The 142,978-nt window shown below is 44.0% G+C and overlaps 6 protein-coding genes across 9 annotated transcripts in view; 4 read left to right on the forward strand and 2 right to left on the reverse strand.

Moving 5' to 3' along the window:
* Window positions 1–10,626: 10,626 nt before the first annotated feature.
* LOC113015903 (ephrin type-B receptor 4-like) lies at window positions 10,627–46,721 on the reverse strand. The gene is made up of 21 exons (XM_026158276.1): window positions 46,608–46,721; window positions 29,875–29,945; window positions 29,642–29,784; window positions 29,205–29,565; window positions 28,916–29,078; window positions 24,580–24,735; window positions 23,737–23,885; window positions 23,452–23,650; window positions 23,241–23,368; window positions 21,218–21,383; window positions 21,039–21,129; window positions 20,700–20,755; window positions 20,470–20,583; window positions 18,333–18,580; window positions 17,325–17,471; window positions 17,179–17,247; window positions 16,651–16,700; window positions 16,443–16,542; window positions 16,050–16,243; window positions 13,004–13,162; window positions 10,627–12,893 (listed from the first exon to the last, which is right to left on the reverse strand). Exons 1-21 carry the CDS (start codon window positions 46,714–46,716, stop codon window positions 12,788–12,790), a joined length of 2,979 nt encoding a protein of 992 aa, XP_026014061.1. The 5' UTR covers window positions 46,717–46,721; the 3' UTR covers window positions 10,627–12,787.
* A 4,541-nt stretch (window positions 46,722–51,262) lies between these two features.
* psmb6 (proteasome 20S subunit beta 6) lies at window positions 51,263–54,133 on the reverse strand. Its single transcript, XM_026158856.1, has 7 exons — window positions 53,914–54,133; window positions 53,328–53,395; window positions 53,179–53,244; window positions 52,002–52,067; window positions 51,791–51,920; window positions 51,530–51,674; window positions 51,263–51,450 (listed from the first exon to the last, which is right to left on the reverse strand). Exons 1-7 carry the CDS (start codon window positions 54,055–54,057, stop codon window positions 51,323–51,325), a joined length of 747 nt encoding a protein of 248 aa, XP_026014641.1. The 5' UTR covers window positions 54,058–54,133; the 3' UTR covers window positions 51,263–51,322.
* Window positions 53,357–55,881, forward strand: trappc1 (trafficking protein particle complex subunit 1). 2 transcript variants are annotated; one of them, XM_026159078.1, is made up of 5 exons: window positions 53,357–53,420; window positions 54,651–54,749; window positions 54,834–54,904; window positions 54,992–55,130; window positions 55,701–55,881. In XM_026159078.1, exons 2-5 carry the CDS (start codon window positions 54,651–54,653, stop codon window positions 55,827–55,829), a joined length of 438 nt encoding a protein of 145 aa, XP_026014863.1. In that variant the 5' UTR covers window positions 53,357–53,420; the 3' UTR covers window positions 55,830–55,881. The 2 variants fall into 2 exon arrangements, with proteins under 2 accessions (XP_026014863.1, XP_026014853.1); XM_026159068.1 differs by lacking the exon at window positions 53,357–53,420 and adding an exon at window positions 54,199–54,271.
* Window positions 55,882–58,606: 2,725 nt separating this feature from the next.
* Window positions 58,607–77,854, forward strand: LOC113016061 (voltage-gated potassium channel subunit beta-3-like). 2 transcript variants are annotated; one of them, XM_026158559.1, is made up of 15 exons: window positions 58,607–58,809; window positions 59,868–60,174; window positions 68,703–68,746; window positions 68,833–68,870; window positions 69,565–69,644; window positions 70,063–70,107; window positions 71,562–71,606; window positions 72,595–72,638; window positions 74,427–74,513; window positions 74,819–74,904; window positions 75,074–75,194; window positions 76,201–76,295; window positions 76,423–76,543; window positions 76,646–76,734; window positions 77,131–77,854. In XM_026158559.1, exons 2-15 carry the CDS (start codon window positions 59,876–59,878, stop codon window positions 77,221–77,223), a joined length of 1,287 nt encoding a protein of 428 aa, XP_026014344.1. In that variant the 5' UTR covers window positions 58,607–58,809; window positions 59,868–59,875; the 3' UTR covers window positions 77,224–77,854. The 2 variants fall into 2 exon arrangements, with proteins under 2 accessions (XP_026014344.1, XP_026014353.1); XM_026158568.1 differs by lacking the exons at window positions 58,607–58,809; window positions 59,868–60,174 and adding an exon at window positions 62,717–63,719.
* Window positions 77,855–85,146: 7,292 nt separating this feature from the next.
* On the forward strand, window positions 85,147–119,719 carry LOC113016104 (uncharacterized). The gene is made up of 6 exons (XM_026158658.1): window positions 85,147–85,322; window positions 107,696–108,043; window positions 109,025–109,348; window positions 110,806–110,919; window positions 119,034–119,357; window positions 119,510–119,719. The coding sequence occupies exons 1-6, from the start codon at window positions 85,286–85,288 to the stop codon at window positions 119,599–119,601; spliced, it is 1,239 nt and encodes a 412-aa protein (XP_026014443.1). The 5' UTR covers window positions 85,147–85,285; the 3' UTR covers window positions 119,602–119,719.
* Window positions 119,720–141,047: 21,328 nt separating this feature from the next.
* LOC113016131 (putative C-type lectin domain family 20 member A) overlaps window positions 141,048–142,978 on the forward strand; it is a 2,108-nt gene continuing 177 nt past the window's right edge. Inside the window, exons 1-4 of one of the 2 annotated variants that reach the window (XM_026158718.1) lie at window positions 141,048–141,540; window positions 141,701–141,861; window positions 141,997–142,057; window positions 142,355–142,978. The exon at window positions 142,355–142,978 is cut by the window's right edge and continues 177 nt beyond it. In XM_026158718.1, coding sequence (XP_026014503.1) covers window positions 141,222–141,540; window positions 141,701–141,861; window positions 141,997–142,057; window positions 142,355–142,695 — 882 coding nt within the window. In that variant the 5' untranslated portion in view covers window positions 141,048–141,221 and the 3' untranslated portion in view covers window positions 142,696–142,978. Of the gene's footprint in view, window positions 141,541–141,700; window positions 142,058–142,354 lie in introns of both variants that reach the window. The other variant, XM_026158708.1, reaches the window with a different exon arrangement.

Raw genomic sequence — 142,978 nt, forward strand, 5'->3', positions numbered from 1 at the left:
AGTCATTTTGATTTATGTTCGCCGTGAAGGCGCTGCAGTACTCTCCTGAAAGATAGGTGTCGCCACTCAGACTGCAGGACAAACTATCAAAATGGTGCTCATATCCTCAAAGCACCAGGCTGCAACAGTCGACCTGCACGACTCACGTAAAACATGTGACATCAGTGTGATGTTATGCCGTGTAACGGGGTCGGTGAGGTGTGGGTGTGTTTGTCTTCTCTGTAGTAGTCTGATTACTCCTGCTGTACCTGGATCCCACAGGTCAGGTGACAGGAGGACACCAGCAGGTGCTGTGGCAGGTTGATCTTCCTCAGAGCTCCCAGGAAGTGAAATCAGCTGTGACCTCCAGATCAAAGAGGTGCAAGGGTATAAATGTGCTGCAGGGAGGCTTACAGCACCGTGGAGCTCCAGTACTGAGAGACAGGAGGAGCAGCGGTGGTCTGTCCTGTGTCCAAAGGCAGTGCTGTGCTGGAGGCCTGGGTCGGACGTCTCCTGGAACTGAAGGAAGGCATTGAAGGCAGCACTGAGGTTCCACAATGAGAACCTCTCCTCCTCTCTCTGGATTCACCTTTAAGTTCGGCTTCAGCCTTTTAAGCTTATATGTAGATCAGGTCAAACTCTGGTTTAAATGCTTTTATGTTTTAATATTTGTGTTGTCCTGAGAATCCCAGAGAAGATCACTGAACTGCAGAGCAAACGTCTGTGAGCTGTATGAAGTGTTTCTGACAAGCTACCCACAATGCACTGCTCTCACAGACACCTGAAGCACACCTGACAGAGTGCGTGTGTTTCTGTACTTACATGTATTATATTACAGGCGGGTTCACCGTGTCTGCAGACACACAAAGCAAATATGCAGAGAGCACGCAGACAGTGAATACATCATCTGATATCAGCGATACCTTCAAGGTCTGATGGGACCGCAGGAAAATCTGAGACACTTCAACACACACACACACACACACACACACACACACACACACGCACGCACACACACACACACACACGCACACACACACACACACACACACACACACGCACACACGCACACACGCACGCACACACACACACACACACACACACTCACACACAGCCTGCAGTGTGTGAGTCACCGGTCATTAAGTTTCAGCCTTCAAAAAGACTGAAAACAAGATCCTGTTACTGTGTGTGTGTGTGTGTGTGTGTGTGTGTGTGTGTGTGTGTGTGTGTGTGTGTGTGTGTGTGGTTCATGGTGAGGTCGGGGGGTGGGGGGCTGCAGGAAGGAAGGTGTCAGCCTGTCAGCCTATCAGCTGACTGATCACCTGCTGATTGACAGCTATGATCATTAGCATGGCGACAGGCCTCCTGTCTCTTCTTTCACAACACACACATGTCAGCTGAGTGTGTGTTTGTGTCTCCTTGAAACTGTTTCCAGGTGCTCCAGGAGCTTCAAACAGAGACCCTGAGAAATGTTATAGAGGTCATGGAGAAGGTTACAAGGCTGCTCCAGGAGGTGTAGTGTCCATCTTCAGGTTCTTAACAACGTTTTCTGGATCTCAAAGTTCCGGATGCAGTGCTGAGGAAGTTCCCAGAGTCTTTTTACTTCCCTAAAGGAAGTCTTGTCCTTCTTAAAAAGCCACTTGAAGTCCTTGAAACAGCACAAAGTAAGATTAAGGAGATTTGGGGCTTTTGTTGGGAGGTTGAAGGACATGTTGAGAGGCTTGTTGAGGTCATTCAGGATTTTCTGATGGCTACACCAGGTCCTAGACAGTCCTGGAAACAGAGAGGGCGAGGGCTTAGGAGATGCCAGGATACTTCAGGGTGTGAAATCTTTGGAAGGTTGAAGTGCTCGTTTATAATTTCTGATGCATCCTGCAGTAGATTCCTCTAATGTAAGCTTTCTGTTCATCTCAAGATGTTTATGCTGTCAGCTCAGACCACCATTGATGTCCTGTGAGCAGCACAGCGAGGAACAGGATGCTTCTCTGGAGGAACCTCAGACACGTGGTCGTGGAGGTCATCTGTCCCCTGTGACTGTGCTGGAGGTGACGGGAAAGAGAAGAGAAACGTTGGAATGTGGAGATAAGTTATAGTTGAAGTCCTTGAAACAGTTGAAGGAGATTCCCGTGTTTATTGGGAGCTTCATGGAGTCCCTGTGTTCTTGATAACGACTTGTGGGTCTATGAAACAGGTCAACAGAACCTTGATGGCAGTGTTGGGATCTTTTATTTCATCTTATGTCTCAAAGGGCTGTTTGGAGCACTTAAGGATGCAATGAGGTTTTCAAGGGCCCTTCATAATGTCTGAATGTGTCGTTCAGATATTATCAGACTTGAAAATGATCCTCTCATGAATCCAAGAAAGACTTCCTGAAGCTGGACAGGCTGTTCTATGGAGGCTGCAACATGTTTGACAAACTGTTTCTGCTGGTCAAGAGACTTCCCAGGAGCTCTTCACTCAGGTAGGGATGGCTTTGATTATTTATCATGAAGGGAGAATTAGTGGCTCGAACAGTCTCTGAAACAACTAAGAAACAAGTTCTTGGAGCCTGTGAGGACGTTTCAGTGAGTTTGATGTCTTAAAAATGATCTGGGCAGGTTGAAAAACATGTAGCTGTTTTTCCAGAGGTGCTAATGGTTTGTTAAACAGCTGGAGACTCACCGAAGACGTCCTGTAGACGCTGAGCTGTAAAGATAGATGTTTGAAAAATATGTTGAAATGGAGAAACTGTGATTATTTTCACTGATCACCATGACGATGGAGAAACTGTGAGCATGAAGACAGTGTGTGTGTCCCAGTGTGTCACAGTGTGTGAGTTAGAGTGTGTTGCCTGGAACAGTCCAGGGTCTCATGAAACTGGGGCACTGCGCAGCTCCAACATGGCCGCCGGGGAGAGGATAAATAAAAGTGCTGAGAGTTGAACTCAGAGCAGATCAGATAACATCAGAGCGAAAACACACACACAATACATCAGTGTGTGTGTGTTGAAGGGCCCATTAGTCACTGTCACAATATTATTCCAGCGATTAGTGTGAAAGAGCAGCGCACACTCATTCAGACACTTTGCAGTCCTGCTGCTTTTAAGCTGAACTCTGAAAATGTTTGGACTGGGAACTAATTCTCATGATTGCAGCTCTGCATGTCAGCACAGCGGATTTAAACAGAGCACATTCTCAGCTTTAATTCGATGGGCTGAGCAAAAATATTTCAGTAACTGCTGAGGAATTACAGAGTTATATATGCTGCAGCGTGTTCTTGGAGTGCTCTGTATGACTTATTTAGGGAGTCACAAATACTCAGCACAGAGAGCACAAAGTTTTACTGCTGTTCATATTCACATCTTGGATGCTTAGATCAGCTCTAAATTTACAACTTACAAATGTGACTTGAGGGGACTATGAAGCCAACCCTTATCCTGGATGAGTCACCAGTGACCTGGCCATTGTTAAGATGTGGCGCGTGATTGGCTGCTTTTTAGAACCAGCATCAAAAAGACTGACTGTGTTCCTTCCCATGAGCCTGCACTGTAATGAAGGACAGATTAAAGACCAGACTCAGGTTTGGCTTGTAAAGTTTAAGGACTGATGTCAACCTCTCAGCCTGTGAGGTCTAAGCCACCGTCAGGCGATAACCCCGACTCTACCCTGGCCCTGCGTTTCTGAGAAAACAGACTTGTTTGGGAAAAGACGTAAACCGTTTCTGATGTGCGTCGGATACAGCGGAGACTTCCTTTGTTCTCTGATGGCTCAGGCTGGGATTAGAGCTAGCTTAGATTTAGGGTCAACAACTATGACTTAGACCTCAGGGATTAAACTCCAGCAGGTCACTGGAAACTCTTCCAGGCTCTGGTTAGACTTCAGACAACATCCACACTTCTTTGTCGACTATTTGCTTGTTGAGACCATCCGAGTCTAACCCTGCCAGAGAAAGGTCAGCGTTAGAGGTTAACATCCCCCAGTAAGGGTTAGGATGAAACAAGTTTCATCACCTATGATACCTTTCAAATTAATTCTACTGATACAGCTTCTTTTTCTGGAAATTCTTCTCAGATTTGCATTTTTGTTCTCTAAATGAACCCAACTCGACCTCAATTAACCCCAGATAAGTGGCCTGTGACCTGGTCAATGTCAAGAGGCTAACAAAGGCTGACTCAGCAGTTAGAAGTAGGCTTAGTAACACTCAGCCAGCCCCCAGAATAAACCCTGACACAACAAGATGCTGAAGAAACAGTCCTCACAGCTTCTGCTTCTGCTTGAAAAGGGGCTCCAGTTGTTGGACCAACTCGCAGTCTTACTCCTGTGGTTTTGTAAAGAGGTTCTGAGGTTGTCGCTCTGTGCTCGTGTATGTTGGTGAGGCTCCAGGACGTGAGGAATATCTGAGCGTGATGCCTGGACCTCAGGGAGCTTCGGCGGTTATTCCGGGGGTTCTGAGAGTCATTGATGCGATTCGAGGAGTTTCATAGGTTGTTAAAGACTCAGGCAGCATGTAGCTCCCAGATGTCTATGAGGAGGTTCTGGTAGACCTACAGAGGGTTCAAGTGGATTATTGGGGAGTTTCCAGGAGTCCTTAAGGAGGTCCCACTGGTTCGCTGTGAGGGAGGATCCAGAGGTGCTTGAAGAGTTTCCAGGGTTTTTGGTATGTTGAAGGTCAGGAGGTTTGTCAGGAAACTGGAAAGTCTTCAACTGGAAAAAATCACATGTATGACTGTTACACACACACACACACACACACACACACACACACACACACACACACACACACACACACACACACACACACACACACATGTATTCAGGCACTTCAGGGCTGTCAGTCCTGATCGCAGTGGAGACAAAGACAGAGAGCAGGAGGGCGGCCAAAACCTCTACGGATAACACACACACACACACACACACACACACACACACACACACACACACACACACACACACACACACACACACACTCCTCAGCACTCAGAGATGAAACACAAACCTTCTGTTTTTTTCATTTCTCTGCGTCCCTCTGCCAACAATGTGCTCATTAAAGTGAAATAACATGTTGAAATGTTCCTTCCTATACATCACACACACACACACACACACACACACACACACACACACACACACACACACACACACACACACAGAGTATCTGTGCTGGTTTAAACCGGGCTTTAAGCCGCCCCGGCAGAGCTTCACATCAGATTGTGCCCTGAGCGAGCAGCTGGTATTTATAAAGACGAGCGCTGCTGACGTCCCGCTCGCTGTTCGCTCGCTGCGCCATGTCTGGAAGTCATTTCTGTCAGATGAGCTCTGGGAGACGAGGCGCGGTGGCGGCAGACTGCGAGAGGAGTTTCAGGAGCTCGCCGAGAGGCTCGCAGGGTGGAAGGCTCTCGAGGGGAGGGCGTCACATGACCAGAGGGACAGGAGTGAAACCTGAGCTCGTGGTTCTGATCCAGACTTGATTAAAACTCGCTCACCAACACTTTCAGGAGCACCTCAGTAATAAAAGTGCTCCTCTGAGGAACAACGTGAGGCTGGTTCAGGTGTTTGCTGTGCTGTTTTTCAGTTTCAGGGGAACGTCAGAGAGTTTGATCGTCGGGAACACCGGAGAGTTTGCTCGGACGCTCTCTCAGAGGTCTTCCTCTAAGCTCTCACAGCTGTAGTTGAGGTTTCAGAGGTTTCGGTGGTTCTTTGGGAGGATCTACGATTTCTTGGCACCGCTGAAGGAGTTTTGGAAGAACTTCATGCGGTTTCAATAAAAAACGCAAATGTCCTGCGATTAAGTAACATCCATCCTTTTTCCTCCACTGGTCTGAAGCTCGGCTACGGTGGCAGCAGTTTGATCAGTGTAATCCAGACGCCCTTTTCCTCAGCGATGTTTAATCTGCCAGGGACAGGGAAATATTTAAATACTCTCCAAAAAGTTATGGCGCTGTCATGGGATCTCCTCCCAGCTGGGCTTGCCCAGAAACCTTCAAAGGGAGGCGTTCAGGTGCTCAAACCACCTCAGCAGCTCTACTGCAGCCGCTGGATGTCTGAGCCTGAATTCAGCCAAGGAGGAAACTAATATGAGCCGCTTGTATCTGGACATGCGTAACAAGTTATATAAAGATTACAGAGTTAGACACCTGGACCTGAGCTAGTCCCGAAGCAGGAAACAGGAAGTATTACAGGGCTTATCCACGCCGCCTGCCTGCACAGACGCTGCTACTTTAAAGTGTCTTTACGTCTGAAAGGCCTGCTAGGAGACAACGTGAAGCTCGTTTCTGAACTGAGCTGTTTCTACGATGTTGCAGCTTGTAGAACAAGATGACATCCAGTTAGTGAGGGTGGTCTCTGCCTGTGCAGCAACTCTTGGAAAAACCCAGAAACCATCCTAATAGTTGTCTAACCACAACTTTACTGACATATACCACGGCACTCGTCATTAAGGGTTCGGAGGAGGTCGTCAAATGTTGTCTTTATGGGGGAAGATTTAAATCACAGTCCCCAGAAAAGCTTGGAGCCTGTTTTTAATAGAAACCCCCAAAGGTAACATATCAGTTATCAAATCCTGAAACTGATTTACTGAAGAGTCCTGCTCATGCTCAGTTTGAGGGCAGCACCGCATTTAAAGCGAGTTTATCCAAAAGCAACTGCAAAACAAACAGCTGGTGGAACATCTGCCAGCTTTTCAGGTTTATTAGTCGCATGATGGCGGGACGCAAGCTGGACCCGGAAACGGGAACGACTGGACTCTCCATCGTCATGGTGATCAGTGAGAATGTGTGAAGTACGCGGAGCCACAAACGACATGAATGAAGGTGAAGGGTCGCAGAAAACGCCCTGCCTTTGCTCTCAGAGCCGAGACTCTGTCGAGTGTTTGTTCAGGCTCGAGTTTCGCCGACTGTCAGTCACTCGAACCACATGCTCCTACTCGAGCTGCTCTGACCTCTGACCTCCCACATGTGGCCGTCGCTGCGTGTTTGTTGGCGTTAAAGTGGAACACCTGCCGGCCTGGAGCGGCGTGCTCTTACCTGCCTGGAGGAACGCGGCTCCTTACTTTGGAGTTGCTGAGGTTCAGGGAACTCGGGGAGACGTCACAGAGCGAGCGCTGAGCGGTGAATGGAGATTTCAGAAGCTAATTATGATCAGTGACAGCTGCCGAGTCGCTCGGCTGCAATTTTCACATCTGTTAGCTGAAAGTGGAGCACATGCTGGACTCATCTGAGGGGAACAAGCCCAGGATGCATTTACGCTCTCACATTTCAGGCGCTCAAAGGGAAAGTCTGTAAGCTTATAGTAAACACAGGGCCTTCTGCTCTCTGCAACTATGAGGCTTCGGCTGCAACATTCAGCATTCAAACGTATGTTTCCTGTTTGCGACGCGCCTCTGTTCTCCTGGTTCAGACAGTCTGTTTCGCATTCAGCACATCATCACAGCATCAATCGAGTCACGTCAGGCTCATTCAGACTGCAGGGCTGAAGCTTTTGGAAGCGCTTTTTACGACTGCCTTTAACGTGCACGACAAACTGGAAAAGCAGAAAGACAGGAAGTAGCTTCAAATTCAACCACAGAAAACGGAGGGATCCTGAAATAGTGGTCAGAAGTGGAGAAGACAGACGCCTGCTGTTTGAACCGTTTCCAGTTTCCTGGTACAAACATCAGAAACTTCTCTCAGGCTTAGAGGGAGGCTCCTGTCTCCCTCCCTCACCCGCAACCAGTCACAGCTCCCGATTCTGGCCCCGATGGAGGTTTCGTCCTTCCTACTGTCGCCGAATGCTTGCTCATAAACTGTTGGAGGGTCTTTAAATTACAATAAAAGCGCCTGGAAGGGGAGGGGAGCAGTTGAGGTGGTGCATTATCTGTGGATGCCTCCTCAGGGAGGGTTTTTGGGATGTCAGCTGGTTTTGTGTCTTTGTCTCCCAGAGGAGCAGGAGGAAGCGGCTCTGAGAAGCTCTGCTGCTCCCACAGTTCTTCTGGAGACTTTGATCTGAAGATTCGCTCTAGAAGAAGCTGGTGGGTCTGTGGCAGTGACCTGAGCATGACAGACACAGAAAAACACTTTTTCAGGAGTCTCTTCCCTCCCTGCTCATCTCTGTCAGTAACTGTGAATTAGGCCTGAAGTTAATCTTTAAAACAAACACAAACCTTCTGAGTGAACCCCGACCTCTCGCCTGCCCGACGCTGTTATAAATGAAACGCACCGTCAGCAGACACGACGATGTCTCGGACCTCCATCGGGTCTGCCTTCTGTCTGTCAGCCGCCCATCCCTCCATCATCTCAGCCCTGATAAGAAACACTCAGTGCTGGTGGTCTGTTTGTCTCTTGAGGGTCAAAGGTCACACTGAAGGCAATCTGAAGTTAAATGAAACTCTTCTGTGCTCTGAGCTCAAACCATCACCGTCAGAGGAAACGAGGAGACTGTTTTAAGTTTCCTATGATTTGCACACACGCCACACACAGGCCGTTATCTGCAGCCGTAACACGGACCTGGAGAGAGCTCGGGGTCAAAGGTCGGCGTTTCTGAAGAGTTCACAAATTGCGGCTCAACGACTAAAACCGAGAGCTGTTGTACATCATCAGAAGATGACAGCAGGACAGATGTTGTTCTCGTTCCTCGTAATGAACCTGAGACAGTTTTACACCCGTCACGTTTACACGCTTCGTCTGTTCGAGGTTTAATTACAGCTTGTTTCACAGATAACGCCTTGTTTTCTTTCTCATTGTGTTTTGTTCTGCAGATCAGTCGGGGAAACATGACATCATCAGGCTGTTTGGAAATATTTTCTGATTAAAATCAGATTAATTGAACCTGGTTTCATTAAATATTCACATCACTGTTCTGAGGCGTCGTCATATATTTAATCTAAGTGTCTTTGTTCTTTTTTTAGATCCACATATTGTGATATAATGATGTGACAGAGTCAGAAAGCTAAATGTGCACAAAGATCGTAAAAGAAATTCTGCAGGAAATAAAATGTAGTTGAAAGGAAATGAAATCTCGAGTGAAACGGGGAAAGGCTCTCTCATAAACGTTCACCTCGGGCAGATTGTTCCAGAGCCTCGGCCCCTGGTCTTCAGCCGCGCCCCAAAACAGGCTGAAGACATCTGCCCGAGGATTTAAAGGTATGTGCTCTTAGTGAGAGGTCAGAGCTGCAGCTCAGAGTGAGGCCACGAGCGGCCTTAGAAGTGATCGATATCAAAATCGTTAAAACGATCCTGTGTGTGAAACGTTCCTAAGACGACTGCATCAGTTCCTGTTAGATCAGGTAAACCAGATGCTGGGACGTGTGATATGACCCAGCAGGATGAAGCTGATGGCAGAATGTAACCATGAACTGCAAGAGTCTGTTAACCATGAAGTACCAAGGTGGCGTCATTTTGTCTGCAGAGAAGTGAAGCCGAGCTTACTGCGGAGTACCTAAAACTACCCAATCACAGGGTTGGGTTAGGTTCCCTTTATTATTATCTACACTCTACAGAATGATCTCCTTGTTACCTGGTTGCGTGACTTGAAAGAACAACATTCAAAAACCAAAATCCCGTCTTCTAACGGGATAAACCCGCTCTAATCCAAACCCAGCCCTCTGACTCAGATGCTCTAAACTCATAATTACAACGATTCATACCTAACCTTAACCTGTAGCTCGTCTTAAAGCTGGCCCACCTTTGGGTTTGATCTGCCGAGCGCCGTGTTCTTACGCTCCCATCGGGGGTTTAACCTGCTGAGCCTGGAGTGGATCTATCCCGTCTCATCTGGAGCTTAAATCAGGCCAAACCACGTTTCCTTCCCGACCTCTGCGAGCTCAAAACAACCCGTCCTCTGATATCTGCGCGCTAACGTATTTGTCACTGACGGTGACTCAGACGTAACACGGCTACAAAGAGGCGCCTGAGTTTGGTTTTACTTCATAAATAACTGGAACCGTTTGGCACAGTAAAAGTTTTCTCCTGGTTTTAACGTAAAGCAGACAGACAGGCAGCAGACGTGTCGTCGGGCATCTTTATTGGAGTTTTCCCTCGCCCAGTGGACATCCTTCTTTATGACAACATTATTAACAATAAAAATATTCTCATACATTAGTGTGGACGTATAAAAGGCAGAGCTGAGTTCACAACATTCAAAATTACGCATTTAAATAAAATTTGTTTCCCAAAACAAAGTGTTTACATTTGTCTGTCCAATGAAAGTGGATCGATGGTGGACTGCCACTGACTCAAACTCCCATCATGCAACACTGTGACTTACAGAAAGGAGGCATGACAAAGAGGAGCTGTTATTGGCCCGTTAGTGCTTTGACTGGCAGGTAATGGACCAATGAACCAGTTTATGCGATTCAGTAAAAATACCATTAGAAGTGGATTACTCAGACTTTTCATGGTGATTCAGTCCTGATGATCAGAACTCGGATGACAGAAGGTTTACTGGATGTTTCAGCCTCCAGCTGGAGGCCCACCAAAGTATGTCGGCAGCTCCTTTTGGCAGTTTCATGTTTTCATCCATCCAAAAGTCCCACCCTATAACCGAAGGATCTACAGCAGGGGCGGGGAACTCCAGGCCTCCCTGCAGGTTTTAGATGTGTCTGATTTTAATGGCTAAATTAGCTCCTCAGCATGTCCTGAAGTTCTCCAGAGGCCTGGTAACGAACTAATCATGTGATTCAGGGGTGTTGACCCAAGGTGGGATCTAAAACCTGCAGGACACCGGCCCTCGAGGCCTGGAGTTGGCCACCCCTGATCTACAGCCAACAATCCCTTCTTTTTGTTCTATATTTCAGTCAGCTCTGATCTCAGAGGCCTTTTCAGTCTCGTCTGTTCCTACCAGGTTACTGCTCTGCAACGACAGGATACAAGACTTATCGTGACGTTTAAAATGTAGGAGAACACGTGTAGCTCCTTTGCATGCATGCAAACCTCTGCAGAAACACTGCAGTGGACAATCTCCTCCAGGTCACATGATTAGTTCGGTGGTTTTAACTGGCTGATCATCGTCTGCTGGAGTTACACCTGAGACGATGACCACAATGGTGGCTCTGTGAGGAAGGTGATGGCAGCGTTCAGGTATTTCCTGTCTGTGAAGCATCGCTAACAAACACTGCTCCTCACATTAATGAGTGTTTGGCCGGAGAACAGAAGAGACTGAAGAGGCAAACTGCCAAATGTTGGCCTGATGGTTAATGTTAGTGTTGTAAAAGTGGAAGAGCTGGTTTGTGGGCCGCCGTTAAACATTTATGTAGCGAGGCAGACGCACAGTCTCGCTCCAGTGGGCAGATGTGATCTTTGGTCCTGAACCTGGATCGTCTCACTCGCCTCCGTGAAAGCTAAGGCAGATTGCTTTTATACGTTTCTCTTCAGAAAGTGAAGACGACGTTTCGCCTGAAATGTAGGTTTACTATAAAAACTCTGATCTCCTGCTTTGTGTAAAAATACGATCAAATATCAGGTACAAAAAAAAAGTGCTACGATACAAAACCATCAATAGTTCACGATTAAACAAAAAGATGTCTGCTGTAGTCCTCAAACGTAGTCCTCGTGTCCAACACTGAAGCTTTGAATGGCTTTTCACTTCCTGTGGAAAATGGTCTTAAAACATTAAACCTGCAGTGGCTTCATCCCAACACGTGAAAGGCTGATAAATGACAGTCACGTACGTTTAGGCCACAGGGAGCTGAGTCTATAAAGGGGAGATCATGTAGATGATGGATGCCTTACAGCTGGAGGACAAAATACACTTGAGTACGTTCACAACACAGAAACCCACTACAGGTGGGCTTCGATCGTTTGTAGGCACCGAACAATTTAAAAAACTTTCAGTCTGATTGAGAAAACTACCGTGTGTACAGTTAAATACTCCCACATGACTTCCCTTAATCCAGAGAATTTCAGCACCCGATGAGTCACATTTGGAGAAGTTCTGGTCTGAGCAGGGAGCGAACATTCCCAAAGACTTCCTTGAAAAGTACACTGGTGTTTTCTGAGGCAACCCAGAATATTCCTCACAGATTACAAACAGTATGATGCTGAAACTTTGCTAGAACATGCTGACAGGTCACATCACGAATCCCTTCAGATGGTCCTGAACGCTGGTGTGGAAATAATCCCACTGAGAGGGAGATTACCGACCGGTGCGTTGGAATTCCCGCATGTCCCACATTCCCAAGATGTCATTCAGAAACACGTGTGTTCAGATTCCTGCTTGAAGAAACTCAAACACCGTCCACGTCACCGTAAAACCCGTTCGGCTCATTTTAAAAGGCTCTGAGGTCTGTGCGGTCACAGTGGCAGCATCCTGCAAAGGGTTTGTTTCTTCTACAGGAAGTACAAACCAAAGTATCCTGCTTGTGTTTCCAGCAGAATTTAGTCATTTTCTGCCTGTAATTTTTCTCTCTTGGTGTTTCTTCAGTGGAAAAGCCTCCTGCCCTGGAAATCCAGCCATCAAACAGGCTGGGAAAGCTATGCTCCCAGCAAGGGGCGGAGCTTAGTCTTTACAGTGGAGGAACATCCAATCAGAAGAGTCCACATAAGGAATAGTTTCCAAAGTCTTCCAACATCCTTTCTGTGCTGGATGCTGATTGGCTGATTTCTGTGAGCTCTGCTGTTCAGAGTGGATTTAAAAAAACAAGCAACCTCGGGATGTGGTTCAGCGAGACGAGCCAATAGAAATCCTGAGGTTCAACCAGCCCGTCAAAGAATAGTCATCTCATTCCTTCGTTCTGATTGGTTGAAACTGCATCAGTTAGTGTTTCAGGCTGTAAAGCGTTCCCATTGGCTGGATCGGGTACAACGGTGGACAGCGTCAGGGTCATTTTGAGTGTTGTGCTGTGACCAGGCTGCGATTGGTCAGTAGAGCATGGTGGGTGGAGCTTTGTGTATCCTGAGCGTCTGGATGGAGGAGAGTATCTTCTTCTGGTGCCCTGCGAGGGTCACGCCCACTCTGAGGAGGTCTCTATGGAAACAGAAAGAGGGTGATGCAAATAAATAAATACAAATATAGAGCTTGGTTTCCCTGAGTGATGACTGGCAGGTAGCCAATCACAGAAAGAATAAGTGTCTTACTCAGTGTTGAGCTGCGAGACGATGTCCAGGTTGGTGAATCCGGCCTGCAGGAAGCTCTGCTCGTAGCGCTCCATCTTTATGGCTCGGAGCCACTCGGAGACCGAACCGCATGCCGACAGAGGAGGCGGGACTCGCTGGTCCAACAGAGGATGGGACAGGCTGAAAGGACAGGGCAGATGTGAACGATGACATTCCTCAGCGAGTCATTATTAGAGCAGCGTGTTCAGACCTGCAGCCTATAAAATATGTGGCATGAATATGTGAGCGTGAGATTTATTCTCTCTCTGTTATGGTTGAGGTTAAAATAAGCAGAGCGTGCTGGCTTCAAGCCACGAAACCCTTAAAATGACATGTAGGTCTTAAATATAGCTGCTAAGGTTTACATTTTAACCCCTTTTTCAGTCTTAAAATCAAAGACGTGTAATTTGGTGTAAAGAAGAAAGTTTTCCCAGGAGCTGCTGTGTTTGGGATCATTATCCCGTTCATGACCCAGCTTTGGCTGTCAGACAGACTCCGCAATAGGAGCTTATGGTCAACTTGGTTTTCTCCGACCATGATGGTGTATTTTACACTTCCAGGCTGGGACGTTGTCTTGTGAGTTTTCTCAGATAGTTTCCAAACCTGCCTATTCTCTCCTGTCAGCTCTTCCAAACAAGCCTCACACTTTCAGTCCTGATCTAACTGCAGAGTCTGAGATTAATTTGCTGTGATGATTATGTTGAATTGTTTGCAAATTGCATCTGAAAGCTTCAGACCAACAAACGGCTGAAACGTCTGCTTTTATAAGGCACCCATACTTAATGATGATGGAGAAGACAGACCGGAGTCATGTGAAAACGTTTGTGTTCATGTGACAGAAATGTTACCATGTTGTATCCAAGCACATGACTTTACTTTGAACATCAGGAAGGATCGTGTCACACAGCAGGATAAAATCATCCCTGCTGGTTTCCACCACACCGTCACACCCAGTCTGATGGTTTTATGGTATTAAATTATTTTCTTTACAGTGTTGCATCACTGCTTCAACTTATTATACAGGAGACTTGTCCTGCTTTTATTTTGAAAGTTCAGTCCTTGCTAACCACTGATCCCAGAGGTTTCCTGTTTTCCGATTTCTCTCGGCAGATTGGCCAGCTGCTGTGGTGGATGGACCACCTCCACCTCTTGGACTCAGGTGGAGGTCCTCGTCCTGCTATGGAGGGTTGCTGTCACGGTGTGTTCAAAACAACCTGAAATCCGTGCCAGGCAACAGTGCCACATACGTGTTCGTGCAAGTGAAAATATGTCCACTTTGGCAAAGAGAGAAAAAATAGTTTCACGCTGTGTCACAGAAGCCTCGCACTGAGATTCTCGCATCACTTTACTCCTCCTCCGCCCTTTGGCAAATATTTGTGAATTTCCAAAATACCCAGCAACTGAACTCATGCACGTAAGGCGAGCTGAAACTTAACTTCCTGTTTGGTCTGCACAGTTTAACCAGAACCTGAAAGGCCCACAGTGAGCTCCCCGAGGCTGCGGAGCAGAACGAGGAGCGGCTGCTCCACCCGTGGTACTGCTTTACTATCTGCTGCTAACAAACTACAGGAACTTTATTCCTCTCAGAAAGCACAAACATGCACGCCGCCTCTGCTCTCGCCGTTAAAACAATCTCATTCTTATCTGACACTGATCTCCATCCTCCTCCTCCTCGTGTCTCTGATGTTCCTTCACTGAAAGAGGAGGTGGACAGTCGGGAGTAGGGCTGGGTATCGTCACTGATTTCTAGAATCGATTCAATTCCGATTCACAAGGTCCCGAATCGATTCGATCCACGATTCGATTTAATTCGATTCGATTTAAATCTGGGAAATTTTGACAGTCAGAAATATTATAATTCAGTTCAGTACATTTACATATTTTTGTATCAATAAAAAGGAAGCTGATACACGCAAGACTTTATCACAGGTGTGAGCATCACAGCAGATGCCTTTGTGTCAAAGTAGCTGAAGATAAAACACAGAAAAACATGAAGGTGATTTTCCTGGCCTGGGATTTTATAAAAATATTCTGCAGTACATCAAAAACGAAAGAAAACCATTAATCAACATATGAACATCACCTCTGAAGTTACAGCGGTTTTATTAGAGACACGTTAAGCGTTTTGCATTTTGAATAATTTTAAAAAGTTTAAATTTGTTCAGTATTGAACAGCAGAAATGAGGTTTTCATTTCGGAAGAATGTAAAAGGGAAAAAAAACAGTGGCCGACAGCGCTGTAAGCAACAGTAGACTTGTGCGTAACAAGCAAGCGACTAATGAAGAAAGGGAAACTGTTCTTGAAGTACAGAGAGAGAGAGAGGGAGAGAGGGAGAGAGAGAGCTGTGCATCGCGGTGGAAGCAAAACAGTAAAAGAGTGAATTCATGACGATTTTGTGTGAAGCGTTTGGATCTTCTTTTGCTGCTGGTTCGGTCAATATTGTTTGGAGAGAGATCAAACTAACAGCTTTAGAATCAGCGCATAAAGGGCGTGAACACAAAGCGCCGACCCACCGACAGATCAGAATCAGCGAGCTGTCGGCTTTCAGCCCCGACTGTGAGAAAGGCGACATCTAACTGATTCTGATCCGCGGGTCGCGCTGTGTGTTTAAGTCTATGTGCAGAATCTGTGTACCTGCTCTCATTTACTGTCTTAACTGTTTGGTGGTTCTTGAAATTTTCTGAGATGTCACCAGAGATTCTGGCATTTTGGGCAAAATAAATTTATATTAAAAAATCGATTCAGGATTTTAATGAATCGATTTTACGTTATCCAAGCCAGAATCGATTTTAATCGATGAATCGATTATAAAAACCCACCCCTAGTCGGGAGGACACGGCTTCATTTGGAGTTTTAATCCAGGAATGTGCACCTGCTTGTGTAAACAGCTGTCAATCACACAGCTGGCTGCCCCACATTCCTTTGTCTCCCTACCACACTCTGACCTTTGACCCCGAACCCACCAGCTGGTGCCTGAATGACATTCCACGGCTCCGGCCCCCTCCCCCTCTCCTTCATCGAGCCTCACCTCTGTGCCTCTGGGTGCGTCACTTTCAGGGAGGTGGGGTTTCGGATCAGCCTGTCGAGGGACGCCACCACGTCGCAGAACCTCGGCCGGTTGGCTCGCTCCTTCTGCCAGCAGTCCAGCATGAGCGCGTGCAGGGAGGCGGGGCACTCCGGCGGCGGGGGAAGCCTGTAGTCCTGCTCGATGGCGTTTATCACCTGATGAAGCAGAAGCGTGAGAGGCAGTGAGCACTCTGTCATTCTGATGAAACGGCTTTTTTAACCATCAGCTTTGGACACCTTTGCTGGAATAATTTCAGCTTCTTTTATTGTAAATGAGCACTAATGATTCAGTCGTAGTTTCACGTCAATGAACCTCCAAACAATCAAGTTTTAAATGTATAACTTTGTTCCTTACGTCCTGGTTGCTCATGTCCCAGTACGGTCGCTCCCCGTATGACATCACTTCCCACATGACAATCCCGTAACTCCACGTGTCGCTGGCTGAAGTGAACTTCCTGCAATCAGACAGTAAAATCATCAAATGATTATCTACAGAACACTATAATAACAATAAGAAGAGGAAGCCTTTATCCACTACGCCAGCCTGCAGTACTGGCACTCACCTGTACGCGATGGCTTCAGGAGCCGTCCACCGAATGGGAATCTTGCCGCCCTAAAAAACAAGACTGGATCAGTCAGGTAATAACCGAATTTCACAATAAAAGCACCCAGGTAATGCTCAACAACAGAGGACTGAGACCAGAACCCTGAGGATCTCCAGCAGAACCAAAACAGAGCTGAAAGACCAACCAGACAGACGTGATTGATGATGAAGGTCTTAAAGACAACATTCATCATCTACTGATGAATAAAAGACTTCCTGTTAAGAGCTGTAATGACCAGAGACAAAACTCAACTTGTAGCAACAACATGCGAGTTGAGCAGCTTTGCATGATTCACAGTTCAAAGTAAACCTTTATCTGAAACCAGCCCCCCCAGTCATCCTCTGTCTCAAAGAGCCCGTTTCATCTTCTTTCCTTTAAGCCAACTTTATCCTGATTGGCTGTCCCTTACAGCAGATGGGTGTGGCCTTTGTGTCTGAGATAAGGATATCAGAAATCATAAAGAGACAGACTGTGACAGTTACTCACCAGAGAGCTGGTGTACGTCGGGTCTGACGAGTTTTCAGTCAGAAACCTGCTCAGGCCAAAATCTGACACCTGAAAAACACAAAACCACAACTGTCAGATCTGTTTAGATTAGTCGAGCGGACAGGTGTGCAGGGCCACACCCTCACCTTACAGACCAGGTTGGAGTTCACCAAGATGTTACGAGCCGCCAGGTCTCTATGGACGTAGCTCATTTCAGACAGATACTTCATTCCTGCTGCGATGCCGCGCAGCATCCCCACCAGCTGGATGGTGGTAAACTGGCCATCATTCATCTGAAAACAGACAGGTAGAGGGTCAGACAGGTAGAGGGTCATACAGGTAGAGGGTCAGACAGGTAGAGGGTCAGACAGGGAAAAGGTCAGACAGGTAGAGGGTCAGACAGGGAAAAGGTCATACAGGTAGAGGGTCAGCCAGGTAGAGGGTCAGACAGGGAAAAGGTCAGACAGGGAAAAGGTCAGACAGGGAAAAGGTCAGACAGGGAAAAGGTCAGACAGGTAGAGGGTCAGCCAGGTAGAGGGTCATACAGGTAGAAGGTCATACTGGTAGAGGGTCAGCCAGGTAGAGGGTCAGACAGGGAAAGGGTCATACAGGTAGAGGGTCAGACAGGTAGAAGGTCATACTGGTAGAGGGTCAGACAGGGAAAGGGTCATACAGGTAGAGGGTCAGACAGGTAGGGGGTCAGACAGGTAGGGGGTCATACAGGTAGAGGGTCAGACAGGGAAAAGGTCAGACAGGTAGAAGGTCAGACAGGTAGAGGGTCAGCCAGGTAGAGGGTCAGACAGGTAGAGGGTCATACAGGTAGAGGGTCATATAGGTAGAGGGTCAGACAGGTAGAAGGTCATACAGGTAGAGGGTCAGCCAGGTAGAGGGTCAGACAGGGAAAAGGTCATACAGGTAGAGGGTCATACAGGTAGAAGGTCATACTGGTAGAAGGTCATACAGGTAGAGGGTCAGACAGGTAGAAGGTCATACAGGTAGAGGGTCAGCCAGGTAGAGGGTCAGACAGGGAAAAGGTCAGACAGGGAAAAGGTCAGACAGGTAGAGGGTCAGACAGGTAGAGGGTCAGACAGGTAGAGGGTCAGACAGGGAAAAGGTCAGACAGGTTTGCTGCTCTGTGACTGTCCCCCTCTCACCCTCAGGAAGCTGTCGAGCGCCCCGTTCTCCATGAACTCGGTGAGGATCATGACGGGGCAGGAAGTGGTGATGACTCCCTCCAGGTGGATGATGTTAGGGTGCTGGAACTGTCCCATGATGGACGCCTCCGACAGGAAGTCCCGCCTCTGCTTTTCCGTGTAGCCACCCTTCAGGGTCTTAATGGCCACGTAGTTCTCCTTCCTGCCCGGGATCCTCAGCCGACCACGACACACCTCGCCAAACTCACCTGTACAGGTATACGGCACAGGTTACATTACTTTTACAATAGTTACAATTCAAATGGAAGAACACACCTGTATTTCACTGGGGATAATTTATTCAAATTTAATCCCCAGATTAATGATAAAACTGCCACGTGAAAAGATTTCAGATATACTGAACACAACACTGTCTGTGCACCTGTCCTCACCTGATTCAGGAAATGGGAAGGTAACACCGAGGTGGTGTTATTTTTGTTAAAAAACAATCACATGGGCAGGTGATGAAAGATTACGTAGTAACATTGGCTATGGTTATGACAGCAAATGTAAAAATAAACAGTCATACTCCTGCCCAGGTGTATCCAGCCGAGTCATAACAACAATGTAATGACCTGACGTTCCACAGGTGTATTTTCCCAGGTGTTTGTTTTCCTTCAGGCTTAATGTCATAGAAATATCTAATATGAGAAAAGAAAAGCCACCTTGCCAAATTCACCTCCACCTGTAGGCTAGAAGACAACAGCCTCATATCTCGTTTTATCTAATAGGCAAAGGTAAGAAAAGCTGGAGGAGGTTTGAGGGGATGCTGGCCAATCAGACAGAGCGGGGTCACGGGAAATGAGAGGGTGGAGGTGGAGCTTAAAGTGAGTGTAAAAAGGTTCAGGTGGATGTAAATCTGGAGGTGCAGAGATCGGCTGACAGCAGAGCCCCAGAATCCAAACACAGACCTGCCGCTGAGTGTCGTCTAAGGTGAGAGCAGAGCGAGTCCACGCCAGCCGGAGGCAACGAAGTTTCCCTAAGTGGAGGCAGATCTTTGCGTTCTTTGAAGACGGAAACAGTAGAGGACCCACAGCAGAACCCTGAGGGACTCCACGTGTCAGAGCAACTAATGAGGTCACACGGTCACCTGAAAACAGCCAATCGCAGCAGGGCCGAACCCTCAACGCCGCGCAGCCCCATATCTACTCAATAAAGAGGACTCGTGTTATTGATACTGGAGGGGTGTAATGTTCCTTTAAGGCTCATTAGCGCATACCAGCACGTCAACACCTCCCTCAGCACTCACGCACATGTGGCCTGCGTGTGTGTCTGAGCGCGCTCGCCAGCCGGCGGTGAAAAGTTTGCACCCTTGTTTCCGCAGCAACCGCTATCCAGTTACATCTCACCAATGTCATCACTGAGAGCACTACTGTTACAGTAGCTGCACACACACTCAATCAATCACGCTCTCTCACGCCCTCGCACACACTCGCGCACAAACGCGCACGTGGCGTGTTTACTTTTAATAAAACAGGGTTCATGACGGAGAACAAATGACATCTGATGTTTTCTTTTAGTGCGAACACAGCTTCGCCTCATCATGGGAAAGTTAATGTTCCGCTCTCGAGGGGGTCAAAGGTCACAAACACATCTGGAAGACTTTACAAAATAAAAGTCCTATTAAGACCCATAAGTTTGTTTTGGCTTTTCAGAAACAACAGAAAATATTTGGGCTTTTTGTTGTCGTGCTGCTGCCTCCGTGCAGACTCCCTAACAAAGCTCCAGAGGTGAACAGCATCCACAAATGCTTCCAGATCCCAGAGAAATTCCTCAAGATTCCCAAAATATACGCCACCATATCCACTAATAATGTGTTCCTGAATCTTTAATGATTTACTTATTACAATAATCACGAAACCATTCAAAGGTTTTTGGCATTCCCAAAAAGGCTGACGTCTCTAAAACCTTTAGCTGCACAGACGTTCCTTCAAAAGGTTCCTGGAGTCGTAAAAACATTCTCTGAGCATTCACAGTTTCTTTTAAAACACCCGAAATGGTCTGATTGATGAGAATTTCATCAAAAACTTATGGCTTGGAGGGCGGAGTTTGCCCGTGACAGAAGTTTACACCACGCAGACATACAGGTGTGGGTTACCTGCTCCGATGACCTCTTCGATCTTAACGAAGGAGGCGTCGATCTCTTTGGCGAACTCCCTCACGGCCTCATTTGGGTCCTCGTAGGTAAACGGGTCGATGTAAACCTTCATCGCTACAAAAACAGCACAATCATCATCGTCAGTCGGCCGCGTTCATTTAAAACCGTTTGTATCAGACTGGCTCATTGGCCGAGTTGTAGCTCTGTCTCTGATTGGCTGTCAGACTCACTCTGCCCCATCTGGTAGTGGCCGCTCTTGTCGTGGATGTGCGCGCTCCTCTTCCTCCTGGTGACAGACAGACAGGTACAGACGGCTGTTTAGATTCAGAGCAGCTGCGGGATTCTGGTTTCCTCAGGAGACACACACACATCCTTTGTTCTGTCGCTCTCTCAGGAATGTGATTATCTCGCCGTATCTCGCCATCGCTCTCACAGTGTCGAGTTTCTCCATCTTAATATAGTCGACATGTCCCACCCTGCTCTGTGTGTGTGTGTGAACCTGAGGTCAGTGTGTTCTATTGTTCTGCAGAGGGGAGCAGGGAGGGTGCATCCTGAACACACGCACTCACCGGTAGCAGAACACGCCAACTATGGCCGCCACAGCGAGCACCAGTATCCCCAAAGAGGCCGAGACTCCAGTCACCATCAGCTGGGACACACCTACCCAGGAAACAAACACACAGGAGTGAATCTCAGTGTTTTCACCTCTCAGACTCTAAAGAAAATGTAATAGCATGCGACCTCGTACCGTCAGGCAGCGTGTTGAAGCCGGTCTCGGCACCGAATGAGCCGTAACCGGCCTGAGAGCGAGCGCGGACCTGCACCCGGTATCTCGTCGCCCGCTGCAGCCCGTTTAGCACCAGAGAAGAAGACCTGCTGAACACGTACTGCCACTCTACCGACTCCTCACCATCCTGATAAGGACACGTTAAGAGTAGGCATTAGAGTAACGCAGGAGTCCTAGTGACACGCATTAACAAAGGTCCTCACAGGACTAAACAACGTATCTAATCTGCCCTTATAATCTGTGTGTGTGTGTGTGTGTGTGTGTGTGTGTGTGTGTGTGTGTGTGTGTGTGTGTGTGTGAGAGAGTTAACATATGCAGACATTTCTGTTCTACAAAGATGATCCTGCTAAAACCAGATGGAATGTTTTACAAAGAAGTACGCTCTTGGAATTTTAGATATATTTTATAAACACACACTAAAAGACAGAACGTAAAAAAGGCTTCGGTTTGAAGTTCACATGGACTCAGGGCCCAGGTTAACTTCAGGGTAGGGCTGCTTGATTATGGCAAAAATGATAATCACGATTATTTTCACTGAAATGGAGATCTCGATTATTTGACGAGATTTAACCCTTTAAGACCTACCATAGAACCAAGTCGGCCGGAGCTTATATTATTTTTTTACATGCTGTAGTGCCATTAGTGGGAGCATTTTTGTTGCTATACATCAATACAACTGTTATAGCCCATATTTTAATAATATGTATGCATTAAGTCCATAGTAACTACATTAATTGCGAAAAAGTGCAATAAACTACAAAAAAATTAAAAATTGTTTTTGTTTTTTTACATATATTTCTACTTGGAGAAATTTAAGAGGTTTATCCCTCAAAACTTTAAATACAAAAAAGTTGCAAAGAATAGTTTACAACAGGAAATTTATTTTGAGTGTCTTCATAGTTTTATTTTGGAGATACATCAATTTTTATATACTGCAGGAAAAACAAAAAACAATCCTATGATGCAAATTTGCAAAGAAAACAGCAGGTGCATCAAAATAAACTATTTCCAGCAGTGCAATTCGAGTTCTAAGCATCCCAGAAACTATTCAGAAAAGTCAAACATGACTTATAAAAACACCAGTATAGGCTTTTAAGGCCTACAAGTAAAAAACTACATTTTCCGCGAAAATGACGTCACTTCCTGTTTCAGGCAGGTCATGGCGGACATGCTATAGTTCGTGCTGATGGACGTAGGAAGTGTTACAAACAGCTGATCGGATCGGCAAAGCGTGTTTCTGGAATATTATGTTTTTGTTCCTGCAAGCGCTTTTTATGCAATTTTTGCAAAGCTTTATGTGGAAGGAAACCGTGACCGAGGACAAGCTGATGGCATCAGATGTAAGTACAACTCCTCCGGTTTCATATGCAAAACAAATTATTGCGCTAGCTTACGCGGTTCCGGTTCTACAGGGATTTAAAGGGTTAACAATAACAATGTATTGAATAATGACTTTTAAAAATAATATAAAATAGTGTGCAAATACTGATAACAGTGCAAATGTTTGCGATATAAGAAATAAATGAAAAATGTAAACATCTGTGTTTAGTGAACTTTGCAGTGTTGCTCTGTGGTGCAGCTACAACACCGTAGCAAAGTTTACACACTATGTCTACTTGATCCACGTCTGACTCCGTGAACCCATAATGTTTCCACACCACTGAAGTTTTTTTTTTTTACCTCTCTTTTCAACCAACGGCAGTCACTCTCCTCTCCAAATAACTTCTGCTTAGCTTTCCGAGCTTCCCTCGGGTCCTCTTAATTGTTGTGACGCGTGTTCGAAATGCAGAGAGGTGCGCTCGATTTGCCACACGGAGCAGCGCAAGAGTAAAGCACGAGGGAGGGGCTAATAATCGGCTCAGTCATTTTTAATGATCGTTGAAAGCCCAGATCGTAATCGTGATTAAAATTCGATTAATTGAGCAGCCCTACTTCAGGGTTAACTTAGCATAGAGGTCCTAGTGATGCACGCATGTGTGTATACCTCAGGGCTGTAGCGCAGCTCGTAGTCCAGGATCTTGTACTGGTTGTGCACAACTGGGACGCTCCACTCTAAAGATAGACTGCTCTCTGAGGCCTCCACCCTCCTCAGACCAGATACTGGAGGAGGAACTACAGAAACACAGACCATCATTCACTGATCATTACGTTTGTGTGCACGAAAGAATTCTGGGTAATGTAGTGTGTATCTGTACCATCTCTACTGGTGGTGATGTTGAGCTTGCTGGAGGCTGGCTCTGAGTGGCTGAGTGCAGACACGCCATTTAGCGACTGGATGGTGAAGATGTACTTTGTTTGTGGGCGGAGCCCCCAGACGACGACACGCCGCTGGGTCAGGCCGTTCTGCGCTGGCCGGTAAAGAACGCTGTCGCCACATGGGAAGCAGGAAGTGACCTGAAGAGGAGAAAGAAGAAAAGGGGCGGGGTCAGATCTGACAGCTCAGACTGGTGCTAATGGTGACAGAGATGGCGGTGGCGTACCTTGGTGGCAGTGGCGGGCCCGCAGGTGGAGCACAGGACTCTGTAGGTCAGGTCATGTCGTCCTCCGCGGTCCAGTGGCTCGCTCCACTCCAAAGTCACCATGGTGTCATTGAGCTGACTCACCGGGGAGCGAGGAGCCGAGGGAGGCTCTGCGGAGGTCAAAGGTCACAGGTCAGTGCCTGCTGAGTATCACCTGTCAGACGCTCAACATCATCTACGTTTTTTTCCCTGAGCAGCAACTCTCAGGCAGGCTGATACCTGAGAGTCAGGCGGCCTGTTTTCATTCCTGCGTAATGAGTTTTTCTTCTTTGTCTGCAGACTGATGGAGGAGCTGAGAGATAAGAACTTCCTGCCTCCACACAAACATCAGAGTAACCTGAGACCTGTGTGTGTGCGTGTGCGCAGTCGTTACCTGTAAGACCTCGACATTACACACACACGGACACAAGCACAAAGAGGTAATGAGCCTATTAATTTGCCTAATTGCTGTTGCCTGAGGGGATGTAGTTAAAGGGGTGGGTCGGGGTACTTAAAGAGGCGTGGAGGCTTGTTGGCAAAGAGCCCTGTGTGTGTGTGTGTGTGTGTGTGTGTGTGTGTGTGTGTGCGCGCGTGTGTGCACGCGTGTGTGTGTGTGTGTTTGTGGTCCAGAGTTTACACAGAGTTTAAAGTGGTCTCCAGATTATTTAATAACAAATTACATCACGTCAGTCTGTGGAGACTAGAGGCGAGGTCCTAGTGAAAGACACTCTCCAGCTGCATGATGGGAAATGTAGGACAAGAGGTTTCAGTGTTGTCAGAAATTACAATAATAAAGAAAATTAAATGAAAAGCAGAGGGACTTACGTGTGCAGGCACTGTGCGGCGGGTCCGAGTCGGCTCGATAGAAACCAGAGTGACACGGGCAGTAGGCGGAGCCTGGGATTCTTGTGTTGCTATTGGCTGGACAGGAGCTGCAGCCAACAGGTCCTGACTCGGCTTTAAAATGACCGGACGGACAGGCTGGAGACAAAGGCTTAGAATTAGCATTCACCTCTAAAAACACACACACATATGGGATTGTCCACCTTCACGATTAGCCTGAACCCACATGTGCACACACATCAGATCTCCAGAAGCGCTACAAAAACCGCACTTCCTCTATTGTCCACTAGGGGCTCCAGCAGCGTGCCAGTGCTCATAGACTTCCATGTTAAAATTTCAACTCTACAGCATGTTTACAACCTGATATAAAAAATAACAAGATTCAGTTACACACAGAGCGACGTGTTGTGGTTTAATGAGTCAGGCCTATATCAACAATAGACCAGGTATAATCATAGAGTGCAGAGAACAGCAGGGTGTTTAAGTAAAAAGAACATGATTACACGTGTATAATAAGCCTCTGAAGGTATGACCTGAAGCGTTTTACATCCAAACAACTGTTTTCTGAATGCAGTAAAAAGCTCAGATAAATGTGCATTACAGAAACCAGAGCTGACATCAGAGTGTTTTCTCACAGGTGGTGGGGTTCCACAGGGCTCTGTTATTGGTCCTCTACTTTTTAATTAGGTTTCATTTAATTCTGCTTGTAAATGCACTGGATGTTTATTGCTTCATCTATGGGGGGGTCTACTATTTTTGTACCGCACCTGTTTAAACTGGTTAGGCTTAAAAAAGGATTAAAGTTTAAATTATTAGCGATGTGGGTTCTATGGCAGGCAGCCTGAACTGGACCTCTGGATTGTATTTGTGCCGTTGGAGCCTTTTGGAGCATTTCTAATACAATTATCTGACCAATAATAAACTGCTGTGAGGTTAATTGGACTAAAAGACAGCTGGGCTCCATTTTTGTGTGAAATTCCAGAATTTTATTTGAACGTGACAGCAGCCAAAACGCGAATATTATACGAACATTATTTTGAAGCAATAAAATGTAGTCACACTGCTTTGCAGTTGCATTTATAAAGAGCTTTTAGTAATAATTAGTTCTACAAACCGTAAAAACATTGAATGTGACCTGTTGTCTGAACACAACCAGTTTGAGTCAGTCAGAGAAGATTTGAGCTGTTGTATTGTTAGTCAGAGCTCACACAGGCTGCTGCCTCCTGGCCTCAGGCTCTAAAAAGACGAGGCTTCAGAACAATGGGACTAAAACCAACAATGAAGGTATCAGGCGTGCCAGCGAGTCCCAACTAAAGCAAATGTTCCACTCAAACATGACAGTGAACCTCGAAGCAGTAAAAGCAGCTCAGTGTGTCCAGAAACAGCTCAAACCCGTCAGTGGTCGTCCCCGAAAGAGATCAAACAGTCCCAAAGAAACACACCCGCCTCTCCTGCTCATGCACACTCCAGCAAACAGATGTTTATGAACATCTGGAGCCTTTTATTAGAAATGAAACATGTTTGTGACGTAGAGGTCGATTTCTGTCACTGAGGTTTAAAAATGGTTGGAAACTAAAAATGGTTCATTTATAGGAAATATTAAAGAATGAACACATGATTATGTTAAAAAGAGCAGAGAGTGAAAGCAGAGAGGTTTGGCTCTGTGGGTTTCTGGCCTGGAATGTGAGTAATGCTCAGAGCTGGGATCAGGAACACCGCAGAGGGATGAAGGGATGAAGGGAGGAGTGCAGACTCACAGACAATAAGAGACAGGAAGTGACCTTGGCTTCAACAGGATGTGGAAAGTGCTGCCATGATGTCATCACTGGCCTCCCCTGCCAAGCACGGGAGTAAGCACACACACATGCACACACTCTGCTTAAGCAGCGCTAGTTAACCTCTGACCTCTTCACTCAGCCTGGCTCTTGCCCCTCCCCCTCCCTCAGAAGCAGAGACAAGCAGAGGACGTCGCTGCTTCTGCTGTCGCCGCTGCAGCGCTTCCCGCTCGCAGTCAGCTGACCTTTGACCTCACACAGAATAACAGGAAACTTGGACAACCAAGCCGTCTGCGGCCCGCGTCGACCTCGCTCTGCTTTCATCCCGCGGCGATGGCGGAGAGGAGAGGAAGCGTGGAAACAGGACGGAAACGTGCGGCGAGCGCGGAGGCAGGACGGACTCCGATTACAGCGCGTTTCCTCCAGAGAAACACCGCAGCAGCTGCTCCTGCAGTTTACCCACAACCCCTCTCACTTACTCATTAAAGTAAACAGCTGCACACGACTTCAACGACAGCTCAATAATAACTTTCTCCTTCAGGCCTCCACCATCCCCCACACCGCCAGTCTTATTCTGAAAGGACGCCTGAGCGGCGTGAAGGAGCCGGCACGGCGCGAGACTCCCCGAATACTTTAACAACAATTTATCAAAGTGTAACACAACTATTTTAGAAATCTCCTAAAACTTTCAACTTTAAACCTAAAAGTAACAGAATTTTCAGCTACGTTTGAAAATAAATAAAGGAACATCTTAATGACAAATAATCACGTGCTTCTCTGTTTTTCAGCTGGTGTGAAGCTTCATGAATAACAGCATGAACCATATTTCGTTTGCACAGACTGTGATTTTAGTCACTGCGCAGCAGTTTGTGACTGTGTGTGAAAAGTGGATTATAAACTCACTGTAAGAAGCTGAACACTTGTTGACACAGCCACTCCTCTACTGTGACCCACACCGCTTCCTGTCATTTACTTAACAATAGTTACTATAGTTACTGTTAACAGTGTCCTAAGTGTGCCTGTTTTTTAACAAACCGTTTTAAACATTGACTTTCAGGATAGAATCAGAGAAATGATCATTTCTTTTCTTTAATCTCGGTCAAAGTTTCCTACATATTTTCAACTCTTTTTCTCTAAAATCTCACATCTTATTTTCATTATATTCAGTTCAAACGCAACAAATGTTTTTATAACATTAAATTAAATCTACATGTTTCTTAATTAAAGGACTTTAACATTTGACTCGTTATAACTTTAAAACAGAAGTTTCTTTAAATAATACATTTTCATTTTTTGGATGTTTTTCATAAAAATATTACGTTTACACTTTTAAAAACTCACTTTCTACTAATTTTGTTAATAAATACAATTTAGTTTTAGAAATTCAGTTGAATTTCGTATAAAAACACAACAGCTGTTTGTAATCACCTTGATGAACTGAGACATTCATTTATTTGTAACTGTTGACAGTTATTTTTCAACATGTTGCAAGTTTTAATAAAACTGCTGATTTGCTGAAACAATTAATGTACTAATACACAACAGATTTGTCTGTTTTGTTACAATATTAAACAAACTTTATTGTAAACTCCATCAACACCATTTTACTTTTTTCTTCAAAACCTTTTGTAATTTAAGTGATTTAACTTCTGTATTGTGACTATTTTGACTTTAATAAGATTTGTAGGACTAATATTACTAATAATAATAATAATATTGTATCACAGTCAGACAGTCAGGTACAGTTATACCAAAATATAAACAATTAAAGCTTTTTTATTTCAGATTGTTTGTCTATAAATCTTTGACTCTTTTTAATCTTAAGATCAGTTTGCTTCTCATTATAACTTTAATAACAATCATAAATAAAAACATTACAAAATGTAATGTTTGGCAGCAGTGTGATGTCTATTGTCAAACAATTGCGGTCTTATTGTGGAAGTGACGGCTTCCTCTGATGCCTGTGCTGATTACAGAAACAGTAATCCTTGTTTACTGATACGTTTCAGGAATCCTCTTACACGCCGTAAGACAACGACTGTAATCTGGTTATAATCTGGTTATATGTAAACAAACGTTGTGATCTGAGCTCATGGTGGGGAAGAGAAACACTTTCTTATGTTTCCATTTCCCTCAGATTTAAAGTGTTTACTGAGTAAAGCTGTAACACTGAGAGTAATCTGATTACTGCTGAGTTTTATCCTGCTTTACTTTGGGGCCCCTGCTCTGCTCGCTCTCACACTGTCAACACGTCGCTCTCTCTCCCTCTAATCGCCTCCAGCTTCTCCTCTCTGTTTACTCGGACTCGCAGTTCTGACCACGAAGAATTTTAAGTGCTGATAATGAAGCGGCGCACAGGAGAAGCTTTTACTTTGTAAAACAAATGATGGTCGGAGCTGTTAGTGAGTTCAAGTCGTGACGGTGAACCCGAGGTCTCGGCTCGGGCCTTCGAATGTGCCGGATTCATTCGTTCCATCTCAGTGATGACGCTTTTACTTTGAAAACTAACAGGAGGTCTTTTGTTTTATGGACTGCACTCTCACCTCTGCAGCGTACGTCGGTCTCTCCTGCTTCGTATCCAGGACGACAGGCGCAGCTGGACGTCGGCTGTCCTACCCACTCCCCGTCTTCACCACAAAGCATGCTGGGAGGTTGTGACTGCTCGCCAGGCGGCGTCACGGCATTCTCCACGCACACACCCTGAGCCTGCAGCAGAATGTCAAAATAAAAGCTCGTAGACACAAAAGCTTCAGTTACAGTGCTTTTATTTTTAAACTCAAAGGTGAGCTTGCTATGTACAAGAACGCTAGACTCCACTGTTGCTATGGTTACCTGTTCCACCAGCGAGTGGGGGACGGTTTCAGGAAAAGAGGCGAAGGCGCGGCGCAGGGGCGGGCACTTCCTGTAGAACACACGCACAGAGAGCAACGCCATGCAGGCGCTCTGGCTTTGGAAGGCCAGGTAAAGCCCCGCCTTACGCAGTCCTTCCAGCCGCAGCACCTTGACATTAGGGCGGCCCCTGGCGTCACGCAGCATCAGGTGGTCGGCGGCGACTGTCGCCACTTTGATGTAGGGGTTCTCCATCCAGGCCGGGCTGGTGAGCGTGGCGTCGTCAGCCTCTGACGGGTAGTAGTACAGGTTGAAGGTCTCTTTACACGGCTGCCTCAGACTGGAACACTCCATCATGGAAAACCTGCGTCGACACGTTCAGAGCTTATATTCATTTCTCCGCGTTAATCAACATCAAACGACCTGTGATGTCCACCAACCAGATCTCCACGTAGACCGTGGTCGCCGCCTTCAGAGGGATCCAGCGCGTCCTCAGCCAATAGGAAGAAGTGCTAGTGATGGTGCAGATCTCATAGGTCCGCACAGTGTTTTGCTGATCGTCCCTCGAGCTCGCTTCCTCCCACTGAGGACAGAGACGGATCATAGGTGAGCTTTTCATTCAAAGCAATGCAGAGTGTTAGCTATAAGCTAACAGATTAGCTTTGATGTGTACCTGCGAGTCATCAGCAGGGTAGCTCGTCCATCTTAGGTCAGATGTGGCCAGCTTGGTGTTCATCAGCACATCTGAAACACAGACAGCAACAGTCAGCAAGTCCTGGGCAAATAAAACATCCTCTAAAAATCACCCAAAGTTCATCCCACTGCAGGTCTTCAGCAAACCTACTGAGCACTCCTTTAAAACCTCGACGTAGTCCTCTACAGGCAAGTCACCACACTCCCCTCAAATGCTCCAACGACATGCTTGCTTGTGCCCCTTAAAACATTCCTCAAACACCCTCCTTGAGTTTGTCAGCAACGTCCTCAAGCAGCACTGACGTCACTTGGGACCTTTCGAGACTTCTTGGACCGTTTTAAAGATCCCAGCAGCCTCCTAGAAGTGTTTCCAAACCTCTTAAAACAGCTGCAAATGTTATTTAAAACCTCTTAAAAGTTTGCTTAAAACCTTTTAAAAGACCCTCCTAAGGTCCTCAACATACCTTCAAGTCATGAGACTCCCAATGGACCCCCACAACCTTCTAAAGATCTCAAAAAGCCTCTTAACAGTCGCCCAAATGACCACAACAAACTGGTAATGTAAGAACACAAGAACCTCCTGATGGTTCTTTGAAGCCTAGATGTGTTAAAGGTCCCTCGATTCCTCTTAAAAATAAAATATAATGTTTTGAAACTGCATTAAAGTTATCTGTAAAACCCCTCGAGGTTATCAACAAGTTCCTCAAACAGCAGTGATGCCACTTGGGAATCTTTTCAGACTCAATGGTCCCAGCAGCCTCCTATAAGTTTTTCAAAACCTCTAAAAAGGCCCCTAAATTCCCTAGAAATTCCTCCAAAGTTCTCCTAAATGCTCTTCAAACCACCTGTAAAACAGCTTCTTCCAACCTTATAAAGCTTAAAACCTCCTAAAAGTCAGCCTGAAGCCTTCAAATCATCAGTCAAGGTGTCTCAAAGCCTCTCAGCCACTCAGATGCCTCCAACACACTTGTATTTAATGCAAAAACTCTTCAATTTTACTAAAATGCCCCTTTGAAAACATCCCACGTGTCCAGAGCTCCTTAAAGTCTTTTTTAAAAATCACGTCTTTTACGACCTCTTTTGAAAACACCTAGGTGTCTCTGAAAGCTTTTGAAAAAGCGTTTGGAAAACCGCGTGAACTTGTGCACTCGCGTCCACAACCACTGGAAGCTCAACAAACCCCTGAAACCATCAGAACCGCTCGGTGACTCCGGCAGACAGAGAAACTCACGGAGGCCTCAGACGGAGCAACAGAACCAGATCAGCTGAAGGCGGCGCTCTGATATGAGCTCTGATTTTTCACTGGAAGTCAGCAGGTTCAGCCAGACGACCCACAGGAGGTCTTTCAGCGGCTTCAATCAGGGAAAGTAAAAACACAGACGGTCATACAACACAAGGGCTTCTTTCTCCCTCTGCGTGTCTCTGTGGAGGAAGGAGGACAGGTGAAGAAGACCAGGCTACACCCCGACAAACACACACATTCGAAGCATGCCTGCACATGTGTAATATCTGCCGTGAGTGATGGTGTGTAATCAGCGTTGGAGGAGAGAGGCTCAGGAGGCTTAACCCTGACACACACGGTGAAAAATGCAGACGTTTCTCACACTTTTCCCCTCTTCCTAAGCCTCTTAGACCTCCACAACCACCATACGTTCATATCAGTCCTCTGCAGAAAGTAGTCCCATACAAATACAACATTAATGCTGCTGTTTTCTGAGGATTTCTGTTTTCAGTCAGAGCTCAGAGCCGCAGAAAGAGAGCGATAAATCTAAGCGTGCTGGTTTCACTGCTGCAGGACTCATTTACACGGGAGGGTGGTGTTCCCCCACCTTTAATACGACAGGCCTCAGCTCAGGCTTTGATGTTACTGCCTACATCCAAACAACGTAAACGTCTTGGTGCTGTAGTTCTGCATAAATCAGCGCGCCGCTCTGCTGCAAGCTTAAATTTAGCGTGTCACGAGCACAGCTGGAAGCACTGATGGGGGCGTTTTCTGAGATGTGATCTCACTTCCTCTTTAGCAGCGCTTGTTTAATACGCACCTTTGTTCATTTCTGCTGACTGTGACATCCAGGTGCCTTCAAAATAATACAAATACATCAATAAAATCATCGTGACGGCTTAGTGAGGCGGGCGGAGGCGCGTGGAAACATTTGAGGCCCGACTGACATTTTTTACATTTTTATGTGGCTCACTTCCTGTTTAGTGTCTGTGTCGCTTGCAGCTATTGGCTGTGATGGATGAATGCTTTCAAAATAACATAAATCCCACACGGTGACTTTTGTTAGGCTGGAGTGTTTAGGCTTATAAAATCCAATATTATGGAAACTGGCCTTTGTTATTATTACAGATTTGCTTTTTTAAAAGATTAGTTCTCACAGTTACTTTATTCAAAATACGGAGGACATTTGTCAGTCGTGTAGGAACGCTGTGCCGAAAAAAATATAATAACTTTGTTTTGACTTGGCTTCATCCAGACTATAATATTCTTATTTACAAAGGGCATACGGTTAAAAAAAAAAAGGTTGCATCTTGTGTAGACCAGGGCTGTCAAACATAAGGCCCAGGGGCCAGAAACGGGCCTTGTAAAGCTCCAATCTGGCCTGCTGGACTGCACGACATTAAAGTTTAGACCTTTAACTGTATTTTCACGTTTCACACTTTGTGTAACTAATAAAGTTCTCCCTGTCTCTGCTAATAACACTACAGCAAAGTAATCAAGTAACAGACCAACAAAGAAATTAGGCCTGTGCGATACGACCAAAAGCTCATATCCCGATATAAGACATTTATCGTCCCGGCAACGATATATATCACACATCGTTTACATTTTCTGTAAATTCTGTGAATCTCTGGCTGGTTTTTGCTTTTCATCTGTAAACACTCTGTGTACTCTTTCACTTGATTCAGTTTATTTTTTTAAATTTCAACAGCCTCTTAGGCCAAAGTGCTCAGCAACAAGCAAATAAAATCCTATAATTTCAGCATTAACCACACTGCAGCCATATCATTGGTCAGATAACTGCATTAGAAATGTTTATAAGCCTCCAAGAGCCCACAAACAGTCCAGGGGTCCAGTTCAGGTACCAGCTAAGATGAAGCCTAGCAGACAAATTTCAACAGGATCTTGAGCTTTATTGTGAAAAGGTTTATGTGGAAAATAAACAAGCAGACGCAGGAGCCACGCGATGGTTTTACCGTCAACGCATAAAAACAGTCGCTTGCCGGCCGCAGTGTGTTTATATTAAATATGAGAGAAAGAGAGAACCCTAAGAAATAAATACAAATAAAAACAAGATGTTGTTTTGTATTTTTTTCATATAAAACGATGAAAAAAATATACAAAAAATGCACATTTGCGACACCACGAAACAAACGATAGCGTAATGTGAATGTCATCGGATATATCGTTATATCGAACAGCCCTAAAAGAGATCAGAAAGAAATATTTTTATTTTTTTTAATGCAATGGGTCCACAGTAAATTAAGTAAAAGACCTTTCAGTTTTATAATGACAGTAATGAGCTACAGAACTGCTGACACACTCATTTCTTACACTTTAGGTTTCTGTCATTTACTACAGCAGAATTTCTCTATCATGGGGAAAAACACATATTATACTTGTATTTCCAGGATTAAAGCTGCACTGGACCATTTACGATTAAAGTGGCGTACGAGGTAAAATGAGTGTTAGCTTTAGAGGTGTGGGGGACGGTCCACACTAACTATTAAAACCTCTGATCGCACAGCTTTAAGACAAAGAAAGAAGAAAGAATCGTCCATACAATCTTAAATATTGTTTTTCTAAAGGATCGTCGACCTGCAGACTGAAGGATGAATAAATCATCCAAAGTTCAGGCTTCAAAGTGAAAAACTGTTCTTACAGTCTGTGATCTGAACCTTCAAACGGACACTTGTAGGTCTGATGTCCTTATAAGGTCTAGATCTAACCATGGTCCTCACAAAACAGGCAGACAAAACACACACACACACACAAATACAGCTCTGGAGAGAGTGTGTGTGTGTTTGTGAGTCCACGTCAGTTACACTTCATCAGCTCTCTTTAACCAGATTAATAATCTGTAGTGGTGTGAAAAAACACACTGACCTGCCTGCGTTTCTCACACACACACACACACACACACACACACACACACACACACACACACACACACACACACACACACACAGTCTCGTCATTCATTTGCTCTAATAGCTTCAGTCACTTCTCGTTTTAATTAACCGACAGGCAGATTTAAACAGTTGGAGCGCCTGACTGTGTGTGTGTGTGTGTGTGTGTGTGTGTGTGTGTGTGTGTGATTACAGCGTGGAGAAAGGGAAAGCGGCCCTTCCATCGTTCTGCTTGGCAGCAGCTGAGGAATGAAGCCGTCTGTAATTCTCCCCGGGTGTCTCAGGGCGCCTGTACGAAGCTCACGGACACAGATGAGCAGCGAGCGCCGAGTCGAGAGCTCACTGTGTGATGATTAATCTGCTGCAGCAGACGCTCCAACGCCAAGAGTGGAAAACATGATGAAAATGTGACCTCTGCCAGTGTGATATGCTCAGGAGAAGAAGGTCAGCGTCTCCTCACGCACACACGGGCCTCTTATTTCTTCACGGGGAGCTCCGATAAACTTCTAAACTTAGGAAAGCAGTAGAAACACTTACGGATGCTTCTACTTTTGGGTCTGCTATTGTACTAATAAATCCTAGGAAACCACAAAAAACCAAGACACAGAGTTGAGTCTCAACATTAGTAGTGTGGCTGCCATGTTAGTGCAGTTAGAGCACGAGAGGTTCAAGTGCTATGCTATCAGCTAGCTTGACTGGCTATCGAGCTGCATCCACAGACTTCGTGCTCAGTAACAAGCAACTAAAATCCTACAATCTCACCATTAACCACACAGCAGCCATATCATTGGTCAAAGAACTGCATTAGAAATGCTCTAAAAGACTCCAAGAGCACACAAACAGTCCAGAGGTCCAGCTCAGGTACCAGCTAAGGTGAAGCCTAGCAGACAAGCTAGCAGCTACACCCGCCTGTAAGTCATGGAAGCCCCGACACTTCAAATGCTGCAAAATGTAAGCCTGAGTTATGAGATATAAAACCAAACTGACTTATAAAGTGATAAACATGTAGTGGCTTTAAAAACAAAAGGGATGGATGACAGAGCCCTGTGGAACTCCACCACCTAAGCAAACACTGATCAGAAAACGCTTCAGCTCATATACGCTTCATATACACATGTGCTCATGTTGTATTATTATGTTTAGTCTGTTATAAATATACAAGCCTGACTCTGTTTCTCTGTGTGAGTCTAAAGAGCATCTGCAGTGTTTTTATTTGACGGCATGTCAGATGTTCACAGGCTTTGCCAAAGTCCAAGTACTTTTACTGCAGTTGGACATTTTTAGCCTGGTGGTGTGCAGGGATGTTAGAGGAACAGCAGGTTTTGCCGCTGACATAATTTTAGGGTTCAGGTTGTGTAGCAGTTTTAGTGACACTCCCCTCTGGTATGCTCTCGTCTTTCCTCCCTTCAGGATGTCCACGGGTTCATGTATCTGATCTACTGCAGCACCTGAATGCCTCGCCGCTCCCTCTGACACCGCGGGGCTGTGATGTCATGCTATGTGATCAGGGATACGGCCTCGGATCTTAAGTGCTGGATGCGCAGTCAGGTGATAGCAAACGCCGCAGAAACCTGCGGTGATGTGACACGAGATCGCCGAGCCTGCAGGTTCGTCTTCTTTTTGTTGATTTTCTACAAGCCGCCACATTAACTCGTTTTTCTGAAGCTGCCGAAGTTATGAGCTCCAAGTCTCGACCGCAGAGGACGAATAAAGTTTATGCACACGCGTTTCTAATCAGCATCGCAGCCTGAGCCAATTAAAGCCTCAGCATGTGTGTGTTTGGTTTACATCCATATAGACTCTGTAAACTGCACATACACACACACACACACACACACACAGAGTCCTGTGTTTGCGAGGACTGGGGTCTGGATCCTCGGACCAGCAGAAATGTCCCCGCGCTGCTGCACTCTGGTCCTCACAAACATACAAAGGAAGGAACACACACGCTGTAAACAGTGCATCTGCGATAAGAGTGCATGACGAGGACACGGAAATTACCATGACAACGCTGGCGGGATGTTTACACGAGCCGGTCGGGCTGCGTGTGTGTTGGTGTGTGTGGTCTCGTGCTGCGACTTGCTCTCTAATAAACCCGATTATCTCACTCCTCCTCGCTCCTTTCTTCTCTCTCATTCCTCGACTCCTCGTTCCTTCTCCTGCCTTTTACTCTCTCCTTCTTCTGCTTCAGTTGCTGCTTTTCTGCTCGCTGAACTTTGTGCGATTTTTTATCTCAAAGATCTAAAAACAACCATCTGACCGGCTGTGCAGGAAGAGCAGAGAAACCTAACGAACGTTTGACTCTGGTGCAGATTAAGATTTGTACTGAATGTCATGTGATGTGACTCCACATCAGGGCTAAAAACCACACATCGTACCAGCCTGCACTAATGAAACACCCCGCGCACTCAGTGCTTTAAGTACTTCCAGAGGGTCACTTCATTTGCTCAGTCTTGTTAAAAGACAACAAACAAGAACAATGGAGCTTTTTCATTCTGCAAACGTCAATGACGTGTTCTCTTTTTGTGGAAACTTTGGTGCAGGATGTGGAGAAAACTGCAGATTTATGGCTGATTTTGGGGCCGTAAAGGATGTTCTAACTTTAGCAGAGACAGCTGCAGATCAAACGGGCCAGAGCTTGGTTACACTGCCTGGAAAAGGTGAGGGGACAAAGTGTGGGTCCGTGGATGCCTCCCTCTGTCATCACACTGCAGCCAGGATCATCATGTGGCTCAGCTCAGTTTGTTAGAGGACAATTTCACATGTATGTCATCAGCAGGAGGCATTAATTCACAGAGGAATGCTATCTTCCCATTAAAATTGATGTCATTAATCAGTTCCTGCTCCAAACGCTCCTTCAGGCACCGCTGAGAGATAAAAAGGTCCAAATTAGCTCAGTTCCAATAAAACGGTCAGTGTGGCTGTTCGCCCACGTGTTCCAATAAAGTCCAGGTGTTCCTGACAAAGGTATGAGGTTCAGCTGAGTTACTAAAGATTTATGCTTCAGCGGGAAAAACTGTGCTGTAACTGCAAGCCTCTTTGAAACCCTACGCTGTAACCTGACGTGCATCTCCCTGGAAATGGAAATACACGTCGCCACAGCTGCAAACGCTGTGATTGGTCCGTTCAGCTCCATAGATTTCTTCTGTCTGCTTTTTCACCACAATGTTCAAATTCATCAGTGAGAGAATAATGATCCTAGCCTCAGTATGATGGAAGAATAATCACAACATCAACATAAGGACTCACATATGTCAGTAAATTCCTGGGAGGAAGCAGCTAGACACTACTATCTGGTGGAGTTAGTGGAGGAGTTAGTGGAGTAAGCATCGTGCCCGGGGATATTTGGTATGAAGACTGGAGCCGCCAGGGTCTGAACCACCAACCTTCTGATTAGAAGATGACCTGCTCTACCTCCTGAGGTCCGCCATCCTCAGTAAGTGTTAGGGGTGGGGGGAAAAATCGATACTGTGTAGTATCGTGATATTTTGTTTGCTAATAATGTATCGATACAGGGACAGCAGAAATCGATATTTTGTTACAAAAAAGGTTTTTGTGCTCTGACTTCAGAGCATGTTGATCCTTTTTCTGAGCAAGAGTCCTGACACTGTCCAAATGTGTTTAACTTTATTTTGGCAGCAATAAACACGACAGTTTACTTATTTTAATTTAAGACATGTTTTATTTTAATTATGTTTAAAACTTTTTTATTTAATGTTTACCTTTATGGACAGAATCTGAATATCGCAAAATATTTTTAAAAAATTGCAATAATATTGTATCGTGCGTTAAGTATTGTGATAATATCGTATCGTGAGTTGTATGGAGATTCCCACCTCTAGTAAGTGTTTGGTTTGGTTCGCACCCAGTGCCAACAGGCTGAACTGAATAGTCAGTTAGAGAAACCACACCAAGATTTGTACTGGATCTTATCATTGCACTTCACTGGAATGAGCACAGACGAGGTAAGCCTTTACTGGACACTATGTTGGTTCTACTTGTTTCTGATGTGTATATTTACTGTACGTCTTAAACACACACATTTCATTGCCAGCAGACAGACAGTGTTTGTATAATTTAAGAGAGTTTCATGGAGGAACAGATGTTCAGGTTGTGTTTGTTCCTGCTCGTCTTCATCGCTCTCTGTTTGAGCACCTTATCTTCTCTCTGTCAACACTCCGATCGATGATTCAGGCTGTTTGAACTGCCTCTGACTCATTTCACATGTCAGGAATCTTCCACAACGAGCTGCAGCTCTGTTTGTTCTCCTCAGCAATCAGCACATAAAACATCTGAAAACATAGGAGGACGGTTAAAACTTGCCCTGCTAGTGATATTTACTCAATCCTCAAAGACTCTTTGAACCATCCGGTTGGAAAAATGTTCCACAGCTGCAGAGATTATCCAACAGTCAACTGGAAGAAATCACACTGAGAACATTTCTGCTTCTTACATGTGACAGTTTATAAAATATCGGAGTTTTGGCCCGCGGACAAATCAAACCACCTGAGGACGTCTGTCTGGAGAATGGAAAGTTACTCGTTAGCTGTAGAGGAGGAACTCAGGCTGAGTGCGTTCGCATCCAGATGGTTCAAAGCGTCCTTAAAGGATCAGTCCGCTTTATTTCAGCCTGCTGTAGTTCCCATTAGTGTGTCCGCCGTGTCTCTGTGGGTCATGCTCACCTCTGCTGTAGAGAGTCAAGGAAACAAAGTGCAAGCTCCGAGCAGCTTCCCCCCCAACCCTTCAAAAAATGGAGTTTTACATTAATTTTCTTTTCCTCATTTACTCCAATGCCTACAGTGAAACTATGACTGAATGTATGCCAATACCTGACTGCACTAATGAGGCCGATTTCCACTGCAGGAAACGGGTTATTTCAAGTCAGAGTGCACCTTTGTGACTGTTCCAACCACAGGAACTGCCCCCGCAGGACCTCTTCCAGGGATGTTTTTGCGGAGAAAGAAAAATAGGGCCTACTCCATTATCTCTTTTCCATCGACGTGATGCCAGTGCAGAGCCAGTTCTGCCTCTGTGCCTTTTGACAACCAGCCCACATTTCAACAGGTTTGAAGGCTGAACTTTACAAAGGGAAACCGGGGGTAATTTACACGAGGAAAAACGAAATTCATGGAGGCCGCAGCATCTGTGGGCTCCTTCTACCAATCACTGGTGAATGTCTTTTTTGGCAAAATGTGGGAGATATTTTCAGTCGTAGAAAGTGGTTTAGTTTTTGTTTGGTTAATTTGAAATGCATGAAACTGGCTCTAGATTAGGCACTCACAATGAAAAGAGGAGTAAGGTGCATTCAAAAGGTAATTCACATTAAATATTTAAGACTTTAAAAAGACTGCACATGTGTTTTCTCTGCATTACAATAATACAGTTTTACCCGCAACAAAGTTATTTATTTAATGTGACATGTTTGCCAGACAAAACATAACTTAAACAAGTAAATCAATCAGTGATTGGATGTTATGCATTTAAACAATTTGGGTTTATCAGGCTAGTTATTATAATTAAAAAAATAACCATCCTAGAGCCTTCACATTAAGTTTATTATATTGTTTATCGAAAATGACTCGATTGAAATGGATGGAAAGCTTTTGTGCAATTAAAAACCTCATCTGACATATCTGAATGTAGGCACTTCCAAACATCGCTGAAACACTACTGGGTGGGCTCCGTTACCCACTTAACTCAGAACAAACACAATTTCTTAACCCGATGAAGGAAGATGGAGAACAGCAAACACTGTGAGAATTCACCATAAAAGCAACAAACACAAAAGCAGCCGCCAGCTCTTGGTCAGCTGCGCCTACACTCATAGAACCGTGGTTACGTAACTTTGACGCTCGTTAAACTTAGTGAAAGCAGTCGGGTGAAGGTTCCCAAAACTTTCCACTGTTCATCGTATAGGCTCCAAAAAGATGAAAGAACAGGAAAATTTAGAAACGTCATTAAAATCCTCTTTTCTGGATGAGGTTTGAAGTTAGAAAATGTAATGATTCAAACTTTAGTGTTCTGAATCAGTTTTAATGATGGAGGCGGTGAGCTGAAAAATGGAAACAGGAAGGTTCGATGGGATGATTACAGAGCTGTTCAGCTATCGACTGTTTTGACATTACATTATAGCTTTAGGCTTTCCACCCTGGGGGGTGGAGCCCTCTGGGAGGACATAAAGCCATTGTGGGGGTTGGTGTAGGGGTGTAACATGAAATCAAAGGCTTTGATGGCGTTTGAGAGAATTACCCTTGGTTATGGACATTTTTCACTGAACCTAATCATTCGGTGACTAAATGTGAGGTGAAGGAACTTTTTTAGCTTCAGAAACAGGTATGTCAGAAAAAGCTTGAGATCATAGCATCAGCGTGCGTCACTCTCAGTTAAGGTAGTTTGACTTCCTGCTGCTCTGGACGCTTTCCCAGAATCCTAAAATTGTCCTCTAAGCAAATCTTCCCTCTGCTCCAACATGAAAGATTTTAATCTGCTTCTACAGTTATGAAAAGCTTGTTTTGACTATGAAACAGAGACACAGCTTTGAGAACAGGTAACACCACTGTTTTACTATTATTACTACTTTTTAATGAATGTGTTCTTTTAACCAGCGGAGTTCCCCAGGGCTCTGTTGTTGGTCCTCAGCCATTCTGGTTTAACCTCTTTCACTGTAATATAAACCATCCACAAATCATGTAAAATTATAGTCTTGCTAAATAACAGAGCTGAAAGCGTTAAATATCTGCCTGTCACAGCACGCCGGACAGGGTGAGGTTACAAACAAAACTTCATCTGATGAAGATTTCTTAAATCCTGACGGTTTTCCACGAAGTATTCCATATAGAGAAAAACTAAGGGTTTTTTTCTACACTTTTTAAAAATGTTTTTTAATGTCCACTAATGGGTGTTGGGGCGCATGTCACAAAGGTTAAAGGGGAACTTCATATTTGTATCAGTAACATTTTAAGCAAATGATCTTATATATTCTCTAAAAATTTTATTTTGTGGGCAAACTGAAGACACTGAGATCATATCTCTTTTAAAACATATTTTTAGCTTTGCTCTCAGCTGTTGTTCTGCCTGTTTATTTACCATCTGTGAATAAATGTGCAGATGCTTTGGTTTACTCCAGGCTCCTCAGAGATAGGTTCTTCTGCATCACAACATGAAATATTTTCCTTCAGCTTTTCAAATTATGCTTTAATAATAATATTAATTCAAATGTAATAATTTTACAATATTATGTATACATTATATCGGTTATGGTAACAGCAAATACTAATGTGAACGCTTTATTGGTGTCTGATTCTTATGAATGTTGGGACTCAGATGGGTGTTCACTGTTAGTGTGTTTACAATCCTAAACTAGGGCTGCTCGATTATGGCAAAAATGATAATCACGATTATTTTCACTGAAATTGAAATCTCGATTATTTGACGATATTTATTTAACCCTTTAAGACCTACCATAGAACCAAGTCCGCCAGAGCTTATATTATTTTTTTACATGTTGTAGTGCCATTTTTGGGAGCATTTCAATTTGCTATGCAACTGTTATAGCCCATATTTTAATAATATGTATGCATTAAGTCCATAGTAACTACATTAATTGCAAAAAAGTGCAATAAACTACAAAAAAAATTGAAAATCGTTTTTGTTTTTTTACATATATTTCTACTTGGAGAAATTTAAGAGGTTTATCCCTCAAAACTTTAAATACAAAAAAGTTGCAAAAAATAGTTTACAACAACAGGAAATTTATTTTGAGTGTCTTCATAGTTTTATTTTGGAGATACAGCAATTTTTATATACACTGCAGGAAAAAACGAAAAAACAATCCTATGATGCAAATTTGCAAAGAAAACAGCACGTGCATCAAAATAAACTATTTCCAGCAGTGCAATTTGAGTTCTAAGCATCTCAGAAACTATTCAGAAAAGTCAAACATGACCAGTATAGGCTTTTAAGGCCTACAAGTAAAAAACTACATTTTCCGCGAAAATGACATCACTTCCGGTTTCGGGCAGGAAATGGCGGATATGTGATAGTTCGCACTGACGTCTGTTTCACTGTAGGAAGTGTTATGAACAGCTGATCGGATCGGCAAAGCGTGTTTCTGGAATATTATGTTTTTGTTCCTGCAAGCGCTTTTTATGCAATTTTTGCAAAGCTTTATGTGGAAGGAAACCGTGACCGAGGACAAGCTGATGGCATCAGATGTAAGTACAACTCCTCCGGTTTCATATGCAAAACAAATTATTGCGCTAGCTTACACGGTTCAGGTTCTACAGGGATTTAAAAATAGTTACACAAAACGGAGCGTGCTGCTCTGACCGGCTTTAAAGGGTTAACAATAACAATGTATTGAATAATGACTTTAAAAAATAATATAAAATAGTGTGCAACACCACTGAAGTTTTTTTTACCTCTCTTTTCAACCAACAGCAGTCACTCTCCTCTCCAAATAACTTCTGCTTAGCTTTCCGAGCTTCCCTCGGGTCCTCTTAATCAGCGGTCTCCAACCTTTTTTGCGCCACGGACCGGTTTATGCCCGACAATATTTTCACGGACCGGCCTTTAAGGTGTCGCGGATAAATGCAACAAAATAAAACCGGTACCGAAAAAAGATGATTTATTCATAACACACGTGAAAAGACCGAGGAAAACCGAGTTAACAATCAAAACGATAACAAAATAACGCTGAAAACCGATAAAACCCCTGAAAACCAGACATTTCACACCTGAGCCTCAACTCTCGCGGCCCGGTACCAAACGACTCACGGACCGGTACCGGTCCAAGGCCCGGGGGTTGGGGACCGCCGCTCTTAATTGTTGTGACGTGTGTTCGAAATGCAGAGAGGTGCGCTGGATTTGCCACACGGAGCAGCACAAGAGTAAAGCACGAGGGAGGGGCTAATAATCGGCTCAGTCATTTTTAATGATCGTTGAAAGCCCAGATCGTAATCGTGATTAAAATTCGATTAATTGAGCAGCCCTATCCTAAACCCTCCTCTACCTGGTCAGGTTATTTTTAACACTGAAAAATGCAAACACTTTTAACTTTGAGAGAACAAAATTCCTATTTTTGTGCTTTTAAATGCATTATTATTATTACTTTCTTTAAAAACGTCACGTGCTTCTCTTTCTGGACATACCATTTGTGCACTCATTTAAATGTTACAGCTGATATTGTTAGAAAGGTCAAACCTAACATGTGGCTGGCATTTTATTTTGAAAATCCTGGCGACACTCTCACAGGTCTCATATGCCCGTCTTTATTGTGAGTGTGAGGGCTAAACCTCCAAAGGGCCAATCAACAGATTAACAAACCGGCACTTAACATGTAAATCCTCAGTCAGAAATTAAATCCAGCGCCTTTAAAGGGATTTATGGACGGAAGAAAGGCGCCGAGAGGGAGAGGTGGAGGCAGGAGAAAGAGGTGGAGAGGGGGAGGTTTGGTGTGTGCGCGGGGTTAAAATAAGAACAACAGAACAAAGACAAGAGGAGAGAAAAGACAGGGAGCAGATGGAGCACAATATGTGGACACACCCACAGTAAAAAAAAAGCTTCTGCGGCACCAGAGTCCAGAGGAAAGATGTCTAATTTAACCACTTTAGCTAATTTCACTGCTTTTATGTGAGAAACTCCTGATTTCATGTGACCCTCTATGCTGAGAGGTGGAGCGCGAGAAGCTGGCACAGAGAGCGAAGCTTAACCGGGTGAAGCAAAGCTGGATGATCCTTCAAAGGGTTAAACAGTAAAGTCCCAGAGAGGCTTCAAACAGCCTTCAGAGTCTGAACACACACACACACACACACACACTATTGTTTTCTAACTGGTAATTTTCTGGTTTGGCAGGAAACAATGATCCTGCTTCCAGCACACACACAAACACACTCAGCTGCTGATTAACCTGCCGTTAAAGAGTGAGTGTGTGTGAATCTGTTATTTATTTATCCTCAAGTCTTCCTGAGTGTCTGTTTGTGTAAACTTCAGTCGACTGCACACACGCTCACGAGGCTGCTGAGGTTTAATACGGTCGTGAGTTCCTCCAATGTCCACTCGAGACTAAAGCGCCGACTCCATCCTCGGACTAAAACGTCCATGTTTACAGCACAAATGAATACAATCAGTCTGAGACAAAAACACTGTGAAACAGAAGTGTAGTGGTTTATTGAGGCAGAGATGCAGATTAATGACAGAGGCAGGAGGTGTTAGAGAAACATGAGGACGTGTGTATAAGAACCTCAGAAGCCGTCACTCAAAGCATTTTAGGCCTAGTTCAGAGTTTCTGTGGAGACAGGTGTTGTTTTACAGGTGGTGGAGTTCCACAGGGCTTCATTATCGGTCCTCTACTTTTTATTCACATGTAATTATGCTCGTTTCTAACAGCACAACTGTGAAGGAGGATGAATGCCTTAATAACTCAGCTGTTTAAACTGTAACAAGGCTTAAAGTTTGCATTATTAGGGTTGTAGCTAAGTTTTTGCTGTTGGAGCCTTTTTGAGCATTTTTAATGGCACTACCTGACCAATGACATGGCTGCCAGAAGTCTCGGCTCCGGTTTTAATGAGTGAAATGTTACCGAGCAGGTATCTGTAGATCAATAACCCTGCAGTTAAACCATTTATCAGCTATCAAACAGTTTGTTGTTTCAGCTCTCAGACCCTCGGCCCCTGCGTCTCTACTTCCTGTCCTCTTCCTGTTGGGGAGGGGGGTCACGTGACAGTCAGCTGCTCCTTTGTGTTGACAAACGGCATGATAGATAAGGTATTGGTAACCAGTCACATGCTGATCTGAAGCAGCTGCAGCACTGTTGGTTTCCTGCCTGCTGGTTTTAAACTGGCTCCCCTCAGCGGGTATCAGCACGCATGTTTAACAGTTTTAAAGCTGGTTTAGGTTTTTTGGGGCGTCAACAGGCGCTCTGGAAACAGCAGCTTCTCTGATCACATGACCGCTTTATCAGGAAAACTAAACCGTGTCACATTTAGCCTGGCTGGTCCTAATAAACCGGCGAGCTTCTGCTCTCTGAGCTAACACAGCCTGAAAGTGCTAACGCTGATTTGTTATCTCCAGATGGCCCTGAAGCTAAAAACTGAATTTAAACACGGTGGAGTCGCGTGATGACAGAAGGATGATTGTTTTTACTGCTGCTCAGACACAGCACTGAACGTGTAAGAGGATTCCTGATCAATAACCAATAAATCCTCGAATCAGCTGCAGTAAAAAGCTCCAGAGCTCTGTCTGAGCTGGGCTGGGCTGATCTGTGGCCACATCAGCCCAGGTGGGAGCTCAGCTCAGCCTGGGCTCCTCTCACGTTAGAGCTCAACAACAAAAACCAGAGAAACGCTGGAGCCGACTGAGCGCGCTCAGACAGCGTCCTGCTCGGTCACAGCCGATGACAGGCTCACGGTAAACTGTGAGTGTGCGCTCTCAGAGACTACTGATTTTTTCTGTTTATTTCTCAGTGAACAGGATGCTTCCTCGTTTCTTATCGTTTTATTCTCACGTGTTTATTTATTTCCCCCCGTGTTTGCTGTCCTGATGTCTGATTGGCTCTTTTAGATTTTATCAAGATGTAAATAAAACACGTTAACAAAATGTTTGACACTTTTATAAAAGCACAAAAGTTTTCAGTTTAAGTTTTACTGTAACGCACAAAATATAAAAGGTTGGATTTTTGAGTGAATCTGATTTCTAATCTGATCAGCATAAACATTTCTACACACTTTATCTTCTAAACAGCAACTTTAAGTCACAGTTGAGATTTTTCTCATGTTTTACGTTTGTGTTGTGTTAAAACTAAAACAGTGAGAACACAAACACGTTCAGCTGTTTCCACCTAAAGCCTCAAACTGTCTGCTGTTCTGTTTTCCTCGACCTTGACCTTTGACCTGCCGTGTGTCCCGCTCACAGCCACAGCTAACATGTCATTACTGTGGAGGCTCCTTAGAATGAGTGAAGAAGTAAACCGCAGAGCCACAACAACACAACAACAGCCCTCATCAGACCCTCAGAGCCACACGGCTCCACGCCGTCGCCCTGCAGAGGCTCACAGAGGCGGGGAGGCTGACCCGCAGCCTCGGTATGAGCAACGGACCCAAGCAGTTAGTCAGCTACTCATGAACATGCAGGTAAAGGTGTGCACAGCTCACTACCTGCACCTGCTTACAGGCACAAGCTCTCCTCACTGTGCAGTGTCACAGGAATCCTATTTATCATAAACCACGGGGTCAAACCCTGAACACAGACCTGCTGATGGGACAGACGGAGCGAAGAAACCCGAGTTTACTGCAGTAAAGACGGATTTCACTGCCGCTCAGACTCTGCTGCAGTAAAAGCACGTCAGTCGTACATTTGTGTACTTTTGTGTGAATATTTGTCAAACTTCTCTGAGCTGAATGTAAAAACGTATTAACCACAGAAGAAGAAGAAAGGGGTCCGGTTTCCCCTCCGAGGTGTGTGACTGAACCTCTCTCTGAGGATCGATGTGTCTGGGTCTCTAACATTACGTCATCGTTTCTGGGCCGATGCAGTCTGATCGATCAGCAGCTGTGGTCGATAACGAGTGTATTGATCAGTACTCACCTTCCTCCGCCCTGCAGGAGCCCAGCAGCACCGCCAGCAGCGGGAGGAGCAGCAGCCCGCGGCAGGAGGAGGCCCGGCCGTGGGCCACGGGGCCCCGCTGAGCCCCCATTACTCCGTCCCCATTACACCTATCGATCACCGATCACTGACGTCAGCTGGGCTCGGTCTCCGCCGGCCGCGCGCGCCTCATTGGAGCCGAAAAGTTCGAGAAAAAGAAAAAAGTCCTCAAAGTGTCCAAGATGGAGGCCGGAGGGAGTCACGGCACCCGGCTCCTTCAGCCGCTCCGAGCTCTCAGCCTGCTCTCTGCTCCCACCCGGCTCCCCCTCATTCCTCCATCCCCTCCTCCTCTCTCCTCCAGCGTAGAGCAGCGGGGCGCGGCTGCCTGCGAGGCCGTCTGAGGAGCAGCGAGAGGCGGCTTGGAGAGCGCACAGGGGTCGGTGGGACAGCTGGAGGTGGGGGTCCCGAACCACAGACACACTCACACACGCCAAGCCGCAGTTACAGTCACACGGACACCGCGGACACACACTCTCGGAGCTCACACCAGCGCTCCCAGTGCTTCCAGTCTGCGGCTCCAGCTCACACGCGCACAAAAAGTTGAGAACAAAAGCTGCTCCAACTTTCTGCCTCCACCTCTGGATGAGACCACGCCCACACACCCGCAGCCGCAGTGTGAGTGGCTGAAGGAGCCTGCCATTCCAAAGGGGGCGGGGCTCAGCGAAGACAGTCTGTGAAGGAATGTGGAGAGAACGTGTCTGCGCATGTCTGTTTTTGAAGCCTGGAGACCAACTCGACCAAAACCTTCAAATTCCTTAAAAAAGCAGGGACGGATCTATACGCGCGGCAATGTGCCCGATCTGTGGCGCTTAGCGCGAAGTGTGTAGTTAGTGTGTTGTTTTTTGTAGTTTGTTGTGTAGTCACTGTATTGTTTCGTGTGACAATGAGAGTAATAATGAATGTCACAAAGCAGTGTAAACTGTCTCCAGGTCGAAATCCAGACTGTTGTCAAGGTTTATCCCCGTGGTGTTCTCCTGTGTCCTGTTTTTACCGGCACACATAATTTGTGGGCATCTTATCGTGACACCTGATTGTTTTGGTTTAGTTTTAGTAGTATTTTAAATGGTTGTACAACAAACGGAAGATGCATTGGCTGCATGTTTAGATAAATAGCTGTTTATAAGCTTATTTTTTACCAAAATGTGTGCAGAAAATAATTTACTAAACATGTGGTTTTTACAAAACATATAACTGATAGTAGGATTTTATGTTTTTGTGTGATTTCACATCAGTTGTGTTACTACAGAATGTCAATAAAAAAAAACAACTGAAAATTCAGACACGTGAGTTTGAGCCGGAAAGAATGATCCCAAGCAAGGCAGCGGAGAAAGGATAAGATACAAATGGAAATCAAAGCGAGTCAAAATGGCCAATTATATTCTGGACCTCAGAGGGTTCATCCAACAAATCCTGACAAATTTGGCTTCAAATTTTGTTCATGACATCTTTTGTTTTCAAACAAAAAAAGGTGAAACTTAAGTGAGACTTGTGTTTGTAATGAACCGCCCCATGGCTACATGTTTATTTATTATACAGGCGACACAGTAAATACAATGAAAACTCACATGTTTAATTTAACTGAGATGTTCATTCATGTGAGCTGAGAAAATAGACTGTATTTATATCAAACGTGTAAACCTACTGCACTTGAATCATTTTAAACACATGTACCTGCACATGTGTGTTTTTTAAAAGCTTTCATTTTGCCACCCTAAGAAAATTTCTCTAGTTCAGCTCCTGAAAAATTAAAGAAATTAAATAAAATATGAACAAAATGATCAAACCAGCTTTAATGAAAGTCTAAACAAATCATATTTTCTGTGTTTTAATCTGTCTGTTGTCTTTGTAATCAGGGCTGAATCATCAGTTATAAAAAAAGCTGATGAACACACATGATACTGACACATATCTGCATCACTGTGCTCCGCTTTATTACTTTATTACACATTTATTATACATTTATTACACTTTGTCTTATTTATTCCTGATGGTTCTAATCAGTGGTCAGTACTCTTGACAGTGGGAAAAAGTCACATTTCAGCTTGACAAGAAGTCCTGTGTGTGTGTGTGTGTGTGTGTGTGTGTGTGTGTGTGTGTGTGTGTGTGTGTGTGTGTGTGTGTGTGTGAATGTGAGTGTGTGAGAGAGAGAGAGAGAGACTGTGTTGATGTTGTTTCTGGTTCGTTTTCTCCACATTAAAGATAAAACAGCAGAAACTGAAGCAGGGTTCCTCTCTCTCTCTGTGGGTGTTTGTTATGTAAATGTCTCTCGTCCTGTCTGACAAACTGAATCCACACCTGAGGAGGAGGACACTCCTCAGCAGCCATGCTTTCACTCTCAGGTAGTTTCTGACCTCCTGCAGAAACAGTCACACCTGCAGTGACTCCCCAAACATGGAGGGAAGGAGCTGCACTGCCTCCTTTATTGCATTCTTCAGCTGAGGAGACACTGGAGCCTCCTTTAGGGAAGGACAGGAGATAAATCTATCCCATAATCCTCAGCGGCACGGCCTCGGATTGTTCATGAAAACGAACATCAGCACGACTGTTGAAGAGTTTCCAGCAGTTTGTTGTGAGGAGGAGGTGAAGTGTTTTCTGGATGTTTGGAGTTAAACTGGTCAGACTGGTGAGGATCCAGGTTTCCGTTTTAACTGTCACGTTAAAGGGGGCGGGGTTACAGTCAGGCTGAACTTTCTCACCTGCAGCTCCATGAAGACAGGTGAGAGCGGGCGAGAGACATTCAGTCCCGACAGAGAGAGAGAGAGATGAAAGGAGGCCGAGAGCTCCTCTTTCTCCCAGTCTGAGGACAAAAGACAGAGTCAGGTGTCCTCCTCCTGCTGCTGCTGCTCTTTGTTTCTGCTCTTTGTCGGCAGAGGTGTGAACGGCCTGGAGAACAAAGCAAGGAGAGGAAGAGGAGGAGGAGGAGGAAGGATGGAGAGGAGAGGAGGCCTGTGGGAAACTGTCACCTGACTGACAAGCGGACACGTCTGACAGACAGGTGAGAGTCCCGCCCCCCAGTGATGTCACAACAGCGGAGGAAGACACGACGATTCAAAATGCAGAAATAAAAATGATCTTCAATTAAATTAAATTGAAAAGGTGAAAAACAAAATAAAATGAATTTAAAATGACAAAAAAATATAGCAAGAGAGTCGAAATTAAAAAGAATTCCTAAAATAAAAAAAAGTCAGATAAATCAGAAAAATCAAGAATTTAAAAGTTTAAAACCTAAAACTTAATATTATCAGAAGTGAAAAGAAATAAAATCAGAACTGCAGAAAAAAATGAAACAGAGAAATTTTTAAAATAGCTAAAAATGATTGAAACAAATAAGATAAATAAAAATAAGGGATTAGTAAATAACAACGAAAAAGACAGAAAAACTATCATGAAAAAGACCAAATATTATTTATATTTTATTTTTAATTAGTGGAAAAAATATTAAAAAGGTTAAAAAATATAAAAATCATAAAAAGTTTTTTATTTAAAAAAAGAAATGAAACAATTAAACTGTACACAAATTTAAAAAAAACAAAATTTAAATAGAGGTAATATAAAATATGTACTTATAAAAAAACAAAATGGGAAACACAAAACGCAGAAATAAAGTAAAAATAAAGAATAAATAAATACTAACTGAGAAAAGGGATTTTTTTAATTAAAAGAAGAAAAACAAAAAAAAGAAAATGATTTAAAAAAATCATAAAAAATAGGAAACGTTTAAAATATAAGATTAAAACCCACCTGGAAATAAAAACAAATAAAGTAAAAAGAAAAGATCTAATAAAACTTTTGCTAAGCAGAAACTGTAACGACCTCAACACCGGCGTGAGCAGCACGAGTCCGTCAGAGCCTGAGATGGTCTGAGCGTGTGCAGAGGAGGGATGGGGGGGTGGAGGATGAAGGTGGAGCTGCAAGCAGGGGAAACACAGGAAGAGCTCAGATTCATGGGTGAAGGAGGGTCGCTGAGACGGAGAACATCCACTTTCTTATTCCTTAATAAAGAGTCCAGGTGAAAAAGTGGACTTCACGCCTCCCCTCTCTCACTCAGTAACAGTGAGTGTCGGTCGTCCCATGTGACCTGGCAGTGGAAACGTCCCTCCAGCCTTTGGTCTCCTCTCGCAGCAGATCAGCCACAGACGACACTTCAAAGTAACAACACTGACAGTGGCCTGTCGCTTCATCACGGAAAACGTTTAAGTCACAAAAGGCCAACTCAGCTGTCGAGCACTTTAAGACAGTGGGTAGCTGCACTTCCTGTTGCACAGCTTGAAGCGTTTCTAAGCGCCTCCATGAAAGGCGACTTTTTTAAACTCCTTTATTTCTGTAGACAGACGGACAGACGCCGGTCTGCGCGGACACATTAGATAAAACCTTCAAAGCAGCGCTCAGAGAGGAGACTCAGGCTGTGCCACACCCCCTGAGGATCTGACCTTTGACCTCAAACTTAAACCCAGAATCGCCCTGACTGTAAGCACTCAGCTCACTGCTGAGTCTGTGTCTCCCTCTGCTGGACACTCGGGGAACTGCACCCACAAAGTGACCCATGGTATTGGTGTGATTGATCTGTGGTTATTTTAGCATCAAAGAGACAACGACAGTGAAGAGACAAAATGAAAACTTTATTAACATAACAGACACGTGATTGGAACGGAGCACGCTCAGTGTGTGGAGAACTTGGGCAGCTGGTTTCCCAGGATGACGCGTCGCTCCACCCCCTCCTCCGAGATGCTGGCCAGCCTGACCACGCCCCCGCTGGAGCCGTCCCGCTCCATGGCCAGAGACAGAGCTGAGGAGAGACAGTGAGTCAGCGAGACGGTTGTGGAGTGCAGCTCCCAGCATGCCTTGCAGCAGCGGCGGTGCGTTACCTGCGGCGGTGATCTCCATGCACTGCTCTTTGTTCATCCCGGGTTTGTAGTTGGCGTCCATGAAGCCGTAGATGTAGGTGCTGCCGCTGCCGCCCACCGACACCGGCTGCCTCACCAACATCCCACCAATGGGGACGCTGTACACCTGAGACAGGTAACACACAGACGATGCTTTACAGTCTGCAGGGTGGAAACAGCACCATCTGCTGGCCACACAAAGGACTACACCAGCACATGTGTCCAGGCGGTGTGCGGTCTCACCTGTCCGCCCTTCCTCTTGTCCCAGCCTGCCACCAGGATCCCAGCTGTCAGCTCCTCCCTGTAACGGTAGCAGCTCGCTCTGAACAGATTGGCTGCCGTCTCCACCAATGGGGGCTCGTCCAGCTCGATGCTGTGGGCGGGGCCAAAGACACAGGTGAGTATTGGCCTCACCTGAGCTGACAGGAAGGCTGTGCAAAGCTGTGTGTGTTACCTGTGGAAGCCCAGCTGGTAGGCGACGACCTCAGCGATGGCCTGAGTATCAGCAGCTGATCCAGACCTGCAGCCAGAACACAAACATGACGTCTGCTGAGGAGCCGCTCATCAGGAGGGCAAGAGTTTCTCAGACAAGTTCTCAAGGTGCTACAGAAACATCAGGCATCTCAAAGGTTCAACAGACCCCCCTTCTTCAAATCCGACAAAGTGGTGTCAAATGTTTGTGCCGCTATCATTTTAAAAACATTTTAGAAAGAACATTTCTACAGAAAGTTGGTGCGTATCAGTCGGAGCCCAATTAAAGGCCATTTAGGTTCTGCTGAACGTGCACTCCTGTTCATTTTATACAACTTGCTGGCCCACGTGCTAATGTCAGTTAATATTAGCATTTCAGCTAACTTTGATGTAAAAGCTACAGTTCACTTACTATTAGCTTAATGTTAGTTAACCTGTTAACATGCTAGTGATAACCCACATGCTACCATTAGCAATAATTAGCCTTTACCCTGCTGGTACCACACTAGATGGAGTAACGTAATATATATAATATATATATATATATATGTATATATATATATATATATATAAAAAAATAAACACTTACCTTTTCACCCACACAAGACAATGCAACAGATAGAAAGACCTTCACTAAGGGCCTGCAGGGAAACCTACAATATTTTGGAAATTTCCATCACATTGAGCAAAGACAGACAAACTATCTGTTTTTGTAAGCCGTTTGATGCTCCAACCTGAGGCCTGCTGGACCTGACTGGTCAACAGAAACTGCAATTCGGGCTCGACTGATACGCACCAACTGGCAGGCCCCTTTAAATTTCTTCAGAAAAGTTCTTGTTAATATTATTTAAGATGATAGTGGCACAGAAATTTAATAAGAAGCCCAGAGATCCTAAACTTGGTCCCAGGCTTTAGATCCCTTCATGTCTCTGTGGTTTTCAGGGTTGCTAAAGCGGTTACTTTGTGTTCCTGCAAGGCTACAGAGTCCCTAAAAAAGTCCTGAATGCAGACTGTGGGTTTCTGTGAGGACTGCTGATTCTAACCTAGTTTATTTTGAAAGACTGAGCTTCCTGAGATTAAAAACATAGATGTTTTATTCTGAAAGGTTTTCTGTGCTCTGATTAGAGTTCCTGTGATGGAGCCCAGTGAGCAGGACTGACCTGCAGCAGTAGATCTTGTCGTGGATGCGAGTCAGTTTGTCTGTGACTCTGTTGGCGATGTACGCTCTGAAACAAACACACACAGACAGGTGAGGTTAAAGGAATGTTTCCTGCACTCATCATCACGTGTTCAGTGTTTGTTTTCTCACCCTGTAGTGGTGCGAGAGTCGGCCCCGATCACCACTCCTCCGTCATACTCCACGGCCATGATGGTGGTCTGACACACGACAACAAACAAACAGGTAAACGGGCTGATAAACACCCTGCACTCATTATCGGACAGCATCTCTCCTGTTTAAACTCTCAGCTTCATCACCCTCCGTGTTCCTCCTCCTCAGACTGTTAAATGACTCCTTTGTCGGGTGAGCTCATTATCGCACAAGCCATTTAAGCCACATTGAAAACGCTCAAGTGAGAAAAACAAAGAAATGTTAAAGTCTGTCCCATAATGCAACCATAGCGTTAGCCAGCTCTCCACGCGTCCCTGTAGTTATTTAAATATCTTTCATCAACCACCCGATACACGTGTGTCTCCGCGGACTCTACCCCCCAGTTTAGCCCGGTCAGGTCCCGCTGTGCTCCGAATCTCCTCACAAACACAGCTACCGTTAGCCGCTGTTAGCTGCTGCAGAACTGCTGTCTCATTCAGCCGCTACCTGCCGTTTAAAGACGCTCCACCGGGACCGAACCGGGCCTGGTTCGGTCCGGCCCAACACCACAGCTACACGTACTTACCCCGGTGCTGACTTCCTGGCGGGTCCAGTCCGGGACCAGGTCACTTTTGGACGAAATTTGCTGGCCGAAGTACGGCATCATTACCGGTGCTGCCGCCATCTTCTCTCTATGAATAACTGGACTCAGTAGAGGCTGTCCGCGCATAAAGCCTAACAATATTTTATTTACGCTATTAGCGGAATATCCATGTTACAAACCAACTCGCATATGATTAAATTACAAGTTAGATTTAATAACTCAACCTTCTTTCAATTCAGAGAGTCTAACTTAGCTGTATAAATTTCCTCGAAACAGTTTTATTCGGGCACTTAAGTGAACAGCTCTGCAGTTGGGGTCCTGCGAGAAACAGGAAGATAAGGTAAACACTGAGCTGGATTAGAAAAACGTCGACTAAACCTGATTATAACGACTATTTTAAAACATTTAACGTGTTTTTCTCCGTTAAATGGAGTAATTAAACATATTAGAGAAAGCTGGTGTGTTTAAATGAGGTTAACCGATAATTTAGTGGCTGTTGTGTTACGTCTCAGCATCGCGGAGGACCAGACTACAATAAAAAATGTGCAATTTTATCCCTGGTATTTAAAACTTTGCAGTAAAAAGATTACCCACGGGACAGAAAGTAATGTTAACACTTTTTATGTTGTGGAGGAGTTCGTCTTTGATTCGGCATACCCCGAGCCACTGAGTGATCATCGGTGGATGTCTTAATTGATTTGTGATCGGCTGTGTTGCAGATGACGGTTCATAACTTGTACATATTTGACCGCAATGGAAACTGTTTGTATTACAACGAGTGGAACCGCAAGAAGCAGGCGGGCATCTCCAAGGAGGAGGTGAGCCTCAAAACCAATCAGCAATCAATAAATCAGACACGGAGAGTGTGTGTGAAGGAAAGGTGTGTTTATGTGTGTCTGCAGGAGTTCAAGCTGATGTACGGGATGCTCTTCTCCATCCGCTCCTTCGTCAGCAAGATGTCTCCTCTGGACATGTATCCTTCACATCACCTGTCAATATGTCCTCCTGATAGTCTGTCTGTCCACCTGTCCTCCTGTCTGTGGTCCTTATCTGTGCTCAGGAAGGAGGGGTTCCTGTCCTTTCAGACCAGTAAGTATCGTCTTCATTACTACGAGACACCGAGCGGCCTGAAGTTCGTCTTGAACACCGACCTGTCAGTGACCAACGCCAGGGACACACTGCAGCACATCTACAGCAATGTGAGACACACACACACACACCTACCTATGAGTGGGTTCATCTATAGAACCAGCAGGCTGAACTGCAGCTTTTCGTTGAATTATGTGACATTTAATCTGCTTTCTCAAAGAATCTTTTAAGAGTTGAAGTTGGAAAATGAGAGAGAACAACACGTTGAATCATGGTTATAATATAAACAGAAATCTGCTCGTTCTATAACGGCCATCAGGATTCGGTCCATGAGAGACCAGAGATTATCACACCGAGGCTGAACTAAAATGTTTTTTTTACCCAGAATTCATTCACCTGAAGGGTTGAGCTGACAGATTTCATTCGTCACATATTAACGTTTAATTCTTTAGTTCAGATCTTTGTGTGTTACAAACTTTACTCTTCAAATGTTGACGTGTGTTTTTTTTAATCTTGTCAGTTTGGTTTTGTTCTGAATCCAAAGGGACGGGCTATAATATTAATAATAATCATCTGTGAGCTGCTGTTTTCTGTCTGTGGAAGTGTTGCAGGCTTTATTGTGAAAGAGACTTACACTGTGTGTGTGTGTGTGTGTGTGTGTGTGTGTGTGTGTTTGTCAGCTGTACGTGGAGCTAATCGTGAAGAACCCGGTTTGTACATCCACGCAGACCTTGGAGAGCGAGCTGTTCAGCAGCCGACTGGACGCCTTCATCAGAGCACTGCCGTACTACAGCCCACGAGCCGCCTGAGCGTCTCACACACACACACACACACACACACACACACACACACACACACACACACACACACACACACACACACACACGTTCACAGTGAGAGTTTAATGTATTTATTTTGTTCTTTCATGTCCTTGGCAGGAAGTTTTTTTTATCTGTTGAATCAAACGTATATGAAGCCACTCTGACCTTTGACCTTTAATAAAAGCAGCTCTGTGGAACTTCCTGGAAACTGTCGTTACTCTCTGCTGATGCTCACACCCGGAGTTTATGATGATGTCTCTGCAGTGATCCCTGTGTGCACAGTGCTGAGGGTTTAAACTGTGCTGACTGGGTGGTACCACTGGGGGGCGCTGCTGCTGGCTGTGAGCTCACGAAGTGCAGCACAGCAGATAAATTGAGCCTTTGTGAACTCTGCAGAAGTACACTGCCTGAGGGAATTACCCAGAATGCATAGCGCAGACTTGCCCTCTGACCCTCGTTATTGCGTGTAGCGTTATGTCTGTCACGTCACGTGACTCATAGCCTGTGTGAGGGATGTGAGTCTGTGAACATCCTGCTGATAAACCCAGAGTTTGATCCTGTAACAGCTGAAGAAATCAGTGTGAATGATGGTGGAAGCGCTCGTGTGATCGACCCTCAGAAACCAGCTCTGATTGAACACACACAGTTAACATGTGAGTGATGTAACTGGCCTGAGGTCTGCTGACTGATTAACAGCTGGATTCAGTCTGAGCTGACCCCGCCCCCTCCACATGCTGTCCTTCAGCTGTAGGAAGCAGCTCCGATACCGGAGTCTCCATCAACACCTGAACACTTCGCCTGACCTGCTGAACACACGACTGTGGACAAAGAAGGCCTGATCAGTCAATCAATCAGAAACAACCTGCTGAACCGCCTGACTCATCAGACAAACACACAGCTTCTATCAGATGCTTTTGATCATTTTTCAAGTGCATTGTGGGTAATACAAGCAGAGGCAAAAATTAGGCGGAGCCGCAGATGAAGTGATGACATCATCATGATTGGAGTGTGTGTGTGTCCACAGTGTAATCTCTAATCCCACTGAAAAACATACTGCCAACAAACAGCTGGAAACACACACGTTGGTCTTTGCATACATGTGAGGACCATCTTGCAAACAGTCACGAGTACAGACAGACAGACAGTTGCAGACAGATGTGTGGACTAGGAAACATGTTTATGTAGCACTTTTGTATCCATCATAATGTCCTTACATGTAGAAATGTCCTCACTACAGTGACTAAACCCTGTCCTCAAGAAATCTTTCAAGTCCCCACTTCACAGGGATTTCTGCCTTTAAGTGGGGACTTAAAAATGTCCTCATAAACAAAAGTCCCTGGTGTATTCAGATACAATGGTCCGTGTTTCTCCAACATCTGTACGGTTCTTAAACACTGATCTTTGTGCTCACAGAGAAATCTGTGCTTTTGTTTCTTTACAGGAAAGTGTCCAAGAATCTAAAAATGTCCTCAACTTATAAAGATTTCCTCTCCTTGTCCTCACTTTGTAAAAATAAACTAAGATTTAAAACACTTTACTTATTCTCAAACTCGGTGGATTCCTGTGCGAGGCAGGAATACAATCTGATACAATCTGGATGTTAAATCTAAAATCAAGCAGGTGTTGTGAGCTGGTAAAGATTTCCTGTGTGTGTGTCAGAGCAGCTACAAACTGCAGAGGCTGGTCAGGATCCATGATTTATCCACACCCATGCAGCACAGCCGCAGTCCTTTGGATGACCTCTGTGTCAGCAGATCGAGGTCAAACAGGTCTGTGTTGTAACTGAGACACCGAGTGTCAGTGGGATCACCTGTGTAAACGAAATATAAATACAGGACTTAAACTGTGCTGATTAAACACAGGATTCAGGTGTGACTGAGTAATATGGACACATGCAGTTCAGTATTAAAGCCACAGAAACATTTATTTACCCTAAAATGTCTGAGTTTACAACACTTTAAATAACGTGTGCAGTTACTGTGACTCAGGTTAACATCCCTGCCCCTGAAAATGGTACGGTCCTTTGCCAGGATTGTAATGTGGAAAAAAACACTGTTAAACGTGCAAAACTTGACCTCACGAAACAAAAAGTATCAGTGTTACCGTCACAGGAATCACAACGAGCAAGAAAAATCAGTGTGAGCAGGTGAAACAATTTCCCTTCACTCGTCTGAGATATAACAATCTGTATATAAAAATAATAAAGAGATAATAATTTCCATCATGTCCTGCGGCTGGCCTCCTCATACGACCTCAACCAGCTCCTCTCAATGTGGAGGAGAGGAGGGGACATATTAAGGCAGCCGTAAAACCCCACCCTGTGGTCATGGGGGTTTCCCTCAGGTGTCAGTGAACACAGGGCTATTATAACTTCTGTGTGTGTGCCGTCTCTGCCAGATGTTTGCATCTCAGGGTTTAAAATGAAATCTGTGGACAGCAGGTGGAGGCTGCTGCCGCTCGGACAGATGATGTGATGGATTACACACAGATGAAGATAAAAGCACAACAGATGTTTACAGATGTTTCCTCCACCGTGTGTGTACTGTTGTATCAGACACACGTCACTCGAGCTGCTGCTGTGAAGGAAGCCTCGGCTTTATGAACGTTTAGAGGACGCAGGAACACAAATAGGTTAATCCACTGCTGCGTGGTGCATTCAGGGCCTTCCCTGAACCAGGACAGGTTCTCTATCTCACTCTACCACTGTCCTCTCTCTATTTAAAAAGACTTAAGTGTGTGTGTGAGTGTGTGTGTGAGAGATTAGAGCTAGATACATGAGGTTGATGGGCAGGACGCCATGTTTAACATCTGTACTCAGACTTTTGGTTTTTTGAATCAGACAGACATGATATCTGCTCTCTGATTGGTGGGATCAGGCCAACGGGATTAATATGAGAGCAGCAGCAGGGACACAGACAGACAGATGAAGGTGGACGGACGCTGCGGGCGACAGGAACCAGACAAACAGGTACGACATGCACATGCTGTAAAACTAGCTTTTGATCATTAAAGGTGAAGTTTGTGTGTAGAGCACAAATCAGGATTAAACTGACTGTTAAAAGTAGACAAGGATCAACAAAACTGTTTGACAAAGCAGAAAGTGTATCTAGCTGTAAGGGTCAGGTCAGCTACAGTTTGAGGCAGACATGAGTATAAAAATAAGTTCTGTAAGCAGGTATATGCACTACAGCTAATGTGGAGTCTATTACAGATTGATATAATTCCAGCATCTGAAGTGACGCTGTAATCCTGAGGCAGCTGCTGCTGGCATCATCTACACAGCTCTGATAAATGATTGTGTGTTTGCTGATGAAGGAGAAACATGTAGAAATGAAACTGTAGAGGACCAAGAATGGAGCCCTGTGGGACTCCAGACCCTAAACTGAATACAAGAACCACAGCAGCACCATCTGTTGGCTTGTGGTAACCTCATGACAGCGACCTGTCATTTATGGAGTAGCCACAGCCTAGAGCAGAAGACAAAAACATTCTGCTGGTATTAAAACAACAGCCAGGAATAGCAGGGAAAACCGTGAAAGTCTAAACTGCTACATTGGAGCTCAGATGTGTAAATTGTGTTACAGCGAAGCAGGACATCATCCATACAGGTGTAATTTTATTATTTTTCAAACTAGAAAGCTGCTGTACTTATCCTTTGTTACAAATGTGTGACCCATCTGCATCGTTATGTGTCAAGAAGGTACATGCACGATCATTTTAAGTTTGCTGAAAAAGCTTCTGTATGACAGGATGTTCTTGTGCCAGAGTACAGAAATCAGAGACTCAAACGTTTAGCTTTCTGTTCTGGAAGTTTCTGTACCCTGATTGTCACAGTGTCTTGGATAGACCGCATTTGCAGGAAGGCTGGTAAGACTGTGGGATCAGTCACTGTAGCTACACACAGGCAGCATTTTGCAAACTTGTAAATTATACATCTAAAGCCTGGAACAATAAACGAAACAATACCACACAGCTAATGGGTTCCTGGGTTAAATTGCTGACGTAAGGCCTGTTTTATCATTTCAGTGTCAGCCATGTTTGCGGGTCGGGCGTCAGCCGCAGGAGCCGCTGGACCCTCAGCAGCCGTAGCAGGAAAAGCTGGAAAGTTGTCAGTGGAGGAGCTCTATGGTTTCAGCAAGAAGCCCAAAGTAAACAGGGGGATTTCTGGGAAAGCAGAGAAAACGGAAGTGAAGAAGGATGTGAAGGAGAAAGATGAGTCGGTGCTGGCATCTCAGATCCTGGAGGCCGCCCGGAGGCTGATGGAGAGGCGACGCCTTGAGATCTACCTGAAGGAGTGTGACATCACCATGGAGCAGAGGGACATGCAATACAGGTGACATAAAAGACAGGTGCAGTAACACGGAGTAACCACCAGAGGGCACAGGCACACTGAAACACATAATTTGAACCACATGGCAGTTTGAACTGGTTTTACTGGGCTACAGTGATGAGCTGGTTTTAATGTGAAGATAGCTGAACTGGTTAACCTGGAGAGCAGCTGTTACTGGTCAGACCGGTGTGTGGTGTCCTCCTCGGCTCACTCTGATTGGCTCCTGGAGCTGCTGAGTCACATTTCTGTTATTAAAGACTTTCTGCTCCAGTCGTTTATCAGCTCGGTGTGTGTGTGTGTGTTCAGAGTGAGCGCTGCATCATCCCTGACTTCAGCTAATGTTATCATATATAAAACTGAAACAGTGTAAATATGTGAGCAGCTGGCAGCAGCACGCGAGCCGATACCTGATCAATATGTCGATGAACAGACCAGTTTGTTCTGCAGACCGAGGTCACGCTACATTACCAAACACAGTCCTGCCTGTGTCTGACAACCTTCTGTAAAATCATTGGGTTTCAGTACAGAGTGATCCTCAGTGAGAGAACAGGTGACAGACGTCCATGTAAACCTCATTAAAAAAACAAAATAAGCTCAGTGTTTCATCAGATTTCCATTGGGACGTCTCCACTGGAGAGTTAGTGCCACTGGCTAAATACTACACCCAACACAGATGTTTACATAATAATAAAACAGTAGAGGCCAGAAATCAAATCACTCAGAACTACACTCTTCTTTAATGGCAGCTCTGAATGGGTTTGATTTTTCCATCAATGTATTTTTATTAATAACTGAAAGTCATCAGACCACTTAGCATTAAGCTGATAGATTTCCAATGAAACCTCTAACAGAAGAAAAAGAAGTCAGTTTTTCCAGTTTTGAATTGTATTTTCTATGGATGCTCACTGTAATAAAAAAGAAAGAATATGTCTAAACGTGTCTTAAACCTGTAATAATCTAAAAAATATATAATATGGGAACAGAGATGTGTTATTTTCGAAAAGATTCAATAAAATTAAAATAATGTTTTACAAAAATAGCGTGAAAAATAATAATGATAATAATAAAAAATAATAATAATCATTACACCTGACTTAAGCACTTAAATTGGACAGATTTGAAATAGGACTTCTGAATGAAGAATTAGTTAAAATTATTTATCAGCTTTAAAAAATATATTAATGTGCTATTTTCAAAATAAACACTGAGAAAAAACACGGCTTTTCAAAATAAACACTGAGGAAAAAACACGGCTTTTCAAAATAAACACTGAGGAAAAAACACGGCTTTTCAAAATAAACACTGAGAAAAACCACGGCTTTTCAAAATAAACACCGAGAAAAAACACGCCTTTTCAAAATAAACACTGAGAAAAACCACGGCTTTTCAAATAAACACTGAAATTTATTTACTAATAATAATAATTATACTAATAATTCTAATTCTGCATAGGAGTGATGATGGCAGAACAAAAGCTACTTTTCTTACTATTAAAACACAAACAGACGAACAGACAGAATGCAGGCAGAAACCTTCGTTAGTAAACGTTAGCGTGTATGTGACGGGCTGTCTCTGCTGAGAGGAGCCTGCAGACAAAGATGAAGGTTTGATGATGATACTTCCTGATCGCTCGGAGGTTCGTGGAGCCACTTTTCTGTGGTGAAGTGTTTGTGATGGAGCAGGAAGAGATGGAGGCAGCGCCTAAGTGTGCAGCTACTCTTGTAATCCACATTAGTGACACCAAACCTTTGGCCTCGGGCGTCCTGCCGAGTCTGCACTCACATCTAATGCACTGCTGCAGCGCATTTATGAGCGCACACGAGTGTGTCCGATGGAGGAAGAGGAGTGGGGGAGGGTCTTCATCATCTTGTCATGTGCAGGAAACATCCTGAGAAATTAAACCAATGCCAAAAATCAACTTTCATCAGGGATACGAGAAGGGTTCATGTGTCTTCTTCTTCTCTCAGTTTATTTGAGTCCTCCAAGCTTCAGGAGCTTGTCTTGTAGTTCCTCCTGCGGCCACAGGTGGCGCTGTTTTGTTATCAGTGACAGCAAAAACAAGCAGCCATGATGTTTGTAGTTTTTTTTATGGACTTGTAATTTCACTGAAAATCTGAAACGTTTCTTATTTGTCCATGTTTTCTCTTTTGTAGTAGCTTTCCCCCCGTTTTTGCTTCTCTCGGGTTGTCTTGTGCTAGCTTTGTGACCCTTTGAGGGCATGTGTAGTTGGAAAAGTCCCCTCCATGTAACTGTATGTGCCTTTGAGGCATTTAAATCATTTTTGTTTTTTTATCATTTTTAGACTTAATTGGCTTTTTAGGACCCTTTATGAGTTTTTACATTTTTTGCTGTTGTTTTTCCTAGAGGTTGTTTTTGTTGGGGGGTCATGTTGTTGTTGTTGTTTTTCTTCATTTCTTGCATCAATTTGATTCCCTTTTCATGTTTTTCTCCTTCTTGTTTCTGTTTTTGTTGGGTTTTTTTGTCAAATTTGTTCCATTATTGTTTGTTTTTTCTGTCATTTTTTATTTTTTCACAGTTGTCTTTTTGCTTTTTCCTGCTTGCGTCTATCTGCTGTTCAGCAATCGCTCTCCGGGGTTTAATAGCTGATGTATGAGGGGACATTTTTAATTCTTTTTCTTTGCAGGTCGCGATTGCCTCTTGCAGGCATTAATCTGCATGTTTCTCATTAAATGCGATGCAGATGAAGGAGGCTCAGGTGTGCTGGGGCTGTAGGTGAGATCCTTCAGCTGCTTCCAGCTCGCTAACATTAACAGCATGTTTCCCATGATGCTGTCTGACAGTAGCAATTATCACAGTGCTCTCTGCACAGTGACAGCCCTCGCGCTCCCTCTCTCTCTTTCTTTGTTGAATGCTCGCTCGGCCAGTGTGCAGCCAACCAGCTCTGAATAATGACAGGCGGGGGAGGGGCTCCCTCTCTCCCCCTCTCCTGCTCAGCGGCACAGTCCAGAGGACGGACGGACGCCCAGTTCTTCTTCCTGCGTTCATCTCTGCATCGTGTTCCCTCGTCTCTGTTTCTTCTTCTTTGTTGGGACGCTCTTCATCATCTCCTCCTCCTCCTTGTGCTCCCGGGGCTCCTGCTGTGGGACGGTGGTGTCCGACAGACGGACACACTGAAGGAAAGTTGTTTGCATCTCTTTGATTGGCTGATTGGCTCAAACGCAGCGGGTGGACTCAAACTTGACATCCCACTCATGAATTCTTTCCATCGTAACCATAGCGACTGGCATCCTTGGCGGCAGCGGCGGTCTCCTCATCATGCTTTGAGACTTTAGAACTCTTTGTATAATCATAAGGTTCGTTACCGCGGCAATCAGGATGCAGGTGTCCATAGCATGTAACATGGGAGGAGGTGGGGGCGGTGGAGGGGCCAGCGAGCACCAGCTGAAGGAGCGGAGGGCGGCGGCAAACACCAGCAGCGCCCCCATCTGCCAGGTAAAGGTCAGGGCCGAGCCTTCGGAGCGGAACACCCTGCTAGGCCACGCCCACATGAAGGAGGCCCTCGGGCGTTATAGCAACATGAAGTACAGGTGAGGCAGTGAGAGTGACACAAAGAGGTGGTCATGTGACCCGACAGGTGCAGAGCGTGACTCAGGTTCATGTTTCATACACGTGTGTGTGTGCGTTTGTGTACCCGGGGTCGTTCTGCCAGGACCAGCAACAACGAGCTAGTACAGCAAACCGATCAGAGATATTGATCCGCCCCCTCCCTGGCATTGATTCTATATTGCTGATTGATGCGTTTGGTAGAGCCGATCAGGTGACATGTATGTAGTCTGAATACTGATTAGTCGGGTTAAATATTAATGGTCTGAAGCCAGATATTGATACGAGTGTGCGTCTCAGGGCGACTCGTCTCTCAGATATTGATGACTCAAAGCGAGGCTCAGAATTGATCCTGATTGAATATTGATGAATTCATCGTGGACTGTGACCTGGACTCAGGCGTTAACATCAGTCACCATAAACATGAAGCACATGCCGTGAGCTGACACCAACCTGGGCACAGACTCACGAGTACCTCGGACGTCTGCTTGACTCACTTTCAGATTATGACTCACATATGAAGATCAGAGCTTGTACCAGACCAAGAATAAAGTGGACGTGGACATAAATCTAACACCAGGACTTCATCACTGACATAAAAGGGTCCCATCTAATGATTTTGTCAGGATTTGCATTTGGACATGAAACTTTGGATGTTTATTTGACATGACTATTGCTGACTATGATTCTCATGTTAGCATTGAAAGCTTGGTCTCAGGTACTAAAACCGATGACTTAGAATCTCCGTGTCTTTCTACCTGTTGATCCTGACTTCACGTACATCAATGACTTGATTTTGACTGAAGCACAAGTGACTCGGACTCTACTGACACTAACCTGGGCCTTAATGTCTCAGACGTGTGCATGAACGTCTATGATTTGGACTCAATCAAACATATAATATCAATCACATTTGACTTGCCAGTTTTCTTAAACGTGATTATTGAGGACCTGGACTGTCACAGCCAGAGCAAGACTGACGAACTCAGACCGGAGCTCACACGTAGGCACAGAAATGGTTTACAAGACTTACAATGAAGCACGTTATTGACATCCGGCTATGAAGGAGTATTGATGATAGTGTTGCTTGGTTTCATGTCTTGGGCTAAGACTACATTTTAAAACCAGTGGCTTGGATCTGGTATGAATCCTGTTGTCTCAAGATGAAAAATGACTTTATTTGAGAAACAAGCTTGAATTATGCGTCTGCGGGAAATCAACGACAAAACTCAGGGCATAACTGGAAACTCCTTTTAGCCCCATATTCTTCCACGTCACCTGACGTGAGCCTCCCGAGAATGCGGCTGGGTTAAAAGAGGTTTCCACTTACATCACAAGTTACAGTATAGATTTCCTGCAGAAGTCTAAATCACGCTTTGGTTGTGGACTTGGACTACATGCATGATTCACTTGACTGTAATTGATTTTAGACTTGACCCAGACTTGGAAATAATGCCTTTGAACTGCATGATAAACTCTTACTGTGTGCTGACTTGTTTGAAGACGGTGGAACGAACTTGGACTCTAATATGTATATATATCAATTATTATCTATTTAACCTGACTTGTACTTTAATGTAATCTATCTGATGTGCACATTGTAAACAGCTTCTGTCCAGTAATTTGGTCTCAGACTGCGTTTTTTAAACTGCTGACTTTAATCAGGACTTGGGTTGTAATTATTGTTGCTTGGATGTGTCCTTAACTTTAGGCTTTACTCCTGTAAAATAACTCAATGAAATACTTGAAGTGCAGTTTTTAAAAACTGCTGGATTGACCTTGAATTTTAATGTGAATTTGGATGTTTTCAGCTCAGACGTGTTCCTAGACTTAACTTTAACTTGGACACTAACATGAATATGTTTTCAGCTTGGACTCATATTTGAGTCATCATTGATGATTTCAGACTCGACTTTGAATTCGATTGTTGAAACCTCAATGAGCTGGTGTAAGACTTGGTAACTTGCATGTGAATCTTGTTTTCTTGCCTCAGACTTAGAGGTAAATGTCATGGATTTATACTTATTCCACTTCGATGTGAGCCTTTGTTTGATCTCGAACACAAGCGCCTCGGTCTTGGATGTGAATGAGTGTTGCAGACTTGAATTACTCGAGTCAGTTTACGTGTCAGACTTTAATTGAGTCTCTTTCTGTTCGATCACTGAAGCGTGTCGCTGGTTTTCAGACTGGAGGTCATTTCATCAGAGCCAGACTTGAACAGAGGGGAGGTGGAGGTGTTTCTAAAGCGGCCGGCTGATGTTTGGATGTTTGTGTCTGGCTGTGTTTGATGTGTGAAAACTGTAAACGTCAGTAAAAACACAGCTGATTGGTCAGCTGCTGCTGCTGTTGGGGGTATTTTTAGCAGCGCCGTCTGAAGCTGCTGTTTGTGGTATTTTTTATCCTGACATGAAACATGCGCTCCCTCCCTCATGTATGTTCTGTACCATCTGCACAGCGTTAATCAGCCTCAGCTCTGTGACCTCTGACCTCACACTCATGTTGATGAATGTACAGCGAGTTTGCTTAAATTAAAGGCACTGCTGTAATCACACTGTCCGATAAGTTGATTGGTTTCGACATAAAGCTTTAAATCATGCTGACTGATGACCACAGCTCCCATCATGCACTGCTGCTGACTCCAACAGTGACTTTAAATCTTCCTGCTATTGCTCCCTAAATGCAGCGGCAGCAGTCCTCATTAGCCTGGCTGCAGACCTCAGTCTGGCCCTGAATGACCTCAGTGTGCTTTATTGCCACTGAGCACATTAACAAGGTGATGACCAATGAAATCACGTGGAGGCTGTTGATGCTGCGTGTGGTTTATATGTCAGGCTGATACAGTGGTCATCACTGTATCAGCCTGACAAGAGCAACAAATCAATTAGACGCTAACGCGATCAAATCATCGATAAAGCTACAACGCTGACCGTCTGCATACAAAGCTAATGTTGGTATTTAATGCAAGTGAAAGATCTCAAAATCCCTTTGGGGGTTGGATTCAGCATAAAGCTGCCTAATCAAACATGCGGAGCTACCTGCTGCCGTACCTGCTGTTCCCGACTGTTCCTGACTGTTCCCGACTGTTCCTGACTGTTCCCGACTGTTCCTGACTGTTCCCGACTGTTCCTGACTGTTCCCGACTGTTCCCGACTGTTCCTGACTGTTCCTGACTGTTCCTAGCTGAAACTAGCATCTTTCTCTGTCCAGGACAATGATGCAGTCCATTTACCCCTTTAATGATCATACAGACTGAGTGGACTTAAATACATCGGAGCACGGATGTTTGAACTTGGGAATGATGTCAAACCCGAGTTAGTGTGTTCCAGATAAAGCGAGGAAACACGTGACTTTTTAGGTATCACCAGCAATACATGATAACACTCATTTGTTTTGCACTTAAAAAAACATCAGTGCAGAACATTCATAGAGTCCGATCAGTGCACTGCTTACTTCCTGAGTCACAGGTATGTAACGGTAGAAGTACACCTTAAAGTTTTGGTACTGTTGACCTTTAGTGCCGCCATCTTGAATTGTTAACTTGGAGCTGTTCTGGCTTAGTTGGAAATGTGAGTTGATGGGACTTTCCAGACTCCATTTCTGACTGGGAGCTCAACTTATTCTAGCCCAAAGTGGTTATGAGGAGTTACAGTAAAGTGAAGCGCACACAGTAAACTGCAGGCAGAGCTGATTCTTCTGCCTGTACTCAGACGACAGTACCTTCAGAAGGCTTCATGCTCTTCATCAGCGGTCTCCAACCCCCGGGCCTCGGTCCAGTACCAGGCCGCGAGAGTTGAGGCTCAGGTGTGCAATGTATAGTTTTCAGGGTTTTCATCGGTTTTCATCGTTATTTTGTTATCGTTTTTATCATTTACTCAGTTTTCCTGGGTCTTTTCACGTGTGTTATGAATAAATTTTCTTTTTTTCGGTACCGGTACTATTTTGTTGTATTTATCCGCAACACCTTAAAGGCCGGTCCGTGAAAATATTGTCGGGCATTAAACTGGTCCATGGCGCAAAAAAGGTTGGAGACCGCTGCTCTACATCAAATATACCCGTAAAGCTTGTCTTTTCTTCTTTCTGAAACCATTTAAATCTCTCTGGCACAAATGCTAACTGAGTTACGGTCATTTAAAGAGTGCTTGTAAAATGGGCTGATTTAAAAAAAGAAAGAATACTGAGGAGTCTCCATGAACTTATTTTGAACATTAATAAGCAATCACCAGCCATCTCACGTTTCCCAGCCAGCAGGCCCATGAGGTCACTGCTGTGGTGCTCCTCAGAGACTCACCCTGTGGCCATCCCAGCTCCGCTATCTTACCGGTGATGATAGAAGTCTTTGTTCCTGCTAAGGTGGATTTCTGGTTCAAGTGTCTCTGTGCTGAGCTCTTTGAGGCTGCAGAGCAGAACAAGAACCGCTGCAACAAACTGAAGACCAAGAAAGTGGAATTTGAGTCCACAGGATGTGAAACTCAATGAAGAACAACAGCAGCAGCAATAAGAACAAATCGATTGTTAAACCATTAAAAATAAGCACTAAACTTGATCGAAACATCAGTCAAACTGGAACCATGAACACTGATCAGTGCAGTGAAGTATAAAAGAAATTAAACCTTTTTAAGTTCTAAATGTTTATGTATCAGGACATAAATTAAACACTCTGACCTAAACACAGCCTCAGATGAACACAGGACACATTACACCGTGTCATCATTTATTTAGCAAAAACTGAATCATGACTGTGTAATATGAATCTGGAGACACAAACTACAATGATGCGGATGTGTGCGGAAAACAGATCCATGTAGTTCAAAAACAAATCTATAAAACAGCATTTACAGTCTGCGAACGATGTTCTAATTGTGCCTTTAAATGATGCATAAATAAATGAATTTATTTGTTAATGTAACAGGAGGGTTAGTCTGGTGTAATGATCCATCAGTGGACCTGCTGATTTGGTTGTTTTGCAGGAATCTTGGGAAATCTGGGCTGAGAGTGTCCTGCTTAGGACTGGGTGAGAGCTGCAGCAGACACACACTGTAAGCACATTTCCATATATCCAGCACACACAGTCAGTGTTACTTTTTTCTGTCTTCACAGGAACATGGGTGACATTTGGTTCTCAGATCTCTGACGAGGTACGAAGTGTTGGTGTGTTTGTTTACCTACACAAATGTGGACCTGGCTACTGCCACTCACCAACGGAGGACCTGCAAACCAAAAGGGTTCAGTTAAAACCAAGCTACAGGATGTCTAGTGAATTTATTTGAAGTCAGTATATACTTTTAACGTGGCTCTTCTAGGTTTGACCTTTTTTCTGCCATTTACAGTTCACCTGTACTCTCCATATATCTATTATTGTCAGAGGTGTATTATATGCAACAATTAATTTATTCAATGATGAAGCGTCTGTGATTATTTTGGGAATATTTGAGTCACGTCAGCATGTTTAAATGTTAAAAATAATATAGTTAAAGCAGCTGTACTTTTATAAGAACGTCTTTAACAACTGCTTCACATCCTTTCATGTCCATTTTTGGCTCCACTGAAGGCGACCGAGGCTCCGGAGACAGGAAATCAAAGTTCCTGCTTGGAAAGTTTTGAAGGAAAAATCAAAAAGCTGTTTGTCAGGTTTCATTTTAGTTTGAAATTACATTAAAAAATAGATTTAAGTTATATTTCCAAAGAAACGAGGTCCTCACTTGGTCAGTGCAGACAGACGGTCCACTGCTAGTAATGCAGGAATGTGTGTGTGTGTGTGCTAAATGCATGAACACATATTACATAACCACTTCTGCAGATCTGTGCTTGTATTAATGTGTGTGTGTGTAGATGGCAGAGAGCGTGATGACGGTGGCGTACGACAGCGGAGTGAATTTGTTCGACACAGTGGAGGTTTACGCCTCGGGGAGGTACAGTACCGACTGTCTGCTCGTCTGATCTCAGCTGGTTCCCGTCCACCTCGCTGCACCGCAGCCTTAATTAGTCCATAAGAAAGGATGTATAGACCGCTGCAGGGCGGCTGCATGGACACAGTGGAGGTCGCCGGGGGGCGTCGCAGAGTGCACGTTAAAAAACAAAAACCCCCTCTGCCTCTGCTCTCAGAGACATGAAACATACATGTAAACTCTGAACAGCATCCCGGCCTCAGATTCTATTTATAATAAACCCTCCAAGTTCTTCTCTCATAAGAGTTTCTTTGATGGAGTGATTCAGCTTATACACAAAAGATGAATTATCTTAAAGAATTTTTAAGGTTAAATGTCTTACATTTATAAGATTGTCTGAAATCTGGATGTAAATCTTTGATTGTGTGAGTTTGTGTTTCAGGGCGGAGACGACTCTGGGAAACATCCTGAAGAAGAAAGGATGGAGGTAAACCAGCTGGTCACTGTTAGCCTGTGAGAAACCAAGAAAAATCATTAAATGAAATGAAATCATTTCATTTATATCAACAATGTTTGGGATTGAGAGATTCTGGCTTTAAAACTGGTGAAATAATATTTTACCTAAAGAACTAAATCTGTGTTTATATGCTGGCGTTATCCTTTATTTTCTGTTTAGTCCTGTTTTTACATTTTTTTTAGTGTCTCTTAAATATTTTACTTTGATTTGATTTATTTCATTGTGTATTCACTTCATCATTTTTCTGGGATATAAATTTTGTATTTAAATTTATTACAATTTGTTAGATTTTTTTAGATTTTTTTAGGTTTGGAAATAATCTGTAATTAATGGAAATTATGTTATTTCGCATTTTATCTCATTATTCAAACATTTATTTATTTCTTCATTATTTTAAAAAATACGATTAACATATTTTTTTACAATAAGAATTATTAACAAAGTTAATTTAATAATATTTACTTTGAATTGTAATTTTATCAATATATGTTTGGGATATTTTTCGTTTCTGTGATTTCTTACATTTTTAAAAATAACTGTATTGATTTAAAAGAAGATATTAAGTCTATACTAATTTCAGGGATCTTTTGATCCATTTTTTTAGCTTATGCTTAATTTTAATCTTTATCCTATTTAAAATTTTGAATTCGTATTGAATTTGTAGTGAGTGATTTTTCTAACACTAAATCTTTAACAGCAAAAATGAGAGAACTGACTATATTATGATGTCATATTGTATATAAACATGTTTTTAAAGTAAACTGAGAGCAATTTAGTGCTGGAACATAAATAAGTGAAACATATGATATTTTATAACGTTGGGTTAATGATTTAAACATTGTGTCTGACACAGTGAAGCACAGAGCAGCTGCTACAGCAACCTTATTACATGTTAGCATAAAAACCAGCGTCCAGCTAATGTAAACACAAAAGTTCAGCATGACTCACATTAACACACGCACACACGCACACATGCACGCACGCACACACACACACACACACACACACACACACGCACACACGCACCCACACGCACGCACACACACACACACACACACACACACACACACACGCACGCACCCACACACACACACACACACACACACACACACACACACGCACACACACACACACACACACGCACATACACACACACACGCACACACACACACTGCTGTGTTTGCGAGGTCGCTCGCTGTGCTGGACCAAACTCCCAGAATAATAACGTGTGTTTTGTCTTGAAGACGTGTTGATGTGTGACTCAGCAGATTTTCCCTCCATCCGTCTCCTCCACCTCATTTTAATCTCCATCGTTTCCTCCCCTCCCTCCAACCACGCTCCATCTCTCACACTGACTGATGGCGGTGCAACAGCAATACCACTGAAATAACTTGTGTGTGTGTGTGTGTGTGTGTCTCCACCAGGAGGTCCAGTTATGTGGTGACCACTAAGCTCTACTGGGGCGGACAGTGAGTGATGCTTTCATATTACTATAATCACGAGTGCCTGCACTGTTCTCAGATCAGCTCTGACTGCAGATACATCAGACTGAAGCTGTGTGAATGTGTGTGTCACAGGTGCTTCTGCACCATAGGTCAGTGAGATATAATGACTAGCACAAAGACTCGGTCGGAAACACTGAAAACTGGAACAGCTGAAGCTACAACGACACAGGAAACAAAGATTTTTCTTACTGTTCATGACCACTGACAACAGACTGTATATGAAAGATGGACTTCATGCTATATGATTGGTTTAGGTCAAGGCGGGGGCGGGATTATATCAGGAATCAGCTCTGAACTCTTTTCTCTAGGGGTGGAGGACAGACTGATGGATGAGGTCTGTCAGGAGTCTCTGTGGGCAACACTGAGACCTGTGGTGAGAGTAGGGAGCAGGTGGAGGAGAGCCTGGAGAGGTGGAGGTATTCACACAAGGAATACGTGTGTGTGAATGAGAGGGAGACGGGTGGAGGAAGGTGCAGGAACAGGGGGAGTGAAGGTGGGGGAGTCTACCAGGGGTCAGGGCAAGAAGAAGGTGAAGAAGAGAGACACAACAGGGTGGAGTAGGCGGAGACAAGTGTCGGAGCGCCTCTCCATGCACTGGAGTGTGACAGAAGGAAGCAGCAAGAGTGAAAGAATTAACGATTTAAAGATGGAGGTGAGACCTGCTGCAGCCGAGGGGAGCTTTGTGGAGGACATGCAGACGGTCGGTGTAACAGAGGACCCTGAGGTCGGAGGAGGTGTAGGCAGGCGGGCTGGTGTAGCTCCCCCTAAAGGAGCAGCTGAAGAGAGAAGAAGAGATTAGTGACAGTAACAGTGTCCTCTCTGCACTGTGACTGCATGAGATTACAGACGCTCAGTGTTAAAGTCACGTGACTGTGGCGCGTTTAACGTTTCAGTTCTTCTGTGAGGTCATCACCGTGACATCACCGTGACGTCACTGTTCGTTTGTTTACAGGGCAGAGACGGAGCGAGGGTTGTCGCGGAAACACATCATTGAAGGTAAACCCCCTTCAAACACATTGTAAATACCCTCCACACCATTTGCACACTTCTCCTACATTACCCAGCATCCTCTGCACATAGTTCATACACAGCTCTGAATGGTGTGGAGGAGCAACAAACACAGCACGCTGAAAAACTCGAGTACATTTACTCGGATACTCTGCAGCTCAGAGTCGCATGTGAGGAGGCGGAGCGAGGCGGAGCGGTGAAAAGTCAGAGACTAATTACTGTCAGCGGTCAGTCAGTGTCCTCTGTCAGCTGCTGGAGGTCGTCGAGGCTTTAAGAGGCTCAGTCACACCGAGACAGGATTAGGAGTTACACACATTCACACACACACATTCACACACACACACACTGAGCAGCATCAATCATCCGTCCCACTGAAAGCTGCTAACAGCTCAGTTCACTTAAATCACTCTCTGAAATGCTAAGTGCTAAATTTACCCCTGAGAGCGTGGCAGGAAGTCGCCGTGATGCTGACAAACTCTCATCTTTGATGAACGTCTCTGCAGCAGCTGCTCACAGACACTCGCGGCCTCGTGGAAACCTCCAGTTATTTATTCATCTGCTGGAGCAGCAGGACAGTAAATGCACCGCTCGTGTCGCTGATGTAAAGCCTGGTCCAGGCGTCAGACTAATCTAGCAGCAGCTCTGCTTTTATGATTCGTCCTGTAAAAGCAGGAAGTCCTAACGTTCTCTGGAGGTTTTCTAAAGGACACAAACATGCTCAACCTTCACACAACAGTTGGTACATTTGTGGGCGGAGCTACAGTGGCTGCAGAAAGGAGGTGGAGCTTTCTCCAGGGGCCCATCTGTTAAAATGTTACACCTGTAAAACAGCTGGTATACACGACAGAAGTGAAAGAAGTATTCGGAGGCTTCGTGTCTTCATGGTTTAAACATTCACCTCACAATCAGAGGATTGCAGGTTTGATCCCGGTCACACGTGTGCACGACTGTCTGTAAGGGAGCAGCTGAACACAGCAGCTTCATCCTGTTTGAGCAGAATGTGCAGCTCGTCTGTTTTCTGCAGCACTTTGAGGATTTGTGAGCGCACAAACATTCTGAGTGTTACAGCTTAGCTGGCACGTCGGTGATGATGTAACACCACAGCTGATTGATAGGGTCAGACCACAAAGACAAACTGCTGGACCTTCACAGGGTCCGGTTCTTTATGTTGGACTACACTGGCTGTGTTTGAATCGCTCCTCACAGATGTGCCAGCAGCAGAATCTTCCTGTGCTGATCTTTTAAGTCTGGATAAAGTAGCAGTAATCCAGGACGTCGAGCCTTCGCCGCGCTGCTGCTGAGCGTCATTCAAACCCCCCGAGTCCTCCGAGCGTCCTCCACGAGGTCGTCTGAGATAATTCCTGCCGTCAGCTCACACCAAAACCAGTCATCAAAACAACAGCAGAAACAACAGAAAGAGCAGACGCAGGTTTCCGTGGAGCTGTCAGAGATGCACACGCTCACAGCGTCCCTGCTGATGGTGCAGGTGGAGGAGGCGCCCACCACGTTTCCCACGCACCTCCAGCTTTTACACCAGCAGAGCATCCGATCACTTTCATGTGCAGCGCTGATCAGAAACACAAAATTCAGCGTCTGCACGAGAGAAAATGATTCAGTGTGAGCCATACGGAGGCCCGCGAGGGCCAAACTCACAGATGCTGCAGGGCTGAGTGACAGCTGCACTTTGTGTCCTTCAGGCTGGAAATAAAACTGATTTCATTATTTGATTGAATCATGGCGGCATGCTGAGAATGGCCATCTGCGTGTGTGTTGCAGGTCTGCGTGGCTCGCTCTCCAGGTTACAGCTGGACTATGTGGACATCGTTTTCGCCAACAGAACGGACGTGAACGCGCCGATGGAGGGTCAGCGTGCACAAGCACACGTGCACAAGCACACGTGCACAAACACGTGAACAAAGTAGCTCCACATGGAGACAAAATACAACAGTATTTCAAGTTTTCAGTAACTGAAAGCTACAGCTCATCACGTTTAGTGAATGAAACTTTCTCTGCAGCAGACAAATGTAAAAGTTTGAAATGGAACGTTATCTGTCTCAGTGCGTTCTGTCTAACCACGATGAAAACATCATTTTTCCTGTTCTGGATGAAGCAGAGCAGAGAGCCTCAGTCTGTGTGCAGCTGGGACTCACTGGTTTCTCTTTTTGCAGAGATCGTTCGAGCCATGACCTTCGTCATCGAGCAGGGCATGGCCATGTACTGGGGGACGTCGCGCTGGAACGTGGTGGAGATCATGGTAACACAACTCACAGCTGTGGGACCTGCACAGCTTTACTCTGAGCTTTGACATTTATGTTCCTGATACTGTATATTAAAATAAATAGATATAGACAGAGATGAGCTTCTATCTAAGGACAGATTCATTAACGAAACACCCGAGTGTGTCTCACCTGTGTGTCCACCAGGAGGCGTACTCCATTGCGCGGCAGTTTAACCTGATCCCTCCGGTGTGCGAGCAGGCCGAGTATCACTACTTCCAGAGAGACAAAGTGGAGCTGCACCTGCCCGAACTCTACCACAAGATCGGTACACACACACACACACACACACACACACACACACGGTTTCTCAGTTATCTCATCAGTGTCTGAGGTTTCTTATAGAAAGCCGAACACAGAACTGTGATGATCGCACAGTTACAGGACATGTCTGCTCGGCCTTATGAACCACGTCCTGCATCATCAATGTAAACCAGGAGCAGTCTGAGCTGCAGCAGACTGGAGGAGCTGGACTCAAACCATCAACCCTTTGAGTAGCAGACAGCTGCAGTGTGCAGGTCTGAAACACGAGTCAGTGCTAGAGTGCATTAAATATGCATTCCTCTTTATGACCAGCAGGGGGCTCTGTAAACTTGTCCCTGATGTGTTTCTGGTCTCCAGGCCTTACTAAATAAAAAAAATCATGTTCAGTTTGGAAATTTGGTCTCATTAGAATCAGGAAGGAGGGTTTCGGAGCTCATGAGCTGACAAGTGAATGATGACGGTGGTTTTACTGCCAATTTCAAAACATCACCCTGGTGAAAGCTGTCAGCTCGAGGCTCGTCTGGCTGCTTTTACCTCGTCCAGCTTCCACTAACTTCCAGCTGTGGTTACATTTATGTGACAGGACGTTTCTCAGAGGGGCCAGAACCACCCCTGGCCAACTCTTTAGCTGTGGTCCTGGTCACACACTGACCATGAACCTGCTTTAATCTCATCTCTTTGATCTCATCGGCCAGGTAGAAGGCTGACCTGCGTTAAACACTGTAGTGGGAGCTGTGGGAGCTGTGGGTTGTGTGGGAATGTTTACTGTTGCTCACAGGTCACTTTGACAGAGTACAGCTGTGCGATCAGCGGTTGTGTGTCTGTTGTTCTGTCAGTAGCTGTCACTGATGAGCTCTCAGGCTGGTGCGATGATGAAATGTTGCTCTGTGTCTTTAACTGGACGCTGAGACCCAGCCGAGGTCTGTGGGGACAGCAGCTGTTCAGGTCCGCCTCTAAATTTAGACCCGTTTAACAAAAGTGCTCCAACATGAGGTCTGTGTGTCTGTCAGGTGTCGGAGCCATGACCTGGTCCCCGTTAGCTTGCGGCCTGCTGACGGGCAAATACAACGAGGGCGTCCCTGAGAGCTCCAGAGCCGCCATGAAGGTACAAGCAGCACAAACACCATCAATCAGAGCTCGGAGCAGCACAATGAGGCCATCTGTTACCCTGCTGATCAATACGTGTGTGTGTGTGTGTGTGTGTGTGTGTGTGTGTGTGTGTGTGTGTGCAGGGCTATGCTTGGCTGAAGGAGCGCCTCTGCAGCGATGAGGGGAAGAAGCAGCTCAGCAAAATCAAAGAGCTCCACCTGCTGGCTGACAGGCTGAACTGCACGGCTGCTCAGCTGGCCATTGGTAATCTTACAGCACCACAAGTGTGTGTGTGTGTGTGTGTGTGTGTGTGTGTGTGTGTGTGTGTGTGTGTGATATTAACTGATGTCTCTGTGTGTTTGCCAGCCTGGTGTCTCCGCAGTGAAGGCGTCAGCTCGGTGCTGCTCGGCGTCTCCAACACAGAACAGCTGCTGGAGAACCTCGGCTCTGTCAGGGTAACAACGTGGCACTGAACCTTCACCTTTGACCTTTAACCCCGAGTACACGTTACAGCTTCTGGGACGTTTCTGAGATCTTCAAGATCTCCAAACAGCGGGGGAACATCTGAGGGAACTAATGCAGATTTAGCCTCAGTCTGGAATAAACAAATATATATTTGTTTATTATGACGAGATGGCTGACTGAAGTTTACAGTTTCTGAATAAACGCAGAATAATAAACAACAGCTAAAACTACAGCAAAGACAGAAATATGACAGGAAGTTCACATTTTAAATAAAAAATCAGCTGTTAAAGACAAAAAATGCTGCGATAGCAGGAAACAACCAGTCAGAGGTCCAGTCTGAGGCCTGTGATTGGTAGCCACTAACCACTTCCTGTTCTGTCCCTCAGGTGCTGTCTCAGCTGACTCCGCCCCTCATCGCCGAGATGGACGCGTTGCTGGGCAACAAGCCAAGAAATGTGAAGAAGGAGGCGAGAAGATGAAGATGAGGAAGAGTTCAGACTGTAGATAATCAGAAATATTTATTCTTGTATTAATCTTCACATCTTCATTAATACAGTAAAATATTCAGATGGATAAACTGTGACACGAAAACAGTTAAAAACAGAGAAAAATAACGAGAAGGTTTGAAGCTGGTATCAAAGGAAACTTTTATGGTAAAACCATTAAAATGTAAATATGTTTGTTTCCTAGTTAATCATGTAGGGATTTATGGAAGTTCCTTAATTAAACAATGTTTGTGAGGAGCTGCAGAAATAAAAATCTAGATTTTATGAAACTGTGAAACACATAAATATGTATAACAATAAAACGTGTATCCGTACAAACAGAAGCACAAACTTTTTTCTAGTTAGGAAATAATAACTTGGTTTTATTTTGTAAACAATCACAAATATCACATGAACGTAGAGTTTTATTTTTATATATTACTATAATTTTTATCATCACATATTAAGCCCCGCTGTGAATTACATCCTTGTGTTTTATGATTTTTGGAAATTTATGAAATAAAGGCACAAGTAAACTAAATTTAAAATTAATGTAAAAAACACAATCATGCTTCAAACTTCTCACTCCAGTATAAATATATATAATAAAAGTATTTTTATTTAATCCAGAGTTCTTCTTTTAGGCTTTGTTTTTTGGCATTCACAGGCTTCCGTATCTCAATAAGCGCTATTTGTATTTCAAAATAAAAGCCTGCTCCTTAGTACTCTGTACTGAAAATAATTTTATGAGTATATTTACTGTGAAATTGGAAATGTGTATTTTATGAATGTAGCTGCTGCTCCCTCCTGTGTGTGTTTAGATAGAGAAGACATTTAACTCAGTGGTGCTCAACCTGAGGAGACGGGACCTCTCAGGAGTCAGGACCTCCTCACATCTGGAACATCTTGAAGGAAAGGAGTATACTTTCCATCCTAATTAAAGCAAACGCAGTAAGATTAATGTGACTCAGTGGAGGTTACAACATGAACAAAACACCAACAAGTGAACTTTAACCAGGTACCTGACAGGTGTTTGGACTCAGTTCTCCTGATAGGTGGATGTGAAGCTGTGTTAATCAGGGTGTGAAAATCAGAAACACCACCTGTGCACCGGCTTCAGTGTGGCTGATGTTTGACTGGAAGTCCCTTTATGTTCCTCAGTGTGCTGTGAAGCTGCTGGAACTTGGTTTTCATTCATGTGGCGTCTATAAAGATGGAGGTAAATCTGCTGAATCTGGAGGGTGGAGACTGTTTCCTGTGTCACTGAAGGTTCTCCGTCTGATGCTGGGAGTAGAGCTCATGTTGCAGATCCACCAGTGCGTGCTGGCAGGAGGACAGATCAGCTCCATCAGCTGACACAACAAATTCAAGTCAGTTTGAAGCAGACGTTGATGTTTGCTGTCAGTCTGAGGTCAGAGGTCAGACTGGGCTCTAGACAGATCTGAGCATATCAGCTGGGGTAAAAATGATCCAGAGGTGCACGAGAAGAAGATCAAGAACATTTAACCAGGTGTTTATTCCTATGAATCAGACCTGCTTCACATGGGCTCTGTGTGACTTACGTATTTATGTAAACCTGCTGATCAGGCTCAGAGTCAAAGTCAGTAACAGAGACAAACTGCTGGAAATATGTAAAAATAAAATCAATAGTAAAGCTCATCGTTGGTGTTTATTACCCACAGTTTATAATCAGAGTTGGTCTTTTAAACACTGAAATAATCAGTATTAATTTTCACTGCATAATTCAAACATTCATAATCAAACCAGTCGAGTTTCCTGATGTTTCCACTCTGCTGGAGCTTTTTGACCCAAGCTCAGTTTATTATTTCAGTTTCACTCTGATCAGAAAAATCCAAATTATGCTGTTCTTTAATGAGAATAAAAAATAATAATAAAAATGACCCTTTGAAATAAATACTGTGAGTACCTACACAACATTTATGTTAAAAATATGAAATAATGTGTAAAATAAACGCTGTGATTCATTATTGAAGCGTTTTTCTTTGTTAGATCATCACCTGTTTACGCTCACAACAAAGAAACATTATTATCCCATAAATCCTTTCAATTTGACTCCACTGATCACCTGACTGAAACTGTGTGACCGTTACCATGACGACCAGCTGGATCACAAAGTTTCCTCCATCTTCCTGTTTAACCCCTCCTACCGCACTGTGTGTAAGAATACCAATAAAGTTATTTAAATCTGGATGAGAGTGTCTGCCTCTGACCACCAGGTGGAGCTAAAGTCACACAGGAGCTGCAAACAAAGAGAGAGTGAGACTGTAGGTGAGCTGTGATCATGTGAAGCTCCCTCAGGCTCATCTCACTCACTCTGCCCACACTTCTCACTCCTTCTCTGCATGACCACACAAAATATCTCAAATATAATCTTATGATCTTTATCATGAGCAGGTGTGATCTCAGAATCACCCACAGCTGAGTTCTGTGGAAGCATTTTCAGTGACACTGGGCAAACAGAAGCTGCAGGGTCAGTTTTATTGACTGTGAAGTCACTGGGACCAGGATATACATATCAGTGTTAGCATGTGTGCTTTCTGTCACACCCAGAAAAGACTGAAGTCCATCCTGAGCCTGTAAAACGTCTCTGTCGTTAACACGGATTTTGATACTGTAGAAGTTAACCATTGATTTTACCCTCTGCCAGGATCAGAGCTCAGCTTTACTCCACCTGTCTGACTTCTTCATGTGTCTGTGTCACATTCACTGACTGCGTCTTCTTCTTTGTTTCTTCTTTGAGAAGCTTTGCGTGTAAAACGAGGCATCGATTCTTCAGTAAAGCCTTTATTTAGATCCTGTGTGGAGCTGCACGGTCAACATGTGACTTTCAGCTTTGATTCAAAGTGTTTCATTAACAGCATCACATTCGACCCACAACAACAATCTCATCATCAAGTTTGCTGATGACACCACGGTAGTCGCACTCATCTCGAAGGGAGACGAGGCAGAGTACAGAGAGGAAGTCCTGAAGCTGGCAGCATGGTGTTCAGAAAACAACCTGGCACTGAACACTAAGAAAACCAAAGAGCTCATTGTTGACTTCAGGAGACACAGCCACAGCACTGACTTGGCCCCCTTCACATCAACGGGGAGTGTGTGGAGAAGGTCCACAGCTTCCGGTTCCTTGGTGTCCTCATTACTGCTGACATCTCCTGGACAGACAACATCCTGAGAGTCCTCAGGAAGTACAAGCTGAACTCCAACCTGCTGCTGACCTTCTACTGCGCGTCCATTGAGAGCCTGCTAACCTACTGCATCACGGTATGGTACGGCAGCTGCACCAAGGCAGATAGAGTGAGGCTTTAGAGTATGGTCAAGACAGCACAAAAGATCATCGGCTGTCCTCTCCCCTCCCTGATGGACATTTTTTCGATACAAAAAAAAAATGTTCATGCCTTTTTAATTTGTCATTTATTAAATTTTCACGGCACATTCCGCACCACATCTCTGTGCGTTCATCATTTGTTTGAAGCCAGCTCACCTCCTGCAACTACTTTTCCGAGAATACGCGCTTCTTTTGTGGTTCGGACTCCTTCTGACATTTCTTTGGAGATGGAGGAACATCACAGTAATTGCTTAAAGGAGCTTCTTCGACATCTTTAAGAGTTCTAAACAAATGTCTGTCCTCCTGAAAATCTTATGTATGCAAACATGCATTGCAACTTCTTATCTTGTGCCCGTTTTTTATTTTGACAGCGAATGCGCACCTGCGGACCACTTATGTGCAGCCCTGGTTATTTAGCTCGTCATATTGCAGCCACAGAAATTCTTTTGTCCATGAAACCATAAAGCTGCACTTTCTTTTTGCCTTATAGTCTGATTTGTCATAACTTTTCCGTTTTGTGGTAAGCTTTTCTTTGGCTGTCACTTCTTCACCCCGACCTGTCTTATTTGGCTCAGCAGAACTAAAATATTGTGGCGAGCTCAGACAAGGAGGAGACGGAGGTGTCGTTTGGTCTTGCTTCCCGTGAGCTAGCCAGGGAGCACAGCCGTTTATTAACATCTGCAGAAGAACACTGCCGCTAGCTAACTGCTCAGCGCGGCAACAGCACAGCAACAACAACAACAACAACAACACACAGGGCGCCCTCTGACCCCGGAAGGACACACCGTCGCAGCGAGAGGGCGTCACCCGTCACTATGGCAACATAAACAAAACATAACTGTACAAACAGAACCCCGAACAGCCCTTACCCGCTACAATATATATCCTGCTGCTTTTACACACGCACTCACATAACGCTCAGCGATTCTCTGCGCGATCAACCTCTCACATGTTTAAGCTTGCTGCGGGAGATTTCACTTGTCATGTTTGCATAGTAAGCTAACGATTGATAAGACGATGTCAGAGGAATTGGTGCACAAATTATCATCACTCACCAATCAGTACTGTCGCTCTCTATACACAGTTCGCACGATTGCAAAGTGAAACAAGTGAAAGCAAAAAAACAAGCGCAAATTCAAACGCGATTTCAATATGTCACATATTGACAGTGGCTCACCGATGCCAATGACATAATTACCCAGCTACATTTCCGAAAGAATGCAAAAGCATTGACATATATTTTTCCTTCCTACGATAGGCCGACGGGCAGGGCAGAGATAGATTTTGGTAGCCCGACTGGAAAAATCGCTAGCCCCAGGAGGTCAGGCTAGCGATTTTGCAAGCCCTGTATCTGATTGAGGAATCACTCATCTTTGGAAAAGAGAGTTCATTACAGAGAAATGTCTCTTTCCAAAATAAAAGCTATACTATACGCTTCTTCTGGGCTATATTCTCAGCAGCATATTAAACATATCAGGTCCCCATAAGGTGCCCACTTCGGGTCGGCGATGAGTTCCTGCCCCAAGTGGAGGAGTTCAAGTATCTCGGGGTCTTGTTCGCGAGTGATGGGAGAAGGGAGCCGGAGATCGACAGACGGATTGGGGCTGCAGCTGCAGTGATGTGGACGCTGCACCGGTCCGTCGTGGTGAAGAGGGAGCTGAGTGTAAAAGCGAAGCTCTCAATTTACCGGTCGATCTACGTCCCTACCCTCACCTATGGCCACGAGCTGTGGGTAGTGACCAAAAGAAGGAGATCGCGGATACAAACGGCAGAAATGAGCTTCCTCCGAAGGGTGGCTGGCCTCTCCCTTAGAGATAGGGTGAGAAGTTCGGCCATCCGGGAGGGGCTCAGAGTAGAGCAGCTGCTGCTCCACATCGAGAGGAGCCAGCTGAGGTGGTTCGGGCATCTGACAAGGATGCCCCCTGGGCGCCTCCTGGGTGAGGTGTTCCAGGCATGTCCCACCGGGAGGAGGCCCCGGGGCAGACCCAGGACACGCTGGAGAGATTATATCTCTCGGCTGGCCTGGGAACGCCTTGGTATTCCCCCGGATAGGCTGGGGGAGGTGGCTGGGGAGAGGGAGGTCTGGGCCTCTTTGCTTAGGCTGCTGCCCCCGCGACCCGGCCCCGGATAAAGCGGATGACGATGGACAGTGTTGGGAAGGTTACTTTTAAAATGTATTCCATTACAGAATACAGAATACATGCCCCAAAATGTATTCTGTAACGTATTCCGTTATGTTACTCAATGACAGTAACGTATTCTGAATACTTTGGATTACTTAATATATTATCATGCTTTTTACAACAACGTGAATGTACTATTGCTGTGTGATTTATTACTATTACTGAAGGTCCGCGACTCCAAACTGTAGTAAAGGGACCTCTGACTAATACGGCGGGGTCCCTGTCGGCTCGTAGTCGAAAAATAGCTTTACTTTGTTGTGTGGGTCAACTTTTCTTGCGAGAGACAGAGAGAGGCGTTGAAAGACTGCTCCAACGGAACTTATTGTTTTCAGAGGAAAACACGAACACGGTGTATAGTCGAGTCTTAATAGCTTACTTACAGCTGGGCTCGTCAGGCACTCTTCTTGGCTGCAGTGGTTATTATTACATTTACATGCTTCCAGCTCCCGTTTTTCCTCGATAACAACTCGTACCTTTCCACTCCCCTTTTTCTCCCTCCTCGAGCTCACAGACCCATAACGTGTATGGCAGTCCATTCTCCCTGCAACACGGACTACACTGCCCATGATGCTACATTCTTTAGAGCTATGCTTGTAGCATTCTGCCTGTTAGCTTAGCACAACAACAACAACAACGAAAAGGCGCTCTCTCACCCAGGAAACACACAGTCGCAGAGAGAGAGAGAGAGCGTCGCCCTGTAACCATGGCAACCGTAACGCTGCCGCCTGGAACAACAGAACGTAGCTGTCAAACAAAACCCAAACAGTCCTGACCCGCGACAAAATGAAACAGGAAAGTACCGCCGTGTAATCCATTTATTTCAACAAAGTAACTGTATTCTGAATACCAGCTTTTTAAACGGTAACTGTAACGGAATACAGTTACTCATATTTTGTATTTTGAATACGTAACGGCGGTACATGTATTCCGTTACTCCCCAACACTGACGATGGATGGATGGTCCCCATAAGGAGAATCATGTGCTAACGGCTGTCTAAATGACTCGGGTAAAGTTTGTAGCATGCATGCTTGCTGTTTTTGTCTGCTTCCACTTGTCTTTTGCACTAGGATGATGTCGGAGTAAATGTGCAGTCATATTTGTTGAGTTCCCACTAGTGCTGTCAGCGTTAATCTCGTTGAAATGACCTTAACGCCACAACACGGCAAATCTCCGTTAACGAGCTACCGCGGATCGCCCCGTGCCTGGGGCTGGACGGCCAACACGTTAACGAGCTAACTGCGCTAACACACTAGTTCCCACCCCATGTAATTGAGCATTGTGTGGCACATCCAACATACTGTTTTACTTTAGTCCGTGACGCGCTTACCTTCAGGGTCATACGTCACATGAAAACCAAAAGAGTTCCAAACGCCAGATCTGAATGAGGGTGGGGGAGGTTCAATTTGCCATGTTGCAAGGAGAGCTTAACTTCTGTCTCGCTAGCTTGCCCTGCGCTCAGTGAATCTGCGTTCGACTACTCCGCCTAGGCTGCACTGTCCAGCGCAGATCCACTGAGCGCTCAACACAGACAGCATCGTCAGAAGGAAAGTTGATAGAATAAATTAAAAATTTATTTTGTATTGTTCGATACATATGCGTACCGAACCGAAAGCACTGTATCGAACGGTTCAATATTGATACCAGTATCGTTGGTGGAGTGCAGTATATATATATATATATATATATATATATATATATATATATATATATATATATATATATATATATATATATATATATCTTTTTCCCTATGTTAATACTGTCCATATGTATATAGCACTGCAGAGCTGTAACCCCCCCCCCCCCCCCCCCCCCACCACAGCATGTTTACACTGAATAGGTGATGATCTGTATCTCATTGTACAACTGTACAGTGACAACAAAGGCATTCTATTCTATTCTATTATCTGGAATTAAGGACATGAGGCTGTTCACTTATTTAATTACACTAAATGAATGAAAAACATAAAACCTGGAGCTGGTTTAAAGTTTTTTATTGGCTTTGACTGTAATTTTAAATAAATGTGCTGAAAAGCTGAAGTTAAACCATCAGAGAGTAAAAACTAAGATCTTACAGGAAGTCCTGACCTGCTCGGCTGCAGGTTCAATTTATCAGAGTTTGAGTTTCTGTGTGAAGGTCAAAGTTATTCTCTACATACAGACTGTAACACCGACCTGAAACTGTAAACTCGTGATTCAAGAACCAAAATTAAACATTAACAAGTTTATTTTGTTTCTTAGCAAAGTTTACATTTTATTGCTGCTTTGCTGAAGTTCGGTCGAGTCAGGCTGTAAATGATCTGTGACACACCTTAATGAGCCGTCTGCTCACACTTTTCCTCACAGGCTTTGATTTAACTCTGTGGATCAACAGTAACATGGTCACAGTGGGTACTGTAGCCGTCAGCCTCATGTCCCGTCTGAAGCAGTGTGAGAGTGTCAGTAGATGATCAGCAGAGGAAAGTGAAGCTGCTGTGAGCTGATGTCCTGAAGGGCTTTTAAAGAGTCTCTGAGTTTGACAGGAACATGAAGATGTTTGTGGTGTTTGTGATCCTCCTGCACGGTAAGTACACCTTCCTCTCTCTGCTCTCATCATCAGCTTTTCTTTCATCTCTCTCTCTTTAATGTGTTGAAGTGCAGCAGGAGGAGATTTCCATCAAACACTGGATTCTGATTCAGATCAAACTAACAATCCAAAGCAGCAACTTTCAAATCTCTGGATTCTTCTTGGTGGCTTTCAGATGAGCTCGTGTTACAATCAGCTGCTGTGTGTGTTGTTGTGTAGCTGAAGCTCGGACTCACATTTCATATGTGACCAAAGGAAACTTGGTGCTGTGTGACACACTTTAGATTCTCTGCTGCTGCTTTGAACTCTTCAAACTAAAGAGCCAAACGGATGATTGACTGTGCAACATTTCATTTCATTTCATTGTTATGCTGATTGTAGCATCCAGTCAAACTGAGAAGGCCAGAACTGATGGTTGTTGAATGATTTTTATTACTCCTTGCCATGTATCAGACAACGAACCAATGTAAGAGGTAGACAAAGAAATAAAACACAAATAATTTCTAAACAGGTAACTTAACAATAATTATATCTTTGTATATGCAACAACTAATATTTCATTGCATTTTAACTTCTTAGTGTTTTTGACCCATTCCTAACCAAACAAGCAAGAAAAGAAAACAAAGGTCACGCAGGTGGAGTATGGGAATGACAAATAAGAACAGAAAGGTCAAAATAACCATTTCAGAGAAAAACCTTAGTAAAAAGGGTGAGCGTTCACATAAGATCTCTACTGTAGAACGCCCAGTTCATGTTAATTCTACTGTTAGAAAGTTGTGGAAAGCAAGATGCATTCATACAACAGTATGTGAGAGGCGGAGAGTGTTCGACTCTTTCTGTGGGGAGATCTTTCATTTTTTGTCCTTCCACAGCTCTCCTTAGTCTCAGACATAACACACACTGACGGATGTAGTCTGATACTGTTTGACTTAGCTTGGGAATCCAATAACCGCTGGACTGTATTTCGCTCATTGTGAAGCTCTTTCCTTGATGATTTATCATTTCGTGACAGTGAGCGATTATGAGTTTTGTAATATGATGCTCTCTTGGAATGACAGTTGGATGTTTGAATGTGTTTGGAAGCAATGAGCGTTGTAGCCTTCCTCCCACGTTGAGCGCATTGTCTTTGTCCAAGAAAGGATCCAAGTTGTACATTTTGTTGCTCTCAGGTTATGGTCTTCCTTTGCTTAATGTCTTTATCTCATCTTGATGCATTCTCAATCATCCAGGAAAGTAAATCTCCAAAAGTTGATTCTGTTCATCTGGACGTAGCGTTTTGTGGGAGAAACGTTTCATCACTCATCCAAGTGACTTCTTCAGTCTCATCTGACTGCAGGTTTCCCCAAATCTGCAGTCAGCTGAGACTGTGATGTTGGATGCCCCCAGCATCCAACATCAGCATGGAGGAGAGGAAGGCACTCACATCACTTAGTGATGACCAGTGTTGGTCAAGTTACTTGAAAAAAGTAATCAGTAACTAATTACTGATTACTTCCCCCAAAAAGTAATCCCGTTACTTTACTGATTACTTATTTTCAAAAGTAATTAATTACTTAGTTACTTAGTTACTTTTTAAAAACACGATTTACAACCTGAAGAGGTGATAAAGTGATAGATCTTTCAGCCCAATTCTACTTTTTCTGCATAATCCATCATGCAAAATGTAATCAAATGGAAAAGTCTCTCTTTTTAACTTGTTTTATCAGTTTTAATCTTTTAACTTTATGCATCAAGCAAAAATTTAATTATATGCAACATTCACTGACTGGAATAAATTAGTTTAACATTTAAACCTATTTTCTGCACATTCCAGCACATAAAATAAAATATTTTTTGTGTTTACACTCACTCTTTCAAATAGATGCAAGTAAAACACAGCAGAAAATAAGTCAAAGACTAGCGGTCCTTTTGCTCTATTTTCACCTGTAAAGCAGGACTACGGTAGGCGGAGGTTTACCCTGGTGCAGGTGTGCCGCGGTCAGTTGAAGAATCCGTGAGTTTCTCTGTGAGTTTCCCATCACGTCGTAGCTACTCGGTGCTTGCTCGGAAGTTTAGGGGTTTTTTTCGCTGTAAAAAGAAGTTTTCTTCCCACGCACAACGGACACTAATGTGTTTGTCACTTTTTATGGAATCAAACTCAAAGTAAGGTCAGTACTTCCACGCTTTAAACGCTGCACGCTCATACTCTCTCCCACAATCGATATGTGATCCATTGTTGATCTGTACACAGCTGTTGTCACGAACGTCGCACTCGCTTACGTCACTGTCATGAGACATTCTCGCAAAAAAATCACGGTTTTAGTAACGCAGTAACGCAGCGTTCCTACAGGAAAGTAACGGTAATCTAATTACCGATTTTGCAATAGTAATCCCTTACTTTACTCGTTACTTGAAAAAAGTAATCTGATTACAGTAACGCGTTACGCGTTACTGCCCATCTCTGGTGATGACAACAACATTATCATCCTTCCGGCAGACAAGGGTCGGTGCACAGTATTGCTAAACCAGAAAGACTATCATGAGAAGATTTCGTCACTACTCGGTGATGAAAATACTTATGAGCTCCTGAAACGAGACCCAGGAAGTGGCTACAGGAAGAGGCTGATAGACTGTCTGAAGCAGTTAGAACAAGACAAGGCTATTGACCGGACCTCATACCACAGGCTGTACCCAGGGGAGTCTACACTGAGCCTGTATGGTTTACCAAAGATAAACAAACAAGGTGCACCTTTAAGACCGATTGTCTGCATGATCAACTCTGTCAACTATAACATCTCCAAGTTTCTGGCTTCGATCTTCAACCCACTGGTGGGCAGCTCTGAACACCACATCCAGAACACCCTGGATTTTGTTGAGAAGGAGAGAGGTGTCATTATGGAGGCAGATGAAACCATGGTCTCATACGACGTTACATCTCTCGTCACTTGCATCCCAGTCACGGAAGCGTTGGAGATAGTCCGTAAGAGATTACAGGATGACCCCAACCTCAGCAACAGGACCGCTCTCAGCATCGACCAAGTGTGTTTGAACTGTGTCTTCATTCCACCTACTTCATATACAAGGGTCAGTTCTACAGGCAGAAACATGGGTGTGCCATGGGCTCCCAGTTTCACCCATCGTGGCCAATTTGTACATGGAAGAAGTGGAAAAGAGGGCTTTGCTATCCTACCCTGGAACAGCACCAAGCCATTGGTTCAGATATGTGGATGACACCTGGGTGAAAATCAAATCTCAGGACGTACCACACTTCACGGATCACATTAACTCGGTGGACCGACACATCAAATTCACAAGGGATGATATGAAAAGTGGCAGGTTAGCCTTCTTAGACTGTGAGATTTCCATCAGTAATGGGGGACATCTAAAACTGATGTGGCCAGTAAACCTACACATACGGATCAGTATCTAAGGTTTGACTCTCATCATCCACTGGAGCACAAACTGGGTGTCATCAGGACACTACAACACAGAGCGAACACCATCCCCACTGACACAGCAGCCAGGGAGGCAGAAGAACATCACATCAAGAAGGCCCTGAGTTAATGTGGTTATCCCAGCTGGACTTTTGTCAAAGCTGGAAAGGCGCCTAAAGAAAGCTCCAGCCGATCCAGGTGAGAAGGACAACCGCTGCCTAAGAGAAAACCTGTAGTGATCCCGTACGTGTCAGGAGTATCGGAGCAGTTGAGATGCATTTTTTCTAAACACCGGGTCTCTGTGGCTTTTAAACCCCAAAACACGCTGCGCCAAAAATTGGTCCACTCCAAGGATCAGGTCCCCCGACACAAACAGAGTAACATAGTGTATGCTGTTAAGTGCAGGAGGATTGCCAGGATTTATACATTGGGGAAACCAAACAACCTCTGGCGAAGCGGATGGCACAACACAGAAGAGCCACCTCGTCAGGCCAGGACTCTGCAGTCTATTTACACCTACAGGCCAGTGGACACTCTTTCAATGATGGGGATGTAACATCCTGGACAGGGAGGAACGCTGGTTTGAGTGCAGAGTCAAGGAGGCCATTTACGTGAAAAAGGAAAGACCATCTCTGAACAGAGGAGGGGGCCTAAGGGTACATCTGTCACCATCTTACAATGCTGTGATTGTAGCCATTCCCCAACTCTCTGTGAATGGTACTCATGGCCATTGATCAGTGGTCTTTGATCAGTGGTCTTTGATCAGTGGTCGTTGATCAATGGTCATGAGAATTTGCATAATTAAGATTAAGGAACTGACCTCCCAGCCCATTGTTCCTTCAGTGGGCTGGTTTCTGTCATTATGCAAATGTACTGTTTATAAGATTGAAACCTGCAGTCATGAGGCTGAAGAAGTCACTTGGATGAGTGACGAAACGTTTCTCCCACAAAACGCTACGTCCAGATGAACAGAATCAACTTTTGGCGGTCTTTATCTCATCTGAAAATGTTAGTCTTTGTAAGTTTTTGATAATCACCAATTGCTCTATTAGAATATTATGGCCAACAGCAGAGGTGTGGACTCGAGTCACATGACTTGGACTCGAGTCAGACTCGAGTCATTAATTTTATGACTTTAGACTTGACTTGAAAAAATGTTCTAAGACTTGTGACTTGACTTGGACTTTTACACCAATGACTTGGGACTTGAATTGGACTTGAACCGGTTTACTTGAAAAGACTTGATATTTTACCCCAAATATAAAATTTAACATGCATATTATATAGAGATTGAAAATGTGACGTCATTCACGGGTAGAACCGCAAAGGATTCTGGGAACTCGTGGCAAGCGGTACTAGCGCACGCAGGCTTTCAATTAAAATCAGTTATACAGCGATAAAAAGAAACACAAATATGTCAAGAAGCTGTTGTATTATTAACTGCAATAGCCGGTCGCATGACAGCCACGGGAAGCCGACGGGTAATGAGATCGGTTGTTATCGGATTACGTCGTTGAAGAGAAATTGTTCGAGCCATGTTTCCGAAGTAACAAAGACGCGACGGATGGCCTGGATTGCAGCCATTCAAAGATCAAATATAACGTCCCAGAACACTCCAGCTCACAGGTTAGTCTGCTCCAAGCATTTACACAAAGGTCAGTGTGCTGTTGTAGTTAATGCGTCATTTTTCTTAACATAATTGGTGATATAGGTTACAAGCAAGTCTGGCGCTGAACAGAAATTGTGGCGCTATGCTCCTTTATTTATTGTGCATAAATAGTGAATTGTCCTGACACAATATTGCGTTTCGCTTCTGTTATTATGGTACATTGACAAAAACATATACGTTTATTCACAGGATAAAACAGTTGTTTTGTATCACTAATTGTCCAGTACGATTACAGCATACAGTATTATTGTCACTGCTACATTTCTGTGATGAACCAGAAATTATTTCCACTACTAATTAATTACCGTTGAGCTCAAAGGTTATATTAATAAACGGTTAAGGAATGTGTATTTATGACGACGATTTGTGAGACTGGTAAACTTATGATACGTACGATGGTCTTTCGTTCTACACGGTGCATTTCAAGGTCCTGCACCCATCCGTCGGGAAACTGTACCTGGACTTGTTGCAGTGACCGGAAGTTACTAAACTTCATGAGTGTATGCACTCACTCCAAGAACCGTATGATTATTAATATGCATATAAATAAAGAAGCTATTTTGTGCAAAGATGTCAACTGTAAGAATGCTGTGCATAAACATTTACTCTGCTCCATGTATGATGATATAGTGACTGCTCTGTATAAAAGTGGCACACTGCTTGATAAACAATATAAGCATAAGAAACCTAACATCAGACCTGGCTGGAAAGAACATGTATCCATGTACCATGATGAAGCTTGCATAGCTTATAAATGTTGGGCCATGGCTGGAAGACCTAAACAAGGCCCAGAATTTGAACAGAAAAAATGTGCGAATGCCAGATATAAGTACGCTGTTCGCTTTATAACTAAAAATGAGCAAATGCTAAGAGCAGATTCTTTGGCCAGGAAAATGCTATGTAATAATACGGCAGATTTTTGGAAAGAGGTGAAAGCTCTTAATAACTGTAAACCATCTCTACCATCAACTGTTGAAGGTGTTTCTGGGGCAGATAACATTGCAGCATTATGGAGACAGCATTACAGTGCGTTGTTTAACTGTATAAAAAGTGATCCATATGAGGACAATCTTGACATGAGTAATGACACAATAAGTGTAAGGACACATGAAGTATATGAAGCCATTCATAGGTTGTCTGATAATAAATCCTCTGGTTTGGATCACATCACTGCAGAACATTTAAAACATGCTAGTGTAAGGCTAGCTCCTCTTTTAGCACTCTGTTTCACTGGGTTTATGATTCACGGCATATTACCAGACTCAATGCTGTGTATTTTACTGGTACCAGTTATGAAGGACAAAGCTGCAAAAGTGAGCTGCTTGGATAATTACAGGCCAATTGCACTAGCCAGTATTTTATCTAAGGTGTTAGAAAGAATCTTGTTTGACAGAGTTAGTGTGTTCATCTCTTCTCTGGATAATCAGTTTGGCTTCAAAGCACGGCACTGACATGTGCATATATGCACTCAAGGAAATAGTCAGTTTGTACAGGGCTAAAAATTCATCTGTCCTCATGTCTTTCATTGATGCCTCTAAGGCTTTTGATCGAGTGAACCACAGAAAACTTTTTGATAAAATGAAGAGATGGGGAGTTCCTCAGTACATCGTGAGGATTCTCTCTTACTGGTACGCTCATCAGAACATGCAGGTTAAATGGGGAAGCAGTATTTCTGCCCCCTTTGGTGTCAGCAATGGTGTTAGACGGGGTGGGATTTTGTCTCCAATTTTATTTAATTTGTATGTTGATGATTTGTCCATACAGCTGAGAGCCTGTAACACTGGGTGTATATTAGGTAAAGCACTGATAAATCATCTTATGTATGCAGATGACCTGGTTGTTTTTAGTCCAAGCAGTGCTGGGTTACAGGATCTTCTTAATGTCTGTACTGAATATGGTGTGCAATATGACATTGAGTACAATGCTGCTAAAAGTGCTGTTTTGATATGTAGAACCAAGCAGGATAAACAGCTAAATTTCCCTTTGTTTAAACTGGCACAAAAAACTCTTGAAGTTCATAAAAAGGTGAAATACCTCGGTCACTTTATTACTGAGCAAATGAATGATGATGATGACATATACAGACAACGATGTAAGCTCTATGTGCAGGCAAATACTATTGCACGCAAATTCAGCTTTTGTTCACTTCCAGTTAAAGTGGCTTTGTTTAAAGCGTATTGCACACCGCTATATACTGCCCCCTTGTGGTCATCCTACAAACAATGTAGCATACAGAAGCTGCATGTTGCATATAATGATGCGATGAGAATCCTTTGCAGGATACCTAGAAGTGGTAGTGCCAGCCAGATGTTTGTAGCTGTGGGTGTCTGGACTTTTAAAGCACTTTTAAGGAAGCTAATGTTCAATTTTAGAGAACGACTGGATGGTTCGAGTAACAGTATAATTTTAGCACTCACAGATCCGACAGTGAGTGGTTCCCGTTACTCATCCAGTCTCAGAAAGCACTGGTTAAAGTGTTTGTGTATTTATTGATTTATTTTAAGTAATTGTGTTTTATGTATATTATGGTTTTATGTTTTTACAAATGTTTTAGATACTTATTTATATACATATATATATTTAATGGTGTATACCTTGTGTTGGGGGGGGGGGGGGGGGGGGGTGTTGTGTGTGTGTGTGGTTTTTTTTTTTTTTTTTTTTGTCTTGTTTTTATGGACATGAAGTCTGCCAATTAAGATTGAATTGAATTATAAAGATCCATTAGAGTGTTCATCATATCGTCCTATATCACTCTTAAATGTAGATTTAAAAATACTGTCAAAAACACTTGCTCTCAGGCTAGAGCAACATCTACCATTGTTAATTTCTCCAGATCAGACAGGTTTCGTGAAGGGTAGGCATGGTTTTTTCAACCTGCGCAGGTTTTTGAACATATTACACACCAAGTCAACTACAACCCCTGAAATTGCCTTATTACTCGATGCTGAGAAGGCATTTGACCGGGTGGAGTGGGATTATCTGTTTTATACTCTGCATAAATTTGGATTTGGCCCTAATTTCATTTCATGGATTCAGTTACTTTACTCCTCACCTATGGCACGTGTTAGAACAAATTCGTTATTCTCTTCTTATTTCCCACTTCTCCGTGGTACGAGACAAGGTTGTCCCTTATCCCCTCTTCTTTTTGCATTATCAATTGAACCACTGGCGATTAAACTGCGAGGTGACAGTTGCATTAAGGGCATCTTCAGAGGTGACCAGGAGCACAAAATATCCTTATATGCTGACGACCTCCTGCTGTATATGTCAGAGCCTTTATGCTCTCTTCCCCGTGCTCTTGCCATTTTTGAATGTTTTGGTTATATTTCAGGTTACAAGTTAAATCTGCATAAAAGTGAACTTCTCTGTGTCAACTCTATAGCCAGAAAGATTTCATTTTCAGGTTTTCAATTTAGCGTTAAATCAGGGTATGTGACCTATCTGGGGGTTAAGGTTACCCACTCATACAAAGATCTTTATGAAAGAAACTTTGTCCCGCTGCTTAAAAATACTGAGACAGATCTTCAGAGGTGGAACAATTTACCACTGTCATTAATTGGCCGCGTCAATTCTATCAAAATGAACATACTTCCCAAGTTCCTTTACTTATTTCAATGTATCCCATGCTACTTACCCAATAAGTATTTTATAACACTGAATAAGCATATCTCTGCATTTATTTGGAATGGCAAAAGTCCACGAATTCGTAAAGATTTCATGCAGAGGACTAGGCCAATGGGTGGATTAGCCTTGCCAAACTTTCAGTCTTATTATTGGGCAGCAAATATTCGTAATATGCTGTACTGGATGAGTAATGTTACTACAGAGACTCCAGCTTGGCTCCAAATTGAGTCATCCAATTGTGGCAAAATTTGCCTATCAGCTTTGTTGAGTTCAGCTCTCCCATTAGAACTATACACCTATAAACGTAACCCTTTGTTGTATGACTCGCTCAGAATCTGGGTGCAATGTAGGAAAAGGTTGGGGTTACACTTAATGTCAATTAAAGCACCTATCTGCTCAAACCATATGTTCCCACCCTCCATGATGGACTCTGCCTTTAAAATATGGGAAAGTAATGGCCTTAGAAATATCAAAGACCTTTTTGTAGATGGGATTTTTGCCTCATTCACGCAGCTCCTGAACCAGTTTAATGTTCCTCGGCAACATTTTTTCCGCTATTTACAAATTCGTCACTTTGTAAAGAGTCGATTTCCTTCATTTCCGGAACTACCTGAGGAAACTTCTTTGGATAAAATTATTAATATAAACGTTCATAAGAGAGGGGCGATTAAAGAAATCTATGCTATACTATTAGATCTTCAATCTCCTTCTCTCTTCATCCTTAAAGCACAGTGGGAGAAAGACCTTGGGATGACTATAACAGATGAGCTCTGGCAATCTTTTCTCCAGAGGGTACACTCTTCTTCGATATGTGCCAGGCATGGGCTCCTTCAATTTAAGGTCCTACACCGATTACATATCTCCAAGGAAAAGTTAGCCAAGTTCTATCCAGGAGCTGACCCTCTGTGTAACAGATGTAAAGCAGAAACAGGTTCGCTCCTTCATACCTTTTGGACATGCCCCAATCTTCATACCTATTGGGTGTCTATATTTAACACTCTGTCAGAGATGTATAACGTTAAATATGAGCCTTCTGCTCTAACGGCTATCTTTGGGGTGATACCTCAAGACATCACTTTGCCAAAATGCTATTCGAATTCTATTGCCTTTGCTTCACTTATCGCAAGGCGCCTTATACTTTTAAGATGGAAGCAGGAAGCTCCTCCCACACATGAACAGTGGCTTGCGGAGCTCATGAGGTTTTTACATTTAGAAAAGATGAGATATACACTGGCAGGTTCAACCACCAAATTTCTTAGGGCATGGCAGCCATTCTTGATGTACATGGAAACATTTAAAATGACCACCTTATCATGACCAGATACCATATCTCTATATCGCTATCATAGCTAACTGTACGCTGAATGTCCCTTATACATTTTATTTTTCTATTTGTTTGTTGTTGTTTGTTTGTTTTTTGTTGTTTTGTAGGGGTTTCTTTGGTTTGTTTGTTTGTTTTTTCCTTCTCTATTTCTGTTATCTTTTGGGGTATTGTAAATACTGAACAGCAAACTACTGTATGTTCAATGTTTTGTTGTTAACATGCTGCTGTGACTGAAAATAAAATTTATAAAAAAAAAAAAAAGATTGAATTGAATTGAATTGAAATAAATATGCTAAGATGAGATAGCTGACTTCATCTAACTAGCAAATGTTTTCCAGGCTACGTTGGTGATACAGTTTTTTTTAATGTGTATGATATTTTTGTCATGCGATTTTAAAGCTGGTCCTACAACCGCATCCAAGAATAACATGCAGCTTATCTCAGAACTGTCGGTGAAAATTATTCTTGGAGCTAGGTTTAATTGAGCTGCATTCTAAAGAGGTGCAATTTCACAATTTGTGTATATTTTCTAAGTTCACTATTTTGTCATGTGTTGAGAAAAACACAGATTTTAAAATTACATGGTCTAATATTTACATTTAGCATAACTGCAACATTATTTTTTCGTTTTTTTTTTTAAAGACTCGAAAGGACTTGAAATTCAAAGTTTCAGACTTGTGACTTGACTCGGACTTTTACACCAGTGACTTGAGACTCGACTCTGACTTGCCTGACATTACTTGAGACTTGACTTGAGACTTGAGGATAAAGACTTGAGACTTACTTGAGACTTGCAAGACAATGACTTGGTCCCACCTCTGGCCAACAGTATCGAATGCTGCACTGTGGTCTAGCAATCTGCCCCATGGTCAAAGGTGAGGAATTACTGATTGGTATTTTTTTGATGGATCTTTGTCAGTCAAAACATGGGATCAGGGAATTGGTGCACTGCTACTAGTGATGCAGATGCTGTAGATTTACAGATTTATTGTAAATTTTAAAACCTATCCAAAAATTTTGCAAATAACAAAGTTAAATGCAGCTAAGGCATTTTTAAAAAATAACCTGCAGGCCTGCCAACAGCAGGTGTATCACTCCTCCTGTTTTCCACCTGGAAAACTGGTGATTTTTTGTTTTTATGGGCCGATGGAGTTTTGTTTTTGAAAGGTGGTGGATTGGCCAGATGCTGGCCAGTGTGTAAAAATAACTCAGTTCGTTGGTGGTGGCTATGGCGGAGCTTCCACAGAGGCCAGCAGGTGGATGAGGGAAACGGGAGGCAGGAAGAGGAGGAGGGGCCTAAGGCGACAAGTCCGAGTGTCAGGTGAACTGAACTTCAGGTAAGAAGTAGTCTATCTGGGTCAGATATAAATCAAGTTTAGGTGGAGTTTATTTTCATTGTGCTGAATTTTTACGGTCAGTTACAATAACTCGTACTGCGTACTAGCTAGTATGATGGAGTTTATATACAGCTGGGTGGGTGCTATGATGTTAGTGATAGTGAACTTTATTTTATTCATAAGGTTAGTTAGTAGAGTTGCCAACCGTCCCGTAAAAAGACGGAATTGTCTCGTATTCAGAGAAAATATCACGCGTTTCGTATTGAGGTGAAAAGGAACACAGTTTGTCCCGGACTTCAGCCAGAATGAAAAAAAGACACAAAGCTGGATTTATTCTGTCGTTACGCTGCACAGCTGCCTCTTCTCTTATCCCCCCCCCCCCCCCACCCCCTCTCCTGTTGCTACTTCAATCCTGTTGCTACTTCAATCATGAAACTGATCAATGATCAGCTGATCGGCTTTTCTCTCTTGTTTTTCCATCCATCCATCTTCATCCGCTTTATTCGAGGCCGGGTCGCGGGGGCAGCAGCCTAAGCAAAGAGGCCCAGACCTCCCTCTCCCCAGCCACCTCCTCCAGCTTATCCGGGGGAACACCAAGGCGTTCCCAGGCCAGCCGAGAGATATAATCTCTCCAGCGTGTCCTGGGTCTGCCCCGGGGCCTCCTCCCGGTGGGACATGCCTGGAACACCTCACCCAGGAGGCGCCCAGGGGGCATCCTTGTCAGATGCCCGGACCCCAGGGCACGCTTCAGGCCACAGCCTGAAGCGTGCCCTGGGGTCCTGCCCTCCTCCTTTTCAGTCTGTTTGTGACCATAGGGCTTTGGAGCGTGATGTCACGGGGGTGGGCGTGGAAAGGATTTTGGCCCGATCCGCCATTTTGGGGGTCTAAGTGAAAAAGGAGCGAAAGCATAGCCATGGTTCGTTCTTGCTGTGTGGTCGGCTGCAATGTTCGCTCGCACGACCGGCACGGGAATAAGCTTGAAAAGGGTTTATCTTTTAATTCTTTCCCAACCTGGAAGCAACATGAGGCAGCTCGTGTATCGATGTTACCAAACGAAGGCGTCCAGCCTTGATAGCAGCTGTGAGACGAGTTGACGTGCAGTTCTCTTCCATCTCCAGATATCTGTTGGTGCTCCAGACATTTTCATTCCGGTAAGTTCTAAATATGTTCATATCACTCTTTATAGCCTATTAGTTTTGTTTTTGATGCACTCTGAGGTCATAGCAAATTAGAACAAACATCCTACTGAGTGCAGAACTACCTTCTATTTATGGAGTTGCTAATTATTTGGCATTATTGCAGCAAACCAGCCGATGAAATGGATGAAACATCGTGACTGGTTTCCAGCGCTACACGAGGGACCTGCTTCAAACATACCACCATGCCAATCAGATTACTTCTTCCATGTGAGGGTGAAGAGGTGACCCTTCTGGATAAGATGGTGAAGTGTACCTGATGTGATGTTCTATTAAGTGGTTTTAATAAAAAAAAAGAGGCAAAAATTAGTTTGTTTCTTTATTCAACTTTTGAACAGTGGGACTCAGTCAGTACATATTCAGTAAATGCAAATTATTTACACAGCAGTGCACTACAGGCATAAATCTAGACCCCTAGATAAAACATTATGGCATTATAGCAGTGACGACTCCTCCACAGTAGCAGGTGGGGTTTTTCTGTTTTGGGGACAGCTCCTTTTACCTTTCAATACAGATGGTCTGTTTATGTTTTGATCAAGAGCCTTTTTTGGGCAGCTGAAGAGGAGAAGTCTATCTTATGGCCAACCTCTGGGTGTATCTTGGTCATATTACCAGGCAAAACCCAGTATGCAGGTTCATCTGTAACAGTCCTTGTGCCACGGATCAACACTGTTCCGTCTACTTTAGACAGAAGAGCAGCGACGTGGGTGCAGGTCTCTGCGACTCCGGCCATACAGGTGCAGCGGGCGGCTTCAACCTTCCCTGTGATGCTCACAGTGACCCATGGCTGCAATGCTGGTTCATTCAGTCTTTGACAGTGCAGGACCTGAAACACACACAAAGTTCATTTAAAGTGTCTAGAAAGTTAGCACACACATGTAATTTTTCATTTCTTTATGTGTCCATCTATAGAACGCTGCATGTTATAGTCTAAATCTGCCTGTTCTGTCAGAAACCTGCCTGCAGAAAATGAACCTAAAGCATGTAATGCGAGGATGTCATCACTTTAGCGATGGAGAAAGCATAAAGTGACAATTATGAATCACTTAATATGATAAGGAGATTCTGCAGGTCATTAATCAAAGTATAAAACTAAAATAAAACGTATTTTTAGTGACACAGGATACAAATATGGAAGCAAGATGTATAATTAGAATTATTTATAATAAACATTAATAAATCATTGCAATTTCTTTAACCATAGAGAATAACTAAATCCTTCAGGACAGTGTCTCATCAATGCACTGAACTCACTATGTTATCCACCTAACAGCCTCCACATGTTCTCACTGTAATTTCCCCTCATGAATGAATTTATGCTGCAGTAATCTGAATGTTTGCAGGGAAATCAAACGCATTTCACACGCTGTACTCGAGCTGACTTACCTTTGTTTGAATGACGACTTGTACGCGCTGATTCCACAGATAAGGTATGAAATATATCAGGCTACGTCAATAGCGGTTGGTCTTCAGGGTTTCTACTCCACGGCCGTATTTCATACGGGTCCACATTTCCAATGCACGCTATTTTCTGAGAGTACCGTCGCTTCGCCTCTGGACGCAATCGGTCTCTATACAGTCCATTCTCTATTGAGCTGCTTTTAAGCATCTTGTAATCGTTGTTCCAACAAAGTGTGTTTCTTTTGATTTGTAGACCCCGAAAATGGTGCCACGCTCCCACAATGCATTGCGGCGTGACGTCAACTCCAAAGCCCTATTGCTGCTGCTCAAAGTTCTGTCCATCCTGGTTCTGACCACAATTGGGGCAGTCCTTTCTCCAGTGTCCATGCTCACCGCAGGTGAAACCTGCATCTTCTTCTGTGTTTTGATCGTTCTGAGGTGGCTTTTGACCTCAGTAGCTCCTTCTGGGGTCAGCAGGGGAGCTGGCCCCAGAGAGGGGTCACTTGCCCCTCCCTTCCTTCCCTCCCCAGCTCCAGCTGCCTCCCTCTTCCCGCTCCACCCCAATCACCCACACTATTGCTCTTTATTCTATTGCTCTCTTTTTCTTCTGCTTGTTTTCTTTTTTCTTTCTCAACAGGTGATCCAGGTGATTGATATATGTATTTTTTGTCTGCTTATTTTGTTGGTTTTTGTTTTTTGCCCTTTATCCCCGTCCCTCTTCTCCCCCCTTTTTACTTTCCCTCTTTCTTTCTCCCCGTTCTTTTCCTCAGTCAAGTCTGTCCCGTATTTAGCAAGTGAAAATAAATTAAAATAAACAATAAAAGGTGAATCAAATAGACCATTACAGCAAGGCTGGGATGGTCCATTTGGTAAAGTAAATCCGTTGGGCATCTTTCTTTGCCTTTAGTTTTAATTTAATTCTGATGGCAAAAGAACCAAACGGGACAGGCAAAAAAATAATAAAAATGCAGAGTTATCAAGGTCAGCATTATGTTGCTCGGCCTCACTTTTCATCCGGGCTTAATGGCCGTCTCGTCACAGCTCTGTCAGCTGAAGCTGTCTGGAAATCTCCCCCGTGTAGTGAAACGGGCCTTAGGTTCAGCACTCTCCGTCTCCGCTGCATGAGATCCTTTTCCTGCAGCACTGTTGACATTTTCAGATTGTTGTTGTGGGTCCAGCTCCTGCAGCGTTTGGTCAGGGTCACGTCAAAGATGGTAGAGGGGAGAGCAGGAGTCCAGGTCAGCCTCAGCTTCCAGCAGCCTGTAATGGGGCATAAAAAGAAAAAAGAAAAACAAAAAACAGACCGGAATGGACGAACAGGAAAATGATGTTGTGTTGGCTGTGTTATTAAGAGAGGGGAGAAACACCGGGCCAGGCCCTGTGTCAGCCTTCTCTCCCCCTTTTTTTTGTTTTTTCTCACGATATAATCACTCATAACCCACCAAGTTGACAGGACAACACCGGTACATACATTTAAATTAAACTGCCTTAGCTTTTTTTTTCTTTTTTCAAACAAGGCGTTTCCTTAAAAATTTCTCTACTTGTGTGTGTGTTTTTGTTTCACCTTTTGTTGCGATGCTCCGGACGCCTTCCCAAACTCCACAAGTCTGTTGGCCCCAAATGTCAACCCAATTTTATGTGTTACAGCTTCTCTTAATTTCTCCTCTACTTCTCTTCTCGCTGCTGTCGGTTCCACAGCTGCTGATTCTTGGTGTGGTTCCCATTACTATAATTTTGCTCTGGCCGCTGTGCTTGTTAGGATGCCTGGGTCGTTGACCCATGGTTTTTGAGTTTATTATATTATTTATAATTTCTAGTCTTTGGTTTCTTTGAGTTCTGTCTTATGGTTTATGTCTCTGTCTTCTTTAGTTGCTCTGTCTCCCCTGTCAACTGTATTCCCTTGTCTAGTTCACGTCTCTGTGTATCCTTAGTTGCTATATCCCCGTGTCCAGTCAGTATCCGTGTCTGCCCTGGTCCCACATCTCTGTTCCCTCTGTTGCAGTGCGTGCGAGTCTGTGTCTTTGTTCAGTCTGTGTCATGTTTCCTGTTTTACTTTGAAAGTCCATGTCTGATGTTAATGTGTCTGGTTTCGCTTCCCCTTGTCTCGTTAGGCCTGATTTGCCCCAGCTGTGTTTCCCTCCTGTTACCCATTCCCTGATTGCTCCCTCTGTGTATTTAAGCCCCGTGTTTCTCTGCGTCTGGGTTGCGATCTACCGTTTATTTTGCTGTGTGTTTTGTCAGTCTGCCGGTGTTAGTTTATTTTGATTTTTTCCTGTTATGTTATGTTATGTTATGTTATGTTATGTTATGTTATGTTATGTTTGAGTTCAGCATTAAAGCTGTTTTGGTTTAAGTTTGTCTCTGGAGTCTGCACCTTGGGTCCTATTCCTGTCTGCACATAGCCGTCACTTAACAGTGCTTGTGGTGGGCGGTTGGTCCAGGTCCGTAGCCACCTGTATTAACACGCTAAGAGATTTATTTAATATCGTTTTCATCACTGTGAAATAGACAAGCAGGCAACATGCTCACCTTTACAGCGCAAACTGCACACCAGTCTCACAACACATTCCTCTCGCTGCTTCTAAATAATTCTCCACTCTCCCTTTATTTCTCCATTTCTCCACATCAGATTTAAAACCCAACATATTTCACACCACTACTTACCTCTCACTTTTTTTTTTTTTTTTTTTTACACCAGAGTATTGCACCCAATTACGCCTGCTTATCTTTATGTGGCTCCAAATTACCCTCTTTTCTCTCTTTTCTTATTATTTTAATTTTACACACTCGTCAGGGAACAGGCACAAAGCAATCAACAATTTCTACCACTGAAGCAAGTGATTCAATCTTTTTACCTAATATAGAACTCAACCTTAGATGTCAAAATATCCTCTTGTTCTATTCCAGAATAAATGTAAACTCGTGGTTACACGGCAGTTTCAGTGTTATTCTGTAGCTAATGCGGGAGTCCTCAGTTCCCAAGACGCCACCTCAGCTAACCAGACGCTGCTGGACCGGCCTCTGCGTCCAGGGACAGGGGGGTTGCCACACCATGAACAAGCTTTTTAGGGGTTCCACTCCCAAGGTTGCTACCCTAGTTACCTCCGGGCCGCGTCCGATCTACCGGTTGGGAAACCACTCCTGGAACTAATCCACAAGGTCCACTAGGTGTCAACCTTTGATCATGAAATATTGTCCTCCAATTAACACATCAACCGCCACTGTCACCATATTCATATTTAACGCACTGAAACACAGAGAGTGCGTCTCACACGCAGAAACACACACAGAAACCTCTGAGCTCAAGTTTCACAGTTTCTTGCCACAAAAGCCAGTCCTAGACAAAGTTAAATATGGAATGTAATGTGGGCTACAACTCTAGTCTCAACATAGAATGTTTTTAGTTTCTTGCTAGAGCCAGTACCTATGACACACCGGAATTCAGCCTCAATTTATGATGTTAGTATCTCGCGCCGAAAACCAGACAGCGACAAAATTGAATGTGAAAATACGAACAGATTAACTTGACAAACAGTCAGAGCTCTGTTGAGCCAACAATCCCTTTAAACGTTAACTAGTAATGACTTCATGAACTTCTTCACAAATAAAATTTCAATCATTAGAGAAAAAATTACCAGTAATCATCCCACAGATGTAATATTATCTACAGCTACTCTTAGTACCATTGATGTTAAGTTAGACTCTTTTTCTCCAATTGATCTTTCTGAGTTAACTGCAATAATTACTTCCTCCAAACCATCAACGTGTCTTTTAGACCCCATTCCTACAAAACTGCTCAAAGAAGTCCTGCCATTAACTAATTCTTCGATCTTAAATATGATCAACCTATCTCTAATAATCAGCTATGTACCACAGGCCTTCAAGCTGGCTGTAGTTAAACCTTTACTCAAAAAGCATCTCTAGACCCAGCAGTCTTAGCTAATTATAGGCCAATCTCCAACCTTCCTTTCATATCAAAAATCCTTGAAAGAGTAGTTGTCAAACAGCTAACAGCTCATCTGCAGAGGAATGGTTTATTTGAAGAGTTTCAGTCAGGTTTCAGAGCTCAGCACAGCACAGAAACAGCTTTAGTGAAGTCAAAGGAGCTTGGAAAGAAAAGCGTCTGGACTTCTTTAAGTTGCTTGAAGACGTTTCACCTCTCATCCGAGAAGCTTCTTCAGTTTAAGGTCAAATGGTGGAGAGTCCCAGATATAAACCTAGTGGGAGTAACCCCCCACAGAGGAACAAAAGGACCCCCTGATGATCCTCTAATCGCCTGAGCCAAGGTGTGAAACTGGGTGTGGGTCCCAATCAGCCAGAGTTTCGGGTGTGTTCATTGTGAAACCTGGCCCCACCTTATCATGCGAATTCCTGAGATCAGATGGCCCAGGATGTGAGTGGGCGTTAAGGCGTCTGGGAAGGGATCTCAAAACTGGATTATAGATGGCAGAGAGTTGGTGTCGTAAACCCCCGCCTCTGTTCAAAGATGGTTGCTCACAGTGGACATAGATGCTTCTTTCTCTCCTCTTTCAAACCATCTGTCCTCTCTGTCCAAAATGTGAACATTGGCATCCTCGAAAGAGTGTCCTTTATCCTTAAGATGCAAATGGACAGCTGAGTCTTGTCCTGTGGAGGTGGCTCTTCTGTGTTGTGCCATGCGCTTGTGAAGTGGCTGTTTGGTCTCTCCAATGTAGAGGTCTGGGCATTCCTCGCTGCACTGTACAGCATACACCACATTGTTAAGTCTGTGTTTTGGCGTTTTGTCTTTCGGGTGAACCAGTTTCTGTCTGAGTGTGTTGCTGGGTCTGAAATACACTGGGATGTCGTGCTTGGAGAAAACTCTCCTGAGTTTTTCTGATACACCGGCTACATAGGGGATGACAATGTTGTTGCGTCTGTCCTTCTTATCCTCCCTCGCTGGTGTCTGGTCTTCTTTTCTGTGCCTCTTTGCTGACTTTAAGAACGCCCATTTAGGATAGCCGCACGTTTTGAGTGCTTCCTTTACATGTGTGTGTTCCTTCTTTTTTCCTTCATGCTTAGAGGGAACATGTTCTGCCCGGTGGTGTAGGGTCCTAATTACTCCAAGTTTGTGTTCCAAAGGGTGATGGGAGTCAAACAGGAGGTACTGGTCCGTGTGTGTGGGCTTCTGGTAAACTTCGATGTTGAGGTTGCCGTTCTCTTCAATGTGCACAGCGCAGTCCAGGAAAGGCAAACAGTTGTCCTTTGTGTTTTCCCTGGTGAACTTGATATTTTTATCCACAGCGTTAATGTGCGCAGTGAAGGATTCCACTTCTTGTGTCTTGATTTTGACCCAGGTGTCGTCCACATATCTGTACCAGTGGCTGGGTACTCTTCCTTTGAAAGAGCCAAGAGCCTTCCTTTCCACTTCCTCCATGTAAAGGTTGGCTACAGTAGGTGTTTTTGTCTGTAAAAGCCTTCGTTGTATTTGAAATATGTAGTGGTGAGGCAGAGGTCTAACAGTGTGCAGATCTGATCGGGTGTGAAGTTGATCCTGTCTTCCAAGGAGCTGTCTTCTTGTAGTCGTTTTCTGACAGTCTCCACGGCCTCCGTGGTGGGTATGCAAGTGAAGAGAGAGACTACATCAAAGGACACCATGGTTTCATCTGGATCCAGGGTAAGTTTCTGGACCTTGTCGGTGAAGTCGGTGGAGTTCTTGATGTGGTGTGGGGTGTTCCCCACAAGAGGAGCAAGGATGGTAGCAAGGTCTCTCCACCATTTGACCTTAGAACTGAAGAAGCTTCTCGGATGAGAGGTGAAACGTCTTCAAGCAACTTAAAGAAGTCCAGACGCTTTTCTTTGCAAGCTCCTTTGAATACGATGACCTGGATGACTGAGAACCTTCACAGACAGCTTTAGTGAAGGTTACAAATGATCTTCTTATGACCTCTGACAGTGGACTCATCTCTGTGCTTGTCCTGCTAGACCTTAGTGCTGCGTTCGATACTGTTGACCATAATATCCTATTAGAGCGATTAGAACATGCTGTAGGTATTACAGGTACTGCACTGCAGTGGTTTGTATCATATCTATCTAATAGACTCCAGTTTATGCATGTAAATGGAGAGTCCTCTTCACACACTAAGGTTAATTATGGAGTTCCACAGGGTTCAGTGCTAGGACCAATTCTGTTTACATTATACATGCTTCCCTTAGGCAGCATCATTAGAAGACATAGCATACATTTTCACTGCTATGCTGATGACACCCAGCTCTATCTATCCATGAAGCCAGATAACACACACCAATTAGCTAAACTGCAGGAATGTCTTAAAGACATAAAGACCTGGATGGCCGCTAACTTTCTGCTTCTTAATTCAGATCAAACTGAGGTTATTGTACTCGTCCCTGAAAATCTTAGAAATATGGTATCTAAGCAGATTCTTACTCTGGATGGCATTACCTTGGCCTTCAGTAATGCTGTGAGGAACCTTGGAGTCATTTTTGACCAGGACATGTCCTTCAACGCACATATTAAACAAATATGTAAGACTGCTTTCTTCCATTTGTGCAACATCTCTAAAGTTAGAAATATCCTGACTCAGAGTGACGCTGAAAAACTAGTTCATGCATTTATTACTTCCAGGCTGGACGACTGTAATTCATTATTATCAGGATGTCCAAAAAATTTGCTGAAAAGCCTTCAGTTAATCCAAAATGCTGCAGCAAGAGTCCTGACAGGGACTAGAAAGAGAGAGCAGATTTCTCCTGTTCTGGCTTCCCTTCATTGGCTTCCTGTTAAATCCAGAATTGAATTCAAAATCCTGCTCTTCACATACAAGGTCTTAAATAATCAGGCCCCATCTTATCTTAATGACCTTGTAGTACCATATCACCCTATTAGAGCACTTCGCTCTCGCTCTGCAGGCCTACTTGTTGTTCCTAGAGTATTTAAAAGTAGAATGGGAGGCAGAGCCTTCAGTTTTCAGGCCCCTCTTCTGTGGAACCAGCTTCCAGTTTGGATTCAGGAGACAGACACTATCTCTACTTTTAAGATTAGGCTTCAAACTTTCCTTTTTGCTAAAGCATATAGTTAGGGCTGGACCAGGTGACCCTGAATCCTCCCTTAGTTATGCTGCAATAGACGTAGGCTGCCGGGGGATTCCCATGATGCATTGAGTGTTTCCTTTCCAGTCACCTTTCTCACTCACTATGTATTAACAGACCTCTCTGCATTGAATCATATCTGTTATTAACCTCTGTCTCTCTTCCACAGCATGTCTTTTATCCTGTTTTCCTTCTTTCCTTTCTTTCCTGCTCTTGACGAAGGCGGTCGCACTTTTCTCCTCCTCTCCCTTAGCTTCCCTGCTTAGCCTCTTGTGTCCTTGTCTAGTCTCGTGTTTTTTGTATTACTTTTCCCTGGAAGATTCTCTCACAGTCTGTTCTCTAAAACCTAAAAGAGGAATTATTGATGTGATCAACTGGTCCCTGAATGCTATTGACACCCTTTTCTCAACGAGACGTCTGGGCTTGGGTGAGCCTGAGTGCATGAAGATATCTACCTATTCGGAACCATTATAACAGGGTTCTTGCTGATCGGAGCTGGCTTGGCCCTGACTTATCGAAGAATTGAGGAAGCGGAACCGGCTGTTCAAACCCCTACAAGGCTGCCCGCTGGGATTGAAATGATGGGACGAGGCGTGAGTTTCTCAAAATGGGCTCATTGAGTGCAGCATGGATACGTTCTTGGAGAAGCTTACGGCTGCCGTGAATACTCGGAATAACACCTCTGAGCGCAAACTGGATCACATCTTGGAGAAGCTCACTGCGGTCGTGAGTTCTCAGAATTGGCTCTTTGAGCACAAGAATGACAACATCACAGAGCGTAAGTTTGATACCATCATGGAGAAGCTCACGGCTCTCCAACGGGAGATTGAGAGACCAGTGTTGGACTGTTAGAACAGCTTTGAAATTCATATGAGCTGTTCGCACTAAAGTAAAAACCCCCCCTCACCCCTCCAAACGCCTTCGATGCTTATTCCCCTCCGATGCTGACGGTGGATCGTGGAGACCAGCGCATATGCTGCAGGCCCGGATGTACTGTCTACACTGGCTGTCTCTCACCCTTTACCCACCCCCGTTGCTTGTCATGTGATTCTTTGGTGTATTAAGAGTTTTTAAAAGAGAGTTTTTCTTTCCCACTGTCGCCAAAGTGCTTGCTCATAGGGGGTCATATGATTGTTGGGTTTTTCTCTGTATCTGTTATTGTACGATCTACTGTACAATATAAAGCGCCTTGAGGCGACTACTGTTGTGATGCAATTTAAATGCCAATATAACTTACTCAAATTCAGTTTCTGATGGCACAAAGTTCTGCTCAAATGACTGTGATTTGGTTTGTGAGACAATCCCACAGCATGCAGTGAATTTTTATTTCTGTGTCCTCAGTTTCCCAGCATGCCCTGGCTGTGGTAGTGGAGGTGAATGAAGGGGAACAATCTGTCCTGCTGCCCTGTCAGTTCTCAGGTATTATACCTGAGTACCCTGCAGTGATTTGGACTCGGAGTGATCTTCATCCCAAATCTGTCCACCTACAGCGAGAAGGAAGAGATGATTTTGGAGGGCAAAACCAGCGTTACAGTGGGCGCACATCAATGAGGCCTGATGCTCTGGACACTGGAGACTTCAGCCTCACTCTGAGGAAACCAACAAAGACTGACAGTGGCAACCACATCTGCTCCCTCAGTGATGGGAGAGAAGAGCTGAGAGTGACAGATATACAGCTGCAGGTCAAAGGTCAACAACAAACCCAGAATGCATACACAGTAAAACCTGATATTCAATAGGCTTAACAGAAGAATTTGAATGGTGATTTGAAATTGTAGGTACTGGTGTGAAAATAGTGTTTTTAGTGCTAGAAATAGTTGAGTCATTTAAAAGTTTCATCCAGTTAGTAGATGTGAAAAAGAGTCTCAGGTTGGGATCCATCGCCTTTGGATATGTCCATGTAAGTATCAAAGAGCAATGGAGATGACAGTGGAGGTGGGAATTAATGAAGCTCAAAGACTTTATTACCGTACTTAAGTAGAACTTTTTGATATCTTTACTTTGAGTATTTACTTTCTGATAATTTTTTAATTTAGTTTAGGTATCTTGGGGTCTTGTTCAGTAGTCACGGGAGGGAGAGATCGACAGACGGATTACTGCTGTGGTTGCAGCGATTTGGATGCTGTGCCTGTCCAACATGATGAAGAGAGAGCTGAGCACAAAAACTGGTCGATTGTCATCGCTACCCTCACCTATGGTCATGAGCTGTGGGTAGTGACCGAAAGAACAAGATTGCAGATACAAGTGGCAGAAATGGGATTCCTCTGAAGGATGAGGAGTTCGTCCAGCCAGGAGAGGCTCAGAGTAGAGCTATTTGGGTTATTCTCTGGACAGAGAAAGAGGACAAGGAGACTGAGTGGTGGAATAGGATAGTTATAGGGATGAGGAAAGTAGACAGGCATGCTGGGAGGGTATGGGTAGAACCAAGAGAGGACTTTTAGTGAGTTTACTGTCAGGCTGAACACAATTGAAGGAGAAAAGTACTTTATCGACTGGCTAGGCAGAGAGCTCAAATGATATACAGTCTGTTTGGGTAATTAAGGACATAGATGGGAATGTACTGATGGGTTGAAAAGATGGAAGCAGTACTTGCTCCATCATGTTCCAGTTACCACCACTATTATACTGCACTGTTTTTTGTAGTTGATAATGTGTTTCTTGTCCTCATAGACGACCAAGAGGAGGTGACAACATGGAAAATGTCAGACTTCATCATTCTACCCTGCAAAACAAATCTTGTGCTGCCTGAGGACACCACAGTGGAGTGGGCTCATGCTGACCTAGTGGTTTATGTCTATTCAAAGAGAAGTGACCACCTTAAGAAACAGGATGGCCTTTACAGAGACCGAACGGAGATGAACGAAGACCTGCTGAGAACTGGAGACCTCAGTCTGACCCTGAAACAGCCCACAGATGGAGACAGTGGCGGATACATCTGCACCATCTACAGGGACAAAGACATCCTGAGACAGAAAGTAGTGCTGCAGGTCAAAGGTCAGAGATGTAGATAAAGGTCAGATGTTAATGTTGTAGATTTAGGCAGGGCTGGACTGGGACAAAAAATCGGCCCGGGCATTTTGGCTAGAGACCGGCCCACCAAAAATGTGACGTCATTCAGGGGTAAAACCGCAAAGGATTCTGGGAACTTGTGGCAAGAGGTACTAGCACATGCAGGCTTTCAATTGAACTCAGTTACACAGCGATAAAAAGAAACACAAAGAAGGGCAAGAAGCTGTTGTATTATTAACTGCAATAGCCGGTGTTGTGCCAAAAACTGATTGCTCATATTTAAATTGCTATAAGTAACTTGTTGGGCTATAATATGTGAAACATTTGTCAAATGCATCCCTCATGGATGAGAAACTAACCTTAAGCATAAAATAAAATTTACTATCAGTAACTTCATTGCACCCGCCCAGCAGTATATAAACTCCGTCATGCTAGCTAGTACGCAGTGCCAGTTATTCTAAGCGACTGTAAAAAGTCTGCACAACGAAAACAAACTACAACTAAACTTTGTTTATATCTGACACAGATAGACAGCAGGTCATAACTTCTTACCTGAAGTTCAGTTGCTCTGCCACTATGAGCGGTGTTGTGCCAAAAAGTGATTTCCGGTATTTGCCAAAAACTTTATATAACCTTTATTTATGCAGTTAAAAAAATCTCATTAACATTAAAAATGTCATTTGTAAGAGTAAGTTGGCCAAGAGCACAGCAGAAATGGCAGCAAATATTACAATAGTTCTGTAAAAATATTTTAAGTGAGGATAAAGGACCGGGTTGGTTATAATGTAAGTACAATAACACAGACCTGTAAAGATAGTTGAAAAAACAGATAATTTTTTAATTCTATATATAATCCCTTTGTAAACGCTGTTCACCGAAGTCTATTTACCAACATTCATAAAGATATTACACATAAAAAAAATACACAGAAACATTGGAAATCACTTTTTGGCACAACACCGGCGGCCGCCTCAGTCTCGCCTCCTCTTGCCTCCCCTTTCCCTTATCCACCTGCTGGCCTCCACCACTTGCTGATGTTGCTAAATCTGTGCCATAGCTACCGCCAAACAATTCAGTTATTCTTACACATTTGGCAGCGTCTGCCTGAAGGGCTTGTTTCTTTTTGGCCCTAATTTTTTCTGCACCTCCTTTCCTTTTTTTGTTCTCCATTTTCTTAAGTTCGTCTATAAGATTGATAAATAAGGGGGAGGGTGCATCCGACCTCATCGGCTGTAATTGGTCCAGCCCAGAGTTGATCATGACCAATTGGCCACCTTTCATTATTTATACCCTTCCAAAAAAAAAAAATCGATCGGCCCATAAAAACAAAAAATCACCAGCGGCCCACCGGGCAAATGCCCGGTATGCCCGATGGCCAGTCCAGCTATGGATTTAGGTCAGAGTTCAGCGTTTATGTTGTTATATTTTATATTTTTCCACAGAACCATTTCCATCCTGGGCCACAGTTCTCCTGGTTCTCTTGGGCCTCCTGGTTCTTCTTGTGGTTTCTGGAGGTCTCACATATTATTTCCGACACTGTTTCATGTCAGGTGAGTGTCTCCTACTACACTACCCATAATGCCGATGGTCAGCAGGTGTCCTCTGGTGGCTCCTTGACTGTGGCTCACACAAACTTGTTCCAGAAGCTGAAAGAGTTGAGAGTTACAAACAGCTGATACAGAGAGCTGAAGAGAAACTTCCAGGTTTGTTCCAGAAGTCAGAAAACCTCCTTCAGACTCAGTCATTGATCAGTGAAACAGCTCCACAACATGACTTTACTAAACAGTGTGTGTGCTTCACTGCATTGATCTGACACAGAGGCTGCATGTGGACAAGCTGTTCTTCTTCTGTGGTGGTAAACAGCAGCTGACATGGAAACATGTGCTGACAGTAAATGTTGCAGCAGCTTCAGTAAATGTTCCTCCTTGAGTTGTGCTCAGTCATGTGGTGGAGAGCTTCAGATGTTCAGACACATGAGATCTTCATGGTTTCTGTGCTGATGTGTGTGAGACATGGCCGACTGTGGAGGCTCAGTCTGTCTGTGCTTCTTCATCCAACATGTCTGCAGCACTTTACAGGACGCTGCAGACTAGTTACCAAAGAAGAAGAGTCAGCAACACATCAGGAACAAACTGAGACACAATCTGACTGAGACTAGAAGACAAGGAGGGACAGGGAGGTCATGTGACCATCACAGCTGCTGCTGACGTCATCATGTTGTCCTTTGTTGTCCTCAAAGGTTACAAGGTCGAGGTGGATTCAGGGGTGGAGTCTGTCATGCTGCCCTGTAAAACCACAGTTCACCTGCCTGCAGATGGTAAAGTGGAGTGGACAGATAAAAATGGAAAGGTCCACGTGTATGAGAACGGCTCTGACAAACCTGAATACCAGCACCCAGATTTTAAAGCCAGAACCAAGATGAGGAAAAATCTGCTGACGCTTGGAGACTTCAGTCTGACCCTGAAATACCCGACAATCACAAACACCTACATCTGCACCGTCTACAGCAGGGAGGGAAACATCCTGATGAAGAAACACGTGAAGCTGACTGTCAAAGGTTAGTGCTGTAGATACAGGTCAAAGATCAGAACTCAGTAAATGGTAAACAGACTGGTCCTTATAAAGTCCTTTTCAAAATAACTAGAAGATGATTTCTAGCAGAAGTATGAAAATCTCCACATCCTTTCTCCATGTTATCATCCAAAGCTGTGTGAAGTTTCAGAGCTCTGCAGCTAACAGAGACTTTCAGTTTGTAACATCGTCTTCAGAAGAAAAAGATTAAGAAAAAACAAAACGCATAAAACCGAACATTTCCAATAAAGGAAACAAAAAGGTGGAATAAACTGATGTCTTAGTCAGTTTGTTAAATCTTTTGGATTTTCAGACAACAACATTCTTGTAGGTTATTTACCATATTTGATCAGTACCTCTCCAAAGTGGTGAAGAGAGAGTTGAGTGAAGCTCTCAAATTATGAAACAAGTTGTTCCCAGGCTGGAGGAGGTGGCCAGGGTGAGGGTGGTCTGGGCTTCTCTGCTTAGGCTGCTGCCCCCATGACCTCACCCCAAATAAGCTGAAGAAGATGAATGGATGAAAAGATGTGATCATTCTGTATATTTCAGATAAAATAAAGTTAAATGGTAAATATTATTTCATTTCACATTTTCATGTAAGACACGGTATGCCTCAGCTGTTTCAGGTAGATCCAATGATGTGTCTAACTTTCTGATAACTTTCACTTTCCATCCTGATGATGAAGGCTGACAGAGAATGATGTCCCTCAGGAAACAATTTCAGAGTTTCCTGCAGTGAACATCCTGACTTTCTTTTTTAAAGACACCAAATAGTGATGTTACCTCGAGGCTTTGAACTACACTTTATTTATTGTTGTGAAACTGTGGGCGGAGTTTGCTTCAGTTGAAATCACTGATTATGTTTGAAAAGCTTCACTCTTTCAGGTGGAGCTTTGAAACGTTGGCGTAAAACTCGATGTATTAAAGGTGACTGAAATATAGTTTATCATTTTGAACCATGTGTGTAGTGAATCAGTTTTTGAGCCAGTGCCTCATTTTGTCACTAATATCAAATAAAGGTTTGACTCTGGACACATCAGCTCTGCAGCTCTGCTGCTGATTGGACAGATAAACACAACACAGTAGAGTAATGGGACATATTTCAAACTCCAAACAAACATCACAAAAAAATATTTCACTTCATCCGGTCAAAGAAAATGTACACACTGCTGCTGCTGATGTCTGTACAGCTCATGTTGTGCTTTGTTGTCCACTCAGTCCCCCAGGAGGAGGTGGATTCAGGGGAGGAGTTTGTCCAGCTGCCTTTCAAAACCTCTTCAAAAGTTCCCCTGCTTGACATAGCAACCATTGAGTGGACAAACACATACAACATGAAGGTCCACGTGTATCACGTGTATGAGAACGGCTCTCACAAACAGCACAAGATTTACAGAGACCGAACGAAGATGAATGAAGACCCGCTGAAAACTGGAGACCTCAGTCTGACCCTGAAATACCCCACAGATGGAGACACGGGTATCTACACCAGTGTCGTCTACGGCAGCGAGAGAAACATCCTGCTGAAGAAAAAGGTGGAGCTGAGAGTCAAAGGTCAGTTCTGTAGACAAAGGTCAGAGTTCAGAAAATGATTAAAAAACGAAAATAAATAAAAACAAAAGTGAGCTGACAGATGCCAGCCAACTAATCAAAACTCAAAAGAAAAGAAACCACAGTGGTTTCTACAAGTCAAACAAGCTAAATAAATGAACACGCTGGTGACCATACACAGAATGCTAATCATGCTAAACATGGTGCAATGTGTTCAGCAACAAAACAAGAGAGAAGCCTTCAAGTGAAAGTGTTGTGTACTATTTTTTTTTTTAAATTGGACAATCTTACGCCTCAACTTACTTTTGGAATTTGCTGGGATCTCATAAGCACAACATGAAAAAACACAACATCCAAAATGCTAGCTGGTACTGCTTATATCATTCATCATATAAAGCAGGGTGTCATGAACATTATGTGCAGGCTGGAATTGGACCAAAACGCAAACTCACCGAAGGGAAGCTTAAACTCAAAATGCAGCTTTATTTTCTGAACGGAGGAAAATGCGATACAAAACAAAACTAGACTGGGAAATTCTAATGAAACTGACTCGCAAAGAAACACGGAGGGGTACACGGCCATGAGGGAGGACGCGACACGGAAGGAGACGCTGACTAGTGATGCGCGAATCATGAACGAATCGTTCAATACTCGAGAATCACTTTACTGACTCATGAATCGTGATTCACAAGCCCAACTGACTCACTGACTCATCCCTGTTGCTGTTAGCAGCAATGTATCTAGCTTATAATTAAAATTGTGGAGAAAAACACAACATCCAGTATCGTAACAAAAACATTTCTGCTCTGAACTGGAAGAAAAAGCCCTGAGTAGAAGCTCACATCAAGAAAATAGCTCCTCGGTTCACAGTAGCATCGCTCTGCTAACATGCTAACAGCACATTTGAGCTACTCACCCCCTCCCTCCTGTGCTGAATCATTTTTTTCTTTTTTTTCTTTTTTTTTTGCCTGTCCCGTTTGGCTCTTTTGCCATCAGAATTATTGTCTAAAGGCAAAGAAAGATGCCCAACAGATTTACTTTACCAAATTGACCATCCCAGCCTTGCCATAATGGTCCATTTGATTCACCTTTTATTGTTTATTTTATTTTCACTTGCTGAATACGGGACAGACTTGACTGGGGGAAAGAAGGGGAGAAAGAAAGAGGGAAAGAGAAACAGCTGAGAAGAGGGACGGGGGAGAAGGGCAAAAAACAAAAACCAACAGAATGAGCAGGAAAAAACAAAATGCATCTATCGATCACCTGGATCACCTGCTGAGAAAGAAAAAAGAAAACAAGCAGAAGAGAACAAGAGTAATAGAATAAACAACATCACAATGATATATGGGAATATGACAGTAAATACTAAATGTTAAACATTATTGTGCAGCACATAAGATCAACAGAACACAGTGTGCTTTGAGGTAGGAGCCAAAAAGGGTGTAGTTTGTGGGTGTGATCACCCGTGTGTACACCTGTGAGCATGGACGCGCTTGTTTTTTTAAAAGGTTCCTTCATGTAATGATCTGCTAGAGGGTGTGGGGGGGCCACAGCCCCGTCCTCCAGGGCATGAAGCAGGTATGGAGGAGATCAAAACTCCAGACATCCAGAGGCCCCCAGAACACAAGAGACCAAGGAAGACCAACAGAGGGGCAGCTGCGCCACTGTCCCAGAAAGAGCTGAGGAGAGTCCCAGATGAGGGCTCACTCAGCAGCCGCGGAGCAGAAGCCAGGGGGAGTTGCAGTGACGCGCCCGTGAGCTCCGCCGGCAGCCAGCCGTGCCTGAGTGACCGAGCCCCAGGCCGAGAGGCCGGGGGCACCCCACCTCCGAAGTGGCCCAAGCGAGCCCCAGGCTCCAGACCCCGACAAGCGGCCGCCAAGGAGTGAGCCGGCGTGTACCTGGACGCCCACCCCCAGACACAAAGAACCACCAACGCACCGATGTCTGAGGGAGTCCGCCACTGGCAGGGGAAGTGGTGGTGGGTGGAGATAGGCCTCCAAACCTTGGAGGGCCTGAGGTGTCCCCAGAGAGGTGGCGCCTGACACCCAACCTGACATATAGACACAGACATACAGGCACACACAGATACAAACATCCATTCCCACCCTCATGCTCTCATATGCACTTACTCCACACTCAACCAACGTGGAGACAGACATAAAGAGACGTTGTACACACGATCACACTCCCCAAGCGTACAAACCGGGTCTAGGTACCCTTGCCCCTGGAGGGGGAAACTGCACCCAGACCCAGGTGGTGTTACCCTTTTCCCTGCGGTGGGGAGAGGCAGACCGCCCCGACTCCTCAGCAGCAGGGAGGCCCCACCCTCCAGACCGCAGTCGGACGGCCAACTCCTCCTCCTAGCCCCCCCGCTCCAGCAGGCCGCAGAGAACGGGGGTGAGAGAAGACTCCAAACCTCCAAACTAAGTAATTAATTACTTAGTTACTTTTTAAAAACACGATTTACAACCTGAATAGGTGATAAAGCGATTGCTCTTTCAGCCCAATTCTACTTTTTCTGCATAATTCATCATACAAAATGTAATCAAATGGAAAAGTCTCTTTTTAAAACTTGTTTTATTAATCTTCTAACTTCATGCATCAAGCAAAAGTTTAATTGTATGCAACATTCACTGACTGGAATAAATTAGTTTAACATTTAAACTTATTTTCTACACATTCCAGCACATAAAATAAATTTTTTTTTGTGTTTACACTCAGTCTTTCAAATAGATGCAAGTAAAACACAGCAGAAAATAAATAAAGTCAAAGACTAGCGGTCCTGTTGCTCTGGTTTCACCTGTGTGACGGAGCAAAGGTTATTTTATTTCCACAGTGTTTTTAAAGGAGGGAAACCTTCCTCCAAACGGACAGAGCAGTGGAGCTGCCAAGGGAAAGCACATGAATTAAAAGCTGTAAGGCTAACATATAATTTATTATCTTTAAACAGTTAAAAATGTAAAATTGAATTGAATTGAATACTTTATTGGCCAAACAGGTTGCCCCGCAGAGGAATAGGACCCCCCCCCCCCCCCGACTTACACACACAACAAAGACATCACATGGGAATACAGTCGGAGATCGGCAGCGTTACACAGAAAACACTGAAAAATTACACAACAATGGGAAAAGTACAAGAGGAAAAAAAAGAGACCTCTTCTCACGCTGGGCACCTATGGGAGGACAGCATGAGAACAGGAAACAAAAAAACTCCTCTGCACAGAGAGCACATTAATGTCCACATCACAACATTAGAGCACATGACAAGCCACAGGGGTTGGATAGGGGGGTGGGGGGTAATCCGAAGGAACACAGCAGTCGTCCTGCACAGCGCTACCATTCCAGCGCGGCACGCAGACCCGCCGTCCTCCCCCGCAGGAAACAAGCATCGAAGGCGTTTGGAAAGGGAGGGGGGTGAGTGCGTGCTTATCAGTGTAAGTGTATGTGTGTGCGTGTCCAGAGTCCAGCTGAGACAGTGTCCTTCGCCCTATCAGGCTAAGTAAACAGTCTACCAGCCAACCCAGGTGGCCTCGGGACGGGAAGAACAGTCATCACACAGTCGTTATCAGGGAGTTGTTTTGGTCGGCTCCAGCCTGAGCAGCTGGCGCCATGGTGTCCAAATGTTGAATATTGTTGATTTCTCCTTTATGCGAGCAGCTCCGAATTTAGCACTCTGACGCTGGTCTCTCGATCTCACGTTGGAGAGCCGCGAGCCTCCTCATGATGGTATCAAACTTCTGGTCCGTGGTGTTGTCATTCTTGTGATTCTGAGACCTCACAACTGCAGTGAGCCGTTCTGCGATGTGATCCAACTTTCACTCAAGGGTGTCATTGTGAGCAGGCCCCTCTCTGATGTATCCCATCATACGCTCAATGGTGTTAGTTTGAGTCTTCACGGCAGCTGTAAGCGTCTCCAAGGTGTTAACCATGCTGCATTCGTTGTGAGAGGTCGCGCCTCGTCCCATCGCTTCAATTCCAGCGGTCAGCCTTGGGGGGGTTTGAACAGCCGGTTCCGCTCTCTTATTTCTTCGATAAGTCAGGGCCAAGCCAACTCCGATCAGCAAGAACCCTGTTATCATGGTTCCGAATAGGTAGATATCTTCAGCGTCCTCGATCCACCGTCCCGCCAGGCACACGATCCTCTGCCACCCGTCCGTCGTGTATCCAGCAGGGAGAGTCCCTCCAGGGCACTTGGGCTCTCCCGAGCCCCGACTTCTCGTTGAGAAAAGGGTGTCAATAGCATTCAGAGACCAGTTGATCAAATCCATAATTCTCTTTTAGGTTTTAGAGAACGACAGTGAGAGACTGTTCGAGGGAAAAGTATTAAAACAACCCTGGCCAGGGGACAACACAATAAAAATCAATAAAACACAACATTAAAAGTCCAGTGGCGTCCGCCACGGTATAAAAGTCACTAAGAATTAAAAATCCAGTGAAGCGGTGCAGAAGGGAAACCTGTCAGCGTCCTCGCCTTCCTCTCCGTGTTCTGCGCCACGGTGCGCTAAAGAAAGGGAGGTAGCGGCAGTCACTACTCTTTTAAGGAGCTATAATTCATTAAAGGGGACAAGTCAAAAGACTTACACACAGAGGTCAGTGGGCAGAGCTCTCATCTCTGCCCACCGTTTCTTTGTAACCGCCAATCGGCACCGCCACCTCTAATTTCCCGCAGACGCGTAATCTGGCCTCCTGTTGCTGCAGCAGTCGAACCGCTCGCTCCGCGTCCCTGGTTGCTGGCACTGTATCTTCCTCCCTCCTCAATGCCAAGCTCCACCAGTGTTATGTGTCACTGAGCACTCTCTGTAAATTACCACTCCCTCCTTTCCTCTCAGGTGTGTCCAATTAGTAAAACGGGAAAAGGGCGGAGTCTCTCCAGAACAGATTGACGGTATAACCAAAACATGCAATATAAAAAATAAATAAGCACACTTCACATTAAAACACAGCAAAGCAAAACAACATCCGTCCTTCCCTGGATGACACCTGTAAAGCAGGAGTGGGGTAGGCGGAGGTTTGCCCTGGTTTAGGGTTGTTTTTTTTCGCTGTAAAAAGAAGTTTTCCTCCCGCGCACAGCGGACACTAATGTTTTTGTCACTTTTTATGGAATCAAACTCAAAGTAAGGTCAGTACTTCCACGCTTTAAACGCTGCACGCTCATACTCTCTCCCACAATCGATATGTGATCCATTGTTGATCTGCACACAGCTGTTGTCACTAACGTCGCACTCGCTTACGTCACTGTCATGAGACATTCTCGCAAAAATATCACGGTTTTAGTAACGCAGTAACGCAGCGTTGCTACGGGAAAGTAACAGTAGTCTAATTACTGCTTTTGCAATAGTAATCCCTTACTTTACTCGTTATTTGAAAAAAGTAATCAGATTACAAGTTACAAGTAACGCGTTACTGCCCATCTCTGGTCTCCACAAGCTTAAAGCGCTGCTTTGACTTTCTAGATCTCTGTCCTGTTTCCTCCTGTTCTGATCTGCTTCTGTCCTTCAGCCTTATCTGCTGCTTCTGTCTATAAAGGTAATGTTGTTTGTTGTCCTCTCAGACTGTCTGGTGGAGGTGAAGGAGGGGGCGGAGTCTATCCAGCTGCCCTTTGAAACCACAGGAAACCTGCCTGAAGATGCCACAGTAAAGTGGGGATACTGTGAACCTGAATGCAGGATGCTCCATGTGTATGAGAAAAGATCTGACCAGCCTGACAAACAGGACGAGATTTACAAAGACCGAACGTCAATGAATGAAGACCCTCTAAAAACTGGAGACCTCAGTCTGACACTAAAAGACCCCACAGAGAGAGACAGTGGGAGATACAGATGTGAAGTCAAATCTGGCTGTAAACTTCTCAGAAGGAAAATGTTGTTTCTCAAAGGTTAGTGTGTGTGTGTGTGTGTGTGTGTGTGTGTGTGTGTGTGTGTGTGTGTGTGCGTGTGTGTGTGCGTGTGTGCGTGTGTGCGTGTGTGTGTGTGTGTGTGTGTGCGTGTGTGTGTGTGTGTCTCTGACTGTCTTGTGTCTCCTCTGCAGGGAGAGTTCAGGTCCAGGATCAAACAGGGGACATCAGGAACAGAAGCAGCTCCATTGATCTGACTCCTCTGATGGCTGATCAATCAGTTTGATCTGTGTGTTTGGTTAAGTTATAGTGGAGAGTGTTGATCAATCATCATCTGGATGATGAAGAAGAGTATCAAGTTTCCAGCTGATCTGCATGCTGGAAGTATTTGGAAGAAAAACCTGACTGACTGTTTATGAATCTTTAAAAACAAATAGAATTTTTTCACTGTTTCATTGATTATTAATTGGTTTATTATAATAATAATTATATATATATATATATATATATATATATATATATATATATATATATATATATATATATATATATATATATATATATATATATATATATATATATACATATATATATACTAGGGGTGCAACGATACACAAAATTCATGGTTCGGTTCGATACTTTGGTGTCACGGTTCGATATTTTTTCGATACAAAAAAAATGTTCATGCCTTTTTAATTTGTCATTTATTAAAATTATAAATATATATTTTAACTCAAAAGTACAGTTTTTTAATTTAACCCTAACCCTTGTGCGCGTTTTTTATTTTGACAGCGAATGCGCACCTGCGGACCACTTATGTGCAGCCCTGGTTATTTAGCTCATCATATCGCAGCCACAGAAATTATTTTGTCCATGAAACCATAAAGCTGCACTTTCTTTTTGCCTTCTAGTCTGATTTGTCATAACTTCTCCGTTTTGTGGTAAGCTTTTCTTTGGCTGTCACTTCTTCACCCTGACCTGTCTTATTTGGCTCAGCAGAACTAAAATATACATCCTGCTGCTTTTACACACTCACTCACATAAGCTCAACGATTCTCTGCGCGATCAACCTCTCACATGTTTAAGCTTGCTGCGGGAGATTTCACTTGTCATGTTTGCATAGTAAGCTAACGATTAATAAGACGATGTCAGAGGAATTGGTGCACAAATTATCATCACTCACAGATCAGTGCTGTCGCTCTCTATATACAGTTTGCACGATTGCAAAGTGAAAGCAAAAAAACAAGCGCAAATTCAAACGCGATTTCAATATGTCACATATTGACAGTGGCTCACCGATGCCAATGACATAATTACCCAGCTACATTTCTGAAAGAATGCAAAAGCATTGACATATATTTTTCCTTCCTACGATAGCCCGACGGGCAGGGCAGAGATAGATTTTGGTAGCCTGACTGAAAAAATCGCTAGCCCCAGGAGGTCAGGCTAGCGATATTGCAAGCCCTGTATCTGATTGAGGAATCGCTCATCTTTGGAAAAGAGAGTTTATTACAGAGAAATGTCTCTTTCCAAAATAAAAGCTATACTATCCGCTTCTTCCGGGCTATATTCTCAGCAGCATAAGGAGAATCATGTGCTAACAGCTGTCTAAATGACTCGGCTAAAGTTAGTAGCATGCTTGTTGTTTTTGTCTTTGCACTAGGATGATGTCGGCGTAAATGTGCAGTCATATTCGTTGTGTTCCCACTAGTGCTTTCAGGTTAATCTCGTTGAAATGACGTTAACGCCACAACACGGCAAATCTCCGTTAACGAGCTACCGCCGATCGCCCCGTGCATGGGGCTAGACGGCCAACACGTTAACGAGCTAACTGCGCTAACACACTAGTTCCCACCCATGTAATTGAGCATTGCATGGCACATCCAACATACTGTTTTACTTTAGTCCATGACTCGCTTACCTTCAGGGTCATACGTCACATGAAAACCAAAATAATTCCAAACGCCAGATCTGAATGAGGGTGGGGGAGGTGCCCTGCGCACTTCCTTCTGACAATGCTGTCTGTGTTGAGCGCTCAGTGGATCTGCGCTCGACAGTGCAGCCTAGGCGGAGTAGTCGAACGCAGATTCACTGAGCGCTCAACACAGACAGCATCGTCAGAAGGAAAATTGATAAAATAAATTACAAATTTTGTATTGTTCGATACATATGCTTACCAAACCGAAAGCACTGTATCAAACGGTTCAATATCGATACGAATATCGTTGCACCCCTAATATATATATATATATATCGTCTCTTGCCCACCGATGCCTTCTTGTTCCAGTAGCCCACTTTTTGTCAGGGTGCCCTGGTTCCTCAACACCTGACGCGGACCTTGTTGATCCGGGCGACGTCCGAGCCGGCATGCCTTCATATTTATCTGTCTCGCTCATGTCTGCGGTAGGCTTGCTTAGCATAGGGGGTCTAGCCTTAGGACCCTTACTGGATACAGACGCCCCAGGCAGGAATCGAATTTGCGAACCTCTGTTCCAAAGGCGTGTAGTCTAACCACTACGCTATCCAGCTGCAGTGAGATCATTAACAACACTGGCTACGGATACCGACTACGGAACGGAGCAGTTGTCAGCCACCTCCTGTACATGGATGACATCAAGCTGTATGCCAAGAGTGAACGAGACATCGATTCACTGATCCACACTACCAGGCTATACAGCAATGACATTGGAATGTTGTTCGGACTGGAGAAGTGTAGTCGGATGGTAACAAAGAGAGGGAAGGTAGTCAGAACTGAGGGGATTGAACTACCAGAAGGCAACATTGCAGACATAGAGGACAGTTACAAGTACCTGGGGATCCCGCAGGCGAATGGGAACCATGAAGAGGCCGCTAGAAAAGCTGCAACCACCAAGTACCTGCAGAGGGTCAGGCAAGTCCTGAGGAGTCAGCTGAATGGTAAGAACAAGATCCGGGCCATCAACACGTACGCCCTGCCCGTGATCAGGTACCCTGCTGGGGTAATAGGCTGGCCAAAGGAGGAGATAGAAGCCACTGACATAAAGACAAGAAAGCTCCTTACCATGCATGGAGGGTTTCACCCCAAGTCCAGCACCCTGAGGCTGTACGCTAAGCGGAAGGAAGGGGGCCGGGGACTGGTGAGTGTCAGCACCACAGTCCAGGATGAGACAACGAACATCCAAGAATACATTGGGAAGATGGCCCCAACTGACCGAGTGCTCAGTGAATACCTCAGGCAGCAGAAACCCAAGAAAGAGGAGGGAGACGAGGAACCATCATGGAAGGACAGGCCCCTGCACGGTATGTACCACCGGCAGATAGAGGAGGTGGCTGATATCCAGAAATCCTACCAGTGGCTGGACAAAGCTGGACTGAAAGACAGCACAGAGGCACTAATCATGGCAGCACAAGAACAAGCTCTGAGAATTCCCAAGCTAGGCGAGTGGCTCCAGCAGATCCCGGGAACAACATCGGAGATCTCTGTCCAGAAGAGCGCAGTCCTGGGAACAGCTAAGATACTGCGCAGGACCCTCAAGCCCCCAGGCCTCTGGTAGAGGACCTGAGCTTGAAGGATAAACCGCCCGCAGGGGCGTGCTGGGTGTTTATATATATATATATATATATATATATATATATATATATATATATATATATATATATATATAGTGAATACACAACAAATTTACACTTTCAGAGGTCTTTATTTTTTGTCACACAGAAAACTGTCCCACTGGTATTTCTCCAAAAATAGTCTAGTCTAATATTATGTTTACATTAACTAGATAATTATTTAATGTTGTACATATTTTTTTTAATTTAGGTATTTTTGGTATACAATATAACTGGAGAAAACTTTTTGGGAACTTTTGGGGCGTAAAAATAAATATAGGGAATGAATTCACTGCACAGGCATATTACATATATCCTAACCTATTAGGCCTTTCTGTAATATGCCTGGCAGTATCCAGCCTTCCTCCTTTCTGTCTGTCAGTCAGGAGGAGGAAGAGGATGATGATGATGATGATGATGATGACGAAGAGCTACTTGAATTCCCCCTTTGATTCGTGACCTCAGTTTACTTTTAAATACAGGCCTCATCTAACAAACTCCTAATCACATAAATACAGTTTACATAATGTCTCCAATCTCAAAGTAAACCCATTATAGACCACGTCTTACTTTACAGTTAACACTCTGTTTTCTATTATTTATTACATCTAAAAATGTTCTAGTCCTGTTCAGCTGTAGACGTCAGCACAGGTAAACTGTAACTCAGAATGATTTTTATCAAAAAATGTTTAAAGGAAGGATTTTTGATTGGATGAACAGGATAACTGGTGGAAAAAGAAGAAAGGGGTGGGATTAAATTAGCTCAATTATTTATTAGGATTAGGATATTAGATTTAGATTTTTCTGTTATTATTATTAATATTATTCTATTATTATTCTGTTCTCCTTATGCTGCTTTGGTTTATGTGTGTGTGTTTTTTAGTTGTTATTATTTTAACATGTTCAAAATAAAAGCACACAAACAAACATTAGCAAGCTAGAAGTTTTAGGATATGTTTGATTACTAATATGTTTCTGGGTTTGTTTGAGTCTAAGAACAAAGGCTTCTCCTAAACCTGCACACCTTTGAGCTGACTCATCTCTCTGCTGTGTAAAGAATAAACATGTCTTTGTGTACTGTATGACATCCACATGTGAAACACCCGTCCATATTCTGATCCTCAGAAATATTTAGCCTTCATAAACCCACAGCTGATGTGAGACGTGGCCGCAGCAAAGGAAGATGACTGATTCTGAACTATCTCCAAGTTTAAGAACAAATGTGCTGATAACAAGTGCTGTAAATGTTTTGGTTACGATGGTTTTAGTGTAAATGATCACAGAGACGGCCTCCATTTATAAAATCAATAAATCAGTCTGGACTCTGTCTCTTGTTTTGCTTTTAGACAAGCTTCAGTAAATTTAACAGAAAATAGATTAATTCTGCAATCCTTCAGTTAGTGAGAGAGCCGGTGTTAGTGAGATTTCTTGCTAGCTACAGACACATTACATCAGCGTGTCCTCAGGCTTGTTTTCTTTGTGAGTATGATTTAGCTTTCGAAGAGGTCAAACAACAGTACAGACATCATGGCAGCAGCCTGCAAGCATTTAACTGAGATGGACTGTAACCCTGGTACACTTACAGATGAGCTCTGTGCTGTAGTCACAACTAGTGTTCTGAGTTTGCTGTGTAATAAAATATCACCTGCTGACTGATTACAAGGAGATAAAATATCAACATATGGAGCGTTTCCTTCACAAGGATCAGCTAGATTATTACACACAGAGGCCTCTGAGGGTCCCTCGTCTTTTTTCTTGGATCCTCCCTGTCTTACCCACACAGGCCACTTGAGGCACTATATCACAGCCCAGGATACATCACGCACATGCGTCCTTACGCTTAGTTAACAACAATAAAAGGGTCTGTGTTTCAAACAGAAAAGGAGAAGAAGTTTAAAGATGGGAAGCAAGAACAGGAACTGAGTGAAGATGTAAGTTCATAGAGCCTTATTGAATTTTTTACTTTGATCATTTTCAGAAACAATGAAATGTGTTTATATTTGTAGTAAAGAGACATAAGTCCACTTCATCACTAACTTAAAGTGAAGCCAGTGAGTTTGTGTGTAAAGAAAACACTGCTTTAAAGAAAACTTTGAAGTTTAATCTGATGTTTGAATTGGACAAACAGGTATCATCTAATGTTACACTGTAAAAAATGTGAACACCTTTTATTGTCTAACTGTGAAATCGGTGAGATGTTGTTTCCAGTGTCAGAAGTACCCTCATGTCCTATTGTTCCTGAGTTGTGGTTCACACATGGATACTTGTTCTGGAAGTGAAAGTAAACTTTTCTTTGTGCGTCAGCAGTTTCTGTTCTGGCTGACAGTGAGTTTAGGTTGTGTTTCATTGTGTTTGCTGAAGATTTAACAGAAACACCAGGCGGAAGATGTTTCTGCTATTTCTGCTCCTCATGAACGGTAATGTTATTATCACAGGTGTTATATTTGAATCATTTACTGTATTTATTCATGTGAAATGCTGTTACTGTCAATGATGCAGTGATTGTCATCATTATTTATAATCTAGTCACAGCTGTGGTCAGAACAGGCATGGGTATGGTGGTAACTTGGAGGGTTTGATGATTTATTTGACCTGTTTGTTTTTAAGGTGGATTGATTGTACAGCATCCACCTTTACTGAGTTTAAAATTCGGTGCACAAGCTTTAATATATTTTGGATGTTCTTTAATCTACACAGGGCCAAACATGTACATACATTACATGTAAATTCAGTGACGTAACTTAACAGTTACAAAATTTGTATCCATGTGAGAATTTTGCACCATTTCTAAACTAAATACAGGAATAAGGAAAGAGCACCACGAGCTGTTAATAATGACGGTCTTCGATGCTGTAGATTGTACTATGAACCCCAGTACAGGAAAGTCTGGAACGGCTCTCTGCTTATAGGTCGAAGTCTCTGATCCCACGAGTATTACTGCCAGTAGGGAAACAGAGCTCGGGTGGAGCAGGGCAGGAGACTCACCCAGTTCTGATTGCTGTCCGAATGTGGATCCTGCTTTCACTAAAGCTGTGCTTGCCAGGGTGGCCTTGCAGCCAAGCACCTTCAGTCACATCCATCATCAGCTGCTCTAAATCTGTGAATTTGATAACTGACCAGGTTATAGTTTAGTCACCTGTAAAATAGGCCCCAAGGATCTGTTAGGTTTTAAGGCCAGAGGTTTTACCAGTCTGTCAAATCACCTAAATTATTCTTATCTAATGAACCTACTAATGGTGATTTCTAATGCTGACCTGGAGAGGAGAGAGGATGAGGAGCACATTGAAGTCTGGAGATGCACTAATCTCTGATCTGTGTGGATATAATCCCACAGGAAGGGAACCAAATCCTTGGAGGTTAAAATCCAACACGGTAAAAATGAGCAGAGAAAAGCCAAAATGATAAATCCAACATGTAAAATCCACAGTGTTCAGCTGTGGCTGATCCTCTAGTGAACTTTCAGGGTCGGATCTCCTGACGATGTCCTCCACTCATCACAGGGAACTAGAAGAAGAAACCTGAATGTTCCCAGGAGCCATCATCAGGAGCCAACATATGTTATACTTTATTATTACTAAGACGACTAAATCATCTATGATAAGTGCCTTGTTGTTGATTTGAGGATGGTTGAACCCACAGCATGCAGTTAATTTGTGCTCTTTTGTTTTGTGTCCTCAGTTTCCCAGCATGCTCTGGCTGTGGAGGTAGAAGGAAATACAGAGGCAGAGTCTGTCCAGCTGCCCTGTCAGCACTCAGGTTTCATACCTGACGACAATCCCACAGTGACGTGGACCCGCAATGATCTCGATCCCACAACCGTCCACCTACGACGAGAAGAAGGAGATGATCTTAAAGGACAAAACCGGCGTTACAGCAGGCGCACGTCGATGAGGCCTGATGCTCTGGACTCTTTAGACTTCAGCCTCACTCTGAGAAAACCACAACTGACCGACAGCGGCAAATATAGCTGCACCCTCAGTGATGGGAGGAAAGAACGGACACTGACAGATGTACAGCTGCAGGTCAAAGGTCAGCCACAAACCTCAACACCTATAATTCCAGGTCAAAGGTCAATACTCTTCAGAGGTCTATGTCTGTTTATCCTCTTATACAGTACCCATAATGCAGTTCATGAGTCGTTCTGTGTCACTCACCCAAACTTTAGCAAACTGGAAGAGCTGAACACAAACCTCCCACCAAAACATGGAAATCTGAATCCCGCCTTTGATCACATTCACTGGTCAGACCAATGGTTCAAATGTAAGAATAACTGCATTTGAAGCTACATTTATTTCATCTGCAAGGAGATTATCTTCTGTTTTCTTTCATTCCTGCAGTCTTGTTGGTTCTTTTTCAGGGAAATTCAAAATGTGCTGCATGCTGAGAAGCAATTGTGAACGATACCAGAGTGTGAGATCAAGTAATTCTGACTAAGTGTCTAATTCACATGCCAGAAAACACAGAGTGAAGCACACGTGGAGGTGGTGCCCTCAAAGCTCAGTGAAGTCTCTAGAGTCCCCTCTGATGAAGTCAATAATCATCAAAGGCATACACAGAAGCAATCTACTGCTTTTTGAACTAGACCACAGCTCAGCCACTGGCCATCGCAAAACTATATACATTCATTTTTACTGTGCAGGAACTGAATATCACACAGTCCATCAGCGATCTTCAGTTCTTTGATTTCAATTTAAATCCTGCATCACAGTTCATCAGAAAGGACACCTGGTTGATCTGCAGTAAAGATGAACTTCAGGATTTTCTTCTGTCTGTACAGCTCATGATGTGCTTTGTTGTTCTCTCAGCTGACAGAGAGGAGGTGGATTCAGGGGTGGAGTCTGTCCAGCTGCCCTGCAAAACCACACTTCATCTGGCTGAAGATGCTAAAGTGGAGTGGATGGACAGTGGTGATCATAGGGTCCATGTATTTCAAGATGGCCTGGACCAGTCAGTTGAACAGAGTAAGGATTACAGAGGCCGAACAGAGATGTATGCAAACCTGGTGAAAACTGGAGACCTCAGTCTGTTCCTGGACCGCCCCACAGAGAAAGACACAAACATCTACACCTGCACCGTCTACAGCAGGGAGGGAAACATCCTGCTGATGAAACAAGTGAAGCTCTATGTCAGAGGTCAGTGCTGTAGATACATACTGATATCTGAATCAAGTGTTATGAGTGAACTAAAAATGAAGAAATAAATAAAAGAAATGCCACCATCAGAGCATGACAGAAGGTAACACTTGTAACCTAACAACCAGTCACAGCGGGGCAACCCTCCAGGTGATCCAATCTAGCAGTCAGTACTAAAGATCCAGGTCAGAGTTCAGGGCAACGTTGGTGGGACATTTCTTCAGATGTGCTGGGTTTTGATTTTTTGCTTCTGTCTTTTCTTATTGACAGAATACAAATCCAACATCATAATAATAATCACACTGGGATGCGTCATTGTTGCGATCATCATTGCTATTTATGTGGGCTTTCGCTTGGGTGTTAGCAAATATCGATGGTAGAAGACGGCTAAAAAGAAGGTATGTGATTCTGTATGTCTGTGTGTCTTTAGCAAAAAGCAAACCGCCTTATAGATCAAGCAGTTGAGCTCTAAGTCAGAGAAACACTGGACGCAGGGGTGAGGAGCTGCTGGTTACACAGCAGAGGAGATGATGGAGGCTCACACTCACATGTGTCTGTCCTTATGCTCTGCTCTGTGTCCTTTCTGTTCTTTAGGCAGTGAAAGTGGAGAGGTCGGTCTTCAGGAGGCCACAGTGGAGTGAAGGCAGTCACTACAAATATGTGATGGTCCACGTGTGTCAGTGAAGCCTAAAGTAGACTGATAAACCAGCCTGTTAGACTGAGATCAAAGCAGTTTGTCTTTAATACTGGATCTCATGCTGTCCACTGGCTGCTTTATGCTTCCTACAGTCCAAAGACATGTTTCTTGTCCTGTAGCAGCTGAGATAAGTTCCTGAAGTTAGCATGTTTACGCTGCACTCATGTCACAGTTTAGATAATCTCACTGTTTAACATTTCTATATGATGCTTATTATAAGGTTAGCTGCTGAACTGTGACCAGATGAGAGCATGTTTTTGGGAATATACATATTGGTTTGGTCGTGAGGCCCCTTTGTTGGTGGTACTTACTGGTTTAAACAGCTAACCAATGAAATCAGGTCCACAGCAGGAGCACATGTGGGCCACATTAAAGAAACACTTTATCCTGTATTCGGGAGTGATGATGATAATAATATTAAAGGTGCTGTTTTTATTTTTATCTAATTGGTTTTGTTTGAAAAGGGACCGTGTACGATATTAACACTCTATAACAGAGTTAGCTTAATGCTAATTAGCATCTACATCAGCATCCTTGCCAGGTTACGTGCACTTCTAGCATGTAAAATTTAACAAAGTAGAATTTCCCTGCTCCCAGTGTTTGTGCTCTCCTGCTCCTACATTCCCACCTCCTCTGTCAGCTATTCACATGGTCACGTTAAACTAGCTAACTCTGGCTGTTTCTCAGTATGTGTACTTGTGTTCTTGCCTTGGTCTTTGAATATATGGTAGGAATCCAAAGATTAAGCAGCTCAAAAGATGTTAGTCAAGCTTCACTCTGTGGTTTCATATGTTCAGTGAAGTAATGTGAAAACACAACGGCTGAACTACACACAAGGTGCCTGATGATTTAAGAATAGAATAGAATAGAATAATCCTTTAATTGTCCCACAAGGGGAAATTTGGTTGTAACAGCAGCCAGAAAGACACATATACAAACAAACAGTACACAGGGCACAGAACAGAAACATACACAATTTTTCTTACATATTTACATTAAGGACAATGGTTACTATATACAGAGAGTACTGTACTCATTTAACCAATGAGACTTGACAATAAAGTAACTATAACTAAAGTCTGGAGTCTTACTTATGAAAAACTGTGAGCAAAATTAAACTAACATTTCAATAGGAATAAACTTGGAGCAAAAGCCAAAACTATGATCTCTTTGAACTACAACAATACTATGATTAACCTAGAGCAGAGCTATGATAGATGCTGTGTGCTGTGAATTCACTCTAAAGTAAGAGTCCATGGATTGAGCCTGAAGGCTGGAGAGTTCGAGGGCTGGGAACCCGATACGGGGTAACAGCCCATGCAGGAACCCAGAGGTGTGGGGGTAAGTGAAGGGTTAGAAGGGTAACGGAGCCGGGGAGCTCAGAGTCACGGCAATGAAGGGAAACAGATGTCAAAGACAACTCCAGACGCCAACCCAGATTGTGCTGGTCTTTAAAGCCGGCAGCCAAATTACGTCCAGGTACTGTCTGTCTGTGATGACCCGGCGACTCCGCCCAAAGGTGGAATTACTGGTGCTGTGGAAAAAGCCGGCACTCACCCGGACCATGACAAGGGGGAGTAGAGTTTCTATTACAATGTAACTCTGAGATCAGCAGCGTTCCTGTAAACCTATCAAATTTCCACAAACAGATCCTTTGATTATGGAAAATGATATTTACACAACACTCCTCTCCCCACATGTCCTCCCTTTGGAACAATAGTATCGCTGAAATTGGTTTGAGGGTGATGCATTGCTTGTGACTGATTCACTGAACTCCGTGTTTTTTAATCAAATATAAGTTGTACACAAAAGGATTACAGGCAGGCGACTTATGCCATCCCACTGGCACTAAGGCAGTTAACCCTTTATTGACCGGCCCTTCAAATTTACCTGTAAAATGGGCCCGCTGGTGGGCCCATAGTCAATAAAGGGTTAATCTGTAACAGCACATTACATTCAGATGTCAAACCATTAATGCCAAACTTAGCACTTGGAGCTGTAATTTAAATGATGGTTATTTAGGCAGCATGTAAAAAAAAACCCTCTTGATTGCATCCCAATCACTAATACCGAGGATTTCTCTTCCTGACATTCTGTTAGTTACATCAGCAATATTGCACAGTGAAAAAGGTTTCACAATATGCATCATTCTTACAGTGTCAGGAAAATAATTTTACTCATCACAATCATCCTCGCTCTCGCTATCATCAATGTAATCTTCAGCCTGCAACAGCAAACAGCTGTTTGCAAACAGCTTGCAGTGGCTGGCATGGATCCAAGTAGCTTGTTCTTTAACCTTCACCGCCGTTTGTGTGGTCAGCAGGACTTGGAATGGGCCCAGCCACCGCTTTGCCTTCCAATGTTTTCTCCTGAAATCCTTCACCAGTATCCAGTCGCCTGGTCTAAATGGGTGCATGGGTCCTTCTGCTGGTCTGGGCAGGGCTGCTTTCACTGCTCGATGTACCTGTGAGAGAGTCCTAGAGAGACTTTGACAGTACATAATCATTTCACTGTTGCACAACTCTGTGGACATGCCTGCCCATTTCGGGGGTTCTGCCCCCACTCTGGCAGGTCGTCCATACAACACCTCATACGGGCTGAGATGTGCTGGGGGTCTGGTCCGTGTCCACACATACATCAGCACGCGGGGAAGTGCTTTTGGCCACGTGAGGCCAGTTTCTTCACAGCACTTCACCAGCTTGGACTTTAAGGAGCCGTTCATTCTCTCCACAACACCTCCAGACTGTGGGTGATATGCACAGTGTGTTTGCAATTTGAAACCTAGTCGCTCGCTGATTTCCTTCAATGCCTGGGATCCTATGCCAGTCATCTATCGTTTACTGTCAGAAACCTTGGAGTAGTGCTGGATAGTTCCCTCAAATTAGACAAGCAAGTGGCTGCAGTGGTGAAAACCAGCTTCTACCAACTGTACAAAGCCCTCCCCCGCGCCCCATTCGGCCAATCAGATCACTGCTCCATCCTGCTCCTGCCCGCCTACAGGCAGAAGCTGAAACAGGAAGCTCCAACCCGGAGGGCGGTGCACTGTTGGACGGACCAATCGGAGTCTGTGCTGCGGGACTGTTTTGATCACGCGGACTGGGAAATGTTTCACGTGGCCGCCAGAGACATTGATGAATACACAGACTCAGTCTGTGGATTTATCAGGAAATGCGTGGAAGATGTCGTCCCATCCAGAACAGTCAAATCCTTCCCAAATCAAAAACCTTGGATTAACGGAGATGTTCGCGCGGCACTGGCGGCACGGAACACCGCCTTTGCCTCCGCGAACACATCGGACTACAAACACGCACATTACCAACTCCGGAAGACGATCAAAGCAGCCAAACGTGAGTACAGGGACAGGGTGGAGCAACAGTTTGACAACCCTCGGAGTATGTGGCAGGGACTAAACACGATCACAGACTTTAGAGGGAAAACCAGCACACCGCAGACCACGGCCTCTCTGTGTGAGGATCTAAACGTATTCTACGCTAGATTCGACACAGCGAACACCATGAGACCGGACAGTGTGCGCACCGCGGATGACGTCAGTGCGCACACTGTGTCTGAGGAGGATGTGCGGAAGTGCTTCAGGAAGGTGAACGCACGCAAAGCTACTGGTCCGGACGGGATTCCCGGCCGCGTCCTCAGGTCATGCGCGGCTCAGCTGGCTGGAGTGTTCACGCACATCTCAACCTTTCCCTTTCTCTGTCTGTAGTCCCAGCCTGCTTCAAAATGGCCACCATCGTCCCTGTACCCAAATCCTCCACCATCTCCTCATTGAACGACTGGCGACCTGTAGCCCTGACCCCCATCGTAAGCAAATGCTTCGAGAAGCTGGTCAGGGACTTCATCTGCTCTGCACTACCCGACTCACTGGACCCTCTACAGTTTGCATACCGCCACAACAGGTCCACTGATGATGCCATAGCCCTGACACTACACACTGCCCTGTCACACCTGGAGAAGAGAGACACGTATGTGAGGATGCTGTTTGTAGATTACAGCTCAGCATTCAATACCATCGTTCCCTCGAAGCTGGACAGGAAACTGCAGGATCTAGGACTGAGCAGCTCCCTCTGCAGCTGGATCCTTAGCTTCCTGTCTGACAGATGCCAGGTGGTCAGACTGGGCAGCATCACCTCATCCCCCATCACACTGAACACTGGTGCTCCACAGGGGTGTGTACTGAGCCCTCTCCTGTACTCACTCTACACCTACGACTGCACAGCCACTAACAGCTCCAACATCATTGTGAAGTTTGCGGACGACACTACAGTGGTGGGTCTTATCACCAACGGTGATGAGACGGCTTACAGGGAGGAGGTCAGCGCCCTGACCCACTGGTGTCAAGACAACCATCTCACCCTCAACGTCGCAAAGACAAAGGAGTTGATAGTGGACTTCCGGAGGTGCAGAGAAGTACACACCCCCATCACCATCAACGGCGCTGCTGTGGAGAGAGTGAGCAGCTTCCGGTTCCTTGGTGTACACCTGGCTGAAGATCTTACGTGGTCAGTACACACAAACAAAACAGTGAAGAAGGCGCAGCAGCGCCTCTTCTTTCTCAGGAGACTGAAAAGATTCGGCATGAGCCCCCGCATCCTCAGGACCTTCTATCACTGTGCCATTGAGAGCATCCTCACTGGATGCATCACCACCTGGTATGGCAACAGCACCGCCTACAACTGCAAAGCTCTCCAGCGAGTAGTGCGGTGCTCTGAACGGATAATTGGAGGTGAGCTTCCCTCCCTCCAAGACATCTACAGGAAGCGGTGCCTGAGGAAAGCGGGGAGGATCATCAAGGACTCCAGTCACCCCAGCCATAAACTGTTCAGACTACTTCCATCAGGAAGGAGGCTCTGCAGCATCCGGTCCCGTACCAGCAGACTGAGAGACAGCTTTTTCCATCAGGCCATCAGACTGCTGAACACGTCATAGACACCTCAGCTTCACTACTGGAACTTCAACATTATGCACTCCACACTGTATATAAATGCCACTTGTTTTGCACATATTCAACTCTGTATATTTTATATATTTTATTATTATTATTATTATTTTTATTTTTTATTTTTTTTATTTTTTTATTTTTTTTACTATTTAATTTGTAAAAATGTGTATACACACACACACACACACACACACACGTAGGAAAATATTTAGTATACACATCCAGGAATGCATACACTATTATATATTGTACATATATTTATTAGTTTCAGGTTGGCCATTCTTGTATTTTGCTCGTTTGTGTTGTTGTGTTTGCACATCTCTGTTGCTTGTGGGGCTCGCACACAAGAATTTCACTCGCATGTGCTGTGCCAGTGTGCCTGCACATGTGATGTGACAATAAAAGTGATTTGATTTGATTTGATTTGATTTGTGCCAAATTTCTAAGGCAATGCCCTACTTACGACATAATGACCTTGAAAAGCTCATTCACGCTCTTGTAACTTCGAGATTGGACTACTGTAATTCTCTTTATTTAGGCCTCGAACTTTTCCTCATCCAATGCCTGCAACTAGTCCAGAATGCCGCAGCACGCCTTTTAAGACATGACCATATCACACCCACCCTCACCAACCTTCATTGGCTTCCCGTCAAATATCGTATCATTTTTAAAATCCTTTTATACACTTTTAAAATTTTAAATAACCTGGCACCCAGTTACTTAATCGACCTCCTTGACCTATACATCCCCACGAGAGCACTCAGATCCTCTAACCAGGGGCTCTTAATGCAAGCAATGCCTCGACTAGGGGGGATCGTGCATTTGCTTTTGCCGCACCAAAACTCTGGAACAGCTTGCCGATTGATGTCCGTGCGTCGGAATCCATCCAATCCATTAAATCACGTTTAAAACCCCACCTGCCTTCCAAACAACTTCGTTTTTAACTTTTCCCCGGTTCATGCTTGTTGTCACGTCACCATTTTAAAACTGTATTTATTTTGCTGATAATTGTATTTCCTGCTCCTTTACTGCTGTAACCCCGCAAATGCGGTTCGTCTGTGAAGCACTTTGATGTACCTGAGACTTTTAAATGTGCTATAGAAATAAAATTGAAACTTGAACTTGAAACTGGTTCACAAAGTGAGTGCCATTATCACTTGTGATTTTCCCCGGGATACCCCACCTGGGAATGATTTCTGACAGGAGGGCTTTTGCCTCTGCACTGCTGTCTGCACTTTTAGTCGGGAATGCTTCTACCCACTTAGAAAACATGTCCACTACTACCAGACAAAACTTCTTTCCCTCAGCTGGTGTCAATTCAATGAAATCCATAATTAGATTGTCAAAAGGCATATCTGGTGCAGTGTTTTCCTGTACTGGGCGTCCCACATTCTTGGTGGCACAAATGAGACACCTTTTGCAATACCCCTCAGCTGCTGTGGAAAACCCTTTGGTGAACCATAGCGATGTTACAGCTTGTAGCATCCCCTTTGGACACATGGTCTAACCCATGTGCCCATTTTAGAAACCAGGGGAAGAAGTGTTTAGGCAGACATGGGCGGCCATCAGGGGAGCGCCAGACAGATTCAACCAGTGTGCAGCCATGTTTGCGCCTGAGAGTTTTCTCATGGGAGGCAAATTGTATAGCAGGAAGATCAGCGAGGTTAGGTGTGGGCAGCGGTGCCAAGACAAGTTGGAAGGGTAGTCCTCCTTCGGCGGCTGCTTTTATATATATTCATATTCTGTTCCTCAGAAACATTCAGCCTTCTTTACCCAAATGTCATCTAAATAGATGAGTTTTCAGCTGTTTTTTAAACAAGCCACAGAGTCAATGGTGCGTAGAGGCGAAAGTAAATGTGGAATAGCTAGAAGAGCAGTATTGGTAAATCTAAGGATCCAGTTTGGCGAATTAGGATGAAGAATCTTGGTGATATAAGTGTGGCTCTCTCCTCGTCAGGACGTTCTTTTAAAGAAACTGTGTGAAAAGATTCCATGATTATTCGGGGTGGGAGATCATGGTAAGCACAAAAGATTCCCCACACTCCCTTAACCCATGGTCTCTCCCAGAACCTTTAAATGGTGTCTGGACCCCTGGGGAAACATTTGCCCAAACACCTGGGAGAGAACACAGGAAAGAAAGGTAAGTAATCACATCTTGCAATCACTTCTTTGCATCACTTTTATCACTAGATTTTCCACAAACACACTTGCATTAGTTCTCCTTACAGGTAAACCTTATTTTCTCTCAATCACCATTCCTTTCTCCTCAGAGACAGCCACCACATTCCTTGATGAGGAGCAGCTGTGCAGGGCCTGGAATAAAGGCTACCAACTGATTTTTAAAATACACAATAAATATTAAATACAAAATTTAACTTCTTGTGTGCAAATGTTCTTTTGTGCAAATCTATGTCTAAAGTGCGATGCCAAATAAAGGGCTTCATAAGGTGCTTTTAATAAAGTAAAAGAGGTGCTGTAAAGTGCTATACAGATAATATAAATAATCATAGCAAGGGAGTCCTCTTCCTTACAGATGGCCAGCAATGTTTCAATGCCACTCTCCAAAACATAATGGCCTCCACATTATGCCATTGGGATTGGGACCTGATGATCCTGTATGGCGTTATGGCCTACAGGGTGACCAAGCACAGTAATACAGGCTCCACCCCAAACTTCATGATGTTTGGCTTAGAATTGAGCAAGCCAGCGGTCGCAGGTTTACCCCACGATCCAGACAACCAACCCTCAGCTCCAGAGTATGTGTAGCAGATGCGTGAGTGGCTGGAGATAGCCCACCTCATCACCAGGGAAGCCCTGCGTGAGTCATTCACTTGTGCAAAGAGACAATACGACAATAACTGTTTCCAGACACAGTACAAGATTGGAGATAGTGTGTTATCTCATCAAAGGAACAAGGTAAAAAAGTTCCTCCCACTGTATGAAGGACCATTCTTTGTCCTGGGACAATTTGATGACCTAGTTTATCGGATCCAGATGAACACAAGGTCTAAAGTGAAAGTTGCCCAGCATGACCAGCTAAAGCATTTTCACTGCCGCCAGCGCCTGGACAATACCTGGGTCCTGGATCAAGCCCATCACTGCTCACCTACGGGGGTTCCACCACCAGCTTTAGAGGATGACCCAGCAGACTTTGATCTGGGTCTGTCCTCAGTCTGTCCTCCACTGCAACTGGCAATGACCCCAGCTTCTCATCCGCTTCAGTTGCAGCCGATCCCGCTGCGATTGTGCTTGTCCCATCATTCCCTTCCCATGTAGACCATGAGAATGGTGGGGGTGCGGTGGGTGAGACTATCTGGGCCAGCAGTTTCAACGACCACCTCACTTAGCTTGTTTTATTTACCATGGACAGTTCCAAGTAGGACTAAAGATTTAGTTCAAGTTTTAAAACTTGGGGACAACATGAGGTCTGTGTATCTGTCAGGTGACGGAGCCATGACCTGGTCCCCCTTAGCTTGTGACCTACTGACGGGCAAATACAACAAGGGTGTCCCTGAGAACTCCAGAGCCGCCATGAAGGTACAAGCAGCACAAACACCATCAATCTGAGCTCAGAGCAGCACAATGAGGCCATCTGTTACCCTGCTGATCAATACGTGTATGCGTGCAGGGCTACGCATGGCTGAAAGAGTGCCTCTGCAATGACGAGGGGAAGAAGCAGCTCATTAAAATCAAAGATCTCCATCTTTTGGCCAACAGGCTCAAAATACATTACCTGTGGTTTGAAACTGTTTTGTGCAACTTTTTTGCATTTACAGTTTTGAGGTATCGATAACCCTCTGAATTTTCTCTAATTAGAAATATATGTAAAAAAACAAAAACAAAAAAAAGCTATTTCAATTTTTTTAATAGTTTATTGCACTTTTTTTTTTTGCAGTTTATGTATTTACTATGGACTTAATGCATACATATTATTAAAGTTTGTGAAATAATGGTTGTATTGATGTATATCAACTTGAAATACTCCCCAAAATGGCACTACAGCATGTAGAAATATAAAGATAAGCTCTGGCGGACTTGGTTCTATGGTAGGTCTTAAAGGGTTAAATATGCTCAGTAGATTAACTCCAGGTGAGGAGATGACAGCTCCGCCCAGGAAAACTACCAGAAGCTCAAACGGACTATGATAGTAACTGTTAACTCAATGAGTGTTTTCAAATCAGACCTATTTCACAGTAGCTATTTTGATATGAAATATCAGCTACATGTTATTAATTTCCTAAATCGACTGTCTGCATTTAAATAACTCAGAAGTTCAGTTATAGAAATTAGAAATAAGTAAACTTTTTCCTGTTTATTTATTTCAGGCTGCTATGAAACATGTTTGTGCTCTGATGTGGGTGGCTGTAGCTCAGGTGGCAGAGCAGGTCAGCCACTAATCAGAAGGTCGGTGGTTCGATCCCAGGCTGCCTCCTGGCTGCATGCCAAATATCCTTGGGCAAGATACTAACCCCATGTTTGCCTACTGGTGGTGGTCAGAGGTGGCGCCCGTGTCCGGCAGCCTCGCCTCTGTCAGTGCGCCCCAGGGCAGCTGTGGCTACAATGTAGCTTGCTATCGTGTGTGAATGGGTGAATGATTGGATATGTAAAGCGCTTTGGACTAGATGGACTAGAAAAGCAAATGCAGGCCATTTACCATGTAGTCATTAAAATAAGAAAAACCAACCATTAAAACGAGCTGGCTTTCAGTGCGTGGTCCTCTCTGCTGGAACAGAAGCTGATCATATCTAATGTTTGTTTCCTCAAAGCAGCACAGAGATGCTATTGGTTCATTTTGCATCACAAACAAATTATTGAGGTGCTGAAAGCAGGAACAGTCAAATCTGCACAACTCACAGACTTCTCACGCTCACCTTCCATTCATTACATAAATGCATGAATTACATGAACTTTGTTCACATAAAATGGAAACTTTTTGCAGTGCAAACAGGAACACTTTGACTGACTCGGACACCGAGTCTAAACAGTCTCACTGATTCATACGGTGAGGCAGTGAAGTGGTCTGAAGTGTACAACAAATCAAATATACAAATCATCAGATGTCTCTGGTCATTGTTAGAAACTGCTGTGTATTAAAACAGTTTAAAAGCCTTCACATTATTTGGCATTGTGGGAACAGCAGGGTGATGAGTAGAGTGCATTCACAGTTTTTCTTCCCTCTTTAGGGCTTTTTTAAAAGGATTTTGGCTGTTAAGGAAAATGAACTAAGCATCGCTCACAAACTGAATTAAATGATCATAAAACAATCAGTTATGTGGGCGATGTTTGAAACATTAAATTTGATACAGAAATGTTTTAAAATACTGTTTGTGACCTAAACAGATGGGATAAAATGACAATTTTCTTTTTTTTTTCTTTGCCTGACCCGTTTGATTCTTTAACCATCAGAATTGTTGTCTGAAGGCCAACAAAGATAATCAACACGTTTACTTTACCAAGTGGATCATCACAGCCTTGCCATACTGGTCCATTTGATCGACCTTTGATGTTATTATTTATTTATTTTATTTAACTTTCAGTTGTTATAGACGGGGCAGACATGGCCGGCGTATGAAATGACAATTCTGCGGCAGCATCGCAAAAATCCTAAATAAAGGATTACAAATGCTTTTCAACATGCAATGCTGAGCTGTACAGGAAGTCCAGAATAATATTTAAAGGGACAGCAGCAACAAACGTAACTATGCAAGAAGGAGGACATTACAAACAAGCTAAAGTCTTACCTGAAAAACTCTTTTTGGCCTGTTTACTTTTCCATGCTTATCATGTTACCACGGCAACCTTAAATGTGTTATGGGGGATTTTGTGTGATAAACCATCACTAATCCCTAATATTTTTGCAGGGAGTTGGCAGCCCTATCAGTTGGGTTGTTTAATATTTCTGCTAAGTACTGTTTAAAATACCAGAATAGGGAGGATGGTGTAGGTTTAAGTTTATTAGACTGATCAGTTTTGCTGAACTATGAAATATTTGGGTGCAGTGTCATTTTTGCATACAGGTTTAACAGAATAGCTTTAGTGTTTTGTTTTTTTAAAACAAGAGTACGAACTTACACAAAATGCAACAAAAATATTTTTAAAAACAGTTTTATTGATTATCAAAATAGACTATAGACTATATCAGCAGATATCCAAATTTATGATATCAGTATCGGACATAAAAAAGTGAAATCCTGACATCTCTAAAGCTGACCTCACAGCCCACTGTTCCTTTAGTGGTGCTATAGTTTCAGTCATTGTACAAGTGCACTGTTTATAAGTTTGGGGAAACCAGCAGTCAGCCCAGACTGAAGAAGTCACTTGGATGAGTTACGAAACCTTTCTCCCATTTATCTTCAGACAGAAAGGCCCACAAACAAACAACAACTAAAAGCCGCTGCATTAATAACCTGGCTGTGCACTAAAAAGGAGGAAACCCAGCACCCCAGTGATGTCCATTGTTCACGACTCAGGGTGATCGTTTGGCACACCCTGGACATGTCACCAGACTCTGTTAGCAGCGCCAACACATAGACAGAGACAACCATTCGTGTTCACATTCACATCTGTCTGCAATATAGATTTCCCAACTAACCAGTACACCCAGTAACATAAAGTAAGAAGGAAAAGGTTGATAATTTACATATTCCTTCAGAATTTACTGGAGAAACTGGTGTTTAAAACCTGAGATATAAAAGAGAGTCATAGACTGTCTCTCACCTGCACCACAAACAGTAGGAAGTTATATTTACATATTATTATCACACTTCCTCATTTATCTGGATGGACAGTCCACAGTGAGGTATTTCCTGTTATTTTTCCATAACTTAATGTAAACAAGTCCTTTCAAAACTCATATCTACACTGTGTCTTTGTGTCAGGGGGAAATCTGTATCTTAATATTGAAATGCTGAGTACAAAGAGAGAGTGTGTTAGTACAGATGGTTATTTACTGCACAGCTGTCTGCATGAACACCAGAGAAGAACCAGATGTAAGTTTCAAACCTGCAGGCTCATTTCATGTCTGTGTACAGAGGTGCTGTGTGGACCACATTTGAACTGTTGCTTTTTTCTTCTTGGACAATTTTGAACAGATGATCATTTATTAAGAACAATCATATATTTCTTACAGCAGTGTGTGATAAACTAGATATCTGTGTTTAATATAAAGTGCTGCGTGTCCATCAAACACTGAAGAGCTGCTGGATTCATTGTTTCCTCCAAATGACAGAAAAGTCATTTTCATGTGACAGAGCGACGATGCAGTGGAGTCTGTTTCTGCTTCTGCTGATGGGTGAGTGATCATTTTACCAGGGCTCCTGATTGTTTCCACCTGAAATCCTTTAGTTTGATCAGGACTCATTAAACAAATGAACTCTTACTGAGACAATCAAGGATTGACCTGTAAACTGGACAGTTTGATGGGAACATGAGTTTCCTGCTTGTATCAGCAGATATTCAACAGTATTTCTTCTGTTTCAGGTCAGTGTGTCCTCATCACATGTCAGCTGTATGAGTACCACTTTATTAAAGAAGAGATGAGCTGGGATGAAGCACGGGCATACTGCAGAGAGAACTACACAGACCTGGCCCAAGTGTTTGACCTGACAGACATGAGAAGACTTCAAGACTCTGCACAGAATCAAACACAAGCCTGGATTGGACTGTACAACATCACAATAGGAGACAACAGGACGTGGCACTGGTCTCTGCCGGGGGAGGAATACACTGAAAATAAGAGCTGTTGGGCAGCTGGAGAGCCAAATGACCTAAAATACCCTGAAAACTGTGTGAGGACAAGAGACAAGTGGGTAGATGTTCCATGTACTAACATGCATCAGTTCATCTGCTATGACGGTGAGAATGTGTGAACAGTAATATGATGAAATAATATTTAATAATGTTATAATGTAGTTTATAATCTGAGTTATATCACATGTTCCTGAAAGAGGCAGTTTGAAGAATGAAACAAATTAGCTGATAAAGATGTTTTTGTGTTTTTCTGTTGACTCGACAGAAACAATGAAAAACAACAAAACCTTTCATTTGAATGATAAGTCTGTGACCTGGACTCAGGCTCAGAACTACTGCAGACAGCATCACACTGACCTGGCCAGTGGACTCGATCAGATATACAGTGAAGAGTTTAAGACGCTGCAGAACTCTAAAGCCCCTAAGGTGAACTTGTGGATCGGCCTGTTCAGAGACAGCTGGAGGTGGTCAGATGGGAGTAACTTCTCTTTCAGATACTGGGACATGGACTCATTCAATGATGGACTAAACAACAGGACATGTGCTACGACTCTGTTAGAGAGATCAGGAAGATGGAGCTCTGCTGGATGTGACCACAGAAAGCCTTTCTTCTGCTATGATGGTGAGTTTACACAGATTTATCTCAGCTGTTTGTCCAACAGATGAACTGCTGGAGTCTCTGAGAGGATTTAGGTCAGTATGTTTCTTCAGCCACTTATTTCTGCATGTATGTTGAACTTCTGTCACAGGTGAAGATGTTTAGCTGATGGTTGGAACAGAGATTTCTCTGTAGAGCGACTGATTCATCTGAAGAATCACTGAAATGTTTTCTTTTGTTCTTCTAGTGAAACTGGACCAAACGTCCCGATATTTTAACTCCAGATTTAACTGACTGATGTTGTCTCTGATTTTGTGGCAGATAAATTGATCCTGATCAGCCAAAACAAAACCTGGGAGGAAGCCTTGAATTACTGCAGACAGACACATCATGGCCTGGTTTCAATCAGCAACCCTGAGGAGCAGCGATGGGTCCAGGAAAAAGCCAAAAACGCCTCGACTCCTTTCGTGTGGCTGGGACTGCAGTACTCCTGCACTCTGGATTTATGGTTCTGGGTCAATGACAACCTAGTGTGCTTTGATAGGTGGGCTTCAGGGGGAAAGACTGAAGACTGTGACATGTCTGCAGCCATGACCACAGGAGGGCAGTGGGTCAGTCAGAGGATAAATGAGAGATTTAATTTTATTTGTATAAAACACTAAAGTTTAAACCTAAAGTCACTTCTTAGCTGCACATGTAGATTTTCTGGGGTGAACTCTGTGTTTCTGCTCAGTGTTTACAGTCTCTGGGTTTGAAATGGGAGAAAAATGACCAACAGATTTTTACCTGCAGCTTAGACATTTGCAGAGAGCAGTCTGTGTTTCATGTCCTCTCCTTTACCAGAGTCAGGAGCATCTTGGTTTCTTCCTTCATTGTTGCTGGATTGGTTCATTATTAAACTGTAGCAGGATATTTGTTTTGATTTAGTTCAGATAAGGTGAAGGT

This window comes from Astatotilapia calliptera, chromosome 3 (genome assembly GCF_900246225.1).
Source record: "Astatotilapia calliptera chromosome 3, fAstCal1.2, whole genome shotgun sequence".
Taxonomy (NCBI): Eukaryota; Metazoa; Chordata; class Actinopteri; order Cichliformes; family Cichlidae; genus Astatotilapia; species Astatotilapia calliptera.

What these genes read in the sequence shown, in the direction of transcription:
- LOC113016061 (XM_026158559.1), top strand. Translation starts at nt 59,876, where the DNA reads ATGTTTGCGGGTCGGGCGTCAGCCGCAGGAGCCGCTGGACCCTCAGCA. An exon ending in GCGGAAACACATCATTGAAG is followed by an intron (nt 72,639 to 74,426) that starts GTAAACCCCCTT and finishes TGTGTGTTGCAG; the next exon opens with GTCTGCGTGGCTCGCTCTCC. An exon ending in GCTCCAGAGCCGCCATGAAG is followed by an intron (nt 76,296 to 76,422) that starts GTACAAGCAGCA and finishes GTGTGTGTGCAG; the next exon opens with GGCTATGCTTGGCTGAAGGA.
- LOC113015903 (XM_026158276.1), bottom strand. Translation starts at nt 46,716, where the DNA reads ATGGGGGCTCAGCGGGGCCCCGTGGCCCACGGCCGGGCCTCCTCCTGC. An exon ending in ACCCTGCTGATGACTCGCAG is followed by an intron (nt 29,785 to 29,874) that starts GTACACATCAAA and finishes CTCTGTCCTCAG; the next exon opens with TGGGAGGAAGCGAGCTCGAG. An exon ending in CCCACTCGCTGGTGGAACAG is followed by an intron (nt 29,079 to 29,204) that starts GTAACCATAGCA and finishes ATTCTGCTGCAG; the next exon opens with GCTCAGGGTGTGTGCGTGGA.
- psmb6 (XM_026158856.1), bottom strand. Translation starts at nt 54,057, where the DNA reads ATGCGCGGACAGCCTCTACTGAGTCCAGTTATTCATAGAGAGAAGATG. An exon ending in GCCAGGAAGTCAGCACCGGG is followed by an intron (nt 53,396 to 53,913) that starts GTAAGTACGTGT and finishes GTCGTGTGTCAG; the next exon opens with ACCACCATCATGGCCGTGGA. An exon ending in TACCAGCTGGGCTTCCACAG is followed by an intron (nt 51,921 to 52,001) that starts GTAACACACACA and finishes CCCCGCCCACAG; the next exon opens with CATCGAGCTGGACGAGCCCC.
- LOC113016104 (XM_026158658.1), top strand. Translation starts at nt 85,286, where the DNA reads ATGAAGATGTTTGTGGTGTTTGTGATCCTCCTGCACG. An exon ending in GTTTGTGATCCTCCTGCACG is followed by an intron (nt 85,323 to 107,695) that starts GTAAGTACACCT and finishes CTGTGTCCTCAG; the next exon opens with TTTCCCAGCATGCCCTGGCT. An exon ending in GAAAATGTTGTTTCTCAAAG is followed by an intron (nt 119,358 to 119,509) that starts GTTAGTGTGTGT and finishes TCTCCTCTGCAG; the next exon opens with GGAGAGTTCAGGTCCAGGAT.
- trappc1 (XM_026159078.1), top strand. Translation starts at nt 54,651, where the DNA reads ATGACGGTTCATAACTTGTACATATTTGACCGCAATGGAAACTGTTTG. An exon ending in CGGGCATCTCCAAGGAGGAG is followed by an intron (nt 54,750 to 54,833) that starts GTGAGCCTCAAA and finishes GTGTGTCTGCAG; the next exon opens with GAGTTCAAGCTGATGTACGG. An exon ending in AAGATGTCTCCTCTGGACAT is followed by an intron (nt 54,905 to 54,991) that starts GTATCCTTCACA and finishes ATCTGTGCTCAG; the next exon opens with GAAGGAGGGGTTCCTGTCCT.